This window comes from Diabrotica undecimpunctata, chromosome 1, assembly GCF_040954645.1.
Source record: "Diabrotica undecimpunctata isolate CICGRU chromosome 1, icDiaUnde3, whole genome shotgun sequence".
Classification (NCBI taxonomy): Eukaryota; Metazoa; Arthropoda; class Insecta; order Coleoptera; family Chrysomelidae; genus Diabrotica; species Diabrotica undecimpunctata.
This window is the reverse complement of record NC_092803.1, coordinates 158978104-159094483: the sequence shown is the minus strand read 5'-3', so window position 1 is coordinate 159094483 and position 116380 is coordinate 158978104. Positions and strand designations below refer to the sequence as shown.

The 116380-nt window shown below is 31.9% G+C and overlaps 2 protein-coding genes across 5 annotated transcripts; one reads left to right on the top strand and one right to left on the bottom strand.

Moving 5' to 3' along the window:
• Positions 1-23017: 23017 nt before the first annotated feature.
• On the bottom strand, positions 23018-114194 carry LOC140432429 (myogenesis-regulating glycosidase-like). Of its 4 annotated transcripts, none has more exons than XM_072520327.1 (13): positions 114146-114194; positions 53869-53988; positions 53218-53478; positions 50899-51086; positions 49839-49926; positions 39963-40117; positions 39368-39524; positions 37246-37433; positions 36977-37089; positions 36761-36880; positions 32890-33031; positions 24851-25013; positions 23018-23297 (listed from the first exon to the last, which is right to left on the bottom strand). In XM_072520327.1, the coding sequence occupies exons 1-13, from the start codon at positions 114159-114161 to the stop codon at positions 23113-23115; spliced, it is 1896 nt and encodes a 631-aa protein (XP_072376428.1). In that variant the 5' UTR covers positions 114162-114194; the 3' UTR covers positions 23018-23112. The 4 variants fall into 4 exon arrangements, with proteins under 4 accessions (XP_072376428.1, XP_072376429.1, XP_072376427.1 ...); XM_072520328.1 differs by lacking the exon at positions 114146-114194 and adding an exon at positions 77414-77487; XM_072520326.1 differs by lacking the exon at positions 114146-114194 and adding an exon at positions 56475-56592.
• Positions 94884-112649, top strand: LOC140441078 (general odorant-binding protein 69a-like). Its single transcript, XM_072531513.1, has 6 exons — positions 94884-95033; positions 98494-98569; positions 101892-101980; positions 107534-107636; positions 107722-107786; positions 112496-112649. The coding sequence occupies exons 1-6, from the start codon at positions 94989-94991 to the stop codon at positions 112511-112513; spliced, it is 396 nt and encodes a 131-aa protein (XP_072387614.1). The 5' UTR covers positions 94884-94988; the 3' UTR covers positions 112514-112649.
• Positions 114195-116380: the final 2186 nt, after the last annotated feature.

Below are 116380 nucleotides of genomic sequence, written 5' to 3'. Positions count from 1 at the left end.
GGACACTATTACCTTTTCCTGATGATTTCGACACAATAACACAATCCACCAGAAATGCGAAAGAAATTTTTACCTTATTTGTGAGCGGGACAAGAAAAATTGGCCTTAATATCAATGAAAATAAGGCTAAGCGCATGGTTTTACCAAAATTCCAAGACTAAGAATTAGAGCGAACATTTCGATAAATTAATGCATTTTGGAAGTTGTTAAATAATTCGAATACTTGGGAGTACTGATAACAGCCGAAAACAGTTAGGAAAAATATATAGCAGCTAGAATCATGTCAGGAAATAGAGCATATTACTCTCTAGCGACGATACTAACATTAAAATTGCTCTTATAGTTAAAACAACGGCAAATAAAACAACAATTTGCCTCATAATAATACACGGAAGTCAGAGGTGGACACTGAACCAGCTTGTAACAACAAAATTATTATATTAGTCTTGATCTTTGCTTGTAGGGACGAGATAATAGGAGAGCGAAGACGAAGACATAACCACACACTCCAAGCATTTTATAAAGACGAAAAGGTCAGTTGTCCGCCAAAGAAAATATAAAATAATGGAGTACCGAGTGAACTACGTAAGATGAAGGTGCAACAATGGGAGATTGCTGTTCAAGACCGACAAAAGTGGAGGAAAATAATAAATGCGGTCAAGACTCACTTCGAGTTGTAGATGTACGAAAGAAGAAGACATAAGAAGAGAAATAAAAAAAGGTAATCGGCAAGAGAAGAAAAGAAATCTAAGAGTAAATATGTGACACTTTTATTCGTAGGCGTGCCACAAAATTGTTCCTGTTCTACAAGGATTACCAAGAATGGAAATGGTTTGAAAAATTCATAGGTAAAAGAAATACAGACTCTTTAGATATCCGACTAACAACGCTTTAATTTAATGGAATAGTTTCTTCAGTCCAAAAGTAACTGTTTCTGGAAATAAAAAATTGATTCTTTTAAAATTAGCTTTGTTATACATACGTAAAATCTGTGGGTTCATCTACTTAAAACACTGATTGAAATTATGAAGCAGCCTAATTCTAGTGTATAGCCCAAAATTCAAATAATTAAGGAATGTATTGTCCAGATGCACAGTCTTTATTAATCACTACTATTCGATATTTTTTCATGATTAATAATTTTATGGTTTCTCTAATGTAGAATTTGCTCATTGCCAATGAGCTGCCCAAAAATAAACAAAAAATTTAAAAATGTTTGAAACAATTTTTTTTTGTTTCGATGGATTACAAAATAGACAGGTGGAAAAATAATGTCCCTAATTCTGATAGATCTTCTTCTTGATGTCCTCTACCTTGCATCTACGTCGTATATTTGTACTTCTACTTCTGTCCCATAGTGTCTTGTTATCCATTTTTTTAAGTGTAATCATCTCTGCTGTTTCTAACAACCTTTTTGTCCTGAGAGATGATATTACAAATGGGGAAATTGCCCAAGCTATATCTCAAATGATATACAACCGTGCCTATGGTGAAGACGAAATTACGAAACAAATTTTTAATTAGGAGGCACTACAACTTTAGAGGCAATAAGAGTTCTTCTGAATAACTGTTTAGCAGGTGAGAGTGTCCCAGACAGCTGTCCAAAAGCCCTATTCGTCTTATTGCACAAAAACGGCCGTAAACAGAACATCGAAAATTATCAACCCACAATCCTACTCCTGCATCCATACAAAGTTCTACCAAAAATTATTACTAATACGCTATCTAACAAATTCGACAGCTACCAACCTCCAAAGCATGATGGTATTCGATTATAGCACTAGAGAACAGATTTTAAACATCCGAATATTCCTAGAGAAATGTAACGATTGCAATGTTCTATTACACTTATTCTTTGTTGACTATCACTTTTCATTCTTTTAGTCGAACTAGGTGCCGTATTTGAAGCAATCAATAATGCGAGGATAGATATAAAAAACTGCTAAAAATATATATACAGAAACGCTATATTAGAAATAAAAAATAATAAGAACACAAAAAGTAACAAAATACACATTAGGTGAGAAGTGAGATAAGGCGATAATATTTAAAAAAATATTTACATGTCTCCAAAGGACATTTTCAAGCACCTTAACTAAGAGCAAAAACAGTTTAAATAGCGGCGGACGATATCCGAGTCATCTTCGCTTTGCGGGAGGTATTATCATAATTAGTAGCAAACTCAACCAGCTACAAAATATGCTTTCAGAATTAAGAAATGTTTCACAAAGAATAGCCTTGAAAATTAATCTAACAAAGACGAAGATTCTTACTCTGGAGGAAGTACCAGTTACTATGGGAGAGGAAGAGATGGAAAGAGCGGGAGAATATATTTACTTCGGTCATCTAATAAACTTGAGCAATAAAAAACCGACACGCAGAACTAGACGAATTCGCATGACATAGGTTGCCGTTCATAAACTTGAATTGTCATCAAGAATAATAATATTCCCATAAATATCAAAGCAAAAGCTTCCAATTTTTGCATTCTTTCAATGATACCATACATCTTGAGACAATTACGTTGACCATAAAAGCCGCCAACAAAATCAGAGTAACACAGAGTGCAGTGGAACGACTTATGCCTGGAATAACTTTGAAAGATCGCGTTCGCAATGAAGAAATACGTAAAACAAAAATAAAATTAAAGTGCTTGGGTAGGACTTGTTGGCAGACAAGATATTACCAGATATACTAAATACATCGTACAATGGAGACCTACGGTTCACAAGAGAAGTGTGGGTTGACCTCCAAAAATATGGCTGCGCGATATAAAAACAGGAGAAAGACATCAGATAGCAAGAGACAAATTAAAATGAAAAACTCAAGGGAAGGCTTATACCCAGAAGGAGACAATCCAGGAGTGCTAAATAAAGGAATAATCCTACAAGATCGTCATTAGCTATTATTGGTTAACGAATTTGAAAAAAAAGAGATTAAAGTATCTTCATTCTATACAATTTTAGTTTTGATTTTAACGTTTAATCCTCTGAATATTACCAACTAAGTTTAGGGTTCATGTCAGGTTATGCTATCAATTAACCAGAGCTCTGTGGTGTAAAATTTGGGAAAACAAACACAAATTCGTGTAAACAAAATAATTAATTATATAATAATGATAAAAACAAATTAAGTACATCTCAAGTTACAAAACACCAATAGAAGATAATAGAAAAAACTTTGTTTCTGTGAAATAGATTCTACAGAAAAATAAAAGACAACATATTTGTTTAATTTGGGTTCTTACTTTTAAAATCTTTGTCAATTTTGATCGTACCTTATTTAGAGTAGTACCTGTAACATAATTTTTAAATGAAACTAGTCCCAAATAAAAACCTCAATATTTTGTTTCTATATCTTTTGTTTACATTTTCTTGCAGCATCTACAAAATTACAATACCATCTACGCAATAATAAAATTTACAATAGTTTTTCATACGTTTTTAGCATTTGATCTCGTACACACTATTTATTCTAACAATAAATCTCTTCTTGATAGAATTTGACAAGGAAAACGTTCACTGGCTCTATATGTAATTCGTTTATAGATAATTGACATGCCCATAAAAGCATGTTATATGATAATTAAAAGATATTTTTTATAAAAGAGAACCACAGGTCAAAAAAATTAAGACTGAACGGTAGCGGATTGATAAAGTTGAGTAAAATCAAGTCAGTACTACTATAAAAATCTATGGGAGTGTAGTTATATGTAACAGAGCGAAGAGAAGTAATAGAATATTTAATTTAGGTTTTTTAAATATATTATAAATTCTTATTGCAAAGTTAAAACCGCCTTGCAGTTAAGTCTTAACTCGCAGATTTTGTCCCTGTTAAAACTTCTTATTTCTTCAGGAGATACGACACTGTATTGTTCTGGAAAGTTGTGTCTTCGTTTACCTTTTTTATTAAATTTTATTAGTTGTTACTCTTATCCGATATTTCATCTTTACTGAGACTGTTCTCTGTCTTCTTTTTTCTAATTCAATAATTTCTACAACACCACATCATAAGACTATATTCAAAAACAAGAAATGCCTTTTTGAAAGATTCCTGTGTTCTGAACTACCATTCATTTTAATATATAGAATAGGCAAACACAGTCCTGATACAATTCTACTCTTAAATACAATTATACAGTGTCATTTACTAAAACAGATAAACACGGTTTACAACAATATTATTACTGCACTATACAGGGTTGAGATAGAGTATGGAACCTAGTAAATATCTTTAAAATGAAAAAGACGATATTCATAAAGCTTTTCATGTAAGAACAATGACACAACTCATCTGTTCCTGTTGCAAGACTAATGAGAATACTAATTTAAAAAAATCTCTTGACGTGTGCAAAATGTGTCCAGTTTACGTCGTGGGAAAGTGTAAGCATACTAATTAATTTACTAATCTTATATGAATAAAAGATGAGGGTAAACTCGTGTTGTCAGATGTTTTTTTTATATCAAAACAATGTATTAAGAAACGAACTTGTAGATTAAAAAAGGCTCATTTAAGTGAAAAAGATCGTATGGAAATATTATTGATGATCGGTTATGTTTATCGTGTTCGAACTGCCGAAGAAGTGTGTAATATTTTTAATGATTTGCATACTAAAAGAAATCCCATATCACGTACAACGGTTACCAAAATGGTGCAAATTTTTAATACAACTGGGATGATCAATCGATCATTCGAAAAAGCCTTTGATAGAGTACCACATACATTATTATTTCAATGCTTAGACTCAGTTGGTCTGGACACGTATGACATTAGATTGCTTAAAAATCTTTACTACAATCAGACCGCTTGTGTTAAGGTGGACCAAGAGGTTTTAGCTAAAGTTTCTATTAAGCGTGGCGTCAGACAGGGATGTGTTATGTCACCGATGTTGTTTAATGCCTACACTGAACCAGTTTTTGAAATAGCGTTAAATAATCGCCGCGAAGGTGTTAAGATCGGTGGTGAAATTATTAACAACATCAGATACGCCGATGACACCGCAATAATGGCAGAGAGTCTAGAAGATCTTCATACCCTGTTAAATGCTGTAAACAACGAATGCACTGAAAAGGGCTTAACAATCAACGCAAAAAAAACAAAATGGATGGTGGTCGGAAAAATTAATATCAAAGACTCAGTACTAAGATTAGATAACAAAATCCTGGAAAGGGTGGAACACTTTAGATATCTGGGTAGCTGAATTGACTGCAGGGTTGAAAGTGACAAGGAAATTTCGACCAGAATAGAACTCGCACGGAAAAACTTTATTAACTGGCGTTCTGTATTATGCAGTAGAAGTCTGTCGTTGACCACACGTCTAAGAGTATTGAAGTGCTACGTCTGGTTCACTTTGTTCTATGGATGTGAAACCTGGACAACAAAAATAAAAAATCTTAACGAATTAGAAGCGTTTGAGTTATGGTGTTACCGTCGCATGCTCAGAATCCCATGGACAGCACACATATCTAACGAACGCGTGCTAGAGACCGTGCACAAAGAGCGAGAATTGATCAACATCATCAAAATGAGAAAGGTCCAATACTTCGGTCATATAATGAGAGGACCTAAATATCGCTTACTCCGGTTAATCATTCAGGGCAAAATCGAAGGAAAACGTTGGGTCGGAAGAAAACAACTGTCCCGGCTGCGTAACATTAGACAATGCACAGGTCGAACGGTCTGGAAGGAGGAACTCGAGGAACTGTTTCATCTAGCTGCCGACCGAGAATCATTTCATCATCTTATCAATATGACGATAGCCAACGCTTGAATACAAGCACGGCACACAAAGAAGAAGAAGAAGGGATGATCAACAAACTGAAAGATCGCGAACCGCAACAAATGAAGTTATTAGGCTCTGTAGACATGAGAGCTTGAGACGCCGCGTTTGCCAATCGCCGCCTTCCAATTACCAAGGAACAAATGGTATCGTTCACATGCAAGCGCGCGTTCAGAACCAAAGTCGTCAAAACGTGGCGCTCGTAGAGTATATTTCAAACTTCGCATTTGCAGCACACCTCTAGTTACTAGGGTAGCCATGTGATCGTACACATATTGACATCGCTGGGCCGTATTAAAAATTGATCTGTCTACAATAGAAGTTGAAAATTTTGATATAAAATTGTTCATAAATAAATTGCAAAAGAAAATAATATATTTGGGACATTGAAAATGATAAATATAAGAACAGAGTTTTAAAAAAATCTGTCTGGCAAGAGCTGGTGGACAAATTTGCTAGTACAAATAGCACACTAGAAGAGAAAAAGTCTAACGTGCGCTCAACTCGGCGTCTACCGCCTTCATGTGTACATGTAAAGGGCCTTAGACAAAATATTGTAATTGATTTAAAGAACCACTTTTACAACTTTGGCACTAAACCGTGATATAAATCGACGTTCTGTAAGTAAAGTATTGAAAATTGAAAAATATTATCTGTATAAGATACAATTGGCTTAAGAATTGCCAGACGATGATTTTGACCAATGGATAGAGTTTTGCGCGTGACTTATAGACATTTGTAATGTTGACGAACTTTCTCCAGCTAATGCACTGTTTTCCAAATGAGGCAACTTTTAATTTAAATTAAATTGAACAGCATCCAAAAATGTTAAATGTTTGGAAGAGAATTATCCAAAATAGGCTTATAGCCCTTTTTTTATAAACGGAAAATTGGTGGGTAACAAGTATTTAGATCTACTAAATAACTATACTATTTCTGCACTTCAGCAAAATAGCCAGTTATCACAAATTTTTTGCTTCAACAAGATAGAGCGCTAATTTGGGAATTTGATAGAGTGAGAATTCGGGACGCGATAAATTTATTATATGAAAAGGGAATATCACTGGATTTAGTAAAAACCATTAAGAATATATATAAAGATAACATAGCTATGGTAAGATGTAAAGGAAAATTATCGCAACCTATCAAATAGGAAACTGGCATTAGACAAGGAGATTCGCTGAACCCATTAATATTTAATCTGATAATGGATGAAATCATAAAGAGAGTTAAAAAAAGAAGAGGATATAGAACGGGAGAATAGGAAATAAGGATAATATGCTACGCCGACGACGCCATAATAACAGCCGAAAATGAAGATGACCTACAAAGATTAATTAAAGAATTCGAAGATACGGCGCTCATATACAACATGGAGATCTCAACAGAGAAAAATAAACGATAGTGATATCAGTGGAACCGAGACGATGTAAACTAGTCGTAAATAACAAAATAATAGAACAAGTGATGGAAACTGAATACTTGGGAATAAAACTGTCAAGCTACGGAAAAGTGGAAGAAGAAGTACAAAAACAAGTGAACGTGGCAAACACAACAGCAGGATGTCTCAACAACACAATCTGGAGAAACAAATACCTCACAACGGAAACGAAAACCAGGATATATAAATCAACAATAAGACCGATAATGACGTACACAGCGGAAACAAGAGCAGATACGGCGAAAACACAAAGACTACTGGAAACAACAGAAATGAAAGTGTTACGAAAAATAACAAACCAAACTCTAAGAGACAGAGTAAGAAGTAAGGAAATACGAGCGAGATGTGGTATAGGTAGAGGAAATAAACGCGTGGACCAAAAGAAGAAAAGTGGAATGGAATCAACACATCGAAAGGATAACAAAAAATATAATACTACGAATAGCAAGAGACAAATCGCCAAATGGAAGAAGATCATTAAGACGGCCGAGGAAAAGATGGTCAGACAACGTCAACTGAGGCTAAAAACCCAAGTAAAAGAGGAATTAAGCCTATTTATAAAGTAGGAAGAAGAAAAAAAGAAGATCGCTTCGTCACTACTATCGACGAATTGGAGATTATTTTTTGAATGCAATTGTGCCTGCTTCTTCTTCAGACTTTAACCCGTTAGATTTTTTCATTAGGGTTATCTGAAATCACGCAGTTGCATTAGGCGACCAACATGCTTACAGGATTTAAAACAAATAATTATTGGTGAATGTGAACTATTATGTGTAGAAGTCTTGGAAAGAGTGACTCACGAATTTATTAATAGGTTTGCGCATTGTCAGGAAGTGAACGGTAAACATTTTGAACATTTGACGAGATTAATTAGTTATTACTCTCATTGGTCTTAAAAATATATTATAGTATTCTTTAACTTTAAAGTGATCTATTACTCCGTTTAATAATTACTTTCTATCAAACTTGGTACTTATATATTATGAATCACATTTTCTTTTAAAATTTGCAAAAATATACAGGGTGCCCTATTCAAATTTATTGAGGTTATTTATTTTTGAGGTTATTTTCGATAATACCGGGAGTAGAATAGTAACAAAATATGACATCAGATGCATTATATATCATTTATTTGATTCCATACTTAATTCCAAGCCTGTATATGGCTCATGTTACGTTAACATTCTAAGCGGGAACGTTTTTCTTATTTGGTATTCAGCACAACTCCCCTGGATAATGTTTAAAAGGTTTTTTTACAATGATTTAAAACGCTTTGCCATATTTTTTATGATATAGTCAAGTACATTTATGGTAAAATTAAAATCTGTGACCAAAAACTAGGTATAATTCCTTAATATTCCTTCATTTTAGGTAGTGCTTGAGCAACTTCCTTATTTGTTATTTCAGACACTGTTTTTGTTATTCCAACACGCCATTACAGAACTTCTTCCAGCTCATTTTTATATCCTATATGCTCTAGTATTTGCCAGGTTCTTCTAAGACTCCCACATATTCAGTAAACTCTTCTTAGCCTTCCAATATGTGAAAATCTTAGGAGACTTCGGATTCATATCCACATTTAAGTTTTCCACTACCAATAAACAAATCATATTACGGTTGTAAGAAACTTTTTATTTTAATAATCTCTATTTCAATCTTCAACTCTAGTAGAATATACGTTCAACAATCATCAACTTGTTGTTTGCCACATTGATATTTGGAGATATTTTTAATTTCTTTCTGTGGACTCGTGTCCACAGAAAGTGCTCGATATTTTAATTTGGTATAATAACATTTTCTGAATATTTTAATATGTCGACAACTTTATACTATGATATATTCGTCAAGTTTTTTATAGTAACTATAAATTCTACTTATATTAAAAGCAATTAACATTTTTAGAATATATACGTTGCATAATTTTGATTACAGTATATTTTGAAGGCGCTAGTCTAAAACTCCTCATTATTATGGAATTACTGACTTAAACGTAGCTGACTGTATCGCATACACAGCAATATATTGAGCTACAAAATATATTGGTTTGGAAGTAAGTGAAAACACTGTATATAGATAGCATAATGTATCCGCTAAAAACTCTAAAACGTGTTAGTAAAACTAGTTGATTTTTTAATGTTTTATACAATGTTGCATATTTTTGTTATAATCTGATAGTTGGTAGTTTAAAATGAAAGTTTTAATAATTATCTTTAATAAAACAATATGATTTTTTTATAAATTTATATTACATAGTCATTCTTTTCTTCAATAGTATTGATGCTGACTATTGATCAAAGATATTGGTAATCATCGTGATGAACAGTTCTTTATTTTTTACATAGGAATAGAAAATTTTATGTAAAATATAAATAATTTCTAGTGCTAAAAACCATGAAAGAAAGTGTACAGAAAGATAAAGAAAAACATTACAGATGGCATGGATTAATGGGACAAAAACGAAGGAAGAAACCTAGAATATATTACCAAGGAATAAGTGAAATTTGACAAAAAAAAGAACCATTCTGAATAATTTAACAACCAAACAACAATTTAATAAGAATTTTAAAAGTAAAATTAGGTTGAAGCTATAAATGGCTACTAGGCAGTCAAAATCGCATGAAAATGAATAAATAATTACATATTTCGTATCAAAAATAAAAACAGAGTTATTACAAAAATTTTGGTTGATGTAATGTTCTTTTTCCATATCTTCCCCGTGTTTAAATTCTAGCTTATTTTTTATATAGAAAATGTTATATTGTTAAAAACATAAAATAACTACATAGTAATATTTGTATAGTACATAGATAATATATTTTTAATATTTTCTAAAAACTATCTTATCATTGCTAGGTTCTTAGAATATTGTTACAAGTTAATATGTACAGTACTTTATTCCTTTGGTAGGAAAAAATTAGCGAAGAATTTTTAGCGGATATTCCTAGTCTATGCAACTATCGCAGAATCACAATCTAAAAGAAATAGGCATGCTGTAGTTTAGATAAAATGTAGTACTAAAGGTTAAGTACAGTCTGATAGGATATTTTTTATGTTTAGTTTTTTATATTGAAGGAAATTACATAACTATAAGCCAAAACACAATGCATGTACATGTTTTTGCTTGATTTATCTTAAGCCTGTATTCGATTGAGAAAGATTCACAAACAATACAAATTGCTCATTCTCAGCATATCCGCTGCTATGATCTGATTCTTTTCTTATGTTTGTTAGTTTATTAAATACTGTTTTTTACTGTTTAAATAGTGACAAAATATGTCATATGTTAAAAGCCAGATGTCAAAAGCCAACTGTCACATATGAGATGTCGTATATTAATGTTTTAAAAAAATACCAGTACCATTTTTTTATCATCCTATTCAGATTGTTTAAACTTTTAGCAGTGCATTTAAACGTTTTTTACTAATCGTGATATGGTTCTGCTGTTAGTGCCGAGCCTAGCGATAAGTATATTCTTCTATGGCTCAAGAAGATTTTACTTGTGTTGAATGAAATTTACTAAGAAAACAATTTTTATTGTGATTTATTTTAATATAACTGAGCTTAGATTTTTTGTAAAAATAATCAAAATGTTAAATGGACTTTTAATCTTAAAGTGTGCAAAAAATATCTGGTGGACGAATCGTGTGGGTTCATTTTTTAGTACAGGGTACCAGAAAGATGGTAATAAGTCGAGCTGGTTGTAATAACTCTTGGAAGCGTTTTCCTTTTTTAACACTTTTCTTCGTAAGAGGGAAGTTGTTTGTTGCTTCTTTTAATTATAGTAAACTCTTTATCATTATGTTACGGATAATCTTGGTATTAACGTCTTTTTAGTTTTCAAGTTTTAATTTGTTCTGTTAACAGGTACTTTAAATCTTACGATATACTCTTCTATTCTTATTTCCAGAAACTTCTGTTTTTTTTTCTACCGATATACATGTATTCTTTCTTCGTGTAGGCGTAGAAGTATTTATTCCGAGAAAACGTCACATCATACTTATCTTTACAAATAGTCAGGTTTGGAATATGAACATTTCCTCTTAACTGCGACCAAATTTAACTACGACCTGTAAATATTTTAGATGTATATAATACTCAATTATTTTCAAAGATAAGTTAAATAGAAGTGTATGTGAAACACTATACAGTGCTAGCCAAAAGTCCTCTCCCTCCTTGCATCTTTTGAACGGTTATACTTATAATAGTGAAATTTAGAGGGAGGAAATAAACGGATGTCAACTTCTCAACTAGTCATAACAGGTGACTTAATTGTCATAGATGACATTAAAGAGCCACTGTGACCGATAATTTTAAATGGAATCTTACGGCAAGTGATATCTCGTTTAAAAGGTATGGAAAATAATTATTCCATCATACTAATCTTGTTTGGGTTTAAGCTGATTTTGATAAATATATTAAATAAACACTAAAATTCTAGTTTTACATTTAAATAATACATATTTAAGAATCAGCTCTTATATTAGTTCTTCTCGTCCTACATTCTTCAACAATTTGTTGTTTCAAAATGACAATACTGTCGGGTCTTGTAACGTAAAGATTTCAAGTACCCCCATAGAAAAAAATCTAATAGTGTGAGGTCCGGTAACTGAGCTGGCCATTCTAACAAACCTCGTCGTCCAATGCATCTACCACGATATTCCTCGAAAGACGTAAGGGTTTGTGTCACTTCAATACCTCACATTGTGTGTTAACATTTCCATTGAGGGAAAAAGTATTTTACACTAGATTTTACAGATTACACTAAAACAAATTGTTTCTATGTAATCTGGCTCATGGTTAATTTGATTGGACATGATCATTAGCCCCAGATTGTTTGGCATCATGAACACTACTTGTTTTTTCAAACTTTCGAAGAAGCTCCCTCAAATAAGTAATATAGGACGGTCATGGTACATCTCATTAAAAATACGTTCCGCTGCTTATGTGAACAGTTAAACGTCTCGATAAACAATAATTTAACTAAATATTCCAGGTAAAAACACTTTTTTAAAAACTTAGCAAAATACCTAAAAACCAATTAGGAAATTAAAAAACGTCAACTTCTTTGATAAATAACCAGAGGTGGACGTTAGCATTTTTATTAATTAAAGGCGAAACTATAATTTTAGTATTTATTTAATTTGTTTATCAAAAGCAGCTGAAATCCAAACATAATTAGTATGATTAAATAGGTATTTTCAACACCTCTCAAAGGAGATATTAGTCTAAGATCCGATATAAGAAATACCCTCACCGATCTGTTTAGTGGATAAAAACTATTTAAAAATTGTAAAAAAAGACGTGCCCGATATAATTTGTACATAGTATGAGTACTAAGCCACAACATAACAAAACTATTATTAACTATAAAAGAAAATATTGGATTAACTAACAAAGATTATACTTTACATTCTTTACAACAAAGGAAAATTTAAAAGGGCACAAAAAACTTGGATAGTATCATATAGGAAATAAAAGAGACGATGAATCCATTTGATGACACAGTTGATCACCAACAGTTGATCACCAACAGTTGTTAAATATTTCGACTAGCAAAGCTACATCTAAAGAAGTTGCCGATTTCTTGCTGACTTTAAAGATATTTTATTCAGTACAAACATTTTATTATTGTAAACTATAAATATAAATATTAAATTTGTAAAAAAATTGATTCCAATTAGTGATTTTTATTCTACTTTTAATTAATCCGAACTAAAATTTTCATTATTGCCTTCGGTACATTCGCCATCATCTTCCGTCATTTTGAGAATCTCTTGCACTTGCAAAGGCGTTTGGTCCCCAATAAATCCTGTAGGTTTAAAATAATCATCTAAATGGCAATCACAGGTTTCAGGCTGGAGTTTTGTACATTTGCAACCTGTATCGTGGAAAGTAGCTTAACTTTGACATAATTTTGAACCCAACTTCAGAGCCTAGTCGATGCAGTTGATGCAATCCAGCTGTTGGTTACGTAACTTTTTAGTTGCTGAAGAGGCTAGACAAATTGCGATTGTGAAATTGTGTGCATATTTCTAAGCAAAATCACCAAAACATCAGTATCCGAAGCTTTAATTAAAATCCTTGATCCAAGTGCAATTTTATGAGCCTGAAAAACAATCCGCGTATCCGCTTCTTCGTGATAACTGCCGGAAGTCGTCCAAAGGTGTCTCGTTCCATTTTCATTAACAACTTATTTTTATTATTAGTCATTAGAACTTTTGTAATGTTTTGAGAAGCAAAATTGATGATTTTGTTGCGTTTTGTAGTTTTCTCAAATCTTCCAGGAGCAATTTGAAATAAACTCAAATTTTTCTTGACTGCCAGTTTCCTTGACGTTCAGCAGGAAATCAGCAACTTTGTTATATATGATATAGCTTTGCCAGTTGAAACAATAAACAACTGTTGGTGATAAATTGTATCATCAAATGGATTCATCGTTTCTTTTATTTTCTTTATGATACTATTTCAGTGTTTTGTATCCTTTTGAATTTTTTTTGCAAAGAGTGTGAAGTATCATTTTTATTAGTTAATCCAATATTTTCTTTCACAGTTGATAATATTTTTGTCTTCATACTGTGACTGAGTACTTATGCTTTGTACTAACCGTTAGTGTTAATTTTTTTTGTTAAACTCACTAGTAGGATTAAAAAAAAGGCATTTTTTAATTATTAATTAATTATAGTTTGGACAAAATTATATCGAGCACCTCTTGTTTTTTATAATTTTTATTATACTAAATTACATATTAAATAATTTTTGTCCATCAAACAGATCGGTAAAGGTCTTTGTTATATCAGATCCTCTACTATATCACTTGCCATAGATTAGATTTAGATTAGATTATGTGAGGTCGTTAAGGCCATGCGGACTCACCGCACTTCGACCTATAGAGATCTTTTGTGCATACCTTAATCTAGTTAAACTCTAGAATGCCAATACTTCTGATGAAAATGATTAGCTTCCTACGTGACTTGTTAGCTATGTTAGAGGACGCCAGACTGACCTCTCCTAGGAATTTTAGTCTTTTGCAGAACAGTGCTACGCAGTTGCATAGTATATGTTCTGCCGTTTCTTTTTCATTGTGACAGAAACGACAGTTCTCACTATATGATTTGCCCATCTTCTTGAGATGATATCTCAGAGGTCAGTGACCAGTGAGAAGGCCAGTGACCATTTTGATATCTGTTTTACTCATTTCGAGAAGGCGGTTTGTTTCAGTAGGCGACACTTTTATGAGCCTTTTTGCTTGCCTTTGTACTGGTGTGTTAGACCAATATGATCTTAGTTGATTGAGTTCCCAGGTACGGAGTTCCTCTCTGATGTTTCTTTTCGATAGTCCACAGAAGGGTTCCGGACACTGGAATGGGGTATTACCTCCTTCTTTTGCGAGGCTGTCAGCTTCCTCATTTCCTGCAATTCCCTTGTGACCTGGCACCCGCATCACAGTTACATCATTGCGTTCCGCCAGTTTCTTGAGAGATTGATTACAGTCCCAAATCAACTTTGACTCACATGTAAATGACTTTAGAGCCTTTAAGGCGGCTTGGCTGTCTGATAAAATAAAGACTTTTGTCCTACGGGTGTCTCGGTTGAGACATTCTTGGGCACTTATGTCTATAGCATGTATTTTTGTCTGGAAGATAGTTGGGGCGTTTCCAAGAGATTTAGATTGTGTCCAGTAACTTCCACTCCTGCCTTTTCATCTATCTTAGATCCATCCGTATACCATACGAGTGAACCTTCTTCCACTTTTGGTTCAATTTCTTCACCCATTTGGTGGTTTTTTATGACCACTTCAAAGGGTGTTTCAAAGTCGAATTTGACTGGCATAGCATCTGATCCCTTGTCACAATGTCTCATTTAAAATTATCTGTCACAGTGGCGCTGTAACGTCATCTGTCACTATTACGTCACCTGTTATGACTAGTTGAGAAGCCTACGTCCGTTTGTTTAGTTTCTCCAAATTTCACTTTTATAAGTATAACCATTCAAAAGATACGAGGGAAGAGGGACTTTTGGCTAGTATTGTATATAACGAAATTAACTAATATTATTTCTATATCATTTAACAAATAATGTGAGAAAATCTTAGATTTACATTTATTGGGCTTATTATATAGACATAAACTACATACAAAGTACGTGAATTACAAACAATAGTATCAAAAAGAAACTTCTAAATAATTTTTACTACAGTTGTGATACTGCTATACTTATTATCTTCTTTCCCATGAAGATATTTATCTCACAGATACACCCACACAATTTGTACAATTTTTGCAAATTTTTGTGTACAGTCCAAATTACTCTAATGAAATAAGAGCAACATATACCAATGTTGCTTTTATTCTATGGTATTAGCTCAATGTATTAAAAAATAAGTCGCTCAAATAATTTATATAGGTATAAATAGAATTAAAAAAAATCAAATGATGGTGACGTGGCGTATATGTAGAGGATTTAAGGGCTGTTTTTTGCTGAAAAATTTTGTATTGACCATTTAAAGCTTAAGTACTAATCAAATTTCACTTCATGATAGTTCCTTGCATCGGTTTTTGTACATATGGGACGATTCAATATTTTCTATAAATAAAAACGAATCCTTGTTTAAGAATAAAACCTATTTCTGTCGTTTGCATTTATACCCTTTACGCTCACTTACATTATCAGTAAAACTCCGTCTACCTTATCTATATTAGATGTGTGGCAGTTTTTATTAAAGTAATTAAGAAAGAGTCTTCAGTTATCTGCTAGAGGGCTCCAAGCGTGTAACAGAAGTCAGGACTTAATTATAAAACTACAAAACTCTTATTTTTAGATATTAAGTTTATGAGAATCTCACCATCATTTGGTCAACTTTAAATGAGAATATCACCCGATTAGATATGATATTGAATTGTTTTTTCTGTAAAGTATAATTTTAACAATTCTATGAATAAGGATATTCTTTAGTATTATAATAAATGTTTTCCAAATGTTAAGATATATTTATAGATATTTATGTTAATATATGATAACAATCATGTATTCTCTATAATCATGAATCTTATCAGATGCCTCCGATGAGAAACATGATCAATAAAATTTAAATGTTTTAATTTGTTGTTTTTATCTTTGTATCGTAATGTCCAAAGTAGATAGGTAATTTTTAAGCACTATTAACAAAGATGTATATATACCCCAGTCAAGGAAGACAGAAAAGGCTAAAAAATCTACTTTTACTACTACTGAAACAAGGGGTAGCTAATAAAAAATTATTGAAGACGTACAGCTGATTTTGTTGTGTTTTTTTAAAAAATCTTAAAAAGTTTTTTTGCCTATAAAACGTTTTTTATATATTCAGAGAGAAAAAGTTCTTTGTTTTGAGAGCTTCCAAATTAAAATAAATAAACAATTGACCCAGTTAAATGCAAAAAATATTTATTTTTGTAGTAATTTATAAATATTAATAACTTTTTTTTTGCATAATAACATATATTATAAGTACTTAAATTATGACAGTTAATGAGTTATTATAGTGTACCAAATTTCATACAGATCGACCAAATAGTTTATTCAATTTGTTCATCCCTGAGAGCGAATATTTACACAACTGTTCTCGACCAAATGAATGAGATACTTAGAACAAATAGAAAATGATATAACAACCTTAAAAATAAAAAACTGGAGAAAAAAAGTACGAAACAGATCAGAATGGAGAAGAATCCTGGAACAGACCAAGACCCAAAAAGGGTTGTAGAGCCAGTGATGATGATGATGTTCTCGACCAAATAGTTTATTCAATTTGTTCATCCCTGAGAGCGAATATTTACACAACAATTAGAAAAGAACTAAAACGCGACATACAAAAATGGAACGAGAACTTAATAGAGCGAGTCATTGAAAACAACAGAGGCTTAAAATGTCTAAGACCCGCACTGGGAGTTCAAAAAATTATCAAAATTAAAGACGCCAACAATAAGGAAGAGAAGGACAAATATAAAATAACAAATATTGTCGAAGACTTCTACACATCCTTGTACAGCTCGCAAGGCCAGACTAATGAAACAACAAAAGAGAACGTCAAAAGAAAAATAAAAAACGTGGGATCAGAAGTACTACCAAATATAAAGGGATTCGAAATAGAAAGAGCTTTAAAAGAGCTAAAAAATAATAAAGCTCCAGGACACGACGGTTAATTGCCGAGCTTTTGAAAACAAGCAAGACATTAACAATCCCTGTACTAACAGAGCTATTTAATAGATGTCTCTATAATAGCAAGATCCCTAAAGACTGGAACGAGAGTCTAGTAATACTCTTACACAAAAAAGGGGACAAATGTGATCTACAGAATTATAGACCTATATCGTTGCTCAGTCAAGTATACAAAATATTTATGAGAATTATTAACAACCAGTTAACCTACAAAATGGACAATTACCAACCGGTTGAACAGGCTGGCTTCCGCAAAGGATATAGTACATCAGACCATCTGCTGACAATGAGAACATTGATAGAGAAGTCAAATGAATACCAGCTACCCGTATTTCTTGCCTTCATCGATTATGAAAAGGCGTTTGATAGTATCGAGATGTGGGCCATAGAACAAGCTATTAATAATTGTAGAATAGATTCGAGATATAGGCAACTAATACATAATATATATGAAAATGCTACTATGATAGTACAACTAGACAAAAATACAAATCCCAACCCCATTAAGAGAGGAGTGAGACAAGGAGACGTAATATCGCCAAAGCTTTTCAACCTAGCCTTAGAAGACGTCTTCAAAACTACAAATTGGTCAACCTATGCCATTAACGTTAATGGCAACAAGTTAAACCACCTCAGATTCGCTCACGACATAGTGATCATAGCGAGCACATTCGAGGAACTGCAAATTATGATGGGGGAACTAGCAGCCAGCTCCCAATACGTCGGCCTAAAAATTAATATGAAAAAAACAAAAATAATGACAAACACAGATGACCCCAGACGTATAATAAATGGCAGTAAGATAGAACAAATCCAGGAATATATCTACCTAGGCCAAATTCTGAGACTTGACAAAGAGAACCAAAGTGCGGAAATTACTAGAAGAGCAAGACTAGCATGGGCAGGATTTGGAAAACTTAGTTGGATACTTAAGAACCGCAAAATACCCCAATACTTGAAGAGCAAAGTGTTCAACCAATGCATCCTTCCTATCATGACATATGGATTACAAACCTGGACCCTAACCAAGGCAAACATGAATAAAGTAGCCACAATAAAAAGAACAATGGAAAGAGCAATGTTAGGTATAGGACTGTCAGATAAAAAGAGGAACGACTGGGTAAGATCCAAAACAAAAGTCGAGGACATAGCAACAAAAATTTCCAAACTTAAATGAAGCTTCGCGGGCCACACTGCTAGACAAAAAGACCAACGTTGGAATACTACAATACAACATTGGAGACCTTATGAAAGTAAACGACCAAGAGGAAGACCACAGATGAGATGGGTTGATGACATTAAAATAATAGCCGGAACAAATTGGAAATATGTTGCTCAGGATAGAGACCGATGGAAGGAGTTGGGAGAGGCCTATGTCCAAACATGGACGACAGAAGGCTAAGAAGAAGAAGAAGTTCTCGCTCAAAACAGTTACTCTAGAGGAATTCTGTAAATTGTAATCATTCTTTAAACGTTCATTTTAAAGGTTTATAAGAACACTGCTACAGTTTATTAAGTTTATTTTTAAAATACAATTTGAAAAATATCTAACTTTTTAGCTTCTTAACATTTATAATAACTCTGTTGTAAGTAGGCTCAATAAACAGCTGGTGAAAAACACACTTTTCAAAAAAAAAAAGATTTCTTTTATGACCAATAACAAGAAACAGACCAAGATATTTCAGTAAACAGTTCTCCTCTCCACTTTTCCGTGGCCGTATTTTACGAGTATTATTACTTTAACATAATATAACTTTTTTACATCTTCACTATTACGCAATCTTTAATTTGGATCATAAAATTCAGATCTACATTTACAATCTGTTCGTGTTTCAGTTCAAACAATGGAAATATGGTTTCAAGAAAAAGAAAATGCTACCTTTTTTCCTATAGGTCACAGGTTTTGGTTTTTTTTTAAACATGTGTTATTTACCAGCTTTTCATTGCGTACTTAATGACGTAATGCGTACATGTGACAAAAAAATGTAAAAGTTAATATCAATGTTAATTAGCTAAAGAGTCAGCCAGTTCTTTAAATTGTTCTTTAATAACAAATTTAATAAAATCTGCAGCCTATGACATATTTAACCATTAACAGGTGCTGCAAAACTCTACGAAATTACAAAAGATTTTCAAACAGATGCTTTTACGTAATTTGCTAGTACAGTAATAGTCGGAGAGACCAAAAAATGGTCACCTGCGGATAAGTGTCCTCGCACCTATCCTATACAACATAAACCAATTGATGTATACTGGTGATACAACCGTGGCAGCTCAACCTTCAATAAATTTGAAGAAATAAACTGTCAAATTTTCTAAAAGAGTAGCACTATACCCTAGTGAAAGCCTTTTAAAACCCAATCCTACAAAAACACACGTGGGTACTTTCTATCTAAGTAACAAGCATGTTTAAAGGACGCTAGAGGTAAAATGACGTGCGCAGATGTTGGAACACAATGCGACGCCAGAATAACTCGGCATACGTCTAGATAGAACTATATTGTACTGTGATAACGGTATCAAGAGGTCAAGAAAAAAGTAAGCACAAGAAATAATTTTCGTAAACTAACTAATACAAAATGTAAAGCAGAATCATAGGCTCTCCGCACCTTGCCTTAACATTATGTTTAAATTTAACCTGCTTTCGCTATGAACGCTGACGTGTCTGTCAATAAAACAGATCGTATAATATTGGGTTGCCTAAAATGGACAAGCATTATCCATTAAAAATAAGTCATGTCAGACGTAGAGTGAAAGAAGCAGAAGACGGATCGAAAAGACCTCTTATATGATCACCAAACTTAGCTACCTAAACTAAGGTCTCAGAAAAGCTCTCTGAAGAAATCAAGATCCGCCCCCGAAAAGTCTGAAATGCGCTGATTATAGCTATGTAAAGCGTGAGCTGCCACAGCCTATTTTGCTCCTTCAGAGGTAATGATGGACTCGATATAAAAAGCGATAAATAAATTTATAACTATCATCTTACGTTGTGATAGTAAGAGAGGGTTACCAGGTTAAGACCTACGAATGTGTCTCAGGGTAGTTACCACTTACTAACATACACAACTACTAAATGACCCTCAGTTTCCGGTGGCTCCAACACCCCAACCAAGGTAGCGGTTAGAACAGATTTGGAGCAGAGGGTGCTAAGATTTCCCGGAAAAAATCAGGCTACTACAAAGAGCGACAAATGCATATTACTTCATACAATGTCAGAACGCTTATATCAGACTAGCAGATGATGGAACTGGAAAAAGAGCTAAGAAGAATAAAATAGGACATTATCGTCCTCAGCGAAATAAGACGAAGAAGCCCAAATTTCTCTTAAATCAGGACACGTATTTCATTTTAGAAGTGAAGAAGACACTTCAAATGGTGGAATAGAATTCATTATATATAGAAAACATACATAAAATATAGTTGAAATTATCAGCATACGTCTCAGGATTGTATATCTCATCTTTCAACTAAATGCAAGATATAACCTTAAGGTAACCCAGACATGGATTACCTTAAGGATGAAAAATTTAAAGAATTTTATCAGGACCTAGAAACAGCATTACATGCCACACCAGCATATTACACAATAATTATGGGCGACTTTAATGTGAAAATGGGGTTTAAACAAAATAATGCAGAAGTAGCAATAGGTTAAGTATGTATATGGCGAAAGAAATTTACGAGGGCAAAGATTGTTGAGCTTCTTACACCAGGAAAATTTATCCACGATGAACTCTTTTTTCGATAGAAAGCCTTAGCGTAAATGGTCATGGATCAGCCCAAATGGCAGTATTAAAAATGAAATAGACTATATCATAACAAACAGAAAAGAAATAATCAAAGACATCGAAGTACTCAACAAATTTTCAATAAGAAGCGACCACAGATTAATCCGAGATAAGATACTATTAAATGTCTATTTAGATACTAAAAATTGGAAAGAACAAAGATGATATTAAAAACAAGAAAAAAGAAATGGATTCTCCCAGAAAACAACGACCTGTATGAAGATACACTAACCAAACATATACAAGACTAAGGGGGGCAAGAGGAAATAGAAGATGTAGATCAAGTAAATGATGGCATACCGAAGACTCTAAAAAAAACGGAAAAGGAGTGCTGCCCGATCATTCTGACCCATAAAACTAAGGCAAAATACTAAAGAGCTAATAGGTAAGATAAAACGGCTGACGAAATAATACGGCTCTAATTACACAACAGATATGAAGAAATAAATAAAAATATCCACCGGTCAATCCGAAAAGAATTCAAGAAAAGAATAATTCAAGAAAACAAAAGTATGAAAGTTTTGAGGAAAAATATGAACAACATAGGCAACAAAAATATATACAAAATAAAAAACAAAGATGGAAACATTACCACTGATAGAACCAAAATCCTTGAGCTTGTCGAATCTTTTTATCGCGCAAGGTATGAGAGCACCGACGAAAGGCAAGAACAGATCAGGCAAGAGATAACCAGACATGTGAGCCCCTACGTCGCATAGGGTTAGCCTGGGCAGCGTTTGCTACTTTTGATCACTCGGATTGGTAGAATTCTTTCAAAAACTATGAATAAAATTTAGTCTATATTATCTCAGATATTTTTTTATTTTACAGAAACAAATGACATCAAATTATTATCTGCGATAATTAATTATTAAATTATGATTAAATTAAATATTAAAAAAAATCTATAATATTTATAAAAGTGTGGGTCTGCACTACTGAGCCTGACCGGCCGCCACTGGTGGTCACCATAGGAAATATAGGATGTTCCAAACACGGAAAATAAAAGTAAGTAATCAGAACTCACTATGTATTGTCAAGTAATCTATTTTATTTATAACGGTGTTCTAATTTCCATCTAAAGACGACTTACAATACACACACTTATTTACAGTAAAACAAATTAAATAACATATTATGTGCTTCGTAGGTTGAACTAAAATATGTATGAAAATAGATCCGACCTAAAGAGGACATCAGGACAATGCGCCTGCCCACAAAGTGTTTTGTAAATAAGGAAATTTAGTAATCCATATCATTACAAGTTAAAAAATGCACAATGTTTTATAAATTCGGTTCTTTTGGACAACTCTTAAAAATAAAGACCAGCCGTGAAGCCATTGCTGCTCTAGATAACTACTTTGCAGCATTTCTTCACTCTTTTAGATGAATATACAAAGAAGAGATATTGGTATTAGAGATTATGTTAACAAAAAGCATAAATTGTTGTTTTCACCATCAGACCAGGGACTTCTCAGACCAGCTTGTATTTTTGGGATTCATTATATGTGTAGATACATATATGTTATCAAGCACATTGATTATAACATACTATCCTTTTGCTTTCATCCCATAAACAACACATTTAATTTTCTCATTACCACTTTATCATCAAAAGACAATATCATTTTTTTTATTTAGTACTTAATGCCTTTATTTAGTATTGTTTTTGTTTGATAAAATTTGCTTTTGAAACATCTGATATTCTTTCTCATTCACACGCGAATAATAATAACATATAAATAGAAATAGAAAGTTTTGTGTATGTCTGTACACTAAACTATAAAATGTTTTTGTTTTGTAAATATGGTAATCTGGAAATATTTTGTGTTTGTTATTTTTAATTTTATATATTACAATAATATCATAACTACATTTATTCATTGGCTTTATATAAATTTATTTCTTTCCTATTGACTAAGGATAAAAAAAGGCAATGTGTCTATTCCAGCATCGTAATCGACGGTTAGGGGCCCTTGGTAGATTTCGCCGTAATTTCCATCTACCCATTTTCCTGCGGGTAAATATACGTCTCTTCTAGTTGCTCCTTCTTTTATTACTGGCGCCACTAGGATTTCTTCTCCAACCAAGTACTCTAAAACATTTAGTATATTTATGATATATTGTTCTAAATATTATTTACACTAAACAGTTTTTAAAGGACAGGCTAATGGCCAGAATAAACGAGTACAGTCAACAGTACGGACTAAACATTAATACCCACAAAACGAAACAAATGATTATCAGCAAGGAGAATATAAATGGGGCTCATCTATACATTAATGGGACGCAGATAGAGCGAGTAAAACACTATAGCTACCTGGGAACTATTATAAACGAACAGTGGAGCAATGTACAGGAAATAAAGTGCCGCATAGGAAAGGCAAGAACGGTCTTTAACAAAATGAGCGCCATCTTCAAAAGTCACAACATATCCCTAGATACAAAAATGAGACATTTGAGATGCTATGTTTTCTCTGTGTTGTTGTACGGGGCGGAGGCATGGACGCTTACAGACACCACTATTAAAAAACTTGAAGCATTTGAGATGTGGCTTTATAGAAGAATGCTGAGAATATCATGGACAGCAAGGATCACGAACAAGGAAGTTTTAGAAAAAATGAAGAAGGAACCAGATATTGTGTTTACGATCAAACCCATAAAATTGCAATATCTGGGACACGTTATGAGAAATCAGCACCGTTACTCCCTGCTGCAGTCTATATTGCAAGGTAAAGTCAAAGGTAAGCGAGGACCCGGTAGAAGGAGAATATTATGGCTGCGGAATTTAAGAACATGGTTTAAGAAAACCTCAACGGAGCTGTTTCGAGCCGCAGCGAGCAAGGTCATGATTGCCAATATGATTTCCAACATCCGAAACGGATAGGAACCAGAAGAAGAAGAAGAAACAGTTTTTAAATTATCAAAATCTCAAAAAAAAACTGTATCTAACAAAATTTTTTTCCGAATAAAAATCTCGGAAGCAAATAATTAGCTATTTTTTTACGAAAAACCACATGCTGACATAATAGTTTGAGAATATAGTTGACCCGTCAATTATAAATTATATATATGCTTACAAAAAATTTTATGAGAATTGAGTGAAATTAATTGCTGAATACGAATCATTCTTAACAACGGCGGTACCAAGCTCTCTTGGATTAAACGAAGGAATATTTGGACTAAAGTGGGGATTTTTAAAGATTCAACATATATAGGTCATCTACAAACCAGATCTAATTTTTGAAAACACTGATATGTTTTTACACACATTTATCACAAATTAAAAGATGAAAGTATTTTTATAGCTAAGGCTTACAAAGCCATCTTCAGACTTATGCTCAAATATTAAAATATCCTACTAGGGGAGATCATATGGTAAGAAAATTAAAGAAAATGCTGGTTCTATTTTATTTTTTTGACTTTTTGAATGAAAACACAAAAAGAACTGTACAATGGATTCCACAAAAAAGACATTCCACACACAAATATTAGTGTCGTCGAAAATAAAGGAATCCTGTTTATTTTTCAAAAATTTATATTTTAATCCTTCTTTATTTTTTAACATCTTTTTGACATAGAAGTCGAAGAACGTTTAAAAATAAAAAAAAAACAGTATTTCACCAAAAAGGAATTTTGTTGACTTACCATCATCACATGCTAAGGCTTTTAGGTCTTTAGGCGCAATCCACCAAATTGGAGGATTGACCGGTGTACCCTTCTCCACGCTGTTTTTCATGGCTCTAATGATGTGATCTGCATATCTTTCATGAAGTGTGACAAACTTCTTTACAATTTTGGCAACGTTAAACTAAAACAAAGTTTGAATTATTTTTTTGTTAAATACGTCAACCCTTATATCGAAAACTTTACTTAAGATAATATAGTTCATATAATTTTCAAAAACAGTGAAATACGTAGCGATCATGGATCTTTAACCTTGCGTTATTAATACTTGAAGAGATACAATACATGCTTTTAATCTATTATCTTTGTCTATCCATCCTTCATATGAAAATAAATACAAAATAATTAAAGAAAAGACAGTTAAGATTTGATTTCACGTATAGTGCGTCTGTGTATCCGCTTATGCGTATTTCACCTTTAAAGGAATCTTCGGAGCGGCTATTCACAAACGCTCTGAACGTGAAAATAATCTTTTCTGTCATAACAGAAGCAACTATAAAATGGCTTCGATCTGGACGCAATAGCGACATCTGATAAATAAATCCGTAAACTGATTTTCGAAACCAAATTCAGATTTCTGCTTTAATCTGATCAGATTTCAACCGACCTTGATAGAAAAAACGCTTATATAGATAGCATCTATGATGGCTAAAAGAATCTAAAAGGAATGAGCGAGATTGGCGTAGATGTAATACTGGATATGTGTAACATGATATTAATCAAAGATGAATGGCCTGATGAGTGGTGCGAATCAACCTTTATCCTTACCTAATAAAAAGGATCACTAACCGTATATAGCAATTACAGAACCATTGCTCTAATATCTCAAGTAAGCAATATCTTGTAGTAAGCTAGATATAATTAATAACCGGCTAAAGAACTTTTTACTTCCAGAGATAACCGAACAACAATGTGGATTCATATCAGGAAAAGGAACGCGTGAGCGTGATTAACAGATAGATAATAGAAAAATCGTGAACACATAATATGCCAATGCGGCTCTCTTTTAGAGATAGCACAAAGGGTTTCGATTCAGTAAAATGGGAAGACCTCTGTAGTATATTGGGAAATATGGAAGTACCTAGCCACCTAGTTAACCTAATAAGAAATCTGTATGATAAAAACTTTAACCAAAGCCAGAGTTATAGTACACGAAATATATTCAACTGCTTTCAGAACAAAGAAAGAAACCAGAAAGGGCTGCATACTATCATCATTATTATACAACATATATTTTGAATACATAATGAGAAAATTACTGGACGAATGGGATGGAAAAATCACTATAGTTGGCAGAAATAGTATATTACTTTATGAGGCGGAGAAGCATGACTTTTCTTGACTCGCCCGATATTACGCGCCGAACGAAGTGAGTCGCGTAATAGAGGGCAAGTCAACAAAAGTCGCTTCTTTGCCGAATAAAGTATACTATTTTTTCTTCAAACGTAGCAATTTTTAACCATAAATAGTACAATTCATACGCTATTTTTACTCGAAATTAACTGTGACAACTATCAAAGTCGTCTAGATGTTAGAAATTAAAATAATTAAGTCGTCGGTGGGATTTGCGTCTCCCTGGTTACAGTTGTTTGACAGTTGTTTGCAATTATTAAAGACAGCTTATTGTTGTTGCAACCGCAAGCGCAAATTTAGTGCGAAAATGGAAAATTTAAACGAAATTGAGTCCGCGGCTAATGATGCAATAGCACGTTTGGGGCCCTCCAAGTCCGATAAGAACGATAATGCTCAAAAAATTTTAAACCCTCATGATTCGCCAACATCGGGAATGATTGCTGAAAGTTGTTCTCGACCATCAGTATCATCAACAATTACCAATGCGTATCAAGAGTCGGGAATATTTTTGCACGGTTTCAATTTTGAAAATGCCTCATTAACTAATTGTACTTTTAATAAAACTATAAATAAAAATGATGTTTAATTGTTGTTAATGACATTTATATTGATGCTTTGTGACATGTTTCATATTGTTGCCATGACAACATTTTTCCCTCCGCCGTAAAGAAATGGGAAAAAAAACTGCTGCCGGCGGAGACATCAAACTGTGACAGGATCAAGTTAGATAAGTAATGTCATCATTATTTGACGTTTGAAGAAAAAATCAGTTACCTACGATACGCAGATGGCACACCTATAGTAGCCGTGGATAAAGTCGAACTGATTGCCATCACCGAATGACTAATCCCGACAAGAAAAAAGTTCGGACTTTGGATCAACACCTAAAAAACAAAAATAATAATCATAGAAAGAGCAAATAGTAATCTACCGCTTATACACCAAGTGACGAGTTTCGAAGTAGTAGATTTATATACTTCAACTCCTTGATAACCAAAAATGCCGATAACTCCTCAGAAATCAAGCGTAGACTATCACTTTCCGAACTACAATAGGTAAATTAATTAAAATATGAAAAGACTAAACAATAACAAGGAATACTAAGCTCAGGTTGGTCAATGCTCTTATTTTCTCATTGCTACATAAGCAGCTGAAACAGACTTTAAAAAAATTAATAAAAGTAAGATTGAAGCCATCGAAATGTGGATTTACAAAAGAGTTCTATGCATGTTCTGGACAGAACACAGAACTAACCCAACAATTTTGGAAGAGCTTTATATAAAAGACAAGCTATTAAAAAAAGTAAACTAAGCGTACCTAAATTCGGAAAAGACAAGAGAACGGGAACCATGGAACTATTACTAGTAGAAGGAAAGGTAGAAGGACGAAGACTAAGAGGAAGATCTCCTACACCATGGGCAGACCAAATGAAAACTATAGTGGAAAAGTCCCTACATGAAGCCATCTCTCTGGTACAGGATAGCAGCAAATAGAGACAGCAAGCTAACAATATTTAGAATTTTACCACGCCCTAAGAAGAGCTTAGAAATGAGAAGAAGGAAGTGTAATTAATTATGTTCTTTTAATGGATTTTTGCAAGTTCGTGTATATGCAATAGAAATACCTGCATAAAAGACAATTGAAGATAAACCTTATTTTGATTACGAGTCGTTACATTTTGCTTTTGTTTTTATCGAACTTTTTTACTTTATGAATGTATTATTGATTTTTGACTTTCTTAATCCTTGTTACTAAAATTTCAATAATTTAGTTTGTACTAGTTTTCTACTAGTTTTATTATAACTACATATTGTCTTAGCCCTTATTTGATGAAATAATTTTAATTTCACTCAAAGAAAAATGGTTTAACATTAATAATTATGGTTTCTTATGGGTTATGTAGCCATAACGCAGTAAGAAGAGTATTTTACTCCAAAAATGATTGAAAATTATTTTATGATTTTCATGAATTTGATCAATGGCGGCGGATGAAAGTTTGGTTCAGGGAGCCGCTGTATAAAAAAGACCAAAGAAATGAAACTTAATCCTTGTTTTTATCGGAGATACTTTTGATCTCCCGTTCGTTGAAGTCAGAAATTTCTTTAAGTAAAGTTTTTTAGATGAACAACATGGCAAGAGCTGTCGGTCTTTCTTCCGAGAATGTATTCCTTAGAAACGTCTTGATCAATTAAAAAGTAGAGACACATGTTGCAGTTTTTGCAGTTGGTTTCATTGGCATCGTTAATAATTTGCTTTTTGAAACAACTTTGCACCACATAGATGATTTTCAAAAGGAAATCGAATCCTTAATTTAAAATATAATAGTGTCACAGTAGCCTAAGATCCCACTGCAGGATCACTACGTTCATAACTTAGTTAATCAAACTCACATTTTTACATACATTTAATTTAGGATACATTGGTAATAGATTGCCGGTCAAAAAGTCGCCGCAAATATTTAATTCAATTATTAGTAATTAATTTTTGACAAAAATTTTATTTCGTTCTCTTATTTTTGAAATAAAATACGCTACTCATTACGCATATGCACGTTTTTTATATAATATTAAAGCTAATTATTTTCTTAATATAAGGTTATAGGTTTGCTTGAAAAAAAAAATGGTGGAAAATTGTGATTGCCAGCTGTTAAATAACCGAAATAAAATATTTGTCAAAATCAGCGGGCACTTTTTGATCAGCCATCAATAATCAAGGTTTTCTCCTATTTTTAAATATATGTAAAAATATGAGTTTGATGAACTATATTATGAACATAGTGATCCTGCAGTGGGATCCTGTACCACAAGTTTCTCTCGCAGATAAATTTCAATATTCTCATCAATTCGTACCCGTCTATTCGGTTCCCTTCATTCTTGTATATTTTCTGTAACAAAGGGTAGGTTGTTTCTGATGTCAACAAATATTTTTTTAAAACTGAATAGAATAGCTCAATAGAATCGTGCAATTTGACACAGGCTGTTTTAATTTTCTGCAGTTGATTAAATAATGTGTCAACAATTTTTTTTGTGAAAGAAAACCAACCAGTTATGGAATCAGGATCATTAAACCCCTTGACCGGGGTAAAAACCGGTAGCTTAAACTGTGGTCTCTGTGTTATATATTTTAGGATTTCGGGACTCAATATTTTCAAAACATTCCAGAATGCTTTTTAACACGTTTGTTCATCACTTGCTTAAGACCGGAACTTAACCAATATGACCAATTAGGAATTTAATTTTCAACAAGATTTGAAAAATTACGGTTAATATAAAGTTATTTTTTTATCGAATAATTACGTGTACTTTAACTGATAACAAACTTGTAAAGATCCATAATTCTAACTGTACACTGTGTTAATCTGAAGAGGACTGACCCTCAGATTAAACATATATGGAACTTTTAGGTAACTTTTATCGAACCTTAATAGTTGATAGTGTGGAAAACCAACTACAAGACCAAGGAAATATTTTTATTGATGAAATAACTTATATTTTCTTCAAGATAGGGATTCACTACATTTTGATCTACATGTGAGAGATTGGTTAAACCAAAATCATCCCGGAAGGTGGATTAGTCGAAGGGGTGTCAACGAGTAGCCGCCTAGATCTCCAGCATTAACACAATCGCCTTTTTTTGTGGGGATATTTAAAATGTGAGGTCTAAAAAACATAACCAATATCTCTTAATAATAATTTAAAACAGCGCAATATTCAAGTTTGGAGAGATATAAAAAAGGAACATCTTAAAAAGTGCGACAGGAATTTGAAAGCAAAATTTATTATTGCATGAATTTTAATGGTGTATACTTTGAATACATGAATAAATAACACTTATTTCTTGTTAATACTTGTGTTTTTACTTTATTTGTAACTTTTTATAATTATCTTTAAATATCCTTTCTGTCATAATATAATACGCGGGTTAATTAATTCACCTCCCAATGGATGTTGGTATTAAATGCAAAACAATAATGATTAACCCTAGAACCACAAGGTGATCGCCCGCGACCGGCGAATCCCATGGTACAATGAATACACCCCAATGAATACAATCCCATGGTACATGTATTCATTGTACCATGGGCGAATCCTACTATCCGCTCTTAAACTGATTTTATTGTCCGGACATAGCTAAGCATCTAGCATCTCTCTACCTTTCGCATTTTTAGTTACCAATTGCTCATCGAGTAGGTTAGTGCATCAGTTTCTGTCAGTTTTGAGATTTACGATAGCGGTCGCATACGACGCCATCTTGATATTTACGTTTGGAATTTTACGACGGTAAATATAAAGGTTTTGTTGAAATGATTCATTTATTTATTTCTTACAATTGTTGCAGTGTTATAAGGATGGAGTCAAAGAGGCTTAAATTAGATGTAGCTATACCCAGTTGCAGCAATGGCTATAAGGGGTTTTAGCGACTCAGATAAGTTTGTAGAAAGCGATGAGAGGGAAACTGAAGACAAAATAGATATAGAGGATACGTAGGATGATGAATTTGATACCTTAATTCTAGAAAATCCTGAAGTCTCTCCGGAAATTGCAGTAGAAAGTACAAAAAGTCCAAAATAAAAAAAGTTATATATGCTAAAAATGGGCGTAGGTGGTGTCTAAATAGTTTCCATAGCAAAAATAGCAGGGTTTCAAAAAAAACTTGGTTCTTCACTTGCCAGGATCGAAAGGACCAGCAAAAGATATGGTGGATCCAAAAAAAATTGGAGTTTATTTTTTAGCAAAGAGCTAGTGGATATAATTGTAAAGTACACTAATGAGGAAATCGAAAGAAAGAAAATTAGATATAAGAGCGAGCAATGGTATCTTAGAGCAACGGATAGTGTCGAAATACGAACGTTATTTGGACTGTTATATTTGAACGGTGTTTTAAAAAATGCCCATGTCACACTGAGTGATTTATGGTCACCAATTTTTGGACCTGTTCGCTTTAGGACAACCATGAACAAGAACCGTTTTGAACTTCTGATCAACTATTTACGGTTTGATAATAAGGAAACGGGAGAAGACAAAAGAAAGATTGATAAATTTGCAGCTATCCGGGATAGGTATCTAGGGATATTTGGGATATGGTCGAGAAATCTTGTAGACAAATGTACACTCAATCGGAATATGTAACAATTGATGAGACGCTTTTAAGATTTAGGGGCCATTGTCCCTTCAAGATGTATATCCCAAATAAGCCTGACAAATAGGGTCTCAAACTCGTTACGATGTGTGATGCGAAAACATATTATATGTGCTCTGCTAAACCTTATATTGGAAAGGAGGAAAGAAAAAGTCAATGTTCGATTCCAACACAGTACGTGCTTGAGCTTACAACACATATTCATGGGACAAATGGAAATTGCACTATGAAAAATTGTTTTACCTCGTACGAAGCCGCAGAAAAATTACAGGTAAAGAATTTAACGCTGGTAGGAACAATCAGAAAAAATAAACCAGATATTCCAAAGCAATTAGTGAAAACAAACGGAAAACATATTGATTCATCTTTGTTTGTTTTTGACGAAAACAGCCCGTTAGTTTCTTACGTGCCTAGAAAAACAAGACTGTTATATTGTTATCAACTATGCACACGACAGCAGATATTGACGAAAAAACAAAGAAGTCTGAAATCATTTTTTTCTACAATGAAACAAAAGGCGGCGTTGATACTTTTGATCAACTTTGTCATCTAACGAACGTCTCGAGGAAAACTCGTAGGTGACCACTTCGAATTTTGTATGCTATGATTGATACTGCTGGATTCAATTCCTATGTGATATGCAAATGTAACTGCAAAACAAAATTACAGAAACCGTCCGCTTTTCTGAAAGATTTATCATATTCCCTTGTAGAAGATTATTTGAAACAAATAATGACCAATACACGTCTCCCAAGAGAAATTAGGAATAATATTCGTAAATTTCTGAATTGCGAAGAAGAATAAGAAACTGCTTAAAGGATAAATGATTTATTAGGCCGATGTGACTTCTGTCTCCGAAAAAAGAACAGAAAGGCTCGAAATAAATGTGAACATTGCCATAAAAGTGTATGCGCCGAACATCGCCTTAGCATTTGTGTAGATTGTAAATGACTTTTTTTTTGTAAAAATTCTATTATCTTTTTTATTTTACCAGTTTTAACACACTTTTTGATAAAAAAATTTGGTGACGCAATGTTTTCTTTAGTTTTATAGTTTAAGTTACGAATATGGCACATTTTTAAATTTTCTAATAATTGTTATAACTTTGGTGTTAATAAAACTTAATTTCAGTTTTTAATGTTAATTAATACCTATTAAACACACTTTTGACCGTAACACCTAAAGTTATAAATAGCAGGGAGTGAAATATAAAGAGCGAGTTTATCGGTGTTATATGACGCCACCTTGTTGCTAAAGTTCCGCAAATTCCACCTTGTGGTTCTAGCGTTAATTACAGATTTACCAGACCTTTTAAATGAGATATGTTTTGATACCTAATGTCATTAAAAAAAAAAAAATAAGTGGTATGTCCAATATAGAGGGGATGAATCTTACTCTTATGAAATTAGCACTAAGAAGTGTCCCCCTCAAATTAAAAGTATGCGACTAATATGTCGCATTTTTAAATTATTTTTTTTTAAATAAACAGAACATATGTAAGTTATTACCTTTGTTGATGTTATTTCCCATGGTAAATAACTAAATTGCATTGCGGGCATAAACGTGTTAGCTTGTGTCCATCGCACGAGAAGTTCAGCATCGGGCAACTTTCCGGCATAACCATTTCCACCAATCATGTCAGGCAAAACTCTAAAAATTAAGATATTTAACATATTTTTATCGTAATATTTTGACGCCACTATTGGTTTAAAAAATACTTAAGCTTTGAAATTTAAATATATATCTTTCCCTGATCAATCCTAAAATATAAGCTAATCAAATAACATTTAGCATGTCGCAAATATCCCTTTTTTTTCTTATTTGTCCTTATTCGTTTTATGTTATTGTTATACATAATATGTTATTGGTATAAATTAAAACTCACTATTGAAAATAAAAAAGTAAAAAAATAAAAATAAAAAAAATAATAATAATAATAATAAAGGGGTGTAGAGTTGTGTTATAGAGGTAGCACCTTTTATCGGAACGACCACATCGAGCGTCTTAGACGGAAGATGGTTCTTGATAACTGGTCCTCATAAGACAGCTAACTCCCACTAATGTCTCCACGTGCCACACCCCGGGCAACTGCATTGGTCTGCAGGCTAAACTAAGTGAGGGTAGCCAGATATGGCGAAAATTTTACCAAGCGATTGCCGGTATAAGCGATCTCCTACTTACTGACCAACGGCTTCGGGCGGATGAGTTGGTAAGTGGTATGGATCAAACTAGCACGCAGCGTCTGACCCAGAGTGGGAGGCTGCAAATAGCGTCTGTGTCCAGAGGATCGGCTAAAATACAAACCAGAGAAGGCAACGGGAAACCACTCTGGTATATATTTCCCAAGAAAACTACAATGAAAGCACAAACAGAAATGGCCCCTAGTCCCCGGCAGATCTTAGATGATCAAGGGGTGCGAAGAATCCCCGGGAGGAATAGCCTTAATATTTTAAATACAAACTTGCAAGCTTGCAACATGGAACGTTAGAAGTCTGTTCGAATCAGAAAAAATTAGCAAATGCATGCCACGAAATGAAACGTTTAGGGTTGCAGATATTGGGTTTGAGTGAAGTTACATGGCCAGGTTCAGGTAAAGTTAAAACCATGAACAAAACTTTCTATTACTCGGGTAATAATGATCCGGTTCATCGTAACGGGGTTGAAGTAATTTTAGAAGACAAATATAACAATGCCGTCACAAACTTTGTGCCATTTTCGGACCGATGTCTTCTTATTCAACTATCCGGAAAGCCAGTAAATATTAACATCATTTAAACTTATGCCCCTACGGCCGATAAACCCATAGAAGAGCTAGAAGCGTGGTATGCTGACGTAGAAAAACTTATAAAGATGACCAAAAAACGAGACCTAACATTTATCTTAGGTGACTTTAATGCTAAGTTGGGTGGAGGAAAAGTTTCTGGATTGATTGGAGACTTCGGACTTGGAGCAAGGAACGACAGGGGAGAGAGAAGGACAGAATTCTGCCAACAACACAACATGGTAGCGACAAATACATGGTTTAAATTACACCCTCGCAGATTGTACACTTGGACTTTACCACAACACAATGAAAACAGAGTAATCCGTAACCAAATAGATTACATATTGGTCAACAAAAGATATCACAATGCAATCATCAGTGCAAAAACATATCCTGGAACTGACATCAATTCCCATCATAATCCTGTTGTTGCAAAAGTTCGCGCAAGATGGAAACTAATAAAGAAACAAAAACCTCAACACCAACTATTAGACATCCAATTATTGAAAAACGACACCATACATCAGACAGTAAATAAAGAATTAAACAGAAATTTAGGAAATATCGACCACAATAGAATTAGCGAGTACGATGACATAAACGTTCTGTGGAAAACTATTAAAGAACAAATGAACAATGTAACGGAAAAACATCTAAAAGTAATACCTAGAAATAACAAACAGGAATGGATGACAGAAGAGATTTTACAATTAATAAACAAACGAAGAGAATCTAAAGGAAAAAATGACAAGGACGGAGAATACAAAAGGCTAAATAGAATAATTCGAAAAAAAAATACCCGAAGCAAAAGAGAAATGGCTGGAAACAAAATGCGTGGAAATAGAAGAACTACAACAAAGGCACGATTTTTTTAATTTACATAAAAAGGTAGAAGAGTTTACATCAACTACCAAGAGAACGACTTTTCACACCATGCTGAACACAGATGGCAAACTGCTAGAATCAACGGAAGACAAACTGAAAGAATGGGAAAACTATATTAAAATTCTTTTTCACGACATACGAGAAGAACCAAGATTGGAAAATAACAACGAAGGGCCAACAATTCTGAAATCTGAAATCATAAATGCAATTAATCATCTTAAAATAAATAAAAGCCCAGGTCCAGACGAAATATACCCAGAAACGTTAAAATTAATAAGCAAAGAAAATATCGAAATATTTGTCCTTTTATTCAATCGCATTTATGATACAGGTAAAATACCCCAAGATTGGCTGGAGTCAATATTCATCCCACTACCAAAAAAGCCAAACCCACAACACTGCAATGAGTTCCGTCTGATAAGCCTTATGAATCATGCAGTAAAAGTCCTACTAAAAATCGTACATAATCGTATCTATAGAAAGTGCGAAACAATCATCGGAGACGATCAGTTTGAATTCAGAGCCGGCATGGGAACGAGAGAAGCCCTGTTCAGTTTACTAGTTCTCGCCCAAAAATGTTACGACCAACAGAAAGATATATTTATATGCTTTATAGACTTCGAAAAAGCATTTGATAGAGTAAGACACAACCTACTATTGGAACGTTTGCAAGAAGTCGGTTTAGATGGAAAAGACATCAAATTCTTAAAAAACTTGTACTGGAACCAAAACGCCAGAGTTAGGATCGAAGGTTCCACATCCGCAGAAGTAGAAATTAGGAGGGGAGTTAGACAAGGATGTGTTTTGTCGCCTCTGCTGTTTAATCTTTACTCCGAGTTTCTATTTAAAGAAGCATTGGAGGATTCCAAGGATGGAGTCAAGGGGAATGGCGTAAATATCAACAGTATCAGATACGCCGATGATACAGTGTTAATTGCGGATTTCGACGTAGGTCTACAACGACTCATCGACAAGACAAACTCGACCTGTAAGCAATTTGGTATGAAAACAAACATTAAAAAAACTAAAGTGATGTCAATACGAAAAAACCAAAACGTACCTCAACCTTGCACAATAAATGGGCACATTTTAGAACAGGTCAATAGATTTAAGTACCTGGGATGTTGGGTCGATAGCAGCCTAAATCATGATCTAGAAATAAGATCGAGAATAGAACAGGCCAGAAAATCTTTCGAAAAAATAAAAAAACTGCTTTGTGATTCTCGAATAAAACTCGAAGTTCGACTACGTTTATCAAAACAAAATGCTACGTCTGGTCGACTCTTCTATATGCAGTTGAAACGTGGACCCTAAAAACATCAACCGTAAATAAATTGGAGGCCTTTGAAATATGGATCTACCGGAGAATGCTCAAAATTTCATGGACATCGCATACCTCAAACGAAGAAGTGCTGCATAGAATAGGCAAGGAAAGAGAACTTTTTAACACAGTAAAAGTTAGAAAAACATCATACCTAGGCCACATACTGAGAAATAATAAGTACCAATATGCCCAACTTATAGTGAAAGGAAAAATCGAGGGAAAGAGAGGCCTAGGAAGGAAAAGACTATCGTGGCTCAGAAACATCCGACAATGGACAGGGCTAAACTTTGAACAGCTAATAAGAACAGCTGAAGATGAAGAAGATTTTAAAATTGTAGTAGCCAACCTCCATTGAGGAGATAGCACTTTAAGAAGAAGAAGAAAAAAATAAAAACAGTATACTTACAAAGTGTATCCATTAATATTCATCTGTAAAAGAGTGGTGATTAAAGTATACAATCCGTTGCTGTCTCCCCAATTTGAGTCTTTATCGATCATTCGAATGAATATTGGTAGGTCTTGTGTTCTAAAAATATAGCACAGTAAATTCATATTGATCTTTATCTAGACCTAGCCAATTTTATAAAAAGCATATAATAATAGAAATTTTGCTGGACTTTACCTAGAACCAGATCTGACTTCTACAAGAGGTCCAAATTTAGCACATGTCCTCACATAGCTTTCGCTTAGAATGTTAGGGACATCTTCTTGGTTTACACCATGATAAACTGAAGGCTAAAATATAATATTTGAACTAAAACTACTTTTCATAGTAAGTTAAAAAGAAAATGTTATAGGAATCAAAAAGCTATCAAAAGATTTAAATAGTTTTTAAAAGGCCAACAAAGAAAAATAACCCATTAGTAAAAACCCTGGTTAAAGTATACTAACTTGTGGACTATAATCAGTTTCTCCTGCATCAAATTTAAAACTATCTATGCCAGGATTCTGTTGAAGTTTCTTTAACCTAGCAGACCACCATTCTGCTGCTTCTGGATTAGTAAAATCAATTTGAAAAGAGTCATTACCATTCCACCAACTACCGTTTGCTCTGCCATTTTGATCTAAGACGAAATATCCTAAAAAGAGTATGTGTCTTAAATAAAACAACAAAAGAATTTTACAATGTTTGTTTTAATCTTGTTAGCCACATGTGTAGATTAAAACCAATTTTTTAAAGTTTTGAGCCAGACAAATTGGGTTTTTTCTAGAATACGTCCTTAAGTTTTGTCGTGTACAATCATTACCATTCATAATACTAAAGAGTACATAAAAATTATAAAAAGAAACGTCAAAATCCATTAACAAGAACCAAAGATATTTAATAACTCAAGTTTGAAGTTCATATTCCATTTTTCAATATCGCCGATAAACCAATAAATAATAAATTTTAAAACTAATTACAGAATCACTCTGAAAGTCCCAACTTTTCAAGCAATATCAAGGTTGTGGGTTAATTTTTTACAATAGTTATTAACGTTAAATTTGCATTTTTGCTTTAAATTTTAAATAATAATTCAAAAAGTCCACCTAACCCACTGAACGAAAAGCTTTTGGATATCGAGATCCATATAACTCAAAAAACTTGTCAAACACCTGACCGGGTCTAGCGTAAGGCCGAAATAATCAATCAAAAAAGAAGATGTATTTGGTGACTTTTCTAGTAACTTTCTTGGGTGCGAATCTGTCTTTTTAGTTTACTCCTCCTGGTTCAAAAACAAACCATAGTTACTTTGCAAAATCATGAGAGCGATTAACCGACATTATAGATTGATACCTAATAAAAAAACAAACATTCCTATGGTATTAACTGATTTGGTCAGCAAAACATCTGGTTGCCTCCATCTTATAAAGCATATGATGGAGACATCGAGAAGTTCTATAGTGGTCACAGAATAAAAAAATGTTCCTGGTAAATACATGCAGACTATGAGAGACAACTAGTATTAGGACAAGTTTATGGAAACTAATAAATTTCATGGAAAGTTGCAGTGGACTGAGCGTATAGGTTTCATTAGTGTTGGATCAGATAACTTATAAATTACAAAGTTACATTTTAAGGCGATTAATGTATGCTCTCAATATAGTCTTCTTCTTCTTCTTCCTCTTTAAAAGCAATTCTGCTTGTTCATTGACGAATTAATACCTCTATGGAAGGTTGTCACTCCATCTTTTGCGCGATCGCCCGATACTTCTTCTGCCGATTGATGACTTATCTCTTGCTATTTTGACGACACGGGTCTCCTCCATTCTGATTATGTGGTTATTCTATTCTTTTTTTCTATTTTGTGTCCATTCATTTATAGACTGTACGTTACATTTTCTTGTAATGTCTTCACTGGCTGTGTCGGGTCTTGTTTCTGAGGCATATGTCATTATTGGTCTTATAGTGGCTTTACAAATTCTTGACTTCATCTCAATGTCAATGTGTCTGTTTCACCTTATAGTGTTATTAAGGCAACCTGCCAGTCTATTTGCTTTTTGTACTTGATCTCTTACTTCTTTGTCAAGGTCTCCATAGCTAGACAGTGTAATTCCCAGGTATTTTATTTTCCATTACTTTTTCAATACTGATGCCATCAATTTCTATTTAAAATCTGGTTGGTTCTTTGCTAACTACTATTGTTTTAGTTTTCCGAGATGTCATATTAAATTCTTTTGCTCTTATTTTAAATCTGTGGACCAGTCTTTGCAGACTATCTTCGTCTTGGGCTATCAATATAGCGTCGCCTGCGTAACAGAGTATTTTGATTTCTTTGTATCCTATTTTGTATTTTCTTCATTTGTTAACGCTTTTGATGATTTCATCAATGATCAAATTAGATCATGGGGCTCAATGAATCCCCTTGTATTATTCCGCAATATTCCACAATATAGTGTTAGCGGTAAACGTCGGAAGACAATTGAACAGAATGTAAGACCGAAGCGGAGATAGGCTTTTAAAAAACAGAACTTAGTAGAGCAACAACAGAAAACTGTGAATATTTCACAGTGATTTATATTTATACTTTACCTTTTTCTATACCAATATTGGAATTATTTTGACAGTCACTATTAACGAAAGGATGTATCCATAAGGTGACCCTGTAGTTTAAACTTTTTAGAGATTTTATAGTATTGACTATGTCTGGAAAAGTTGTTGGTGTAAATTCTTGAGCTCCGTAGCATTTCTACGATAAAGAAAAATATTAAAATGTTGGAAATATCACTATAAGTATTATTAAATATTAAATATAAGGATATTTTATTAGTAAAATATTATGAGCTATGTAGTCCCTTGACTTATAGGTTGCAATGAATAACTTACAAACTAACAGCTAATATAAATTTGATATTAGGTGTGAGATTTCACAAATTTTAGGTTAACGTAAGGCTACTATAATCTATAAACTATAATATATAATAATAATATAAGCGCGGCCAATAAAATTAAGATAGCGATGATGATTTCCAACCTCCGTCCGATAGGAGAAGGAACCTGAAGAAGAAGAAGGCTACTATTATTAAGTCTCTAAGTTGCCATGACCTAACTGATATAAATTAAGTAGTAAGAAAATAGAAAAACAAAATTATTATTATCCAACACAACGGAATTACAGGAGTCTTACCTCCCAATAATCATCAATTTCTATTTGTCCCTTTTCGTACCCGTTGTCTCTAATATCTTTCGCAAAACTAAGTACGATTTCGTCGTTGATTTTCGTTTTGTATTTTGCCCATGTCGTCCAGATGGGTTCAGTTATCATTCTCTCATCTGGATATCCTATAAATGAATTTTAAATTAGTTATATTTGTAATGAAAAGTCTCTCTTAATAGTGGTAAAAAAAAGTAAAGTATTAACGATTACTAATCTTCAAATGAAACCATTTGTAAAAACCAAATTGTAAAACATATAAAAGTTTTTATATAATAAACATAAAAACGCGTTTCGACAACATTGTCAGCATCAGATTTAAAACAGGCGAAACCAAATCTGAAATACGCAAGAATACACAACTTTAAGAAAGACCTTAGTGTACAAAAAGTTCTTAAGACCTCAACCTCAAAAATTTGGTACTTACGGAGGCTAATTTAAAGGGGATTTATTAAGAAAACACCTCTGGAAAAGTAGCTGATTTGCCGACGTCATAGGAAACATCACAAACTAAACAATTCATACTTAATAGTGGGATATTAAAAATAATATCCCACAAAATTTAATAGTGGGATATTAAAAATACCCAAAACGTCCAATTGTTTTTATATGGGTGCCATTTTAAAGAGAAAGGTTGGGTGCCCGAGAATAGAGATACAGATTACAGTTGTATTTGGTTTATGCACCGAGGAGCCGATTATTAATTAAGAACAATGGCGATAGAAATAAAAAAAGTGGAAGAACTATTTTACAAAAACTTTGGAATTGGAAAGATGTTTTCCTAGCTAAAACAAATTCTAATTCCTAGAAAAAAGGCCACTGGTAAGATCAGCTCAGCGACAAATATCCCAGAAACTAGGTATTAAACGGTTTAAAAATGGTTATCTAAAGGGTCGGGACTGTATTCAGTAGTAATATCCCTAGGACATTGATAACAGATGAGATAATTTCATGACAATCGAAAGCTCGTTCCTATCAAGCAACGAGCTTGAGAAATTTGTCATGAAGTTATGAGGCATTCATCAATGTCCGAGGGATATTCGGCGGATAATTTTTCGAAAAAAAAAATCATTCAACATAAGGAAACACTTATTTATTAAAAGTACAGTTAGTGAAAGTACAATTATTAAAATTTAAGTTACCATTAGATTCGTTGCTGTTCTCTACTATAGAAGATCTATATATGTCAATCATAATACTATAGTCATTATAGTACTTTTCTTGCAATAGTTTGCACGAAACGTTCCACATTGTCTTCACCGTTGCCTCTTTGAATTCGTCCCCGTTTTTCTTTCTCATATTGACGGCCCAATCTTTTAGTATCAATGCCAATTCTTCTAAGCTTCTATGTTCATTTAACTCATATTCTCGTCCGCAGCAAAATTCCATGAATATTCCCCAAATATATTTGTGACTGTAGGTTGTATTTCTGGGAATTTTTTCTTTGATTAGCGCATTTATACTTTGAACATTCTCATTGCCGAAACGTGACATTTTGAAATTTATTTGGATGAAGTTGTCAAACTCGATCGTGTTGTCATAGGGATTGAAAATTGCACTGAATGCAATTATCAGTCTAATGTTGACATGATTGGGTGAAATTGTTCCATATGACACAAAATGACGAAATTTGAATGGTTGTTAGAACAGTCGAAAAATTGAGGAGGTTTCAAGCAATACCGAATAATTCCACTTTTTACGAAAATTTTGTTAGTGGCCAATATCGGTTCATTTCGTTAAATTACACCATATATAAAAATATATAAGAGCAAAAACGAATAAATCCTACTGAATTTTAATGGTGATATTCATGTTTGCATGCAAAACCGAATAAATTCATTTTTTGTTCAAAACCAAATAAATCCACAAATGCGCATTTCCTACTTTATCTTCTTATGCAAATGTTTCATTAGAACAATAGATGGTACTAGGGAGGTATTAGAGATATTTTGTCGTTGATTGATTCGCCTCTGCATGTTTACACATTGACTGGAGCGACCGCGTGTTTTTTGTTCAGTAAGAGGTTGTCAGTAGTCTGTGAACTGGGTGTGGCTAAGTGTATATTATTTCTGGTTTAAACTGTTTTTAGCGGGTTTAATATACATAGTTCGATACAAGTTTCGGTAACAGAGGTACTATTAAATAAAAAATATGGAAGAAGATTTTTTGGGTGAGTCAGTAGCTGTGGAAGAAGCCAATCAAGGAAGCAGAATAAGGGAAAAAGCCCCGAAAAAGCTAAGAGGAAAAGTTGAAAGGTAAGGTTACAAGGTACTTATAAATTAGTAGGTATAGCTCATTTTGGGATAGAGGCAGGTTTTTCAAAAGGTCCTTTTATAAATCGTAGACTAGTAAATATTGTTTCTCTCTTTCCAGTAAAGTTAATAGTTGTTAATAATTGGATTTTTTGGTTTTTTAAGGGGGTAGGCGCAAAATCTTGATCCAATGTTATTTAAATTTTTTTTTTTTTTTCGAATTCTGAGAAAACTAATAAATATTTTTAAAACATTTAAACGCAGAATGAAAGTTTGCAGAATGTTTGTATTTGTATCAAAAAAGCATACGTTGCTTATTTTGCGTTATTTCTAATTCCTTTGAAAGTTTGTTAATCCTAAAAGTAACGGGTAAAATCATTTTTTATTTATGTGTAATATCAAATCGGATCGAATCGAATATAATCGAATTTATAAGAAATATTCACTTCTGTCGGCACTCCGCAAGTGCCACGCTATCTTTTTTTTTAACCTTATGTATTTTATTTTAGGTACCAAGATCCAGATCCAGACTTAAAGAAATTTAAGCGTCCTTTCTCACATGACAATAAAACATACCAATGCCAAAATGTTAAAACATCAGATATTAAGAATATAAGAAGTCAGCTTTATAGTGTACCAGAAAAAAGCATTCAAGATGTGAAACTTTGTAATATTATAAGCGTTTCCGGTACCGTAAGAAAGAGATATGTTAAAGATAATCCCCGACAAAGAACAAGGGCAGCAAACTTCTTTTTAAAAATTAAGAAAACAAGATCAACAGGGGTAGTTAAAGTCTGCAGGGCTTTTTTCATGGCAGCAACCGGTGTTAAAAACTACAGATTGTTTACATTATGTAAGATTGTTGACTCAGGAGACTGTCCCAAAGAGCGAAGAGGAGGGGATCATATTTCAACAATAAGTTTGGACAAGAGGAAGAAAGTACGCGAATTTGTTGGCAAATTGCGTGGCGTCGGAAGTCATTATAATCGAAAAAAATCTCGAAGAATCTATTTACCTGCCCATCTTAGTATTAGAAAGTTACAACGTATGTATAATGAACAGGCTGAAAGTTAGTACCAAGTTGGCTACCATATGCTTAGAAAGGTTTTTCTAACAAAATTTAACATTGGATTTTTGTCTCCAGCTTCTGATACCTGTTCCCAATGCACGCGTCTAAAGCATTTAATTAAATCGGAAAAAGACGAAAAAGAGAAAACCAATTATATGACTGAATATCGAGTTCATAAAAAAAGAGCAAAAGCATTTTACGAGCTTTCTAAACAAGAGCCAGAGAATTCCCTGACATTTTGCTTTGACCTGCAGCAGGTTCAACCCTTACCACGCACGCCAATTTTGGATGCATTTTATTCACACCAAATAAGCCTCTATTCTTTTTGCTGTGTTGGTATGAACTCCAAAAATCCAACGTTTTATATTTGGACCGAAGATCAGGCTGGGAGGGGCGCTACAGAAGTGTCATCTGCTTTGTTCGATTACCTAAAATCTTTGGAACTGGATAATGTAACTGATTAGATTGTTCTGCGATGGATGTGGGGGTCAGAACAAAAATTCTCATTTGATTCATATGTTAATGTTTTGGTTGTTAAAGTATTCTCCTGATAATATCACAAAAGTTTGTATTACCTTCCAGTAAGAGGTCACAGTTTTATGCCAGCAGATAGAGCTTTTGGGCGACTTGAAAAAATATTTAGAAAGAATCCAACTATTATATCTAAAGAAGAATATATCGGTCATTATGCACAAGTCGGAAGTGCAAAAGTCTTAGGACAAGACTGGAAAATTTTTGATATCAAGGAATTACAAAATTACCTTAACAAGTTTGTGGGAATATTAGACTTAAAAAGAATCTGTCTGGAAAAGACACAGATTCAAAAAACTAAAGAAATTAAAATTTTAATATCATGCTTTCAGCATTATCGATTTGAAGCCCAATCCGAACTTAGGCGCTCAATTTACAAAAAGGGAAAGTCTTTAAAAAAATTTTTGCTATCCGAAGTCAACCTGCGAAGTGCCATTCCACCAAAGAAGATAAAAAGTGTTCAACAACTTATGGAAAAACAATTTGGAAAGGAGTGGAAAAGTGACGAAAGTTTTTTGTGGTACACGAATCTTTTATGTGAAAATAATCAAGTGGTTAAACATACTAAATAAGAATTGTTAATTGAATTGAATTGAAAATTGTTAATTCTTGCTAATAAAGTTGTGAGCAAAATGAAATAAATCCAGTTATTTCAAGCAAAACCAAATAAATCCACTTTTGTTTAAATTTTCTTTTGCACTAAATATCACTTTTTTAAATTTATATTGTAGCAAAAGTTTTATTATGACTTCTCTAACAATATTTGCGAACAAGATAAACAAAAAAATAATTACTTTTTGCATCTCAGAAAAATCCTATTTTTCCAAAAATCGGTTTTAGTGGATTTATTCGGTTTTGCTTTAAACCTCCTCAATTATCATAATAATAAATTTAATTTACGACAAAAATATTTGTTTTCACTTATTTGTCTCATTATCACTTACTCATATTCGACATTTGTAAAAATAATTATGAATGATAATACTGTGGCGTAACATAATTTTATGTTTTCGTTATAGTCCGTTTTGTAGTGTAATTTTAATCGTCACGACGGATTTGCTTTAAAATTTGGATTTAGATTCCTCTTACCCTCTACTTTAAGACTTAAGCCCAGGGACTTGCCTTTAATTGGAGTGTAAAAGATACTAATCCTCGGCGGTAAAAAAACATACGTTTAAAATAAGTCCGGAATTCGATAAATTGACTAATTTTAAGCAATTTGTATTTTATGTCAATACTTTTTAAGTTAATTGCGAGTGAAAATGTTCATTTAAAAAAATGTTCATAAAATAAAATCCACGTTTTCAGACGGTTTTTAGTCTGAAAAATTTTGCTTATAAAAAAACTCTTCTATTTCTTTACCAGTTTCTGATGTTCTCTACCTTGCATCTACGTCGTATATCTGTACTTTTAGCTCTGTCCCACAGTGTTTTACTATCAATTTTTCATCTCTGCTGTTTTTAACATCCTTTTTGTCCTCTCTGTGTCAGGTCGTGCTTCTGCCACGTATGTCATTATTGGTCTGATGACTGTTTTGTAAATTCTGCCTTTCATTTCTTTTCCGATATTTTTATTTCTCCATATTGTTTCATTCAGACAACCTGCGGCTCTGTTTGCTCTATTCACTTGACCTTCCACTTCTGTTTCGAGCTTTCCGTGGCTAGATAATGTGATGCCTAGATATTCAAACTCCATCACCTATTCTATTATCTAATCTTCCAGCTCCAATTTACATCTTGGTAAATTTGCTGTTATAACCATGCATGTTATCTTTTTTGGGAAAATTAACTTGTTAAATTTTCTGGCGGTTATAATTAATTGTTGTAGCATACGTTGTAAATCATCTTAACTCTGAGAGAGAGGTATTGCGTGATCTTCATAGCAGATTATTTTAAGCTGTTTTTCTCCCATTTGGTATCCTTTTTTATCTGTATTTCTTTGGCATTATTCTCTCTCCTACTATTGCCCACAATGTAGCTTCTAAATAATTTTAAACTGTTTGTCCTTTGTCTAGTGTTAGTTTTGTGTTAATGTTTATAACATTCATTGACGTGCTGGATAGCCTACATTTATGACGACATGCCCTGAAGATGCTCTGAGAGCGAGAGTACTTGGGCAAGATTTACTAAAAAAAAATTCTCGATATCTGCCATTTTGAGTTAAGTTCAAATATCCTATTTTAGTTCTTAAGTTATTTATTATTTTATCAATAATGAGGTTGGACAATAGAGGACTTAGAGAATCTCCTTGTTTTATCCTATTGCCAGCTTCAATAGGGTCAGTTAGTTCTTCTTCTACTTTTACTTTTATTGTGTTATTTTGGTAAAGATTTTCGTTGGTTTTAATTATTTCTAGAAGTATCTCTCTTGAGTACAATAAGTGGATAACGACCTTTAACTTAAGGTCGACGAAACACAGATATTCCGGTTTGTTGTATTCTAATAATTTCTTTTGCACTTACCTCATTATAAATACTGCGGCGGTGCAGGATCTTCCTGAGGTAAAACCTTGTTGTTCTTCTGTTAGTGTTAGATATTGAATTTATTTGTTATTATATTGGTTGGTAATTTTATTGTTGTGTCTAATAAATTTATTTGTGTCTGGGTCAAATTTGTCTTTTTTTGAAGAGATGTATTAGGATGCTTGATCTCCATTCTTAAGGAATTCTGTTTTGTTCTAATCTTTTTTTGATGAGTTTTAATAGTTGTTTGGTTAGATTTACTCCTCCGTACTTTAGGAGTTCGTTCGGTATTCTGTCGTCTCCTGTTGATTTTCTATTTTTTAATTTCCTTAATGCTTCCTTTACCATTTTCTCCTCAATTTTTATTTCTTCGTTTGTCGCCACCTCTGGTGTTGGTGATTCATTATCGTCACCTTTAGCAAATCGGGATCGAAAGTAGTCTGCCCATGTTTGCTTCTAAATTCGTTTCACTTTAATTAGTTCGTCTATCTCTTTTCTTTGTTCTCTGATCATTCTTCATATTTCTTTTGTGTTCTCTTTTTAGTGCCCCCTTTGCTAATGTTCCCTTGTTATTTATCTAACTAACGTATTCGTTTCATTTCTGATTTGTTTATAGTGTTTGTATGCTTGTTGTATTTGTTGTGTTCTGTATTGTATAAAGGCTTTCTTCTTTTCTTCACATTTTGTCTTCACTTTCTCTCTGAACCATGGCGTTTTCTTTTTTGATATGTTATTGTTCATTACTTACAAACTTCGCTTGTTATTTTTTGAGCCGTATGATGTTCAGGTCTTCCTTCTTCATTTTTATTTTTGCTGTTAGAATCCTTTCTGATATTTATTGACACTCTTTAATGTGATTTTGGTCCTTTTTTTGTATTAGTAAGGCTACACCTTCTTTGGCTCTGTTTTCTTTTGCTACTCCACTGTAGACTAGTATGTATTCGCCTTATTTTGATTGTCCTTTTCCTTTCTTTTTTATTTCCTGTAGAGCACAGATGTCTATTATGTCTATTATTAAGATGGCATCTTATTGCCCTTAAAAGAACGTACAAAATTGATTTCTTAAATACTTCATAGCTCAAAAGCTAACCGAATTATGATTAAAAAACTAATCACATATTCATATATTATAGGAGATATTAGAACGCGTATAAAGGAACATTTTGAGATACATATAATGTGCTATTAAATCACAGACATACTTTTATCCATCATTTCAAAATAATAAGGGTTGTTTTTTAAATTGAAATAAAATAAATTCATAACATTTTGATTAAAAAATTATTGTATTTATAGTTTCAGTGAAAAAAAAGTACAATAAATTATTCAAATTTCTTTGCAAGGGGTAGTTTTTATAAAGGTAGAAATTATGTGGTATAAAATAAAAACGGTATAGAAATCTAAATTGAATATCACTGTATAATTAAATAATTCCAAATTGCTTGAATTAACAATAATATAATTTTTTTCCCATAGGGGTCGTTTTCACCCCTACTTAAAAAAATAAAAGCAACTAACGGCTCAAATCCAATTTTGAAGTGGAGGATAAGTATAACCTAAATCCAAATTTCCATGGAAATCGATGGAGATAAGGTATTCAATGACATTATTTTAATTATAACTAATCTAAGAGGTAAGATTTAGGGGTTAAACTGTGATAAAAACTTCAATTATGTTATTTAATGTTAATTTACATTCATTAAGTTCATTAAAAGTTGATTTGAATTTTAATTTATAATATTTATTAATTAATAATTAATAAAAAGGAAATCAGTTAGAATGTGGAAACTACCGTAGAATCACGCTGTTGAATGCAGCATACAAAATAATGTCCAACGTCATTTATGAAAGACTTAGACCACACGCTAAAAAAATAGTTGGCAAATATCAAAGTGGCTTCTGTCGACAGAAGTCAACAATAGACCAGATATATTTGTTCTGCGACAGATCCTCGAAAAAACAAGTGAATATAACATCGACACGCATCACAGAAAGTAGAATCCAGATACAAAATGAATTAACGGAAACAATAGATGTGAAAAAGGGACTACGCCAGGGAGACGCTCTATCATGCATCTTGTTCAACATCGTACTCGAGAAAATACTGAGGGACACAACAGTCAATACACGACGAACAATCATTAATAAAAGCATGCAAATACTGGCCTTTGCAGATGATGTTGACATAATCGCAAGATAAAGAAGAGAAATGATAGAGGCATACAACCAAATAGAACGAGCTGCACAAAATAGTGGTCTTAAAATCAATCAGACCAAAACAAAATATATGCAGGTAAGTAAAAACGCAGAAATAAGACAGCCACAAAATATAACAATAGGAGAATACAACATAGAGGGGGTAAAAAACTTTATATACTTGGGATCCCTAGTCAGGTCTGATAATAACGTTACGCAGGAAGTGAAGAGGCGAATATTTATTGCAAATAAATGTTACCATAGCTTAATTAGGCAACTAAGATCAGATAACGTCGCAAGAAAAACAAAATGCCAAATATATAAAACCCTAATAAGACCGGTACTCACATACGGCTCAGAAACCTGGACACTCATTAAAAGAGAGGAAACGTTGTTAGCCACCTTCGAAAGAAAAATCTTGCGACACATATGGCGAAGAAGATAAAACTCTGAACTATACAAAATATACTAGGATCCGGATATTATAACATTCAATAAAATAGGACGGCTGCGTTGGATAGGACATGTAGAAAGAATGGAAGAAGGCGAAATACCAAACAAAATATTCAAACAGATGCCAGTAGGAAAAAGAACAAGAGGAAGACCGAAGCTAAGATACTTAGAACAAATAGAAAATGATATAACAACCTTAAAAATAAAAAAGTGAAGAAAAAAAGCACGAAACAGATCAGAATGGAGAAGAATCCTGGAGCAGGCCAAGACCCAAAAAGGGTTGTCGAGCCAGTGATGCCAGATGATGAGTTGTTTTAATTTACAATTTTACGGATTTTTTTTAATGGGGGTAGTTTTCACCCCAAAAAAATAAAAAGAATCCAACGGCACGTTTACAAGTGAAGTAGAGGATAAGTAGAACTTAAATCTAAATTTTCATACAATTCGGTGATGACACGGAAAATTATAGTGTTTCGCCGTATTTCACCTTCATTTACTTTTTATATTCATACTAATAATTGTACATTTCAATCAATAAATAGTATTGTTATCACCTAAACCTAGTTTTAGTATTTTCAGACTATGCTTCAAATACTGTACTTCAGCAGTGCACAATTTTAGTCCATACTTTCATTATCATTATAAAGGATTTCTATTCCTGGCAGAATAGTTCCGCTCTATTCCTAAAGTGCCTCTGATTCATTTATTGTGGTGAATTATTCCGCATTTTTCGTTTATTTTCACAGATTGTTGTGTGATTTGGCTTTAGTAAGAACTATCTTTGCTATCCTCTTCTAGATTTTTTAATAATCGATACTTTCATATTTAATTTAAAAGAAAATTCAACTGAAAAAATGTACTGTAAATTTTAATTTGTTTATTTTTACCTGATGGCTTTCCCAAAAATGTTTGGACGGCGTGCTGGTGTGCCTCTCTGGGATCATCTTTTATTACTATATCGTATTCCAAAAAATTCTAAAAATTATAACTTTTTCGTCTTTATTTTAAATAATCTATAAAATTTGTAATAGAACAAAATAAAAAATCATAAAAATATAAAAATTTTCACCGAATATGTAACAAGTTCTTTTTTTTTGTTGTTCCAAGATAAGAATAACAACAATTAGTAACCTGCCAGTCCTGCGGAGGGTTAAATTTCCTCTTGAAAATTATTCTGAGAGAAAGCAATAGAAAAGATCAACAAATAACAGAATACTACAATACGGAAGATATCAGATGTTCAAAATGTTGATCAAAAGCCATAGGAAATTTTCAAGCCAATTACCCAATAAACATGTAACAGACTTATGGAAATTAACTGCTCTGCCACTGGTTCGTGCTGCTATGTTGCGAGATCGTTTCCAATTATTATTGTTGAGTACTATTCTTTTTGATGATTATCGAACATATTATGAACGACAAGCAACAGATAAAGCTGCTCCAATCCGTGACATCTGGACCATGCTCAACAGTAATTTAAAAACCGTATACCCTTGTATAGGGTATACACAATTTACTCAGTACGTTCCCATAAAGCCTGCAAAATATGGTCTTAAGATTGTTTGGGCATGCGACACTCAAAATACTTACCCATTACAAGTTCAATTATATACTGGAAAGCCACTACGTTGCGAACAGCAAATAAATGTTGGGGAAAACATTTACTAACACATGCGAACCTAGGTACTTCTTTAGAGCTTGTGCATAAAAAATACAAAATAGTCTCAGAAAGGTTAGATGGCAAATGAAAATTTACTGTGAAGTCAATAATTCCCAATCACACACAACCACTGATAGAAAATATTTGCCCGCTTAGGTAAAGTACAATGATGAATATTGTCTAAAAGATATTTGTCGTTGCCTAGAAACAACTTCGTCTAAGCAAATGTTTACTTTTCCACAAAATTAACATACAGGAATAATAAATTATTCAAATTATATACTAACCTTATGTCTGTTAATATAAGGGCCCTCTAATTTGGCTATGAAGCAAACTCTATTTTTATTCGAAATGTTTTGATCAACATACAAAGGTACTTTAGAATTTAGATAAATATATAATCCTTTTGAGTTTAACCAATAACGCTCAGCTACAGCAAAATTATCCAACTGATGTAGTACATATGCCTGATAACCTAAAATAGGAATTTTTATTATGACGCACAAAACTGTAAATATATTATAACTAATTCTTTTCTATTCTAGTATTTTCTCCGAGCCGCTATAATTTTTTAAAATTGTTTTATAGCATTAAGTGATACTTTTTATTAATTATTCTACAAGAGTAAAACAGATTTAAGACAGAAATGCTCATATGTGACTTTTAAATGAGTTACCTACTATAGTTTTCGATGGAGATATTTTAAAGTAATAAATCGCAGAATTATTTGTTTCTTAACTTTATTTGTATAAAATACTACATTTTGAGGAAGTAACTGATCTTATTTGCAGTTTTGTATTTTAATTCAATTTTCCTCTTCTGACTCTTCTTTGCTCTCAACTGAATCAACATCGAGCTCGACTTTAGGAGGTACATAACTCTTTGAATTAAGATGTTTATAAGATCCATGGTACAATATGGGTATATTGCTAGTATTATACAGCCACAGTAATCCTTTTAGATTTTGCTTCAATTAGTAATGGTGCATGATATAGTTTCGGTGGAAATTTGATGGTAATAGATGCATTTTCGATTAAATTTTATGTTACAACTTGTAAAACCATCATCAAATTCGTATTTGAACCTTAAAGAATTTTATTGTTGATGCGAAAAATTTATTCCTCGTATTTTGTTAACTTTCACTGATTGTTTTTCGTTGTCAACTTTCCAATTCTCAGTATCAGTCAGTTGTTTAAAGGTAAAAAAAATATCTTGGGATATTTCCGTAACATTATAAACTCTTCCTGGGGTTTTAGCCATTCTGAATAAACTGACCCACTGTTCTGTTTGTTCTTCTAACAAAGTAACCGATTACCTTTTCTTTGCATTTTCGATAACAGCTTGCGTACTGTCACCCTCGTTCTTACTGTGGCCTTTTACAGAAATCTGTAAACAATATCAATGTGAAAATGTGCAGCAGCAAAAGCAAACATCGAAAACACAAAACGATTTTTATTTTGTCCTTCACGATTGTCTAAATAGAATATTATTGTTTTAACACTATGTTTTGCCTTGAGTTCTAAAAATTTACAGAGGCAACTGGTAATTTCATTTGGACCTCTTTTAGCCACCTGTTCATACCAGTTGTAGCAGTCACCCTAATTATTTCCTAAACTGTTAAGTTATATGTAGAGTATTTGCTTTTGTAGTAAAAATCACTTACGTTAGACAAAGGCGTAGCTAAAACCTTTTGAAGATCAAAGCAAGCCACACGCAAGCTCTTATCATTTAGTGCAATATTGCTATTTCAGCATCTCCAGTCATATTAAACACAGAACACACGGTAAATGTTTCCTTTTTAGTTTAAAGAACCCAATATTGAACTGGTTTGATTAAGCCATATCTCTCTGAAAGCGCCAGCATTCAATGACTGCTAAGTGATATAGAAGGTTTTCTTACGAAATATAAAAAAAACAACAGAAGACAATGACAAGCCACCTGCAAAGAACAGAGCGAGGTGTTTCATTTGCGGCATGAAAAAAATCAGGACACAACAATCATGTGCTGAAGTAGCAATAGGTCAGTTTGTAACCAACATATGACAACAGTTGTTATATGCGATTTTTGCAAAAATGAAAATCATGTTTTTTATCCTTATACATTACTATAAATAATTCCTATGTATTTAATCTGATATTAATAGATGTGGTGTATATAATACACCGCGCGGGTAGCTGCGCGAGATTCAATTAATCAATTAATTAAGAAACAATTAATTTTTCTGTTTCCGACATAGTAAAGGTCTCGCGTTCTCTGTCCTTATGTGAACAGACCGCGAGAGTTCTCACTGATCACCGTGGTCTGACTGCTGGTAGTGTGTGCTATTACATTAGGATGTTAGCAGTACAAAGAATGCAGAACTCTGAACAAAGAACTCAGACCGCCTGCCCGCTGTCTGTATGCGCGCGGGCTTTTATAGATCTACGTAACCAAATTTTTAAAAAAAGCTTGATACTCAGCACAGAAAATAATTTAAATATTAATAAATAAATACAATTTAAAAAAAATAAAAAAAATTAGTATTATTTGCAGTTTAATACTCCCAAGAAGCTATTTAATAAAAAGTTAGATAACGCAAACAAACATTTTCAGAAAAATATACTTACTTTCAATTTCCAATTTCTCTATGGGCCAGCTTTGTTTCTTTCTCTCCGGTCCTCCGTACCAGTGAACACCCTCTTCAAAATCAAAGCAGTCTTGAAAAACACTGGTTAAATTTTTTGTTTCCCATTTGATGTGGAAACCATCATCAGATTGTTTAACTGAGAAATCAGCATCTCCAACTTGACAGGATTCTTGTCCGTAACAGTTAATATTGGTGAAGTCTATGCCAACTCCTAGTGTTCCTTTCAATTTTTTTTCTTCCTCTGAAAAAAGAGTACTTAAGTGAATAAAAACATTAACGTAATAATTTAAAAAAAAATAGGTATTATAGTGTATTATTTACTGACATGTATGATACTCGATCGAAAGAGGGTAATTTTCTTTGTGCAGTGCCATATCTGCTTATCAAACGTTAGCTCTCATATTATTGGCAATCATCACCTTATCACAAAAACAGAAAATACAGACATCTTCATGGTTTTGAATTAAAAATTTTATTTTCTATTTTTTGTAGATATATTTTCTTGTCCTTTTAGTAAATACTGGATAAAAAAAATTTCTATAGATATAGGTAAAAATTTTTTAGTATTCAACTGTTGATATGTTCTGTTAATAAATTAATATATCTAAATTTAAGATACTCGATTACTTACTCTGATTTACTTCAATTGCCAATCCATTTGAACTTGGTTTGAGAATTATTTCATTTACTGTAGAGCATTGAACTCGATTCACTCCAACCAGTAGAATTACAATTAAAATCGCTGTCAAATCTGTAAATATTATTTTTTTTAAATAAGTTTCAAAACATAATGAAAAAATCATTTAATAATTTTTCTATTACTAAGTGTAAAGATATTAAAATAATTGTAGTAACTAGGGTTGGCATTGGAATTTCTTATTTACAACGTTTGTTGGTAGTGTAGTTTTAGTTCAGCTATAAATTGACATTGTTAAAGTAAAGTTTCGTTATAAATGTCTATTTTTGACAAACCTTTTTAAGAATATTGTTACGATAGTTCCATGAGATTTATTTTATATAGAAATAGTCAATGGACGAAAAATAAGAAGTAATGAAGAAGTCTAGAATTTTAGAGATGTCATCGAAGAATCCTAAAACGTCTAGTGAAATGTGGAATGTCAGAAAATATATATAAACATATGTTGTTGACAGATGGTAACAGTAGTATTTTTAAAGTTTATAGTTGTCATTGAGTTATTGTAAACAAGTATTGTAATATTGTTCCTAGTCCAATTAAGTTATTTTTTCGTCGACCGTCCATTTATGATTAATTTTAACACTCTCAAAATCATTGATTAATGACCCCTATTAATGAATGATCTTCTATTAATGAACGATTTCATTATAGGCAATACAACATACATTGCTTGTATAAATTAATTTAACCACATTTAACGCTCTGTGATTGGCAGTTACCTGTTGTGTAGGCAACCAAACATACCTATTTATATTCCCACTAAAAAATTATTCAAAATAAAGTAGCCGCTGTAAGTACTGTCTGTCATTGTATGTCATTATTTATCGTTAAGTAAATAAAAAAGATATTTTTATTTCTGAAAAGTACGGTCGACGGAAAAGTTTTGTAAAGAACTCGTGAATTAAAATGGCGATTACCAATCTTGAACATTAACGCACTCGCTTCGCTCGCGCGTTAATATATCTCAATTGTTAATCGCCCTTATTAATGCACTTGTTGGTTAAATAACTATTAAAGAAGTGAAACAATATTTAATAAAAATTATATTAACCATAGTATATTGAAAAAAAAATATCAAATATTACTTTTATACATATATAAGGGTAAAGGGCCCTATTCACATGCGTATTTGTCCGGAGGATATGTCCTCTCTACCTAAGAAGACAACAGCAAAAACCTGTGCTGATTATAGAACCATCAGTTTGTTAAACCACCTTGGTACGCAGTATAATGACCTATGGAGCAGAGAATTGAGTAATAAATAAACGAAACAGGTCCAAAATCGCAGCAACTGAAATGGAGTTCATGAGAAGAAGCTGGAGAGTGACAAAAATGAATCGCATCAGAAATGAGGAGATAAAACGAATAATGGCAGTAGAACAAGACATACTCAGCTACATCGAAGAAAAACGTTTAATTTGGTATGGACATGTGAGAAGAACAGATCATACAAAGGTGGATAGCAAAGAATTCGGATTGGAGCCCAATAGGAAGAAGGAAAAGAGGTAGACCCCGAAGATCATGAAGGGATGAAGTGGACGAGCCCATGGAAAGACGAGACCTTAGGGATGGTGAATGGCAGAACAGAAAGGACTGGAGACGTTGGCTGAAAGAAGGAAGGCGGCGACTACTGTAAAAATCCATATATAGATAGATAGATAGATTAAAATTTAAACATATGACATATGCCATATTTTTATAAGGGCCTTTATAGAAATTTTAATTTAGTTAATATCAGTTCACAACTTAATAAACCTAAGATATTATAAAAAAAATATAGAAAGATGGCAGCAAGTCATCAGTAAGTCATATACGAATACATGACAATGAAAGAGTTGATGAACGTGCCAAAAGAAGATTGGCTACAAAATACTTCAGCCCAGAGCCGACCGCACCGGCTCCAGGTATCACCGTACCGGCAGAAAGTACCATTTGCCTCCGGAAAAAACCTTAATCAAAAAACAGAATAGGAAACAACATAATACTTACTGCAAAAGTACACGAGATGCCTACACATCTTGGCAATGCTGACGAAAGCGAATCAAACTTGAGATGCGATCGTCATGAATGATGTGACCGAAAATTTGCAAATCAATAATGGAAACACCAGGGAAAAAGCACAAGAGTCGTCGCAACACAACTCGTAATTTAGTTTTGAGATTTTCTTCTTTGACACGATATTCTTAGAATCCGGCAGTAACACCACATTTCAAACGATTGTAATTACCGAACCTAAAACACTAATTGTTCAGTTCCCGAATACAATACGGCGCCGGAAACTTAAAAAGGGCGGGGCAACTTAAAGGCTGGAGAAAATTTAAATTACACGTCTAAAATATTAGATTTAAACACAATTCTACGAAGTTTAACATTTAAAAATGAAGATGGGATAAAGTTCGACAACAAAAACTTATATTTAATTTACGTTTAAATTGAATAATGTAAGTAAATTATTGATAAAAAAATATTACAACTTACTTATAAACGCAAATTCTATAACAAAATAAATTGTTTTCAATAACAATAACATTTTTACTTACCTTTTCTAACTAATAACATTTTTAATTGTTAGTAATTGATAGTTGCGTTACATTTATAACAAAACTACAGTATCTTATCAATATCTTAAAGATATCGAAATGTTTATTAGTGTGTAATAAATTAAAAATAATGGTTACTTATATCAAGGGCCACGTAAAGCCAAAATATATAAACTGACAAATACTAATAAAACTCTTTAATTTGTTTATCTAAATTGATATAATAACAGCTCACTAATTTAAAATAATCTTTTTTAAAAACGCTTTCCGGAGTGGAAAACGAACCATCAAATAACAATTATAAAATGTAATTTTTGTTACAATAAATTATGGCTTAATCCCATATAAACATAATATTTAACTTAGACATGCCACAGGAAAATAGTTTCAGAACCTTTTTAATAAGTGCTTGGCACTTTTATTTATGTAAATAACATTGCGAATTCTGAACAAGAACTGTGATAACGTATACATATAGGTAGAACCACTCCAGCTTACTTTATCATCATTATCACCTTCATCATCATCAGTTCGTTTAACCCATTAATGCCTGAATTATTTTTTTTTAAGTTACAGTAGTAAATTTTAGATAAACACATGAGACACGTATTCTAAGCAATTTATAACTTAAACAAGCTCATTTGTTTAAATATTTTTTAGTTAGAGGCCGTGCCTTATATGGAACGCTAGGATTTTAAGGTATGTTTAAATAACATTTTTTTTTTCGAAAATTTATTAAAAAAGAAAATTAAACGTAAGAAAACTAAACTTTTAAACAATAGACAAATAAGTATAAACTATTTTTTTCTATGAAAGGAAGCAAAACAAGTAATGCATAACCCAATATCACATTTTTGGCACTGCGTTCGTACGGGACTGCCTACATTATTAGTCCCTGCACAACGTCTTCGTTTGGAATTAGGCACGTATTCAATGTAATGATCAAAACGATCAAACTGAATATTTTCGTGAACTCTAGAGATCCCAGCAGATGTTGAAGGACAACCGGCTCCTTTAGGTGAATTTTTGTATTTTGATAAGTAGCATTGAACTATTTCCCTTCTAAACTGAAGTTGGCAAATTTTTTTCCCAGTACTTCTGGCTAAAACCCACGCGTTCTGAATGCTGACATCCAATAACCATGTGAAGATGGAAAACCACCATTTTTTCCCTCTAATTCCAATCCGATACACATTAGTGATCAGTGCCTCCCATGTAGTTATGTAGTTATATTGGGTTATAGCGTCAGGTCGTGGAATTGCTATTTTTTTCTTTTGAGAAGCCCAATATCTGTTAGCTGAGATTAGAGGAAATACCCCATGAACATTAGATGCCACAGTGACAACGGAATTGTCTTTCCATCGTACAATGGCAATCGAGTCATTTTTTGATACGCTGTAGTCGTATATTCTCCTATCCATCTTCTTCTTCATTTGTTTAGCCGATTTCAAAGGGCAAGTCTTAGGAACGCGATTTTCTCCAATTGTTCCAGTTCCACCGTAATTATGTTCTGTCATGTATGCAAGCAAATTCATAAAAGTAAACAAATTATCGAAATAAAATCTAAACGGTAGCTCTCTGACTTCAATATCTAGATCATTTATAAGTGATATGAGAGGTGCTGTTGCTTTACCATACCGTTTTTGATCATCTGCATTGGCATTTAAAGTGGATCCTTGGTACACTTCAAAATTGATCAAATATCCTTTTTTAGTGTCGAGAGACCAAACTTTGTACCCAAAACGTATTGGTTTGCCACGGATATATTGTTTGCGTCCGTGGCGACCAAAATATTCAATCATTGACTCATCATAGTCAATTTCTCTTTCGGGTACAAAATATTTCATAAATTTGTCTTTTAATAAATTCATCAAAGGTTTAAGTTTACACATTTTGTCATCTTTATGTAGGTTTGTATTGTCACTGCAGTACAAGAATCTCATAATTTGATCAAAACGGTCACGTCTCATAGCTTATTGTTTCTTACATCCTCAGCTGAATCCCAAAACATTCTAGAAGGAAGATCACAATATCCAGAAACAATGAGTATACCAAGAAAACATCTCATTTCGCCCAAGGAATCTTTGGATTTGGACAATTTATGAATAACGCATATTTATTACTTTCGTTCACTAAAGATTCTATAACTTCATCATCAAAAAATTGTTCAAAAATATCAACAGCAGTCTTATCTCGATATTGTGTATAATTCTGTTCTGGAAAATTGTTGTTTCTCAGGGTACATGCCAAATCTGTATCTTTTGCCCAATTATATATTTTATTTTCTTTATTCTGTTCATGAACCTAAACCTCCAGAGTCTTCATCAGCTGAATCTTCACCTGACACATTGTGATCGTCCGGTGGGGCTATATATATTTTAGAAACATCATCGTCTTCCCACCATTCGTCAGATTCAATGATGTCCGTAAGTTCTTTAGGAGTCAAACTAAAAAAAAGACAGACCCGTTTAGTCTAGTGTGTCATATATGGTACGCTAATAAACAAAGGCTTAAAAAATAATTACAAAATATAATTGAACTAAACTGCAGTTATCATACCATTCTTTATACCTCATTTGGTACTCATAATGAAAATAAAACGTTAGTATTGAAAAATATAGAAATTATTTACTTACGGTCGAGAACTGGCCATATTTATTCTTACAATTTTTTCAACACTTTTTAGGTTATTAAACTGTACATATACCTTTCACAAAATATGAAATAAGTGTACACCATTAGTTTGGCAACATAAAATACTAATGTGTAATGGTGGTTGCAAACATTTAAACCTTTCAGAGAATCTAAAATAAATACCGTAAAATTTTCTGTATCATATATGGCACGCTAGATAATAATGGGTTAAGTCCACTGCAGGATATCATGCTCTACTGTTTGAACCTAGAATGCACGATCTTATGCAGTATGGATCCAATTTTTAGTCATCTTTTGGAGATCTCGATCATCTTGTCATCGTGTGGATGATCTTCCACCTACTTCTGTTTCGTTTATCTGTCTGTTTAGTGTTCATATTTTATCCTTCATCCTTGCTACGTGGCTAGCCTATCTCTATTTCAATCTGCAAGCTCTGTCAATAACATCTGTAACTTTGGTTATGTTTCATAGGTCTTCGTTTCTAATTATGTCTTCTATTGATTCTCCTATCAATGAACGGAACAGGATTTTTGTGCTATTCTTAGTTTTGAAGTATTTCTTTTTGTTGGGGATAGTATTTTCATACCGTAGGTTATTACGGTAGAACATACTAATCGAATATTTACCGCTTCAGAATATTCGAGGCTGTACATTGTTTCTTTGAGCAGTATTCGTTTTAGGTCAGAAATATCATGCACCGCCGCTATATTTATAATAAGGCAAGTGCTGGAGAAATCATTAGAATACAACAAACCGGCATATCCATGTTTCATGGACTTTAAGAGGGCATTTAACTGGGTCAAACTAGCGTTATTCACTTATTTTACGCAAGAGAGATACATCTAGAAATAATCAAAACGATCGAAACTATCTACCTAAACAACACAATAAAATGAAAAGTAGAAGAAGAACTAACCGACCGTATTAAAGCTCGCAATGGGATAAGACAGGGAGAGTCCTCTATTGTTTAACTTGATTTGAATGAAGTATTAAAAAAAAATAAAAACTAAAAAAGGATACCAAATAGGAGAAAAACAGCTTAAAAATAATCTGCTATGCAGACGACGCATTACTACTCCCTTAAAGTAAAGATGATTTACAACGTATGCTGCACCAATTTAATATAACTGCCAGAAAATTTAACACGTTAATTTCCCCAAAAAAAGACAAAATGCACGGTTTGTAGCATTTTTAAAATTCCTCAGTATGTATTGAAATCCCCTCGTATTTGATAAAGCAACGAAGAATAATTATAGTGTATTTCATTCCCTATTCATACGTATTAAAACACCGAATTCTTTCAATTCATCTTAGCTTCACCGAGGTCGAAAATAAACCATTTTAGAGTTTGTTTATTATGTCACAGATGTGTATTTTCTCGGCATTCTTTATCGTTAAGCCGCTTTTAGCATATTTTGCGTTCTCGTTACCGTTGTAAGTGTTTTGTTTATACCAAATTAAGCGAATAAATTTAATTTGCTCACTCTCGCTGAAGCGTGGTCAAGAGCGGTAGGCTTCAGCGTTATGTCCAAATTTTTCGTCAAATTTGAAATGTTTTCTTATTTTGTTTTTTTTATGGAAAATAGGTAGCAGTAGGGTTAATAGAAGCAGTTTAATCAGTTCAATAGGTAGTTGCAATTAAAATGAAATTTGAAATGTTGCCATTATGTCCGGCTGTACCTATTCCTGTTTTTTAAGAAGCCGAGTTTCCAAAGTTTGTGTTCCAGTGCCTCAACTTCCAACCTCAATAATTCACAGTGTGATATGCAGTTTTTTTGTTCGTGTGACGAGAGATTCCCAGTGCAGTTTTCCCAGAAATTTTTAAGTCCAGTAGGCCCAGTTTCCGACCCCAGAAATGTAAAGTAGAGAAATTTAGTGAAAATCGAGGTAACTTTTTGTTTTAAATTTCAAAGTAACGATAGACATTTTTTTCTAATAATAATAATTGCTTTCATCGTTTAAAAAGATAGTTCTTACTTGTAATAATTTTTAATTTGCCACAGTTTATAGCCCAGTAACATTTGTAAGTTTTGTAGTAACAGAGTTTGTAAACTAATAGGACATGTGTAGGTTTTTTTTCTTTATTATTTTGGTATAAATCTCTGTAACTACTAATGTAGTATATTTTGTGCCATCTGTAATTTTGTAACTGTTTGTGGTGACACAACAATAAATGTTTGATTTATTTCTCTAAACCATTTTTTTATTTATTTAAAAAAAAGTTTATTTTTTGAGCTTTATTAAAAAAAAATATTTTGTATTTCTAATAGTTATTTCAATAGTTACAACTAGTTGTTGTAATTGTTATAATTTGGCACCTCGAAGCGGCGTTCATTTTAAATTGCTAGAGGTCCTCCCTTGTGTTTTGTTCGTCCATTCGTCCCTTGACATTCACTTATCCATGAACCAGCCCTCCAAATAAGCCCTGAGTGCCGTTCGCACAGTTTCGTTTATTTTGCTTGCCCTATCTCTGCCCCAATAATTTCTGTCCCCAATTTTCAATACCCCATAATAACACCCCATGTGGTAGGCAAAATATTACGTTACAGGTTCTAATTGCAAATTTACTAAGATGTAAATTGGAGCTGGAAGGTCAGATAATAGAACAAGTGATGGAGTCTAGGCATCACATTATCTAGTTACGGAAAGCTCGAAACTGAAGTGGAAGATCAAGCGAATAGAGCAAACAGAACCGCAGGTTGCCTGAGTGAAACAAGACGGAGAAATAAAAATATCTGGAAAGAAATGAAAGGGAGAATTTACAAAACAGTCATCAGACTAATAATGACATACGCGGCAGAAAAACGACCTGACACAGAGAGGATAAAAATGATGTTAGAAATAGCAGAGATGAAAACACCTAGAAGAATTAATGGTAAGACATTATGGGACAGAACTCGAAGTACAGATATACGACGTAGATGCAAGGTAAGGAGAACATCAAGAACTGGGTAAAAAATAGCAGGGTAGAATGGAACGATCATATAAGCCGAATGACAACAAATAGAGTAGTAAAGTCGGCAAGAGACGGTTTTCCAATAGAAAGAATCAGTAGGAAAACCACGGAAACTATTAAACGACAACTTACTGGAGGCACATTGAATTTAAACGAAAATAAAAGTGAATTGACGCAAAAGCAAACAATAATGGTCAAAAGACAAAAAACCAAGATTAAAGTAATAAAAAAAATTTTTACATGAGATATGCCGAGAGCAAAAAAAGTTGTTAAAGAAAGAAACAATAAGATGTCAATTTTGTGTTAGAAGCTTTCATATCAGCATTTGTTCAAAGAAACCACAATAAAACTTATGCCCCACCTACAAAAACAGAAAATACTTAAAAATTAGGATTTTATGAATGGCCAATGACTATAATTTTATATGCCAATAACTATGTTTGTCTGGCCAATACCTGTGGAGTTTATACGTTTGTAAATTTGTGTTAATTTTTAATATACCTATATTGTTATTTTTGCTTAAAATAAACTGCGTTTTTATAAAATTTAATGTTTCATTGCTGTTAAAAAACTCTTACAAACTATTTTACTTTTATTTTACAATCTATTTCACAATTTTAATGTAATTTGCAATCCCTTAAGTGGCCAATGACTGTACCCGTTACCCTATCATCCTATTGTTTATAACTTCGTCGCAAATGCCGGTCAATTTTGACCGACTCAGGAACCCCTGCTCAGAATTTTTTTTCTTTTAAAAGTAGCGTCTTGTCGAGTTCTTTTTAAGCCGTTTTCTGAATTTAATTTAAACTAATAGTTATCGAGATATTCTATTTGTTTAATTTTGATTTTAATGATATTTGCGGACTGCTTTATTACGTTATATAGATTTTCTAGGCGAATTATGAATGTCCTAGGTACAATCTAAATTTTTGAAAAACATTAAATAAAAAAGGCTTGTTTCTCTCTCTTTTTTGTGTTTTTTGCTATTTTGCAGAAAGGGCAAAATTTTTTTTTATTAATATTTTAGTCGATTACTATGACTGAAGATATCACATAACTTTTTTTGCAAAAATCCGAAGGCCGCCGCCTCTCACATCTCCTTCAAAACAGATCAACCCTGGTCTGGAAGTGAATAATAACCTCATAGTCACAATGTAAGCAAAAGTGAAATATAATGTGTACCTAAAAGTTTAGAATTTCATTCCGACTATTTATTGCCACGAAAAGAAATATATAATACTGCTCACTACGAAAAAATATCGTTTCAAACAGATGAAATCTTATTTTATCGGCAATTACTATTAAGATGATTATTTGATTATACCATACTTTAATAGTCTGTTTTTTTTTCATCATCTATATCGATGGTCGGTTTTTTAAATTTATAATAACTAAATTAAGTAATCACTTTGTATAAAATAACAAACGATTAGAATGTTTGTTAATATCCATTGAATTCCATTCATAAAATTTGCTGACCAATTATCAAAATTTCCATATACTACCAAGATTAGATACAAACCACAATAATTATCTTTACTTTGTTTACACAATAACTTTTATCTTTTATTAGATCTAATTTTGATTGAAAAACCAGAAATCATCTCGTGGCGTCATCGTTATTTGCGCGCAATTCTTAAATACCGTGCAGAAGGATAAAACATAGTGTATTTGGATAAATCATGGGTAAATATCGGGCACAGTGTGAAAAAAGAATGGGTAGATAAAACAATTACATCTCATCGCGATGCTTTTGTTCGTGGTCTGACAACAGGATTAAAAGCTTCAACAGCTCGTGGTGCACGGTTCATTTTATTGCACGCAGGATCTACCAGTGAATTTGTTGATGGAGCAGAGCTCACGTTTTTGGCCAAGAAAAATGCTCATAATTTTTTTTTCTTTTAAACGTAGCGTCTTGTCGAGTCCTTTTCAAGCCGTTTTCTGAATTTAATTTAAACTAATAGTTATTGAGATATTCTATTTGTTTAATTTTGATTATAATGATATTTGCGGACTGTTTTATTACGTTATACAGATTTTCTAGGTGAATTATGAATGTCCTAGGTACAATCTAAATTTTTAAAAAACACTAAATACAAAAGGCTTGTTTTTTTTCTTTTTTTTTGTGTTTTTTGCTATTTTGCAGCAAGGTTAATAAATTAAACATTTTTAGCGAGTTGTTTCTTATAGAAAATTTAATTATAGCTATTTAATTTCATTACGAAACTGCTCCAGGAAGAATCGTTTTAAAGTTATAAGCAAGAAAAGTAAAAAAATGACGTTTTTAGTAATTTTTAAATATTTTAATTTTTTTATTAATATTTTCGACCAATTTGAAGGGGAAGATAAGTCGATTATTATGACTGAAGATATCACATAACTTTTTTTGCAAAAATACGAAGGCCGCCTCTCACATCCCCTTCAAAACAGATCAACCCTGGTCTGGAAGTGAATAATAACCTCATAGTCACAATGTAAGCAAAAGTGAAATATAATGTGTACCTAAAACTTTCATTCCGACTATTTATTGCCACGAAAAGAAATATATGATACTGCTTACCACGAAAAAATATCGTACCCATTCTTTTTCAAACAGATGAAATCTTATTTTATCTGCAATTACTATTAAGATGATTATTCGATTATACCATACTTTAATAGTCTGTTATTTTCACCATCTGTATCAATGGTCAGTTTTTTAAATCTATAATAACTAAATTAAGTAATCACTTTGTATAAAATAACAAACGATTAGAATGTTTGTTAATATCCATTGAATTCCATTCATAAAATTTGCTGACCAATTAGTAATTATCAAAATTTCCATATTAAATAATACACTATACTACCTAGATTAAATACAAACCACAATAATTAAATTTCGACATGCGATTCTGACACAGGTATAAATATATGTCATTAGGTTAATTAGCATTAATTATTGTAAGAATCAGTCAAGCTTAAATATTAATTTGTGTTTTGCATATCCTTGAAAAATGGATTTGTAGGTTTTTATAATTTTCAATATACGTCTTTTGTACACAGAAAACGAATCCCACTTTGATTCTGATAAATAAAAAAATTGAAACATTGACGAGTCATTTCATCTAGCCACATCTTTGGTTATCTATATCTGAATCATCGTTTATTCGCCATCTTAATTTATTAATTTTGATTTAATTCTCTTACTACTATTCTTTTATTCCCGAACCTTTTTTCTACAATATGCAATATATTTTGCCATCTCATTGTTCATCTTGTTTATGGTCTATTTCTATTATTTGCAGTTTTTGGTTAATTTGGTTAATTGCAATTTTATTTTACGTCATCTATTTCAATATTATTTGATTTTCTGTTGTCACTGGTTGTTTAGTTTATCATCGCCCTTAGGCCACCCGTAAAGTAGGCTTAATCACTCAACTACTGCTGAGTTCCTCAATATAACCTACCTTTCCTTTGTCTATAGATTCATCGCGGAGTTTTCCTCTCTCAGGTTTCCAGTTTATTTTTTTTTAATTTTTCTCAATATAAAGAGGGGCATGATCCCCCTAAACTAAACGTAAAAATAGGTAGGGGACGAACAACAACCCAATGGAGATATACAGACATAGTTCCTCCTCCTAAGTGCCTTCTCTGTTGAGGTTGGCGATCAATATGGCAAATTTCTCTCTATTCTGGGCTTGATGAATTAATTCATTTCCTTTTGTGTGGGTCCAATCTCTGATGTTTCGTAGCCAAGATTTTTTCTTTCGTCCTATGCCCCTTTTACCTTCAATCTTGCCTTCTAATATTACCTGGAGCTGCTTAAATTCCATATGGCGCATTATGTGTCCTAGATATGACGTCTTTCTGATTTTGATAGTATTGACCATATGAGGGCGTGTGTTCATTGCTCTCAGTACTTCTTCATTCGTAGTTCTGCTGGTCCAGCTTATTCTTAGCATTCGGCGGTACATCCACATTTCAAATGAATTTAATTTGTTGACGTCATATTATTTTAATGTCCAGGTCTCACACCCATATAGTAATAGAGACCACCCATAACACTTTAGTGCAATCTTATTGAGACTGATATCTTGGGGTTACAGAGCATTTTACGCATATTCATGAAACCAGATCTTGCTATTTCAATGCGTCTTCTAATTTCTTTTGAGTGGTCCAGTTGACTATTTAGTTCTCTGCCCAGGTATATGAAGCTTTGGGAACTCTGAAGGGTGATACCATTTATTTGTATGTTAGGTATAACTTGTTCATGGGGGTTTTTATGGAATACCACAATTTTGGTTTTGGAAAAGTTAATGTCCAAGCTCCCCTGTGACTTTCTTCTGATAATATGTTCATCAATATTTTTAGTTGGTCTTCTGTTTCTGCTAATACTACGGTGTCATCGGCATATCTTATATTGTTAATGATGATTCCATTGGCTCTGGCACCTTCAGGGCGATCTTCCAGAGAAGCTCTAATTATATGTTCGGCATATACATTAAATAATAGGGAGGATAAAATGCACCCTTGACGCTCTCCTCGTTTTATGTTGATGTACTTGGTGTTTCCGTTCTCTGTTCGAACGCATCCTGTGTGGTTCCAGTATGTATTACTTATGATAGCTATGTCGTGTCCGTCCAACCCTACTTCTTTTAGCACCTCGATCAATTTTCCGTGTTTGATGCGGTCAAAGGCCTTTCTGTAATCGACAAAGCACACATACAGCCGTTTTTGAACCTCAAGATACCTTTTTGCCATCAGTGTCAATCCCATAATTGCTTCTCTAGTGCCTGTACCCTTTCTAAAGTCATATTGAGAACGACTCAGGTATTCTTCACACTTATTTTGAATTCGGTTATAAATTATTCGCATAAAAATCTTAGCGGCATGACTCATGAGGGATACAGTTCAATGGTCCTCACATTTTCTTGCTTTTTGTTTTTTAGGAAGAGCTATATAATATGTAGATGTTAGCCAGTCATGCGGTATTATGCCATGTTCATATATAATGTTGTAGAGGGATGTTAATTTCCTGACAGCATTATCACTTAGGTGTTTAAAATGTTCGGCTGTTATTAAGTCTTCGCCGGGTGCCTTGTTGTTCTTTGCGTCTTTTATTGCCTGCAAAACTTCTTCGGAGAGAATGTTTAATTTTTCATCTGTATCTATTTGTGGGGGCTCTTCTGTTCTCTGATCACCAAACAAATCTTTAAGATATTGCTTCCATATTTCTTTCTGTTTTTCAAGGTCCACTTCCATTTAGTTTTTCTTGTTTGTTACAATCGATAAGTGTTTGGGTTTCCATATTCACGCTACTTCTTTAACCTTTCTGTCTAGTTCTCTACCTTTATGCTTCCTTTGCAGATTTTCTACCTCCTTACATTTTTTTTCATCCTCTCTTCCTTAGCTCCATATGTTTTTATTTCAATTGCCCTGTTGAGTTCCTTGTATCTTGTTAGATTTTTGTTTTTTACCAGCCGTCTCCTCTCCATAATTTGAAATATTTCGTTTGTCATCTATGGTTTTGTATGTTTACGGTTTTCTTTGGGTATACTTTGGTCTGCTGCCTCTAAGAGTGTATTTTTAATTTTCCTCCATGTCTTCAATGTTTTCTTTTATTGTCTTCTCCTTAGTGGGACCTATTGTCTTATACTCTAACTGCGTATCTACCATGTCTTTATACTTCTGTTGCTGTCCTTGGTTAGTACTACTCCATGCTATTCTCTGAGTGGGTTTAGCCTTGTCTACTCTTTTAAGTTTTAATCAGATGGTTGCGACTACAGGATTGTGGTCTGAATGTATGTCACAGCTTGGGTACGTTATTACATTTAGAATACCATTACGGAACCTTTTGTTAATTGTAATGTAGTCGATTTGGTTCCTTACAATATTTCCTTCGCAATCTTGAGGAGACCGCCACGTATATAGACGTCTTTTAGGTAATTTAAACCATGTGTTAAGAACCACCAGGTTGTTCACTTAATAAAATTCAACAAAGCGTGTGCTTCGTTAGTTCCTGGTCCCTAAACCATATGGGCCGATGATCGATTCGACTTTTTCTACTCCTACTTTGGCATTTCAATCTCCCATAAATATGTTGATGTCATCTGATTTTATGTGTTTTTTGATCTTTTCAATTTTGGAATAGAAAGTCTCAAGATCTTCGTCTGGGCTCTCTGCTGTCGGTGCGTATATTTGTATTATATTGATGTCGAATGGTTGTCCATTTAATTTGATAGTCATTAATCTGTCGCTGACTGGTAGGAAACTTTTTGTGTGTTGTTTCAGGGATGCTGTTACCAACACTCCTACACCTGACTGGGCATCATCATCTTTACCTGCATAATAAAAACGGTTGCCATTTACTATATCCACATATCCTTCTCCTTTCCATCTCACCTCGCACATACCAAGTATGTCCCACTTCATTCGTCTCATCTCGTTTTCAGCATTTGCTAGTTTGCCTGCTCTATATAAAGTTTTAACATTCCACGTAGCAATTTTAAGTTTTCTTCCGGGGATTCTTAGCACCCCTTGACGATTGAACGCCTGCCGGAAACTAGGGGCCATGTTTTGATTTTGACTTGCCATATTAACTATCTTGGGAATTTAATGCGATGGTTTCCCACTTGCCTTTCGCATCCTATGCCGTTGACGAAGGGATGTCGTTCATCTGCCTTCGGTGACGATTTCTCCTCCCCAGGACTAGAGGGTGCCCTTGCATCATTCCTAAGAATAACGTTGAATGCTTATACCGGCATACCGATAGACACAGTTAAGAAACTACTAGATACAAGGATCGTAACTGCAGTATGAGCAACCCAGAATATGAATCATCATCAACTAGCCTCTAACGTCCACTGCTGAATATAGGCCTCTCGCATGCTTTTCCACTTAGTCCGATTTTGCGCCATCTGAATCCAATTTGTAGTCACTCTTTTTATGTCATCTGTCAATCTCGTTGCGGGTCGACCTCTATTTCTGTTAGCTTGTACTCGGGGTCTCCATTCCAAAATTCTTTTTGACCACCGGTCATCAACTGATCTTGCTACATGACCAGCCCAGTTCCACTTTAGAATATGGATAGTATGAACAGTATGAATATTTTTAAAATTAAATAAAGTAATTTTGTTATTTATTTATTAATTTTATAGATTTTAACCCTTCTGTACTAACCTGCTTGGAAATTACACCCTTACTAATCTACATAGGTCTACAAGACGGATTATTTTTGTATATAGTCCATTTCCATTATATTGATAGCACATTATGTATGCAAATCCCTAAACTGTTGATACGGGTGACTCAATGAAAAATAGATATTTGTCAACAAGTTTAGAGAAGTATATAGGAAAACAATTTTAAATTGAGTATGACCACCAGGTATAAAGGTTGAAGCAGAATAGAATACAATAGTTTTGAGGGTTACTAATCCCTAAATAAAGTTGCCAGTGTCGGAGTGATGGAGATTAAGATGTTTATTTTATTGGTTATATATAAAATAATTTGTGGCCGGAACAGGGGCCGATTTGTAAAAAAATGAATATTATTTTAATCAAATTCCATTTCAGATTCACTGCTTTCTTCAGAATCTAAGGAATCTTCAACTCCAATGTTAATTATTACCGGTTCCAGCATTGCATCAGTCATATTATCCAAATTCCACATTTTATTTTCTTCCTTGTGAGCATGACTAACAGCATTTTTCCAATTTTCTGGAGTTACTTTTGATAAGGAATGTTCTAATAATTGTTGTAAGTCTTCTAATTTAAAAGTTTTGTTGTTGCGTCCGACTTCACCCTTTACTTGAGACCATATATTTTCTATCGGATTCAGATGACAGTGGTATGGGGGTAAAAGTTTAATAATTACATCACGGTTTAATGCCATTTCATCAATTATATATTTTTTATAAGCTGCTTTATGTTGCCTTACAATAAGTAATAATTCCTTTTTTGTCGACTTCTCCTTGTACTCAATTGAATGTTTATCCAACCATTCGATTATCTCTCCTTTTTTCCATGCCGTTGTTGGCAATTTTTCTGCTAGTCTTGAATGGCCACTAGCATTATCCATGACTATGACAGAATTTTTTGGAATTAAATCCAACATTTGCTCAAAATATTCTTCAAAAACGTTAGCAATCATGTCCTCGTGGTAATCTTTGGTTGATTTTGAGGCAAAACTTAATAATCCACCATTGACAAATCCGTATTCGTTTCCAATATGGGTTATTATGAGTCTGCGTCCTTTTCCAACGGGAATATTGTTTATTCCAGTAGATACACCTTCGATGAATGCCTGACGGGAACTTTTCACATTTGTATCAACCCATAGATATGGTACAGTATGACCTTCATTTAGCCAAGTCTCGTCCAAATAAAAAATTGTTTTTTCTTCTTCTCGGTACTTTTTAATAGTTCTTAGATAATCTCGTCTCCAACATACAATGTAATCTTTTTCAATTAAAACGGATTTTCTTCTATTCTTTTGCCAATGAAATCCCATCTCTCTCAATAGTCCCCATAATTTCTTGTTGCTTATAATTGGTAACTCTTTGTTTTCTCTAATTAATGTTTGGATATTTGTGTAAAATGAGTGGACGCTGCGTCTTATCATGTTCTTATGTATTTCTTCAATATCCAAGGGTTGACTCCCTCCACTCTTCTTGGGAGATGAAACAGTTCCTCCTTTTCTTTCTTTTAGGAATCTATAAATTGTTGCTTCTCCAACCCCTGCCATATTTGAACACATGTTAACGATTTCACGAACATTACTTAAAGGGTGTTGATGTACAAGTGCATCGTGTACATTTAATATTATATTTCTCTATCTTAGACTGAAGGCACCTTTAAAACTACACTTAACCGGGATAAAACCTGTTGTCGACGTCATTTTTAAATGCAAATAACAAAATATCGACAACAAAAACGTAGGTAGGTAAGACATGAATATTAGTAAGACATCTACAAACTAAATGGAAGATGCAAACAATTTCTAATTTATATTATTGGCATAAGCTGTAATGTGGCATAAAAACTACTTAAAGTATCATTAGTGAAGCCTTATCAGTAATTCCAGGTAATCGTTCAAAGAAGGTATTCTTTTTGTGTCAGGCGATAACTTGTATAGAAAACAATATTCACCTTTAAATTACTGTTTACATTAATTTATTTCGTGAAACATTGAATTCTCTCTTTAATCACCCGTGTATAATTAACAATAATCGTGTGGCATATATACCGACGTTTTTTACGCACAAAAAAGGTATAGTGAGATTAGTGGACACTTATTTTACAGAAGATTTTTTAAAAGATAATGAATTGTTGACGGCATCATAAAATATTAATTTTTTTTATTTATTTCAAAACAAGTATAGGGTGACGCCTATGGTTTTTTGACCTGTTGAGGATTTGCATACATAATGTGCTACCAATATGATAGAAAATGACTATACCTAAATATGCGCATGTTTATTTATTGTTTATTCAAAATTAAACATTGTGTTATATGCTTTTATAGTTTTATTATACTCCATGAACAAAATATCAAGAATAAACAAATTAATAAACAAAAAACCTATTAAGAAGCGTAGAAAGTTATTTCTACGTAGGTATAAATAATTAAATAATTCAAGCTAAATAAAATAAACATATGAAAACATTTTTTCATAACTTTAAAAATTAGTTTTTAAAATATTTTTTTTGCAGCCGTCCCGAAAATAAAACTTTCGGTAGGTATCATTTATTAAATCGAAAGTACCATTTTACACAACCCGTAGCGAATGTACCTACTTTCGGGACTAATTTTTCACTTTCGGGACGATGTTGGGTAGCTAGGTAATGGCTTTGGCTACATCAACTTTATATTTTATTACAACGCTTGTCATTTAAGATTCGTGTGTTCTCTGTCAGTTTTTCGTTTTACAATTCTAAGAAATGGAAATTAGCAATGAAAGTGAAGCCGAAATGATTCCAGATGAGATTAGGAAAATTGCAAAAGCCGCTATTGATGAATTATTGCCGGTAAAGTCAAGAAAGAGGTATGAATTGGTCTACGATTTATTTCAAAAATGGAGCAATGATAAAAATTTACATACTATAAATAAAGAAGTCATTCTTGCATATCTAATGGAAAAATCTAATATCTTGAAGCCATCAAGCATTTGGAGCAATTACTCGATGCTTAAGTCCACACTTAACATTAAAAATAATATAGATATAAGCCGCTACCCAAAAGTTATTGCTTTCCTTAAAAGAAAATCCATCGGCTACAAACCAAAAAAATCGAAAGTATTGAATAAAGAAGAAATAGATAAATCGTTATCAGAAGTTGAAGATAAGATCTACTTAATGACAAAGGTTATATAATTAAATCTAATTTCTCTTTTTTTGTTGTAAATTTTAGGTTGCATTAATAATTGGTTTGGCAGGCGCTTGTCATCGTGAGGAGCTTTGCAAAGGAAGTTTAGATGATATGGGAGAGAAGATAACCATGTTTGTGATTAAAATTCCTAATTCGAAAAGGAACATGGAAAGAACCTTTGTGGTTATTGGAGAAAACGCCATTTCTTTATACAGAAAATATTTATCATTACGTCAAACAAACACACCGCATCGTATATTATTTGAATATTACAAAAATGGAAGGTGTACTATACAAACTATTGGTATTCACACTTTTGGAAAAATCGACTGCACTATTGCTGAACTTCTTAAATTACTGCATCCCAAAGAATACACCGGGCACTGTCTACGAAGAAGCTCAGCCACTTTACTGGCTGATAATGGTGGTACTATTATCAACGTGAAAAGACACGAAAGATGGAAATCAACTAATGTAGCAAAGGGATACGTAGAAAATTCCTTAAGAAATAAAATTCACATAGCTTCACAGATTGAAAATGGCCGCAACCAAGTTAATATCTCAAAAAATAGTAAAAGTACTGACACGTCTAACACTAATTTCAATACTGCCACTTCTGTTAATATTCCTAACAATATCAATGTAAACAATTGTTATAATTGTGTTATTAATATTCGTAAGTAGATTTTTCCAACGTTGAATTGATTATTTTCACTAAGCTTAGATGTCTTTACAACTAGTCTTCGATCTGTGCGGTATCATCGTGATGGCTGCATTCTTCACATGTTCCAAACATATAAATTTGGGGCACTTATAGCAACAATAAAGAGTTTAACGATTTGTTTACTTGAGCAGTAACTACACTTTCCATATGTAACTTCTCTATTTTCATGATAATCAATTTGCATGCTCAATATTTATAAAAGTCTTGATTGATTTTATTTTCGAAAAAGTGTCCTATTGAACTCGTCGTTTTGTATGATCGTTTAGTAAAACATAACCAATTTTTTCCAAAAAAATGTTTCTATGTGTTTTATCTTCTATATTAATGCATTTGTAAATTATGAATGCATTTATGTCAGCCACATTCATTGCATCATAAAACAAAACCATTGGATAGCACCAGGTAGGTCTAGCTCAGTAATAAGAAGCTTTTCCACAACGTCTACTCCCGCTTCCGTTTTAGTATATTCTCTGATGATTTCCGGCTTTTGAGTTTCTTTATCAATTTTATCTTAGAAATGCATAGTTGAAAGTAGTAAGTCATTTTACTTACGCGGAATATAGTATACAAGAGATAAATTCTTTTGGAAGCCAAACATACTTGTTTGAACTGGTCGATGAATATTCACGAACTCCGACGGAATATCTCTCTTATTTTTTCTCATTGTACCATTATTGTTAGCTGGTAATCATTCAGAACTTTCTATCTATATAAGGATATTTACAGCCAACGTCTCCAGTCCTTTCTGTTCTGCCATTCTCCATCTCTGAGGTCTCGTCTTTCCATGGCCTCGTACACTTCATCCCTACATGATCTTCGGAGTCTACCTCTTTTCCTCCTTCCTATAGGGCTCCAATCCGAAATCTTTGCTATCCACCTTGTATGATCTGTTCTTCTCACATGTCCATACCAAATTAAACGTTTTTCTTCGATGTAGCTAAGTATGTCTTGTTCTACTGCCATTCTTCGTTTTATCTCCTCATTTCTGATGGGATCCATTTTTGTCACTCTGCAGCTTCTTCTCATGAACTCCATTTCAGTTGCTGTCATTTTGGACCTGTTTCGTTTATTTATTACCCAATTCTCTGCTCCATAGGTCATTATACTGGTGTCTGGTACCAAGGTGTTATAAATTCTCTTCTTTGTATTTCTGGTAATCTGTCTATCCCGTTCATTTGTTTAATACATGTTCTTGTCTGTGCTAATCTGCTGGTTATCTCTTGCTCGGTGGTTCCAATTTTTGAGAGTATGAATCCTAAATATTTGAATTTGTCAGTGCCGTTAATTTCCCTATTATGGTCCATTTCCAAGTTTCTCACTGGCTCTTGCTCTGTTGTTAAATATTCGGTCTTTTCTAGATTTATTTCCAGTCCATTTTTTGTGTATTCCTTTTCTAATTTTTGGAGCATATAGCACAGATCTTCTTCAACCTGAGCCGTTACCACTTGGTCATCTGCAAAGCTTAATGTGTACAAGTAGTTGTCCCGGATTGGTATTCCCATCCCTTCACATTTTCTTGTCCATGGTTTTAATATTTGTTCAAAAAATATCTTGAACAGTGTCGGAGATGTAGAGCATCCCTGCAATAAGCCTTTTGTTGTCTTAAATTCGTTGGAGTATTTATTGCCGGTTTTAACTCTTACCTTGTTGTGGTTGTAAAGGTTTTTTACGGCTTCTATCAACCTCTGAGTTATTCCGATTTCCTTCATCGTGTTCCATAGTTATTTTCTGGGAACCGTGTCATACGCCTTTTTTTTAATCTATGAATGCCATGTGTACGGTCTATTTTTTGCCATTTTTTTTTCAATTAATTGTTGGAGTGTATATATGTGGTCTATGCAAGATCTGCCGTCAACCCCGCCTGATCTTCTCCGATTTTATTTGAGATAGATTTTTCCAGTTTTTCTTTCAGTATTTTTCCATATAACCTGCCCATACATGCTATCACACTGATGCCTCTGTGTGAACATTCAGAACCTTAGTTGCCACATTTGCAGCGATAAAAAATTGTCTATGGTAACATTACATTTAAAAGGTATACTTTTATAGGTTTGCACAAATAAGGAAGCAAGGCAAAGCTAGCAGTATCTTTTTCATAAGGTCCATTCGGCTGTTTACCGACGTATACTTCCATTGACTAGGTATAAAACATTTTCGCGTCTACAAGAGTAAATACTTTAAGCCATATTTCCGTGATTTGTTGGGCATATAAACCCGAAACCCACATCTACCGTTGTAAAATGGGATATTCAATAATATTTTGGTAGCTGAGCAGTAAATACGTCAAAAGATTCTGTTATTGTAGCTAGTTTGTTAGGGTTTTGGCCCTCTTCTCGAGTAGTTTTTTCATTAAAATGCAAATTTCTTAGTACATACCTAAACCTTTCTAGGACCATTGTCAATCGGTATATTTCCATTGACATTCCATTGGTGTTAAAAAGGTTAGCAGCATTTTGGTGGGGTTATTCTTGTTCTCAGCTACTATGTACAGTAATCCCACAAATGCTTTTAGCTCAGTTACGTCTTTTGGGTAAGCTGTTTTATAGGTCTGGGAGTACTGTTTCAGTAAAATATATTTATTAGTATTTTCGACGATAATTTTCAATAAACCCGACGTAAAAAATAAACTCCAAATTTCGATGGATTCTGTTTTTTGTTTTGTAATTCCTGTAACGATAGGCGCTTGTGTTACAAGATTTTGAGCACGGGTACGTTCAACTGCTTGTCTTATCTTTTCCAAAAAATACGAAATTCTATGAAGACGGTCCTTTTCGTCAAAATTTTCATTTCACATTTCGTCAAAAACTATTTCTTCAAATTTTAAATTCTTCATGTGTCAGTATTGTTGTCTTAAGTTTCTAATTAGTCAAAAACAAAGCTCTCATCGTCGTCTTGTATTTATTGCTTGTCAGATTCATTCTCTCAGAGGAAGATATAAATGAAGCACTAAAGAAATCCAAAAACAATAAAGTACCAGGACCAGGGAACATAAAAATAAATCGTAAAAAGGATAGTATCCTTTATACGAATGTTGTTCAATAAAATCGAAGCAGGAGAGAAGATTCCCGATGAGTGGAATTTATCATACATGTCCTCCATTTTCAAAAAAGGTGACAAATGGTCACCAAATAACAGAGGGATCAGTGTAATGCCTTCAATAGCAAGAATCTTTTCATCAGTAATAAAAGAAAAACTAGAACAACACATGGATCATTATAGCGAAGAACAAGCAGGATTCCGAAAAGCCAGATCATGTTTAGATAATATATTTATTATGAGACAGGTGATTGAAAAGAACAAAGAAAAAAACATTAAAACACATATGACCTTTATCGACTTAGAGTATCTCTACCTATTCTAGGCAAGTAATGTATTTTTTTATGTGCGCTTTTCTGTGGAACATACCCACCGCATAAAACGAGACCTCACTGTAAATATACGCAGCATTTGGCTAATTCATCATTATTTATATATTCTCTTTTAAATTACAGAAACATCTCCGATTAATCAAAAATGATCGGTTTGTTCAAAATGGTTTGTTCAAAATATTCTAAAAATGAAGCCTTAATTAGATTTGCTGTTGAATGCATTTATTTTGAAATGTTCTTGCTGACTCGTTATACGTCGGATGCGTTTTTGTATAAAAATCAGTTCAGTGCCTAAAGTTTGTTACCTCTCTGGCGACTATCAAGCATTTTTCAAAATCTTTTGAACGATTATTTGAAAGATATTTTGAACAAAATCATAATAAATTAACAGCATTATTTAAATACATTGAATTGGTATATAAGGCTTTACTGACTATGTTTATAGGGAGCAGCAAATCATACCAAATACCTATTAATACTAGAAATGAATATTGAGATATTTGTTCTGATACCGTAAATGCTTCATGTAATATACGAACATCTTGGGAATTTTCGTATAATTGTAAAAGTGTATCGTGTATTTCGGTTAGTTGGCATCTCATAGGATTAATACTACCAATTCGACTTTTCCTGCGAGTTTCGAATAAAGGTTTTAAAAATAAATACTGTCAGTTAAAATTTTTTCACCTGATAAGAAAATAACCTATATCTATTGTATATTACCAAAATACAAAAAATAAAGATGAAAATTACAGCTAATAACTTTTTACTACTTGCTGATAAATTCCTTATATAGCATCTAAAAGTGTCACTCCAAATTTCATAATTTTTTCTGATAGAATTTATTAAATATTGTAAAAATAAAAAAAATATATATATCACTTACAATTCATTCCCTTGATTACGCTGTCGACCACAGACGTAGTTGTACATTCTATATAACTCTCTTTTTATTAACTGACTATTTGCTTACGTACTACAAAAGCAAACATTACAATGCAATTATATTTTTAAACAATTTATTAATCCATTACGTACTTGTCTTGAATTATAAATTAAAGAATAACAAATGTAAATTTGGTGCATGTCTCAGTTCATGTATTCAGTTTTTAAAATGAAATGATTCAGAGAGCAGCAAGAGTGGTGAGTATAATAATACTACTACTACTACTTTACTAATAGTAGTTAATACTAATATGTATATATATATATATATATATATATATATATATATATATATATATAGTTTTAAGTTTCTTGAACCGTACTATATTTAATATAAAAATATCTTATTATAATTTTAATATCTTAATATCGTAATATTAATATAAAAATCTTTTAGCCAAACATAACATAACAGTGGCCCACAAAGGCAACAACCTTTTAAATAAATATTTCACTAAACTAAAAACACAAAATCCACAAGGAAGCTAAGTTCCTGTAGTTGGCTGTATACCATATATTAAAAAATTTTAATGGCTGTATACCATATATTAAAAAATAAAATTCTTTATAAAAAGGTATATAAAAACCCAGTCGGGCTATGTTAAATAGACAAAACGTTTTCGGAATAAATATTCCATCATCAGTGTCAGGTTAATACATGAATGTAGCCACTAAATATGGGGGTAAAAACCCCTTAAAAATTACTAATTGAAATTTAGTTTACATTATTTCTTGTATAAAATTAAGATGGCAAATGGTGCTTTCATAAATTCCTCGTAGACATACCGTCTCAGGACTTGCAACTTAATGTAGAGTCATATGTCGTCATGTTACCAATCCAACGGTAACTTCACCATCTTAATTTTATACAAGAAATAATGTAAACTAAATTTCAGTTAGTAATTTTTAAAGGGTTTTTACCCCCATATTTAGTGGCTACATTCATGTATTAACCTGACACTGATGATGGAATATTTATTCCGAAAACGTTTTGTCTATTTAACATAGCCCGACTGGGTTTTTATATACCTTTTTATAAAGGATTTTATTAAAAATTTTTTAAAAACACAAACTCCAAAACTCAAAAAATCACATGTTGTTTGCGAGATACCATGTATTAACTGTGAAGGTGTCTATATCGGGCAAACCAGTCAACTGCTTCAATCCAGAATTCGTTCTCACAAATATGACAAGAACAATGTCACTGCGCTCACAAAACATGAAAATGAGAAGAAGCATAAATTTGACTTCAAAAACATCAAAATTTTAAAAACCGAAAAAAAAAAAAAACAAAAAGAAGAGGGAGATACACGAATTAATAGAAATAAAAAGAAATTCCAACGCAATAAATGACAAAAGAGATATACAAAACCTAAATAGAATATATTTCAATCTGATTTAAATAATAATAAATATAACACCATAAAAAGCTCTTAAAGTCATAACATATATCCACTTTACCTTTTTTGAAAACATCAATGATACGCCCATATAAAAATAATTATACACTAATGACAGTAAACCATGAGATATCAGATATCAACTTTTATTTGTCACTTCATTAATGTCAGTGTCCCGTTTTACGTTTTGTTAAGTTATATATATATATATATATATATATATATATATATATATATATATATATATATATATATATATACAATAACTGTTTGTTCTTAATATTGTACATTTTAGAATCTTGACAAAGGCAAGGGTTTCCTGCCGAAACGTTGATTTCTATGGAAAATAAAACCTAGTTCCACATGTAATATAATTTATTGAACCTAAACCGAAGAAAAACTAATTTTATATATATATATATATATATATATATATATATATATATATATATATATATATTATTGCGATATTTAAAGTCTTGGTGCGCCAAGCAATAATTAGCTAATTAATTTTTTTGATTAATTAAAATTATTTAAATGATATGATTATGACTCTATCACAATTTTTAATTCTTTTATCTCAGGGTTAAATTCGTGCTTCAATATCTATGCTATTACATGTGAAAGGTAAGGTCCAGAGAATACCGGAATAATAAAAAAACACATATGATCTAACACTATATATATTGAAATAAAATAATGAAATAATTCACACTCAAAAGTTTTCAATAAACAAATCTCATATAAGGATTCTCAAAATTTTGTTCTCCGTACGTGAACAATCAAAATTAATGGTACAAACAATATTCATTGAAAACTCAAAATCCCAAACTATTCTAACTCTCCTAATCAAAATATTTATATCCTTTCTAAATTACGTGTAAAAATTGTGTTATCAATAAAAGAAAAAAAACTGCAGAAAACAAAAATATCTCTCTCTGATGATGAGTGGTCCAAATCCTTGTTCCTTGTAGACTGTATTATCTCCTCTCAACCGCTCCCTATGTAATCAGCAATCTTACAACAGATTGTTGCAAGTATATCGTCCTTAATGATCTCCTTCAAAAGCAACAATCATTCAAATTATGATAGCCTTTCTCCTCTCGATAAACTGAATCTCTCGTTGGCCCGAGTGAAAAATTGACTCTTGGAATATCTTCTCTTTACGATAAAATGAATCTCTCGTTGGCCTGAACAGTGACTCTTGGAATATAAGTAGGAAAATATGACTTACAATATTTTGCTGCTTCAGCTCTGTCAGATACACTAACTCCAAAAAAACTCACTAACATTCAACACTACTGCTTGCTACTTCTTGGGAATCACCAAAGAACAATCACTGTTCGTCTTACAGATTTGGAAAACCAACTGATCCTTCTTTCTCTCTCCTCAATCTCGCTAAACTTTTTCCTACATACTTATCCCACCTTTTTCAATCTCCGCCAATCAAAACTCGTCACAATTCCCCCATTTTTTCATTTCGATAACAAACAAATTTTTACCTATAATTATAAATTTCCTAAAACTTATTTACAAATAATATTTTTCTATAATTCTTAAAAACTAACAAAAACCTCTTTCTATAATCCCTTCTATTGTCTTTAATCACTGCATTAATGTATTTTGAAAAACCCCGTTCAATTGTCTTTAGCTTTCACTTAAACTTATGCGGGTCACTCAAGTATAACAAAGAAATAATTTATGTATAGCTTACATTTTGTTTAGTACAGGAAATCCAAAAATTTAATAACTTTCCTTCTTCGAAATGTTTGTTGTTTATTATCCTACTTATCTGAAATATTTTAATGTTTTTGAACTTTGAAATATTTTAATCAACCCAATATTTTTCTCGATTTTACATATCATAACAATATATATATATATATATATATATATATATATATATATATATATATATATATATATATATATATATATATATATTGTGACGATTGGGGTTTATAGAAAATAATTTATAAGTTATATACTACATAATATTAGATATAAAAAAGTATTTGATTATTTTAAATAAGTTATATACTAGAGAATTTAATAAAAATATATTTATGTGAGGGCATTTTTAATAAATTAGCATATAATAATTGTAAAAAGTTGTATTTTAGTAATTTTAATGTTGTAAATAGATTTAAGTGAGCCATGTGCTTAGGCAACCAACTATACAGTGGATTGACAGATAGAAATTAATCATAATACGAATATAAGTGGGGTTATAATAATAATGTTGGTTTGAGGTGTTTAATTTATATATATTTGATGATTTAAATGTTTATTCTGATCTGAAAAGCCTAAATGTCAACAAAATTATCAATGGAACATTAACGAATTCTTCAGAGTGCAGAGTGTGACCATTGTTTACAGTCGAACATTCTCGAAATAATGATTATGGCGGTGGATCGAACAGATATTTTTTTCGAGAACATCTATATAGAAGTGATAGAACAAATTGGAACATGATTTCTTACCAGATGGTTCTGGAATATCCAAAGGGATATAAATACCCGTGATTTGGATTCAAGATGGCAGTTTTTGAGTTTTTAGTCAGAAGTCAGGCCAGTTTATTATGAAAGTTAATAGACACATTTAGTTAGTGAATAGTGAAGTAAATTGTTCAGAATTTTCAAGAAGTCAGTCAGAAAAGTTTAGTAAGAAATATGAAAGTTAGTTGGAGTCAGTGAATCAGATTAAAAAAAGTATATTGGAAGAAATTAAATTATATTATGGTTGGAGATTAGTATAAATCAACTTATAATAATTGGATATTGGTATATTGAAAAGAAGAATAAATATAAATGCTGTTTGCTGGTTTGGTTGGTGGTGTATAAATGCTGGTGAAGAAAACTATATCTTAAATTGGTAGAAGCTGATAATTGGAAAAAGTAATTTCACAAAAAACAAGGATAACTGAAGTACGAAGACATTCAGTGGTGATTAGGATCTATATAGTAGAAAACAGTTCATTTAGGCATTCAGTGAAAGAAAGGTACAAAATTTTGTTAATATAATTTAGTTAGTGTCATAACAATTTCAATTTTGAAGATAGTTTGTTTAAATTTTACATTGTTTATAGAATTTAATTAGTTTTATAAGAATATCAATTTAAAGATAGTTTATTTTAAATTTACATTGGCTAGGTTAGATATATATGTGTGTTTCATAATAGTTATAATAAAGATAATTTAAAAAAGTACTTACAAGCTAATTCTTTGAGAACCGCGATAAAAACCCTATATATTATATTATTAAAAATACTCATTGCTCATCATTCAAACAAAAAACATATCATAACAATTTGGCACCCAACGCGGTGGCTCTCTATTTAAAAGAATTAGTTTGGGAAGATAAGTGCTCTCATATAATTAAATTAATTATCAGTAGAAAGAAAAAATTATAGATTTTATTTTTAATTATATTTGAACAAGTAAAGTCTCAAAATGTCTCAAGGAAAGAAAGGTACAAGAAGCAAAAAGAATGAAGAAGATGTGGAAGTAGAAACACAACCTATACAAGAGGAGAGTTTAGTTCAAGTTCCACAAGATACTGCAGAAATGAATCCAGAAAGAGAGGAAAATGTCAATATGGCAGCTTTGATGTCATTAATGATGCAGATGAACAAGACAATGGAAGAGAATACAAAAAAAATGGAAGAGAATTCAAAAGAAATCAAAGAAGACATAAAAAAATTGGAAGAGAATTCAAAAGAAGTCAAAGAAGACATAAAAAAATTGCAAGAGAATTCAAAACAAGTCAAAGAAGACATAAAAAAATTGGAAGAGAATTCAAAAGAAGTCAAAGAAGACATGAAAAAAATGGAACAGAAATTAGAAGAGAATTATAGAAAATTAGAAAAGAAAATAGAGGATAATAATAATTAAATTGTAAAACAAATAGAAAAACAAATGGATAAAAAACTTGAAGCTGCAGAGAAAAAAGTAGCAAATGAAATAAAAATTATACGGAATGACTACAAGAAAAGGATAGAAAATGAGAGGACAGAAGTAAAGAGGATTATTCAAGATAATAAGATAGATATAGAACAGAAAATAGAGTTACAGAAATGTAACTTAGAAGTAAAAATTAACGAAGACAGGAGAAACACAGAAGAAAAATTAGACGATATACAACAAAATATCCAAATAAATTGTAATCAAATAAGAAATGTGGAACAGAGAATAGATGATATTTCACAAATGAGAGACATAGGGAGACCGTACTTAAATTTAACAAATGAGACTGGGATTAAATTCTCTGGTAATATAAAAAATTTGCATCCTAGAGTATACATAAATAGTTTAAAACATAAATTAAGATTTGTGAATAATATTAATGATATTAAAGATTATATTAGAATGACATTAAATGACAATGCAGCAACTTGGTTTGCTAGTATTGAGAATGATTTAGATAATTTTCAAACATTTGAAAATAAATTTTTAAATTATTATTGGGGTGAATTAGAGCAAGCCAAGTTTAGAGAAATTCTATATTTTGGAAAGTATAATCAAAATTTAAAATCAAATATGGTAGATTATGCATTGAAATTGATAACAGTTGCAAAATATTTAGAACCACCACTTAGAGAGGATGAAACAGTTTTAAATGTATCTAGACATTTTGATGCTGATGTTGTGCAAACCGTAACTGTACAAAATATTCAAACAATAGATAGTTTTATTAATTTTATTCAAAGAATACAAAGAGGCAATATGACAAGTAATAATAACAACAGAAAAAACAACAATAACTTTCAATATAATAAAAATGATAATCAACAATATAGACAATCATATAACAATAATACTAGGTATGGTGATAGTTTACAAAATTTTAATAATACTAACAGTAATTCAAATAGACAGAACTTTAATAATAATACTAGTTATAATAGACAAAATTTTAATAATAATACTAATTATAATAGACAACATTTTAATAACAGTACTAATAATAATAGACAAGATTTTAACAATAGAAGAAATGCAGAGCGACCTAACTATAACAGACAGGTAAATTGTATTCGAAGGAATAGAAGCTGCGAAGACAGGGAACGAAATAGTACAAGGCAAGAAAATGTGAGTAGAAGTCATAGTAGGGAAAGACATAGGACATCAGATCCAAGTGGTCAGATACAATCTGACAATTCTAATAATCAAAATTTTGTGCAGTAAACTTTCTGAATTACAAGTTAGGCCATTGCTATTATGAAAAACCTTCTGAATTTATTTCTTTAGATGAGGATAAAATTATTGACTCTATTAATTTAATTTATATAAATGCTTTGGCCAAAAATAAAATGATTAAAATTATGATAGATACTGGTTCAGAAAGTACATTAGTCTCGGAGAATTTTATTTTTAATACATTAAAACTATCAGATATAATAAAGATTCCAAAAATTAAAATTATTGGTGCAAATAATAAGAAGTTGGGTGAAATTGATAAATTAGCCAATTTTAAAATTAATATTCTTAATAAAGAAATTAATATGCAAGGATTTATTGTCAAGGATTTATGTGTTGATATATTAATGGGAAATGATGAATTGGAAAAGAAGAAAGTAAAGATAGATTTTGAAAAAAAAATGGTAACTTTGGAAGGGCAAATAATTAAATTTATGCAGAAAGATGAGGTAGAAGAAGGAATAAGAGTTGATAGGATATTATTAAAAGAAAATAATGATGTTTATGAAGAAGAAATGTATTTTGATGATAGGGAAATGTCCCAAAAGAATGTAAAGAATAATTATTGTAGTGAATATTTAAGGAATGGAAGTTTTAAGCAGATGGATGCCTACGAGGCGGAGTGCGTAAAATTGGAAGCAAGGAATAATGAGTACATAATGAAGAATAATGTTATTTGTAAAGAAGAAGATATGATGAAAGTTTTAAATTGCCCTGAAGAATATAAATCAATAGTCATTTCCATATTGCAGCAACACAAGGGACTTGTCAATAAAGAAAATAGAATTGCACAGAATTATATCCATAGTATAAGAGTTAAGGAGGAAAAAGATTTTAAAACAAAATCATACCCAATACCATATAAATACAGAGAAGAAGTAAACAAAACAATTAATAATATGTTAGAAGATGGGATCATTGAGAAGGCAGACACACGTTTTATTAACCCCATAGTAGTAGTACGAAAAAGATCAGGTGAAATCAGGTTATGTTTGGATGCAAGGAATATTAACAAGATTACTGAAAAGCAATTTGAAGCACCAATGAGTATAGATGGAATATTAGGAAGAATTACAGGAATGTCATTTTTCACTAAAATCGATTTACAGCATAGTTTCTGGTTAATACCTCTAGAAAGAAAAAGTAGACAGTATACAGGATTTCAGATAGATGGAGTAGTATATCAATTCAAAGTAGTACCATTTGGACTTCAATCATCTTGCAGTGCTCTATGTAGATGTCTTCATGATATTTTGGATCAATATGAACATTTTGTAATTCACTACATTGATGATATATTAATTTTTTCTAAAACGGCTGAAGATCATGAGAAACACCTAAAAATTATAATAAATAGATTAGACAAAGTTGGACTAAAAATAAATCAAGAAAAATGTACATTTTTTCAAAAAGAAGTCATATATCTAGGTTATAAACTTAACACTAAGGGAATCGAAATGGATCCAGAACGGACACAAGTCATTCAGGAATATAAAACACCACACAATTTAAGAACTTTAAGAGGATTTATTGGAATAATTAATTATTATAAAAGGATGATACCAGATCTAAGTATAAAAGAAATTTCATTACTTGAACTACTGAGAAAAGGTGTAAAATGGAGATGGGATCAGAGAAGAGAACTAGCATTCCAAGAAATTAAAAACATTTTTCTGTCAAATTTGAAAATATACTATCCTGACTACACACAGCCATTCATATTAAGAACAGATGCATCAATAGAGAGATTATCAGGGGTATTATTACAAATACATGATGGGGTCGAATACCCAATACAATTCATTTCAAGAATTACAAAGCCACATGAAAAGGGTTACTCAGTTTCAGAATTAGAACTAGCAAGTATAATACACTGTGTCACAAAATTAAGATTTTATTTGTTGGGTAATGAATTTACAATAGAAACAGATCACCAAGCTTTAACGTCAATATTAAATAACAAATATGGAAACAGTAGAATACATCGGTGGAGTCTAATACTTAGTGAATACTGCTTTGAAATCAAATACATTTCTGGAAAATCCAATATAGTGGCAGATGCTTTATCAAGGTTAGAAAATACACCACAAAAAGGGCAGCGAACAATAAAAATTGGATTAAATCAATTAGTAGAAAGTACTGGATTATATTCTAAAGAAGAAATTATAAGAGATCAGATCAATTTGAGTGAAAAACAAAAAGTCCTTAGGAAAGATGGGGTATATTATAAAATAATAAATGGCATAGAAGTATATGTAATAACTAGAACTTTAGCAAAGAAAATATTGAAAAATTTACATAACAATTATATGCATATTGGTTCAAGAAAGCTATGGATGCTATTTAGGGACAATTATTTTGCAAAGAATGACATAAGTATAGCAAAGGAAATTACTACCCAATGCCCAATATGTCAACTAAACAAAGAAAAGAATTTCAAAAACCAGAACACATATAAATCTAATGTTGTATATGAAAAACTAAATACAGTTTCCATGGATTTTATTTCAAATTTAGTTCTCAGTCCAACAGGAAAAAAGCATATACTAGTGATAGTTGATTTATATACAAAATTTATTAAACTATATCCCTGCTCTAGAACAAATGTTAAAACATTAAAATTATATATTAATCAATTTTTCGAAGAAACAGGACCATTTAGAAATTGCATAATAGATAATGCTACATATTTTAACGACCAAAAATTTCGGACATTTTGTGAGAAAAAGGGAATCAACATTCATTTTACAAGTATCAGACATCCTCAGGCAAATCCTGCAGAAAGATATATTAAAGAAGTTATAAAATATTTAAGGATACTGTGCCAAAATCAACACGAAACTTGGCAGCAACATATACCACAAGTAGAGTATTTTTTAAATAATACACATAATTTGAATACAGAGGAAGTACCAGAATATTTAATGTTTGGCCATATAGGAAACAGAAAGTGGATTAGTGAATATAATCAGGATATGTTAGAACAAGTAATGCAGAAAGTGAATAACCGAATTAGGAGGAAAGCTGAAAAATATATCAGAAGACAAAATCGAAATATAAAAAAACCAATCACATTTCAAAAAGGAGACCAAGTGTTAATTCGTTCACTTAGAAAAAGTAATGTTAAAGAAAATCGTTGTAAGAAATTACAACCAATGCTTGAAGGTCCATATACAATTGAAAATCAGAATGGACTAAATAGTTATGTGTTAATAGATGCAGAGAACAGACTAAGAGGCATATTTCATATCAACGACATTTTTCAATATCATGAAGAGATTGAATAACATTTTCTATACCTTTAACACAAATATAATAACACTAATAACTTACTGATATATCCATTTTATTCAATAGACTGGATTTGTTAAATGGTAGATGGTAGATTTCATTATTTTGAATCAATTTGACATCATACTTGTTGAATTTTGTATATATGGAAATTAATTTGTACCCTAAAAATCATAATTTGGGGTTAGACACAAAATTGATACTATAATTGCTATAAAAATGTCTTTCTAATATAATAAAGTAAAAAAAAAACTTACCAATTTATATTGATGAAAGTTATTTTGAATGGAAATAATTCCTAGATTTTGTCTATAAACAAACAGAACACCATATCGATTATATTTTAATTAAGGTTATATTTTATTCTCTGATATCGCATCCATTGCCCCATTTGACATGACAGTTTGACCATAGAATAGCCGAACTGTGCTCCGTTGTTCTCTGCTTTGATATAGACAGCGAACAGGGATGTATTTAACACATTTTAAATAAAAAAAAAAATTGATTTATTAAATTTAATAAGGTATGAGAAAATTAATATTTAAAAAAATAATAAGTAAATTATTTATTTTAAATATTATTTTTGGGGTATTGTGACGATTGGGGTTTATAGAAAATAATTTATAAGTTATATACTACATAATATTAGATATAAAAAAGTATTTGATTATTTTAAATAAGTTATATACTAGAGAATTTAATAAAAATATATTTATGTGAGGGCATTTTTAATAAATTAGCATATAATAATTGTAAAAAGTTGTATTTTAGTAATTTTAATGTTGTAAATAGATTTAAGTGAGCCATGTGCTTAGGCAACCAACTATACAGTGGATTGACAGATAGAAATTAATCATAATACGAATATAAGTGGGGTTATAATAATAATGTTGGTTTGAGGTGTTTAATTTATATATATTTGATGATTTAAATGTTTATTCTGATCTGAAAAGCCTAAATGTCAACAAAATTATCAATGGAACATTAACGAATTCTTCAGAGTGCAGAGTGTGACCATTGTTTACAGTCGAACATTCTCGAAATAATGATTATGGCGGTGGATCGAACAGATATTTTTTTCGAGAACATCTATATAGAAGTGATAGAACAAATTGGAACATGATTTCTTACCAGATGGTTCTGGAATATCCAAAGGGATATAAATACCCGTAATTTGGATTCAAGGTGGCAGTTTTTGAGTTTTTAGTCAGAAGTCAGGCCAGTTTATTATGAAAGTTAATAGACACATTTAGTTAGTGAATAGTGAAGTAAATTGTTCAGAATTTTCAAGAAGTCAGTCAGAAAAGTTTAGTAAGAAATATGAAAGTTAGTTGGAGTCAGTGAATCAGATTAAAAAAAGTATATTGGAAGAAATTAAATTATATTATGGTTGGAGATTAGTATAAATCAACTTATAATAATTGGATATTGGTATATTGAAAAGAAGAATAAATATAAATGCTGTTTGCTGGTTTGGTTGGTGGTGTATAAATGCTGGTGAAGAAAACTATATCTTAAATTGGTAGAAGCTGATAATTGGAAAAAGTAATTTCACAAAAAACAAGGATAACTGAAGTACGAAGACATTCAGTGGTGATTAGGATCTATATAGTAGAAAACAGTTCATTTAGGCATTCAGTGAAAGAAAGGTACAAAATTTTGTTAATATAATTTAGTTAGTGTCATAACAATTTCAATTTTGAAGATAGTTTGTTTAAATTTTACATTGTTTATAGAATTTAATTAGTTTTATAAGAATATCAATTTAAAGATAGTTTATTTTAAATTTACATTGGCTAGGTTAGATATATATGTGTGTTTCATAATAGTTATAATAAAGATAATTTAAAAAAGTACTTACAAGCTAATTCTTTGAGAACCGCGATAAAAACCCTATATATTATATTATTAAAAATACTCATTGCTCATCATTCAAACAAAAAACACATCATAACAATATATATATATATATATATATATATATATATATATATATATATATATATATATATTGTTATATATATATAACTGTTTTGGATGGGTTGGAGTCAATAAAAGGGCTATTGGTTAACTATTTTTTTAATCTCGAGCTTTCAATTATGTTTACAATTATTATCAAGAGCAAATAAAAATTAGTTTAGTAGGTAAAAATTACTGCTAATACATCTTAAAAATAATTAATATAAAAATGTTTTAATCTAATAAATGTTTCTCTGAAAATTTTTATAATTTTGAAAACATTTTTTTAATACAAAAATAATGAATTGAAAAAAATTCAATTTTTTACTTTTTCAGAAAAGAAACTTTTTTAAAGTATTAAGATTAAGATGTAGCATTTGCTTTAAGAAAATTCCACAGGGTGTTGCAAAATAAGATGAAAAATCAAATTTATTTTTACACCCCGTATCTAGGTGAAATGTTGACAATTCCCAGAAAACAATAATACCGTAATTACTCAGAAATAGGTCTGCAATGAGCAAAAAAATTTATTGAAATCCAATCAAGGATACACAAGAAAAATAGCTTAATAATTATGGTAGAGTTGAGGTCGGGCGTTAATTTTGGAGAGTAAAAAATCACGCAATGCTTTGAACTTACTTTTCTGCTTTGAACTTACTTTTCTTTTTTGATAATAAACGTATCGTAATGATTTTTTTACCAAAATGTGAAGAAAAAATCAAGCGATCTTAAAATATTCATAACATGGAGCGTTTGTTTCTAATACATTCCACCGGGTGTTGCAAAATTAGATGAAAAAACACAACTTTATTTTTACACCCCGTATATAAGTAAAACGTTGACATTTCTTAAAAAACATTAATATAGTAATTAACTAGAAATATACCTACAATGTGAAAAATAAATCATGGAAATCCAATTGAGGGTTCAGAAGAAATAAAGTTTTAAAATCATGGTCCATTTTAGGTGGTGCGTTAATTTTGGAAAGTAGTATATATATATATATATATATATATATATATATATATATATATATATATATATATATATATATATATATATATATATATATATATATATATATCTATAGATATATATATACTACTCTCCAAATATATATATATATATATATATATATATATATATATATGTATATATATATATATGTATATATATATATATATATATATATGTATATGTATATATATATATATATATATATATATATATATATATATATATATATATATATATATATATATATATATATATATATATATATATATATATACGAAGTAACACCTCTTTGAATCGCAAATTCTAAGCCTCTTACTGGAGGCTTTTGAATGACGCTAGGAATAACCTTACACTGCGACATGCATCTACAGTTCACCATTAAAAAACACAAAAACGCAGATGCCGTTGCTGGTGTACCAGGCTGTTATTTTAATTATAAGGGCCAAATTCTAGACTGTATTTCATTTCAGTTTGAATTTCCACAAGTAGTCCTGACGAGGAGTTGAATAACTCGAAATACGTATAGAACAGTGGTGGAATTCGAATTGAAATAAAATGCAATCTTTTACTTGCATTTTAACGTCTTTTCTTTACGTAAAGAAGAGTGTTGAACTGCAGATGCATGTCAGAGTAAAAGGTTTTTCCTAGCGTCGTTCAACAGCCTCCAGTAAGGGCTTTGAACTTGTTACTTCGTATAGATGCCGCTGCTAGCGCGCCAGGCTGTTATTTTAATTATAACAGGTAAATACTAGACTGCATTTCATTTCAATTTGATCAAAGAGGAGTAGCCATATACGTCAAAAATAGTATTGAGTGGAACCAGGTGGTAATAAATAATTATTTTGAAAATCTAGGTATAAACTAACATTTTTTCTATTTACAGGAGAATACTCAACAATCTAGCTCTGTAAGAATTAGATGCCATGTTGAACTCAGCTGAGACCGTAGTCGTAGCAGGAGATTTCAACCACAACACATACTTTGAGGATGCAATAACATCACAACAGATGAAACAATACTATTAAGATACTGTGAAGACAGAAATAAGATGTTATTCGCTCCAGACGAATCAACAAGGAAACAACAACGTGGAAAGAGAACTCTTTGAATTAATTAAAAAACGCAAGATTGGTTACCTTGGGCACATAAGAAGAATTAACAAGGATCAACCCCATTCAAGGACAAAACAATTCTACGTTGGACCTTTTCATAGATTTTATAAGGACAAGAGTACGGTGGTCGCGGTATTGGTAGTATTTTATGCGGTGGAGTGCAGTGGAGAGACGAATTCCTGTTCCGGTTAAGATACAAGTGATGCAAGACTGGATAAAAAATCACGAATTAATTACTATTTAAATGGGAATAAGCCACAATTAAAGGTTAAAATACGTTTATTGACGTTTCAATTTCCACTTCGGAAATCGTTCTCAAAATACAAACATTAGTAAATACTTTACTGGTTATCAGAATTTTTGAAAATTAGATTAAAAGCTAGGATTTGATTTAAAGAGTTTTATTGATCTCAACAGTTTTAGGTAATACACTTTGTGCGTTTATGTATATGATGTTAGTATTTAATTTTAGATTAGAAGTTGTTATCAATTTTTTATTTGACAGTTAATGGTTTTTGCTTTTAACGGTTAAAGCTTCTACACTGGCGTGGTATTACTTTTTTCTCTATAGTAAAATGCTCCCAGGCGAGCGTCACGAAACTAGCGCCACGAGAAGGCGTCAAAGGTAGCGTCACGAAATAGCAATTCTTCACATCGATTCACTGTTCTCGATCAATTCGTCTCTAGTCATCATATATTTATTCTAAACAGTTTTAAATTAAAAACTGCATAACAAACTAACAAGATACAGACAATAAATAAGAAGTAAATTTAAATTAGCTGTTTAAATTTGTATGACACACATTTCCAAAATATACCTCTTGAATAAATATAAATACTTTTAAATAATATAACGCATTATATTTAATTTTCAACAATCAATTTACACAATACCTGCATTCCTAGTTTAGTTGTTGATATCTGTTTCCCTCAAGAACTTTCCCTTTATTCATTAATAGTGGCAGTAAAACGAATGATCACCTGTCACCAGTTTACCATAACAGATTTTCAACTATGTTTTCTCAAACATTTAATAATAATCCTTGTATCGGCATGTAAGTAATATTAATTTATTTATTTTCAATTTAACTAAATTGTTTTTTTACTTAATTTCTATTTTGTTTTATTTAATAAATTTTAAAGCCATATTTAATAATCACACACATATAATATTGGCATAATTGCTGTATATTCTGTACCAGACAGTACGCTAATATGGAATATATATTTTTAACATTTGATTTACTATGTACCGTTGACCTGAAGATGCATAGTAAATTATAGTATGCGAAACCGGTCGTTAAAAAAATAATTACAACTTTTTTAATTAAGGATAGCTATGAACATACTCTGATAGGCAATATAAGCAAGACATGTACGAAATTTGATTTAATAAAGAGATGGGTAAAGGTCGATCTTGATTCGGATCTTAAACTATAAGAAGATCGGAACAAGATGGTACGATGACTTAAAAAGAACAGGAGCATTATATTGGTACCAGCTAGCACAAAATAGAGAAAACTGCAGAACATTGAAAGAGGTCTATATCGAAACGATAGAGAACGGCTGAAGAAGAAGATAACAATTTTTATACATATTTACACTTCTCCAAGAAATTAACGCACCACTTTGAAATATTAAAATATTTTATTAGCTTTAATAAAAATTTCCATTGTAATGTTATATTTTGCAAGCCCCTTGTATATGCTATTCGTACACTCTATATTTATTGACTGTGTTTTATCGCTATAGTTTTTTTTTGGAACAAAACAAAAAGAAGCAAAAAATGTACTAATTCTATAAATATACTAATTTTCAAGTGTTCACGAATTTTATTCGGCTACTGTTTAATTGTTGATTATTGTTAATTGTGTTTATTAGGGAGCGTCAATCACGTAATTTAACCCGAGATGAATGTGTCCAATCAGTGATACTGTCGGAAGAAGGTTGGAGTTACCGAAAAATTGATCGTCGGTTTAACGTGTCCCACACATCCGTCTCACGTTTGTTAGAAAAATTCCTCGAAACAGGGGATCATACCCGCAGACCAGGGCGAGGACGAAACCGGGTAACTACCTCTAGTCAAGATCGATTTTTCTGCTCTTCGACAACGTTTTGTAGCACATCGAAGTCTACAAATTCAGCTTCGAGACGTGCATGCTATACAAATTAGTACTGAAAATGTTCACCAGCCACTTAGGGAATACAACTTAACACCTAGGATTGCCGCCCGAGGTCCTCTATTAACTGCAGAGGTCCTCTATTAACTGCAGAGCATCGAAGGGGGAGACTACATTTTGCCAGAGAAGACGTTAATTGGTTAGAGGCTGACCGAGAACGAGTGTTTTTTACTGATAAATCCCGATTTTATTTGTACAATAACGACAGACGTGTTCGTGTGTTGCGACGACCCAACGAAGGATATGCTCAGTGTAACTTCTCACACACCACATTTTTTGGTGGAGGATCCGTTATGGTATGGGTGGTATTTCTTTGAACGCACGCACGGACCTAGTGGTCATAAAAAATGGAACTGTTACAACTGAAAGGTACATATTGGAGATCCTGGAACAACATGTAGTACCATTCGCTCCTTATATCGGTGAAAACTTCTTAATAATGCAAGATAATGCCAGACCTCACGCTGCACAGATCGTCAGAAATTATCTAGAAGAGGTAGAAATTAACACTATGGAATGGCCAGCACATAGTCCGGATTTAAATCCGATTGAAAATCTCTGGGATATCCTTGGTAGGCGATTAAGAGCGACACCGATCCAACCAAACAACTTCCAGGAAGTGGGAGAGAGGCTGATCCAGATTTGGAGAGAACTAGACCAAAATGAAATAGGACAATTAATTTTAAGTATGGGCCAACGATGTGAGGCTATTATACGTAGTAGAGGTGGAAACACTGATTATTAAGACTTTTTTCATATTTTAGTTTACTTTTCTTATCATTATTTTTTTAGAATTTTCCGTTTTATTTTTTTTTCTCCTGTACTTCAACATTTTCTGACGATTAGACAAATTGTTATAATTACTAATAAAATGTAGAATAAATCTGGTGAAGTTTTATTTTTTATTCATTGCCTGTTTACAAATAAAATTGATTTACTGAAGTGGTGCGTTAATTTCTTGGAGAAGTGTATTAATAATTTTATTAAATGTATATTAAATGTATATAATAATAACAAATAAGAGTATCAAATTTACCTTAGCAAGTTAAGCATCTCATTGATAAAAAGCTAATAACTAACTGCTAAATTTAATGTGTAATACTTAACAAGGACATTAACTAGTGTGCTAATATTTTATTATAATTTACATAATAACAGTGCATTACTAAGTATGACCATAAACAAAAAATAGAAACATCCTGCCTTAAACGGTATTTATCTAAAAATTACATGTTTACAAATTGTCAATAAAAATTTGTATAAATGTGGGAGGTAATTACTAGTTCTAAAAATAATATTTAAACATTTTTCGTAAATGTTCACTTAATGATTTGTGGGAATTGAGAACAGTCATACACTATGAAAACCTTTATAGTGTTGGGATTTTTATTTTATGGAGCAATGGTGAGTATATTTTTTTGGTTTCATGTTTATCATTCACCACTAAGTCCTTTGTTTTTCTTTTTGCCGATAACCCGACATTTTGCTTTATTGGAAAAACCTTTCCTATTAATAGATATTGTATTTATGTGAGAATAAACCAAAGTTGATTGCAACAAAAATTTAATTTTACTTTTAATTTGTTTTTGACATTTCCAATATGGAACAGCATTTATAAATTAGGAAATTCTGTTATTTGTAGTCGTTTATAAATCATCGCTTTGTGTCAGCCAATTTGACAGTTGGTTTACTTGACCTTGATCTTGTAGGCAAACAGATATGTTTTTGTATTGAAATTCTGAGAGTGATTTTGTATCTTCGGATTGATATCAAATTCTGACTTTTTGTGCTCACGTAATTATTTATAGACGATGTGTCTCTGTCCTTCTATCATCATCATTATCTATATTTTATCTACCCCTGCTCTAAAGAGTTCTATTAAACTGCATTTAAACCAGTTTCTTGAATTCTTCAACTATAACGCTCTTCTTCTTCCTGCACTCCTTTCTCTTCTTATCTTTCTCTGTATTACCAATCTTATCATGTCATATCTCTGTCCCCTTATTATGTGTCAGAGATAACTTTTTTATTTTTATTGTGTTTATTATTTCTTATTCTTTGTCCATTTCTCTCAATACTTTTGTGTTCGTTTTAATTTGTGTCCATACTATTTATTCTAAGCATCCTTGTGTAATACCACATTTGAAATGACCGTAGCGTATTTATGTGTTCTTGTTTCAGTGTCCAACTTTTAAGTCCATATTGTAGTATTGAAAATAAATAACACATCAGAGCTCTTACTCTCAGTTTTAATATAGGGTCTTCATAGCAGAAGATTATTTTCATTTTTACAAACGCATTACTTGCTATTTCAATCATGGCCCATATTTCTTCTGCTTGATCATTATTTTCTGAAATCCAGGTTCCCATAAACTAATTTTTGAAATATAAAATCAAAATGATATTGCTTATTTAATAACTATACTTATCTATACTCATAACTTTCGTCTTAGAATAATCCAAGTTATAAAAAAAGTGGTTTTAAAGCGAAGAATGCAATTTTTCATAATTTGTTTAAAAATTGTTATAAATAAATAGGTTGACATAAAAATTTTCAGTAAACTTTTAAACAATAATATATTGGCATCATAATCTATCGATTGAAACAAGTTTCAGCTTGTGAACATAAAATCGACCATTTTTGATAAAAGCCACCAGCCTATTACCAGATGACGAATATTTAATTGGAAAAAATAATCATTTGTGGGTTTATATACTATAAGTTGCGCATCATTAGCACTTACACCCTTTGATCATCAGTAATTAAATAAGATGACTACACATTATGAGTCTACTTATTACCATAGTTCTATTAATTGTTCTCCTGTTTCGTTTTTTATTCCGAGTCCAAAACCGCCCGTCACTTGCTCAATGTTTTCTTTTACAACTTTGGCATTCCTGTCACTTAGTATAATGTTGATGCATTCTTTCTTTGCGTGCCCTCTATTATTTCCATTCCATTATTCTTTTTATTGGTATCGTCTGCCGAGCAATATATAATATGATGTTCTTCTGTGACGTATTCTCGTAAATCTATTTGCCGCTTTTCCAGCTTGGTATATATGTTTTGGACATTCTATATGCCAATTTTATTTTTTGAGGAATAAATCGTTATAAGCAAGTATTAGCACTCTCCACTTAAGGGGTGTCTGAGACTGAGGGTCATTACTTGGGTTTGTGTTTTTATTATTTTGTATTGGGGAAATTAATTGGAGATGGGAATTAAGATATTTAAAGGATATATAAATATGTGTTGGAAATTTGAGTTGTGATATGATTTCAATCTATTAGGATGTGGTAGCCATGGTTTGCGTGAGCAGTGTCGCATTGAGAGTATGTACCTAATATAATAGATAGAAAATAAACAGACGTGTTAAAGATGTAGTGCTGGTAAAGAATGCTTCAGATATCATGGCCAGAGCACATAACATCTCACTCAATCCTCCAAGAGCTCAACATTCAAATCCTCTCTATTTGTCTCACAGGTGTCTTTCGAACATTTTCCAACATATTGTAAGAAGTAAAGATAATCTTAAAAGACTTATAATTTCGGAAAACATTGGAGGTAGTAGACACAAAGGCTGCTTACCCGCTCTATGAACAGATCAAGTGCACGAAGCCAGTGGTAAGAGATTTTGTAGAGACTCAACGTGAGCAGACCAGGATAGAAGCCGATGAAAATATAGAATTGCTCGTATTGTAGGAAATCACGACACGCATTAATAAAGAAACGACTAGAAAGCGTGTTTATAAATAAAAAAAATCGGGTGTGGCCGGTAGAAGTTATACTTCTATACACGCGTTCGCCGTTAAAAATTTATATAGAAGTCAATCTGCACAATCATTACATATGTAATGCTATAGGTAAGGGAGAGCAGAAACAGAAAAAGAATTAGTTATATAGGTATATGGTGCATCGTTTGCTGTATATAAACATTTGACCTGTAATAGGAGTATAGTAAATGAAGGATTGTATCAATATTTTAATGAAAATATATATTTTGATTTTTATAAATGTATAAAAGGAGTTGAATGCAAAAAAAAAATTTACACATACTCTGCAGTAAAATTCATTGTTTATTTTGTTATTAATATAAAAATTACAATACAATAAATACACTGCAACATAATTCAATATAATAATACAATATAAATTAAAATATGTAATATTCATAAGTATTTAAAACTGCCAATATACATAACTTATTTTACGAAGACAAAAGTAAAAACCAACAACTCGGATTATGTTGTAAATTTTCATTTTAATTTAAAATTGATGTTTTTTGCGTATATTACATATATTTAATAAGATTAACGTGAGGTTTTTAAATATTTCAAAAATAAAAAAGGAAATTCATAATTGGGATTCGAATTCACAACCACCAGCGTATGAACCAAACACGTAAAGGATTTGCCAATTAGACATGACACTAACGGATTTCAAAATTGACAGTTCTCGGTAAAACAGTGATTATTTGGAAATACAAAAGCCTAAAATAATTATTATAAACGTTTAATTTTAAATAATACAAAACATATCACATAAATAATAATATTAATACAATATTATATATAATATTATATATATATATACACAATTATATATATAATATTAAATATATATACAAAAGGAACATTTATTCTCGAGAGAGGAAGAGAGAGAAAATATATCTTCTACCTCTCTCTTACTCATTATCTTACATATGTAATGGTTTCACAGATTCACTCTCATGCAAATTTCCAACGCCGACCGTCCGTATAGAAGTATAACTTCAAAAATAATTTAATATATATGAAATATTTAAATTCTATTCGAAATTCTATATAAGTAAATCTTTTATCCCTTTAACAATATATTTTTTAGGCTCTCACAGAAGAGCAACAACAGCTGATGAATTCTTTACATGCCGAATGTGTATCTCAAACTGGAGTTGGCGAAGGTGAGTTTAAAAAACATTTGTTTGCAATAATAGATCAATGGAAAATAAAATTATTGTGAATAGAAATTTTTTTGGATATTCGATTATAACTAAAACTAGTAAACATAAAAATGTGTTTTTGTATCTTCGTCTGTATTTGTCTTTGTCTGTATTTTTGTACTGAGTGCTTAGAAATAACTAATTTTAGAAAAGCTTTTTTTATTACAATTGGCCAAACGATTAGCAGAACAGTCTTCACTAATAACTCGTGATATTGCTATGATATTTGTTTTACTACCTTATATTTAATCATAGTAGTAAAACTTCTAGAAATAATATCGTGACATCAATTAGTTTGTTACATATATCCAATGTTTAATTATTTTATATTTTATATAAAGATCTTTTAATTGGTGTATATAGCGAAAGAGTTAAGTATAGGTAAATGATTATTTTTCTTTTAATCCTCCTTCTTATTCCTTGAGCTCTTGCCAGGGCGTGGCTACACTCAAAGATTGTTAGCTGGAGTCTCCATTGGCTGCTATCTTGTGCCATATGAACGGCTTCATGTAGTGTTTTTCTCACCAGAGTCTTTATTTGGTCTGCTCATCATGTTGGAGATCTTTGGTCACATTTCCTTCTACTTCCAACAGTTCCGTGATGCCTGTTCTTCTGGCCATATGGCCGAAATAATTTAATTATGCCCGGTTTACGTTTTTTAATAGCCTGTCTTTTATATGAAGTTCTTCCAGAATTGACAGGTTATTTCTGTCAAGGACACGCGTAAAGTACTTTTGTAGACTCATATTTCAAAAGCTTCGATCTTACTTCTATCATTGCTAGTCTATACTTGATTTCCAAGAATCTATTGCCATCGTTGGTTATAAATTATAAATCTGTCTAATACTTTAAAATTCGCTATTTGATGTACGTGCCGTAGGTTATTATTATTTGTTTTTTCTTGGATTATTATTTATACTTATTTCATTATTTTTGTTTATTCGGTATTGCATATCCAGATTAGCTATTCGGTGATCATTTAGACTTTATTTTCTATTAGTATAAGTGTATCATCTATGTTGTCTGCATCGATTTTACGTTACTAATTTTTCTGCCTTCTATAGTGATTCATACATCGCATTACTCTAGTACTTTCCTTATTAAAGCACAAAGTACAGAAGCACAAGAAGTACAGAGCAGTACAGAATCACAAAAAGAGTTTAAAATTTCTACAAAACTTTCTACAACTCACAACATTAGCCTAATGAATCAACAAAAGAGCACGTCAAAAGAAAAATAAAAAACGTGGGTTCAGAGGTAATACCGAATATAGAGAAAGAATAATAAAGCTTCGGGACAAGACGGTATAATTGATGAGCTTTTGATAAAGCAGATAATAAGCAAAACAATAACAAATCCAATACTAACAGACCTATTTAACAGATATCTCCACAGTAGCAAAACTCCTTAAGAGTTAAATTATAGGCTAATTGTGCTAATAAACAACAAAGTACACATGTGACCTAAATAGTTATAGACCTATTGCTTAATCAAGTGTAAAACTGTTTAGTAGAATTATTAACAACTGGTTAACTCATAAAATGGACAATTCTCACCGGTATAACCGCCTAGATTTAGCAAAACATTTAGTACATCAGCGCACCTCTAGACAATGAGAATATGGTTCTGAAGCTATTTTCTTGTGGCATTTTAAATTAATTACTATTTAAATGGGAATAAGCCACAATTAAAGGTTAAAATACGTTTATTGACGTTTCAATTTCCACTTCGGAAATCGTTCTCAAAATACAAACATTAGTAAATTAATTTACTATAATTTAGAGGTACATTAGGTTTATGTCCTTTTGGCAATTCATAATATTTCGGACAAATACCATTATAAATGGTTAGTTTCTTTGCCATTTCTGGGGTGATGCATGAATTACCTTTTAAGTGTTTTATTAGTTTATTACTTCTATCACTATTCACTGGTACATAAGTGTTAGTGTCATTTAAGAGTTCTAATGATTTATTAATATACATGTCTTTCTCCATCACTACAGAAACGTTACCTTTATCTGATCTCATTACTAAGAGGTTAGGATTATTTTTTAGGAATAACTTAATTTGTTTTCAAATTTTAGCAAAAGGTGACTTTAATTTTTTGTTAAATTGCAAGTAATAAGTAATATGATTAGTGACCTTACTTCTAACGATATCATGTGCTGTTTCGGGTACATACGAAATAATGTTTTCAATGTCACCAATCATTTTATAAATGTCAAGGTCTTTTGGTGTTACAGGCAAACTAAATTTAGGACCTTAAGATAAAAATCCCAGAACTGGTTCTGGTATGATGGTATTTGAGATGTTCTTTATCCACTTACTATTAGAATTTGTTAATAAATTATTTCTATTACTTAATAACTTTCTAATGCACACCTGTGTGCATAACAGGTTGCATACCATGAAGACAGGTTTAAAAATTAAAAATTAACCAGTACGGGCCTCTTGGTTTTTGAAAAGAAATACAATATTAAGAACACCTAATTACATTTTAATCTTATTGTTTTTTCTTTTTGTTCTCTATGTATCAGAGTTAAAACACACCATCAAAAGATGTCATAGAATTATAGAATAAACAAAGTTTTACTATCCTTACCAAAATTTTAGAATGTATTTTGTCCATTATTTTATGTTTGTGTTATTAATGTTGAAGATCAAAGCTTATTATAAATAATCTCAACGACTAGTAAGTTGCACTGATGAATTGTGATATTTTGCAAATATTTACATATTCTTTTCATCTATATTACAGCGTCTAGAAACAGGAATATAACAATTCCGAAAGCTAGACAAAAAGTGTCAAAAGAGTGTTTCTTTAACATCCCGGGCAACCTTCTGACTGGCAGCCCTAATAAACTGGTTCTTTATATATAGATACGACTCCAGACGTATAACTATATATGGCAATGAGACAGAACAATTCCAAGAATATATCTGACAAGTCAACTTCTGAAACTTGACAAAGTGAGCAAGAGTGCGGCAATCACTAGAAAAGCAAGACTAAGAAAAAGAAAAAGAAAAAGAAAAAGAAGAAGTAATAATCTTTACAAAAAAATTTATATTTACTTTTCTTATAATCACTTTATTTGTAACGCACATCCATGATAGGTTGAGTAATCTTATATATAATAAGGTACCATATTTCTTCCATACTTCGATACATTAGGAGTCTATTGCATTTGTTATTCACGGTAGTTCTAGTTCTAAAGTACTTAAATTTTTTAAAATAATGATTTAATTTTTAAAGTTCTTAATAGCGACTATGTTTCTGTTACAGATGTCATTGAAAAGGCGAAAAGTGGAGATTTTGTTGAAGATCCCAAACTAAAATGTTACATGAAATGTGTTTTTGATGAAATTGGTGTGGTAAGTGTAAATGTTTTATTTAAATTATCGTTTTAGTAATTACAAATGGCAAATTATAATAAATTTGATTCCATATAAATATAGATCTCAACTATTGGTGGATATTAAAAACATCGATGTTCTACTCAAACGTATCAGGATTATAATAATAATAATGGAAAACTTTAGAGCAAAGACCGTAAAAGGGGAATACTACAGAAAATATTCATATAGCTGTAGGAGTATGGATAAGGAGATAGAATTTTAGAATCAACAATTATAACAAATGATAGAATAAATTAAAAGAACACGACTTTTATTATTTTATTTTTATAGCTTCAGAACTCTTTCTAAGCATCAGATTTCCTTAAAAGATCTCTCTAGAGTTCACTTATCCTTGTTCTTATTCTCAATACCTATAGATCTTCTTTAACATCATCCAGGAAGAGTTTTTTGTCCTACGCGTTATCTCTGGCCACAAATTTTTCAAACATCAATTTATCCATCTTATTCTATTGGTTTTATTAATTCATCTGTAATTTGGTCACCTGTGTAGTTGGTATACTTAAAATTAAATCGTTTCCTACTTAGTTTTCTGTCATTCTTTTGAGAGTTACCGGTAGATTCCTATCGTATTGAGTAAGTATCGCAATCTTTGAGCCATGTATTAAAACTGATCTGATTAAGGTTTTATACACTTTAATTTTGTACTTACTCGATATATTACTAGATTTTAGTTGTCTTGATATCTTGATAGACCAAAATAAAATTGTTTGCAGGAGTAATTCGTTTTTTGATTTCGGTCATATCATTTTTTGTTTCAAGAGGGCTATAGACAGCAAAAATAGAAAGATATACAAATTATGAAATTGCTTCGATAATTTTTACATTTATTAATTAAGTTGTGCATCGGCTTTTGGAGAATTGGTGTTACTGCCCTAGTTTTGGTTTCGGTATATCTATTACAAGTCTCATACTTTCTTAATGTTCCCCTAGCAGTGATAATCCTTCTATAACTACAAATTCGCTACTGTCTATATCTATGTCATCTGCATATGCAACGAGGTGGATGCTCGTATTCAATATTATACCATTGTTGTTAATTCCACAAGTTTTAATTTAATGATTTTTTTCAATTGCCAAATTAAAAATAGTACAAAAGAGTATATTACCTGGTCCAACGCCGTTATTAATTATGATTTTGCGGGATAAGTCTCCATCTGAGCTTTACCAAGCCTGTAAGTTTACCAAGTAATTTGGTATTTCAAATTTTTTGCATTCAATTGTAAAGGACCTTCCGTTTATGCTGGCATTAACCAATTGAAAATCAACAAAGATACAGTATGTCGTAATACCACATTCCTTTGTCATTTCCGGAAGTTATCTCTGTGTTAATATTTGATCTATTGTTGACTTTTCTGGTCGGGAATCGGTTTACTATTTTCCTATTATATTCTCTGCACAGAATCTTGGACGAAAGCATACAATGTAAGACAATCTGTTATAAGCTGCATTTAGTCGGATGATTCTTTTGAAGTTATGACGTATTGCTTTTTATGGACTGAAAATATTATTCCAATTTTTCCTTGTCGCTCTTTCTCTCCAATGGCGCTACAGCCCAAGTCGGGCTATGTACTCCCTTAGCATCTGCTTCCAAGCATTCCTTTCCTTGGCTGCTCTCCTCCAGTTATCCACCATCAATATCTCTTTAGCGTCGCTTCCAACTTCGTCTATCCACCTCTTTCTTGATCTTCCTAATGGCCGACGTCCCACTATAGTGTAACTAAACGTTCGACTAGGTGTTCTGTTATTATCAATATTCCAATGTTCCACTAGTCTGCTAACGTACGTCGACGTACGTAGTTTCCATTTTTCTACTATTGATTTGCATAAATTAAATATATAGATTGCTCCAGATACTTTAAACACTTCTGCTGGTAAGTTGACTATTTTTGGAAATTTATTTTTAAACAGATTATCATTACATTTATCTTGGTTGATTGTTAATAGGGTTTCGTCTTTTATATTGGGTTAATTTGGTTTATATCTAGTTCTTGTAAAGTTTAATTTTCTATAAAATCTTTCATTTCTATATTCAGGTCTTTGATATTTTAGCTGTTCTTTCGAGGTTCGGTATCTTTTTTGACTATACTACTTTCTTCCCTTCGTTTCATTCGGTTTTCTTATTTTGCATATTGGGCGGATGGTGGTTTTAAAGTCTATTATAGGTTATTTTTGTCTCTTTCAAAGAATTAATCTGTCAACTGAAATATATTGTAAATGTCTTTCCCTCTATTTTACAATTCTTTATCAACAGCATGTCCTATACAACTGTCATGTATAGCGTATATTAGTCACGATTGGTCAACAATCACAATTTGTTATACTGGGGAACAGTTTGGTTTAACTATAAACATAAAGAAAACTAAAACCTTTGTTATCAGTAAGAGGGGCAAAGTCATTACAAGGATCCAGAAAAAAAAATGAAGATATTGAGCAAGTGGACATAATGAAATACTTAGGAATCTGGATAACGGAAGATCTGTATCAGAAATCAGAAATTCGCTCAAGAATAGAGCAATCAAGAGCAGCCTTTTTGAAGATGAGGAAATTTCTGAGTAACCAAAGACTCAATCTGCAAATCCGATATCGGATGGTAAAATGTTATATCCACGCTATTCTTATTTATGGTGCCAAAGCCTGGACTATTATTGTTGACTTAATGAGAAAACTGGAAGCTTTTGAGATGTGCCTCTTTAGGAGAAATTTTGAAGATACCATGGATCGTTCATTACCATGAACGAAATGGTGTTGCACAAAATGGGAAGAGACAGAGAACTTTTGACCACCATTAAAAGGCAAAAGACACATACTTAGAAATGATAGTACGAGTTGATTATAAAGGGTAAAATCGAAGGAAAAAGAAGTCCTGGTAGACGACAAATATCCTGGCTGAAAATAATTCGCGAATGGACCGGGTTAAACACACAGACCCTCTTTAGAAAAGCAGAAAAAAGAGACGTATTTTCAATGATTATAGCCAACCTTCATTAGTGGAGACAGCACTAGAAGAAGAAGGTCAACAATATCCTTAGTGCATGTGTTCGGTACAATGTTTTTACTTTTTACTTTCCCAGTTTGATGTTCTTATTTTGTTTTTCACAGGGTTGCTTAAACCTTTAGTGTTTACCGGCTTGGAAGTCTTCTTTTTCTTCTTCATTATGGTATGTAGGATTTAAAGCCTATTTTTTCTTTAATATTAGCCTCCTATTTTGTTTAACTTATCGCACTATCTTCTTCTTGGTCTGCCAATACTTCATCATCCATTTGGTGACTTATCTCGTGCTATTTGTACTATCCTATCTACCATTTTACTAATGGGTTCGTTCCACTCCTGTTTCTGTTTTTTCACCCATCCATGTATGCATCCTATATTACATGCTCTTCTTATATTTTCGTTTCTCTTCTTATCCAACAAACTTTGCCCTAATATTCGTCGACGTATTTTCATCTCTGTTATTTTTAGTAGTCGTCTCGTTTTGGATGTGTCAGGTCTTATCTCCGTCGTGTATGTTAATATAGGTCTAATTGCTACTTTATATATTCTTGTTCATGTGTCTTGTCTTAGATATTTGTTCTTCCAAATTGTATCATTAAGAGATCCCGCCACTTTACTTGCTTTGAAACTTTGTTGTCGTACTTGTTCTTCAACATCTCCGTAACTAGTTATATCTATTTGTAGAAATCTAAACCTTGCTTCCTGCTTTATTATTTATCTATTAATTTCGATTTTACATCGTAGTGGGTATTTAGATGTTGTCATACATTTTTTCTGCTGATATTATCATATTGTATTTCTTGGCTATTATATTGAAGATGTGTGTTAATCTTTGGAGCTCGTCTTCTGTCTCGGCGATTAATGTGCCATCGTCTGAATAACATAATATTTGGATTTCTTTATTCCCCATTCTGTATTCATGACCTTTACGTACTGCTTGTATTATTTCGTCTATTATTATATTAAAGATAAGTGGGCTTTACGAGTCACCCTGTCTAACTCCGCTTTGTATTGGTATACACTGTGTTAGTTTTTCATTTATCTTTGCCTATATTCGATTATTGAAGTAAATGTTTTCGATGGTTTGTTTAATATTGATTGGTATGTTTCTTTTATACAGTAGGTGTAAGATCTTCAACTTGGATGCGGTCGAAAGCCATTGTCAAGTCTATAAAACATGGATATGCTGGTTTATTGTACTCAATGGCCTTTTCTGTGATATGACTTAGTACAAATACGGCGTCTACAGAGGATCTTCTGGATCTAAATCCTTGTTGTTCATCTGATAGAGTTGTTAGTTTATTGATTTTGTTGGTTAGGACTTTTGTGGTAAGCTTAAGTGCAGTGTTTAGTAGATTTATACCTCTATAATTGTTGGGGCCTTCTTTATCTCCCTTCTTGAACATTGGTATCATTATGCTGTTTCTCCATGCGTCTGGTATCTTGCAGTGAAATATTAGTTTTTGTGAGATGAGAGTCGAAGATGAGTGTCGGAATTAGTAGGAAAGGCTAAGTGACACTAAGATGATACAGTGTTTTATATTGCGCACCATTACCCCGTTTAAACCTAAATGAAGAGATAAAGACATGCATCAAAGCATATTAAAAATAACAAGTTTTCTAAAAGATAGCGACATGCCCTGGATAGGAAAATTAAAATCCTTTCCAGGATTTACTTCAACTTATATATAGTTACTAAATAAAAATAGTTACTAAATAAAAAAAACTATCTAGTTCATAAGCATCAACATACATAAAGATAATCTTCAAACTTAAATTCAGAGTTAATAGTAAAAAAGAAAAACAGTGCAAAAAAGAAAAACCAGAATAGAATAAAGGAGATGTTAAAAAAATAAGGAAAGACATATATGATAGGGATGGGCTCTATCGAGGTGAAAGGACTGTTTTGTTTGAATGTGGTCGATAATGCGGTGCTCTGACAAGAAAAACCATTTATTCTCTAGCTTGTCCTGGGACAAAATGGATCAGAAAGAAACACAATACTGTAAAAGTTAGAGATAAAACGGCATATGGAAACTATGAAACTGAATTACGATACAGTCAATACAAAAGATAAAAAAGAACTAAAAAAAATTAAAGTAGATAGAAAATTAATAATGAAGTTCTACAAATAAAAAAAAATCCAGAGATTGAGCTAGAGCAGCATAGTGAGAATAGGTTTTAAATACCTGTATCTACAGAAGGCTAGATAGCAGGGATAAAGCCTATTCAAAAGCAACAAACATAGGTGTAGTGTAGACCCAAAGGATATTTTTAATAGTAGAGAACAGGCAACATAGGCAAAATATTACAACAAAAAATTAAAATGGAAAACATTACTCAATAGATGATGGAAAAATAAAAAAACTGCCTCAGAAAACGAGAACTATGTGTTAATAAAAGAAGAATGAGAAAGAATAAAGACCTATAATAGCTTCAAAACACAAAAAAACTAAACCAAGATAGACATAATATCCCTTAAAGGAGTTTTTTTTTTAATATTAACTTTGTTGTAGATAACTGATGATGGAAAAATTGACGTGGAGGGCGCTCTAGCTATTTTACCCGATGACATGAAAGACATTGCTACCCCGGTAATTACAAAATGTGGTACCCAAGGTAAATTTTTTGTGTCTATTTAAAATTTTCTATATCTTGTTTTGTATTTTTCCTGGTTCATACTAATGCATTTAATCTATTTTAGCTGGTGCAGATGTATGCGAAGCCATATTTAATACATTGAAATGTTATTATGATATGGATAAAAGGGTAAGATCATTTTATCTTCTCAAACATCATATATATATATATATATATATATATATATATATATATATATATATATATCCATGTCTATATATATATATATATATATATATATATATATATATATATATATATATATATATATATATATATATATAGACCTGGAGGCTAATGGCTTCTGTTTTCATTTTTGTTTTTCGTCTTTTCTGCCAGTCCAGGATTTTTGGTTTTCTAACACCGGTTTTAACCTCTTCTAACCACTTCTTTTTTGGTCTTTCTGGTCTGCGCTTTACACCCGCTTTTCCTGTTAATACTTTTTTGCATGTATGTTTGTGGATATTCTGTAAACATGTCCCATCCAACGTGCTCTTTGTGCTTTTACTTTTTGTATGATGTTTGGTTGGTTGTAGAGCTCCATTACTTTATTATTTGTTCTTCTAGTCTATACGACGTCGTTGTCCTTTGTTGTCACCGTTCCAATATCTGTGTAGTTTTCTGGCTTAACACTCAAGTTTTGCTGCCATACATAACCGTAGGTTGCACGATCGTTTTGTAAATTCTGATTTTCGTATTTCTAAATATTAACTTAGATTTGATCATGTTGTTTAGTGCTGCTACAGCTTTACTTCCTTTAGTATTTGCTCAGTATTTTCTTTGGATTTATTTGTAATCGTTACTTCAAGGTATTTAAATTGAACCAATTTTCAATATTCTTATAAGTTCTGATTTTGAGCTTGTAATCAATAAAATATCGTCTGCAAAAGCAATAACTTTTACTAAGTTAATAAGTTTGGTAGGTATTTTTACCAGATTCATCACTTCGCATAGTTTTTCTCTATCGATTGAGCCTTATGCCTGCTTAAAGTCTATAAACGAATGTGCAAACCTAGATTTTGTTCGTAGATATTGTGCAATATTTGTTTATTCGTAAAAATCTGATCAATTGTAGATCTTTCTCTTTTAAACTCTCGCTGATGTTCACCTATTATCTCAGATTCATAGTTTGTCAGTCGGTCTCTTATTCATCTATATCAATCAGCCAATCGCGTCCACTGCTAGACATATGCCTCCCTCAGTTCTTTCCAGTGTTCTCTACACTGTGCCGCTTGTAGCCAGTTTCCCGCTACACGTTTTATATCATCGGTTCATCTAGTCGGTGGTCGTCCTCGGCTTCTTTTATAGTTTCTGGGCCTCCATTCCATAATACGTCTTGTCCACCGTCCATCTTGTATTCTGGCTAAGTGCCTTACCCTGTTTCACTTAAGTGTCGTGGTTCTTTCGATGACGTCTTGTTATCTTGTCTCTTATTAATAAATAATATCTTATTTGCCACATCCAATAAAGCATACCCCTATAATTTTGGCATAGGATTTTTCGTTTATTTCGGCCTCATTATTGCTTTACTTTGGTTTAGTTTGTAATTGTATTTCATTGGTATTTTCCTTGGTAAGTTACCTATTAGCCTGCCTTTTTCACTTCTGCAGCAGCATGCGATTCCGGAATTCGTAGCTTTGTTGACCTTAACTTCTTGGTGAAAGTGGTTTTTAATTATTTTGTTTATTATATAATTTTCCATGTCTTGTAATTTTATTTGAAAATATTCTCGTTTTTCTGCAGGTCAGTTTTACTTGGTGCTTTGCTGCTTTATACCTTTTCCTCGTTTCTGTTGTATTTCGTATATTTATTTGTATTTCAGCTTTTCTTCTGGCTTCTAAATCCCTTTTACATTCTGTATCAAACCAATCTTCACTGTTTGTTTATTTTTCCTAATATTTTTTCTGTCGCTTCTGTTACTATATTCTCTATTTATGTGCATTCTGGCTCAGTATTTTCATTTGGAATTGTGTCTTCTAATCTTTTTGTTATATCACATTTTAACTGGTTTTTAATGTTTTCATCACTAAAATAGACCACCTTCAGTATGTACAACATCATTGGGGGAGTTATCAAAAATTATATACAGACGGTTCAAAAATGGACGGCAAAGTTGGATATGCTATATTCTACCCCCAAAAAAGTATAAAGATAAACAACAGATTACTTGACAAAATGACAACTTTTACAGCTGAACTCGTAGCAGTCAAAGAAGCCTACAAAATATGTATGAATCAAAAAGAACTAAACTATGTTATATTTACAGACTGCCAAAGCATTGTACATAAACTGAAATATAATTTACATAATTTTGAAGAAAATTATATCATCAGTGACATCATAGCACTGAATAGTGAAGCTTTGAAATCTGGCAAAAATATCATATTGTGCTGGATAAAAGCACATATTGGTATAAAAAACAACGAAATAGTAGATGATCTGGCTAAAAAAGCAACCATGAAAGAATCCACTCTGCAAACCTATCAACTTCCTATGGGTGATTTAATATCTGTAATCAGATCTCTTAAACGCACAAAATGGCAGGGACACTACAACAATTCAGACAAAGGCAAATTTTATAAAAGAATCCACCGAAAATTTCCGTCAAGACATGGTTTAAACAAGTTTCCAACAGAGGCTTCATCAAAACTATTTGTAGAATAAGAAGCAATCATTGTATGACTCCAGTATACAAAAGAAAAATAGGACTGAAAAATAATAATAAATGTATATGTGGAGAGCTAGCTGATCTACAACATCTATTGTTAGAATGTCCTTTACATTTTATTGAAATATCAAATTTTTTTACCAAGCTTGTTCAAGTTAATGTTCAATTACCTTCTAATCTAACACATCTTTTAGAGTCAAAGAATCTAGATGTATATAAAATTTTATATGGTCATATTAATTGTTTAAAATTAAAGCTAAATTAAACAATAAAAAAATAATAAAGAATAAAAAAAAATGGAGAACAAAATAAAAAAAAATAAAATAAAAAAAAAAGTTACTAAGAAGATCTAAACCTCCGAGGTGTCGAATTGGGTTTAGATCTTAGCGTAGTAATAAAAAAAAATAAAACAAAATAAAAAAAAAAGTAAAAAAAAGTAAAAAAAATAAAAAAAAAGATACAAAAAATAAAACAGCCAAAATAGAGTAAACTAGTAAGTAAGTTTCTAACATTCCATGTCCTAGCTGTCAATACAATAGTTTTAAATTTAAATACTAACAATATCTTGTGTAAAGAGAGAACTCAAAACAAATTGACTGGCCAGTTGGTTGTCAAAACCAGTGCCAATAAAACAAACACACACACACAATGTTTTCATCCTTCAGATTTTTCACATTAAAACGTTCAGCTGCATTTAGTTTTTGCTTAGATTCCTTTGGAATTTCTTGTTTTATACGTGGTACTATCATAAAATGGTACATGTTGCCGTCTGTCTCTTGGAAACATCTATTATACGTAATGGTATTGGCGTGTTTATTTTCAAATAAAACGTGAGCTATTTGATTGGCAGTAAATATGCAATATTGGCAATATTGGCAATAATTATGCATTATGCAAATATCCCAAGTTAATTGTTATATAAGGAAAAAACAATAAAATTGAATTCTACTTCTTTGATTACTATGTGCAAACTTGTACGTCGGTGATCAAATATCCAATTATTCTCTAAGTTTCTTAGCCAGACATGTTGTTTTCTACCATGTCCTTGTTTTCTCTTAATTTTTTCTTGTAATTTTAGTTTTGGTATCAAGGGTCTCTTTAACACCCGACTTAAATAAGAAAGTTTACGTTATTTAATCGCATTCAGCAATTTTGTCTTTCTACGCAACTTCTTCTTAAAACTTCATCATTTTCAACTTCATGAGGTAAGCACTTCAGGGAATACGGAGCCACATTTCGAAGACCTTCGATCGTATTAAAAGTCTTCCCTTTAAGTGATCAAGTTTTAACTCTCTAGAACATAATAGGTCACACATAACATTCGAGAACAAGTATTTTGTTATTTAATGGTAAATGCCTGCCAAGAAGAACACTCTTAATTTAAAAAAAATGTTATTTTGGCACGGCCTATCCGTCCTTTCACATCTTTTATATTACGGTCTTCCAGAATTGACAGGATGTTTTTATATACTGTTTAGGAGATGTGTAGAATTCTTCTATAGATCCACATTTCGAAGGTTTTGATCTTAGGATGAACAGTCCATGTTTCAGATGCAGATGCGTATATAGCAATGAAAAAAGGAGGGCATTAACTAACCTGAGACTAGTATTCCTTTTTATTATTCAGTCTTTCCGTATTTTAATTAATTTAGCTGTTGCGGTTCGGGCACTGTTAGCTTACGCTTGATTTCTGCGGAGCTATTGCCATTGTTGGTTATCAGAGAGCCCAAGTATACAAATCTGTCTATTACTTCGAAGGTCGCTACTTGGTGTATGTGCTGTAGATTATTATTTGCTCTGTCTACGATCATTATTTATGTTTTTCCGGTGTTGATCTAAAGTCAGAATTATTTACTAATCTGGCTTAGCCGTTAGGTAATGGTAGTCATTTTGACTTCATTTGCTGCTAGTATAACTGTGATTTGCATATTGCAGGTTACTGATTTTCCTGCCATTCCATTCATCTATTACTGTATTCGTTATATATGCAAAAATTCTTTCTGTTTAGTTCCTTTTATCATATAAATTTTTTATTAGGTTTAAAACAATATGACCAAAGATTTAACAATAAAAATGTTCTCTATTTATTAAATTGTTATAGTCGTACTAAAATTACATAATTATTTACGCATTTTATATCACTTTTATATCAGTTTTCTTTATTTTTCAGGCATTCTTTTTACCATAGAAAAATTATTGGATATAAGAAATATAATGTTTTTGAAATGTATTGTTTTAAAAAACATTTTTGTGTTAAGTTGTTTAAAGTGGCATCATTAAAAGTGTATTTGTATTGTTGACTAAAATATATGTTTTTTTATTTAGTTGTTTTTTTTAAATTAAAACAAGAATCAAATAAATTGCTGGACGACGTTAAGAAAAATATGTACATAATCTGTCATCTTATATCTTCCTATGTGGAGTTTGTAAAGTATGGTGTAGTATAATAATAGTATACAACTAATGCCTTCACAATTTCAGTAGTTAAGGTACTGGTTGATCTAACTCTCTTTATTTTCTTATTCACTGGTGTTTGTCATACTTATTTTGCTTTTTTATGTTTTCCATATACTCTGTAGGATCAGTAGGTAAGTTGTTGTGGTTAAACTGTAACCGGTGAGCTAGAGTCAAGTAGACTTCAAGTACTTTAGAAACTCTTTTTTAGAAACTTTTTTCCAATGACCTTAAGTCTTGCTCGCGTTCATGTACCTTCAAATCACTATTCGTAGTGATTGGTATTCAGTGGGTATTCAGCTAGGATACTGCTAACACGTTCGAAATAGAAATCAGAGTCTCAGTGACTCCACCTCACCGGAAGGTAAGTTTTGTAATTGTTATAAAATTAAAGATTTTTGTATAAAACCTGGTATTTTTAGATGGATTTGGTTCCTAGTACATTAAAAAAAGTTAATCCATTAGACAATGATTTTGAAAGTACTGTTTTAAGATGGTATAATGAGAAAAAAATCTGAATTGTCTGATATAGAAGATGAATATGATATCGGAAAAAACAATAAACAATCTTTTTCAAATGATGAAAATATTGATTAAGAGTTGGACCAAGAGAATGAGGATGAAATTATAAAAAATTACTACTATGGAAGAGATCGACAAAAGTAAACGGTAAATGAAGCTGTAAAGAATATGCTAACTCCACAACATAATACAGTCAAAACCTTACCAGGATTAAAAGGTCCTGCTCGTACTCAGCTCCTTTAAACCAAAACAATGTTGTATGTGTATAGAGTATATTAAATTAATAATAAATTAATTATTAAAGATAATAAACACTTTTTAACGCGGTTTGTTTGACAGATGCAACGACATGAAAACTGATGCAATTTATGTCGCGTTCCGATACTAAAACAAAAGAAAGAATATTGCGAGGCCAATCCAATCTCTAGCTCTTACATTTTTTGACTATTTAATTTGATCGGATTCACGATATTATGATTGAATTTAAACTTTGTGCAGCGACAATAAAGCGCAAATTGACTCTTCGACGTTAGGAACACACCTACATTGTTTAGACAACAGTGAGTGCTTGTAATTTAATATAAACTTTATTGAATAGCAATGAAGTTCAAATTGACTCTACATTTAGTTAGAAAATATTTGTATGGGAAAAAGAAAAGGCCTGTTTAAGGGTTTTCCCGAAAATTATTCGAATTTTTCTCGCCGTAAAAACCATCCTTAGACTTCAAGGAATATTTTAAAAAAATAGTTGTTAAGATTGGTCCATGCGTTGTTGAGTTAGGCGCTTACCAACGCACTTTGCGATACATTTTTATATTATAGATATTAAGTTATTTTATCTTACCTTTAAAGAGCTGCATCTGGCAGCGAGCAGAAATCACTGTTTTGCGGATATCAATGTAATACTGTGTTTTATATTATAATAAACTGTATTACGTAAATTATTCAGAACTTGTTTATTTAAATACGTCCTAACAAAGAAGCTCTATTAAACTGACATATGGATTGATAAATCCTACTAAATAAATAAATATGTTTTTATAAATATAATTGTATAATTTTGTGTTTTTAAACAAAAATAAATAAAATAAAATTTGTTTTAATAATGGAAAATTACAAATTTAGTTTATATAATTATTTTATACGGAAATCTGATATTATTTTCTATACCAAACACTTATTTTGATAAAGTGGTGAAGTTACGAGCCTGGTATATTTAAAGAACTTACGAAATGTAGAGCAGACTATATATGTCACTGTTTTATGTTTTATTATATTCAAAACTCTTAGTTTGTAGTGTTTTAAAAAGCTATTGGAGTCTTCAAATAAGGGTGAAACTAAAGAATGTAAAGCATCCTTGCTCCAAAAAAATCTTGGATACAACGCGGCTCCAACAAGACAACACATATACGGAAACGAAATTTCAAATAAACGAAAAATTAAGGAAAGGCAAAGAAGATAATGCAGAAACACTAACTGTTGACCAAAAGTGGAGAAAAATTTAACACGCCCTTAGGTCAGTTGAAAAAGAAACCCTCAAATTATTTGGAAAAGCTTATGGAAGAACGAAGAAAACATAAAGCAAAAGACCTGAATACATACAAAGAAATTTAGAAAAACATGAGAAACAAAATTCGAGAGGCAAAAGAGAGGTGGCTCTCCGACAGATGCAAGGAAATAGAAGATCTGGATAAAAAGTACGATAACTTTAATTTACACAAAAAGTCAAAGAAATTCACAGGTTTTAGAAAACGTACAAGAACGAATACCCTTAAAAATGATAAAGGAGATATTATTAATGATATGAAGGAAAGATTGTGTTACTGGACCAATTATATCAAAAAGCTATTTAATGATGACAGAGAAGAACCATCATTCGAAACCACAGAGAATACCGGACCACCAATATTACGGGAAGAAGTCATCTATGCCATCAAAAACACAAAAGAGGGCAAAGCTATTGGACCAGATGATGTGCCCATCGAATTATTAAAACTCATTGAAAAAGATATTATTGATGTAATGGTTGAACTCTTTAATCTAATATATCAGACTGCCATACACTCAGACATCGACCTTTTTTGGCAATACCTAAAAAGTCAAGTGCAATATTCTGCTCAGATCACAGAACAATAGCTTTAATGAGTCACACACTAAAAACATTTTTGAAAATAATATACAGCAGAATTGTTAAAACTCTACCAGAGTAGGTTCTCAAATAGACGATGACGTGGTGAGTCGGCACGAAGGAATAGTTAAAAATGGTTCAGGGGACAGCTTAATTGAGTTCTGTCAACTTTTAGATTTTAAAATAATAAATGGCCAATTAGAACATAAAGATATTTATAAATACACTTGAAAACGACCTTCACTCCAATAGAAGTCGATCATAGACTATATAATAATAAGACAGAAATCAAAATTTAACTTCCAAGACTACAGAGTAAAAAGAAGATCTAACTGTAAGACAGATCACTGCTTTCTTCTAGCTAATGTTTTGTGCCCCTTTAAGCAATACTACAAACAAAACACCGAAAGTAAAAGAAACAATACTACACAGTACAAAATGGAGAGATATAAATTGCACCTTTTATTTCAACCAAGTATTAAACATCTTTTTCAATCTAGATTAGAAAAGGAACTAAACGAGATAGAAAGAAATATGGATGTAGAACAAAAATACAACAACCTCAAAACGATAACAAAAAAAATGCTTATGAAATATTAGGAAGAAAAAACAATGACAAAAAACACCACGAACCACCATGGATGACAGAAAACGTAAAAGAAATGATACAAGAAAAAAACAAAATATATAAGAAATGGCTAGCAAATAAAACATCTAGCAATAGAGTAATATATCAAAAGAAAAACGGAGAAGTACGCAATCAAATAAAATAAAATAAAAGAAGCAAAAAATAATTACTGGGAACAAAAATGTCTCCTGTGTCGAGTTTAGCGTTAGAATCTCCGAGGACTATGGTATTTTCTGCTGCTTTGACAAGATCTAGAGCATCAATAAGATCTTTGTAAAATGCTTCTAATTTATTTTCATCACTGGATGATGTTGAAACATAGA

Coding starts and splice junctions, on each gene's coding strand:
- LOC140441078 (XM_072531513.1), top strand. CDS start 94,989: ATGAAAACCTTTATAGTGTTGGGATTTTTATTTTATGGAGCAATG. Junction 101,981..107,533: donor TTTTTGATGAAATTGGTGTG/GTAAGTGTAAAT, acceptor ACTTTGTTGTAG/ATAACTGATGATGGAAAAAT. Junction 107,637..107,721: donor TACAAAATGTGGTACCCAAG/GTAAATTTTTTG, acceptor AATCTATTTTAG/CTGGTGCAGATGTATGCGAA.
- LOC140432429 (XM_072520325.1), bottom strand. CDS start 55,951: ATGTGTAGGCATCTCGTGTACTTTTGCA. Junction 53,479..53,868: donor GGCAATTGAAGTAAATCAGA/GTAAGTAATCGA, acceptor CTCTTTTTTCAG/AGGAAGAAAAAAAATTGAAA. Junction 33,032..36,760: donor AATATTAATGGATACACTTT/GTAAGTATACTG, acceptor CTTAATTTTTAG/AGTTTTGCCTGACATGATTG.